The sequence below is a fragment of the Hyperoodon ampullatus genome (assembly GCF_949752795.1).
Source record: "Hyperoodon ampullatus genome assembly, chromosome: 11".
NCBI lineage: Eukaryota > Metazoa > Chordata > Mammalia > Artiodactyla > Ziphiidae > Hyperoodon > Hyperoodon ampullatus.
Genome location: NC_136924.1, coordinates 46,154,544 through 46,280,870, shown reverse-complemented (window position 1 = coordinate 46,280,870; position 126,327 = coordinate 46,154,544). Strand labels below are relative to the sequence as shown.

General features: G+C 35.0%; 1 protein-coding gene and 1 pseudogene across 2 annotated transcripts; one reads left to right on the top strand and one right to left on the bottom strand.

Annotated features, from left to right (window-relative positions):
- Positions 1 to 51,776: 51,776 nt before the first annotated feature.
- REDIC1 (regulator of DNA class I crossover intermediates 1) lies at positions 51,777 to 123,103 on the bottom strand (the record flags this gene model as incomplete). Its single annotated transcript, XM_079714149.1, is given in 12 exon segments — positions 51,777 to 52,180; positions 52,183 to 52,228; positions 54,959 to 55,041; positions 60,960 to 61,023; positions 90,673 to 90,733; positions 92,148 to 92,217; positions 92,492 to 92,997; positions 106,982 to 107,097; positions 113,730 to 113,778; positions 114,187 to 114,319; positions 117,124 to 117,262; positions 123,068 to 123,103. Coding segments are annotated over 11 exon segments (1,638 nt in total). The 5' UTR covers positions 117,230 to 117,262; positions 123,068 to 123,103.
- LOC307059894 (large ribosomal subunit protein eL20-like) lies at positions 83,462 to 84,009 on the top strand (annotated as a pseudogene). The gene has a single exon. The product of its transcript is annotated as a large ribosomal subunit protein eL20-like (transcript).
- Positions 123,104 to 126,327: the final 3,224 nt, after the last annotated feature.

Below are 126,327 nucleotides of genomic sequence, written 5' to 3'. Positions count from 1 at the left end.
TTTTTAATGTATATGTAAAAGATCTAAATTAAAACTAGATTTAAAAGGTAATATTTCCATTTGAAATTTTGTTCCCAGTCATATGCAGTAGTTAGTTCCCAGATGGAAAATGCTATGAGAGTAATGCTATCAAGTGCTTTTCATATTTGTATTTTACCACTGAAGCATTTTAATATAAAAGAGTCTAAATATTATTTCTTAAGTTATTCACTCTAAAATAGGAAATCTGTTAGAGCAAAGAATTTAGAAATTGTTTACTATAATTTCAAAATCAGTTATATAGAGGAAGAATGAATAGGAAAAATATAAGTTGACAACTTATCCTTTTCCTTTTATATCAGAAAGTAAAACTGAAATGTACTATAATAATCCATAGATGTGGGGGGGAGAATATTCTAGAAAATACTCTTCACATGTTATCTAAGAAAGTCTCACTAGTATCATTAGTTTAATGACACTAATATATTTTATAAATACTGTAATACAGTAAGGGGAGTGGGAAATTTGTTTTGACTTTATTTCATCAGCACAGTAATTAAGAACAATAAAATAAGATGTTTTGTTATAATCAGATATTTTTACTATTCTCTTAGTTATAATATCTCAAATTATACTAAGTACCTAACAACTGACATTTATACAGTTGTTGTATCATGTTTTAAGTTGCCAAATTCAGACATTTTCACTAACTACGAATAAAAGAATGACATACCATGCCGGAAGCAGAGAATTCATAATATATGCTTTATACCAAAATGTATTGAATTATGGGTAAAATTTACAGCTCATGTGTAGCTTCTGCCTATTAAGAGACTCAGAACTGTTCTCTGCATTAGTTTTAACATCCTGTTTTCTGTCACTTTCTATCCATTTTCTTAGCCTCATGTACAGTAATGTTAAGCTAATTTGATGAAGTGATTCAGGTTGTAGCAATGTATCAGTTTTCAGTTCTTCTGGGTGAGCAATATTGCTGCTGTTTTCTAGAAATAGCAATCATTTTAAAATGCCAAACAGCTTACTGCTACCAGCTTTCTTAAACATCATCTCTTAGAGAAGGAGATTTTCATGTACCAATAATCATCAGAGAGGTATTTTGTAAGTGTTAATGATGTTCAGAAATACATGAAAGAATTTTATCTCATAATTTGCTTGTGAGTGTAAAACAATATAATTCTTAAAATCTTTACTTTGTATGTATAAAACACAGTCTGTTGCACTTGAGTGATCTGGTCTATGGAATGTTAAATATCTACCTTCATTTAGCAGTAATATTCAGGTTTTGGTTTTAAACAGTTAAGTCCATGCATTTAATTTTATCATATCTATATAAATGGGAAAAAGAAATATAGCTTACAAGTACTAAAAATTAAAAACCACCAATATTTTGTCAAGTTTTAAAATTTTAGAAAATTTAACATTATTCCGTCTCATTTGAAGGTTAAAAAAAAATGATACTTATATCTAGCCAAAGTTGAAATTTATATTCTACATGTCCAAACTTGTTCCTAGCAGCTTTTGGACTATATCTCACTTGATGTTATAGTATCTTCTATTTGTAATAAATGCTTAAATTTCTATTTAAAAGCTCTAATGTACGTCTAGATTAAATGAAAACACAGGTTTATGCTTTTAAAATATGTTTTCAAAAGTATATTTTAATTTCTGAAAGTGCATGTTATATAGTGTTTAATACTCCACATCTTAGCAAATCCAATATAAATATTTATTCCTACATGTGACACATGGGATATCTCTTAAAAATTATGAAGACGTATCATTTCCTTCAAAGTCATTGTAGCCTATAGTTGTATCAAAGTATTGTATATTTTATGGAGATTTAGTGATGTATATGTAAATGTTTTTTAAGTTATTTTATTGAAGTTCAATCTTTGCATAAAATTTAAATCTTTTTTTAAAAAAAGTGTCAGTGCCAGAACTGTAAATGAAAATAGTCAAATAAAAGTTAAGACAATTCACTACTCATTTGTCTCCCTTGCAGTTTTGTATTTTATCCAATTCTTTTCCTTGGATTTTAGGATCTAGGTTACAAAGCAAAAGCATCTACAAAGATTACCTACCTCTATATATTTATGCAATGCTACTCATTTTAATGATATTTTACCTCTTTTTGACCATGGTTAAACTTAACTACCTTTAAAAATATTTTATAATACCTAAAAATTATTGCAAGGAGTTATTCTAAATAGTAAATATAAAACTTTGAAATGAAGTACTCAGAAATCTTTGAAATATTATTTCTTATTGTTGTCAGAACCAGATGTTGACATGAACCATTGTGTCAGATTGACAAAAATTGTTTATGGTTGTTTCTTTGTAAGTGAAAACAAAATACCTGCTGGATGACAAGTTGACAGTTCTTTTGGAATTCTGCTGCTCTCCATAGCCATTCTGCCCCAACTATAGCTTTTATTAGTAAGCATTATATTATTCTTTGATCTGGGCAGCCATCAGACTTATCTCCATAGTTAGGGTGTGCCATCCTGAGCCCAACTATAGAACTTGTCTGAGGAGATCCTCTGAAGACACTAGATCCACTGTCACTCAAAGGCTTACAATGGAGTTGCATCTTAAGCAAGGATTCTGATGTCAGCAGGTAAGACAAAAATCCTACAGTCAAAATGACCCTTGAAAATCCCATAAGTTATGCATAAAGTGTCCACTCCTCTGAATACCTGAATAGTGCAGTTCATATCTGTATCAGTGGTCAAAAAAGTCTTCATTTAATTGTCTAATCTTGTGGGGTAAATGTTGTCATCCTTTTGTGGATACTAAAACTTAAGTTCAGAACATTTTGGTGATTTGCCCAAGATCACACACTAGGAAGTGTTTACAAAATTTTTCTCTGCAGTGACTACGCCACACTCTTTCTCTCTTGGTCCTCATTTGGAATGTTTTCTTGTCAGATCCAGGCAGAAAGATTAAAAAATAGACATCATGTTATTGCTGTATTATAACTTAAAGGGTGTGAAGAAAAAGAATCAGATACCTCATTTTAACCTGGACTATAGACACAAATCTTGAAAACCTTTAATTTGGAGATTCTTTTCCAAATATGAAGCAGTATACAAATGGTTTCCAACTTAAAGTGGTACAACTTAATTTTTCAACTATAAGATAATGTGAAAGTGATTCATATTTAGTAGAAGCTGTACTTTGAATTTTTAATTTTGATCTTTTCCTGGGCTAGCCACATGCGGTATGATAGTCTCTCTTGTGATGCTGGACAGGGCAGAAGCCACAGCTCCCAGTCAGGCGCGCTGTCACCAGGGTAAACAACTGATACGCTTATAACCATCCCATACCGACACAACCATTCTGTTTTCACTTTCAAAACAGTATTCAATAAATTATACGATACTCAACATTTTATTGTAATACAGGCTTTGCGTTAAATGATTTTGCCCAACTGCAGGCTAATGTAAGTATTCTGAGCACATTTGAGGTAGGCTGGGCTAAGCTATGATTTCAGTAGGTTAGTATTAAGTGTATTTTCAATTTAGGATTGGCTTGTCAGGATGTAACCCCGCCAGAATGAGGAAGATCTGTATAGTACATTGTTTTAGAGGTCAGACTGATACAAATTATCTAGGTTTGGATGCCAGTGTTTCCACTTACTGCTTGGTAACCTAAATCACTGAGTTACTCTTTGCCTCACCTTCTTATATATAAAATGGAGATGTTACTATCTACCTCATATAAGTGTTGTGGCAGGGAGGGGTCACATTGGTTAGTCATGTAAAGCACTTAGAGGAATGGCACATAGTAAGTGCTGGATAACTGTTGGCTGTTCTTAGTATCATCGTCCATATGCTATCCCTGATGCTAAGGTCGTGATGTGCATAGGGACAGGAGCACATGGGTTTCTTTGACACGTCATGCAGGCTGTGTGAGTGTAACAGCCAGGCTCTCTGCTGACCAGAATGGTTTGAACTGATCTCACTGACTATCCTGATACCCCTCTTCCTTTCTCCACCTCTTTTCCATTAGCATCCTCCTGAATGGCACAGCTGATAAGAACACAACCTTCTCATTTTCTCCAGATTAACAGCATGTAATATATAATTTCTATTTATGTGATCTCCCAGCCATAAAAAAAATAATTTAAAAAAACCCCTCAGTTAATTATCATTTAAATTCTTTTCAGCATTTAAAAAATAATTTTGAAATCCTCTCTGACAACTGACATTAACACTTTTACCAATAGGCTATATTGAAATTAAGCTCATATTATTATAGATGCTATGAATTCAACATGAAACATTGAAGGTATTTTTTACCTCCAGTATTTCATGCACTTTTCCACTACACTTACAAAACTTAATTTCAGATGATCTCCATGCATGGTAAGTAAATTTTTTACATGAAAGAAAATATTGGCATGCTTTACTTTTATCAAATAGATATTAAACTCACAAGACAGATCTGATAGAACAGTGGTTCTCAAAGTGTTGTCCCCAGACTAGTAGCGCTAACATCACCCATGAGTTTATTACAAATGCAAATCTGTGGACTTTACCCGACCTACTGAATCAGATTCTCTGGAATTGTAGCCCAGGAAATTTTTTTTTAATATAATTGACATATATAACACTGTGTAAGTTTAAGGTATACAAAGTATTGATTTGATACATTTATATATTGCAATAGAAGTACCATCATAGAGTTAGCTAATACTTCTATCATATCACATAACATTTCTTTTTTGTGGTGAGAACAATTAAGATCTAGTCTCTTAGCAGCTTTGAAGTTTATAATACAATATTGTCTATAAAGCTCATCAGGCTTTATTTGTCCACTAATTCCAGGTTTGTACCCTTAATCATCTCCCCAATTCCTCTAACCCCCAGCCTCTGGTAACCACTATTCTACTCTCTGTTTTTACAAGTTCAGCTCTTTTAGATCAGGAAACTGTAATTTAACAAACTCTCCAGGTGATTCTTAAGCACATGATTGTGTGAGAACCATTGCATTAGCATTTTGAAATCATCACTTTCTTTCAAATGGTAATAAGCTCATCTACTGAATATTGAACTAATTGAGCAGATTTATCTTCAAGTTACTTAGGAATTCATAAAGCTAAGTCACTGACACTTCAGGGGTGTTGCACATGGTTTTACCTTTGCCTGGTATGCTCATCACCCTATTTGTGCTTCTAATTCTTTTTTGTTATTCAAATATCAGCTCTAAATCATCTCTGAGGCCTACCTTGATTATACAACTTAATTACTCCCTCTCCATGACATTATCAGGTAACCTTGTTTTATTTTCTTCCGAGTGTTTATCACTATTTGAAAATTATTTTTCTTATTTCTTGTCTGTTTCTCCCACTAGAATATACACTGCATGAGAGCAGGGAACTTGTATTATTTACCACTGACTCTCCAGAACCTCATACAATGTCTAGCATATAATATGTGCTCAATAAATATTTGAAGAATAAATGGATGCATGCATCACAGGTGCTCCTGTGGTCCACAAAGGAACAGTGGAAGTTTTTCTGGGCTAAAAAATGATGAAAATGACACCATGACACCAGGCCAATATCAACAAGCATGGTTTGAAAATGAACCTCTGTATAGGAAAGCTGTTTTAATCAAACAGCAAATTCTGTGTGGTATATGAATGCATGTGTGTTCACATAAACACATTTGGATGATAAATTTTGTTATGATTCCTGTTAAAAGAAGGGGAAATCTATTGATAAGAACAAAATTATTAAGTATTAGGATAGCAAGCTTGGGGTGGAATTTGCATGTTTTATAATAATCTGTTTCTATGTTTTCTTTATAGACAACAACTCATATGACAGATACTTTGTATACATCATTTTATTCTATCCTCACAAAAACCCTATACAAAAAAGACTGTTATTACCACAATTTTATGAATGAGGAAATAATTGAGTCACAGGAAGTAACATAATATATTCAGTAGCATAACTTGTAGAGTCTGAACTTAGACCCAGGTCAGTTTCTGTCACTTTTAACCACTTCCCTTTATTGTTGTTGTTGTTTTTTACAATGAGCTGTATCATGGAAAAATTGATACCTGCCTCTACCTGAAAATTTTTGTACTATTTTCTTCCTGCAGGGTCTCTGGTTATGGATTTAGGAACTAAAACATAACTACTGGATAAAACTGACAGTATAATTTAGAGTCAAATGTGAAAGGATTGGGATTTAGTTAAAGTCAAAAATGATCAGTAGTTTCTGAAAACATGCCCAAATTTACATTTATGAATTGACCCTCAGAATCCTAATGTTTCCTTGCTCTAAACTGTTCTCTGTCTGCAATGAATATAGCTACTCCAGCTTCTTTTAATTAGTGTTAGCTTGATATTTCTTTCTCCATCCCTTTACTTTTAATCTATATGTGTCTTTATATTTAAAGTGGGTTTCTTGAAGGCAACATATTTTTGGGTCTTATTTTTTGATCCACTCTGACAATCCACTTTTTAATTGGTGTATTTAGACCACTGACATTTAAAGTGATGTAATATCTATCATATTTATAAGTCTTTTCTATTTGTTGCCTTTGTTCTGTGTTCCTCTTTTTTCTACTTTTTCTGCCCTTTGTGGTTTTAATTGAACATATTATATGATCCCATTCCTCTTTGTTCTTAGCTTATCAATTATACTTTTTTCCTCGCTTTTTTAAAGTGGTTGCCCTAGAGTTTGCAATATGTGTGTGCAACTAATATAAGTCCATTTCAAATAACACTATACTCCTTCACAGGTAGAATAAGTACCATATAGTAACAAAATATTCCTAATTTCTCATTTCTGTTCCTTTTATTTCTGCCCTCATTCATTTCACTTGTACATAAGTTATACATTGAATGCTGTGTTGTTATTATTTTGAATAAACTATTTGTTCAATCAATTATGAATACGAAAAATAAACGTTTTTAATTTACCTTCACTCATTCTTTTTGTTGTAGCCAGGTTTCTGACCTACATCATTTTCTTTCTCTCTGAAGAACTTCTTTTAACATTTCTTGCAAGTCAGGTCTTATGGCAACAAATTCCCTCAATTTTCATCTGAGAAGATCTATTTCTTCTTCACTTTTGAAGGATAATTTTACAGGATCCAGAATTCAAGGTTGGTGTGTTTTTGTTTTTTTTCTCTCAACACTTTAAATATTTCACACCACTCTCTTCCTACTTACCTGGTTTCTGAGAAATCAGATGTAATTCTAATATTTCTCCTCCATAAGTAAGGTGTTTTTTTCCTCTGGCTTCCTTCAAGATTTTTTTCTTTATTTTTGATTTTCTGCATTTTGAGTATGACATGCCTAAGTGTAGGTTTTTTGGCATTTGTCTGAGCTTCCTAGATCATTGATCTGTTATCCAACATAAATTTGAGGAAATTCTCAGTCATTATTGCTACAAATATTTCTTCTATTTCTTTCTTCTCCTTCTGATATTTCCATTACACGTATGTTACACCTTTTGGAATTGTCCCACAATTCTTGGATATTCTGTTCAATTTTTAAAGTCTTTTTTTCTGTTTGATTTTAGTTTTGAAAGTTTCTGTTGACATATTCTCAAGTTCAGGGATTCTTTTCTGAGCCGTTTCCAGTCTATTAATGAACCCATCAAAGTCAGTCTTCATTTCTGTCAAAATGTTTTTGATCTTTAGTGTTTCTTTTATTGAAAGAATAGATTCTTTCTTAGAACTCTCACCTCTCTGCTTACATTACCCCCTGCTCTTGCATATTGTCTACTTTTTCCATTAGAGTCTTTAGCAAATTAATCATAGTTACAACAAATTCTCAGTTTGATAATTTCAACATCGTTGGCCTATCTGAATCTGATTCTGATGCTGTTCTGTCTCTTTAAACTGTGTTTTTTGCCTTTTAGTATGCCTTGTAATTTTTTGTTGAAAGCTGGACTTGATATACTGGATAAAAGGAACTCCAATAAATAGGCCTTTAGTGATACAGACATAGGGTGTGGATGGAGGAGAAGTGTTCTATAGTCCTGTGATTAGGTCTCAGTATTTTAGTGAGCCTGTGCCCCTGGGCTATGAACTTCACAAATTCTCAGTTGTTGTTTTTTTTCCCTTAGGTGGAACAAGATGACTATAGGGAACTAAAGATGCGTATTTCCCTTCCTCCAGGTAAATTAGATTCTGATATAGCTCCAGCAGGTTAGACTGTAGTAACTAGTTTGTCTTGACCTTGTTAAGAACAGAATGCTCTGGCCTATTTCAAAATGTTTCCTTTTTCTTCCTCCTGCCAGAAGCCTGAGAGATCTTCCCCAATCTCCACTGTCAGAACCTGGTAGAGCTCTTAGAAGTAAAGCTCAGAAAAGTGTATGGAAGCCTCAGTATGACTGTGACATCCTGGAATTTTTAACTCTCACACTTTTCCACACTGAGCTTCCATCAATTACAATTTAGTTTTCTCACCTTAGCACTGCTTCCCATAGAGGTTTCTGCTCTTGACTTTTTGCTTAAGTAAGTTGTGATTCTCTGTGTCCTCCTGTCTCCAGTTTAGGGGGCAGCAATTTGCCCTGTGACCTCACTTCTCATATGGAAGAATTGTTGATTTTCTGTTTGTTCAGCTTTTTACTTGTTATTAGGGTGGTGTATAACTCCCAAGCTCCTTACATGCCAGACCAGAAACTAATAAGCTTCTTTGGCTCTATAATATACAATTAGGATTACTCCAGCTGAGGTAGACACAATACGTTTTTATACACTTTAAGAGACCTTTTTCATACCAGCAGGAACTACTGGGCAAGTGACCAGAAGACACTAAAGCCTTTTCAGAGGTTGTCACAGGCAGGGAAGTCCCTGAGCTCCAAGACAACTGTAATTTCAGAAAACAAAAATAATTTATTACCTTTATTTTTGAGGTTTAATCAGGAATCTCAGGTAACCTGAAGGTGTCAACAGGGAAGTCCTCAAATTGCCAGATGTTGGAGCTCATGTATCAACACACTTAATAAACATAGCGTAGGTATAACTGGCAGCTACATGACCTCTTCCTCTCTCTCTCAAAAAAAAAAGACGTCTAACTGTGGAAAGGAACCTGAGAGAGTGGCCTTTTATAAAAAAGCCTCCAGCTGAGCACAGATCAGAAAACATTGTCACTCTACCATCACTCCATTCCCCAAGCACTATGAAATGAATCATGTGATAAAATTTCTCTGTCCCCAGTAATACTGATTCTCCTCAGCAAAATGGAGATATAACATTCTAATCATATTCCCCAATAAGATGATGATCAGGCCGATTGAATTCTATTGAAATGCTTGTATGTCCCCAGTATTATAGTAGGTCCTATGTAAGGTATTCTTATAAAGGGAAGGATGTGACCCATGAGAAGTTCAAAGTCCAGTTGGAATGACAGAATAAGAGAGATGTAAGTCTAATGAAAATTCTAAATGCATAAGACAAATAACTTTCCAGGGAGAACTATAGAAATGAATTTTGAAAGAACTTGAAATGTTTTCTATAAATTAAACATGTTTAAGAATGTAAAGGAGCACTTTTGTTCATGGAACAACTACTCATGTTACATTAATTTTTTTAGTTCATTCAGACAACACAAATCAGTTTTCCTTTTACATGGCTTTAATTTTATTATAAAAAAATCATTGAATAGCTGGATTTTAAACATTATCCCTTAGTTTGGGGGAAGCAAAAAAACAAAATTCTGAAAAGAGAAAAAATAACCTTCTTAAAATAGCAAGAATAGGGGCTTCCCTGGTGGCGCAGTGGTTAAGAATCTGCCTGCCAATGCAGGGGACACGGGTTCGAGCCCTGGTCTGGGAAGATCCCACATGCCGCGGAGCAACTAAGCCCGTGCGCCACAACTACTGAGCCTGCGCATCTGGAGCCTGTACTCTGCAACAGGAGAGGCCGCGGCAGTGAGAGGCCCGCGCACCGCGATGAAGAGTGGGCCCCGCTCGCCGCAACTGGAGAAAGCCCTCGCACAGAAACGAAGACCCAACACAGCCATAAATAAATAAATAATAAATTTATTTAAAAAAAAATAGCAAGAATATTGTATTTTATTAGCAGATATAGTTGTTTCAACTCCAAATCACACTTTCTTTCTTTTTCACTATATTACTTCTACAGGAAAATAAGGGTCTCACTGATTCCATCTGGCAACTCATATTTCTAACCACAAGTTATCCTTGCAAGTTAACCCAAGATGCAAACTAAATAAAACCTTAATATTTTCACCTTTGCTTGGTGAAGTGCCCCCCCAAATCAAAACAGAACTAACATGCAAACAAAAAAGGACATTAAAAATTACAACAAATTACAACATTGTTTTAGAGAAAACAGATACCTATCTCCTATTAATTTGATACAAACATTTTGGAAAGCAATATAATTCACACATATTCTAATTCCTAATTCCACTTTCACCATAGGAAATCTGCCATAGGAATTCACCATAGGAAATAAAATTGGTAGAAAACTTATTTGAAGAAATTCTGGCTGAAAACTTCCTAAACCTGGGAAAGAAAAAAGAGATCCAGGTCCAGGAAGCAAAGAGAGCTTTAAACAAGATGAACCCAGTGAGATCCACACCAAGAAACATAATTAAAATATTGAAAATTAAAGATAAAGGAAAAATCTAAAAGCAGCATGAGAAAAACAACCAGTTATGTACAAGGGAACCACCATAAGACTATTAGCTGATTTGTCAGCAGAAACTTTGCAGGACAAAAGACAGAAAAGAAAAACAACTCCAATCAAGAATACACAGCTATGTTTTCATACAGAGTTGAAGGAGAGATAAGAGTTTCCCAGACAAGCAAAACCTAAAAGACTTCATGGCCACTAAACCAGCCTTATAAGAAATGTTAAAGGGACTTCTCTAAGCTGAAACAAAAGGCTATAACTAGAAATTTAAAAATATATGCAAGAAAAAATCCTCAATAGTAAAGGCAAACAAACTAAAGGTAGTGGATCAACCAGTTATAAAGCTAGTATGAAGGTCAAAAGACAAAATTAGTTAAATCAACTTTAACTACAATAATTAGTTAAGAAATGCACAAAATTAAAGTTGTAAAATAAGACAACGGAAACAAAATGTGGAGGAGAAGAATAAAAATATATCACTTTTGAAATGTGTTCTAACTTGACTGTTAAAATAGACTGCTCTCTCTCTCTCTCTCTCTCATATATATATACACATCTCATATACACATATATATACACATCTCATGGTAACTACAAACACATATATATACACATCTCATGGTAACTATAAACCAAAAACCTATAACAGATACACACAAAAAAATAATAGGAAAGAAATCTAAACAAAGCACTAAAGCAAGTCATCAAACCACAAGGGAAGAGAACAAGAGAAGAAGAAACAAACAGAGAAGAGCTACAAAAACAATCAGAAAACCAGGAATAAAATGGCAATAAGTACATACATAACAACAATTATTTTCAATATAAATTGACTAAATGCTCCAAACAAAAGACAAAGCATGGCTAAATGGATAAAAAAAACAAGACCCATATATATGCTGCCTATAAGAGACTCACTACAGATAAAGACACACAGAGACTGAAATGGAAAGGATGGAAAAAGATATTCCATGAAAATGGAAACCAAGAAAAAGCTGGGGTAACAGTACTAGGCAAAATACTAGGCCTATTGGGCAAAATAGGCCTTAAAACAAAGACTCTAACAATGACAGAGAACAGCATAACATAATAATAAAGAATCAGTCCAACAAGAAGAAATAACATTTGTACATATTTATGCACCCAACATAGGAGCACCTAAATATATATAAAGCAGATATTAACACACATAAAGGGAGAAATTCACAGCAATAATAGGGGACTTTAATACCCCATTTACATCAATGGATAGGTCTTCCAGACAAAAAATCAATACGAAAACACTAGCCTTAAACAACACATTAAGAGCAGATGAATTTAATAGATATATAGAGAACATTCCATCTGAAAGCCTAAAAATACACATTTTTTTTTCATGTGCACATAGAACATTATCCAGGATAGATCACATGTTAGGTCATAAAACAAGACTCAATAAATTTAAAACATTGAAATCATAGCAAGCATCTTTTCCAACCTCAGTGATATGAAAGCACAAATTAATTACCAGAAGAAAACTTGTAAAACACAAGGAAAAATGCAAACACAAAGAGACTAAACAACATGCTACTGAACAACAAATCGGTAACTGAAGAAATCAAATTGAGAATAAAAAATTACCTGGAGACAAATGAAAGTGGAAACACAACACTCCAAAGTCTATGGAATGCACCAAAATCAGTTCTAAGAAGGGAGATTATAGCATTACAAGCCCACCTCAAAAGACAATAAAAAATTCAAACAATCTAATCTTATACTTAAAGGAACTAGAAAAAGAAGAAACAAAACCCAAAATTAGTAGAAGGAAGGAAATAATAAAGATCGCAGTGGAAATAAATGAAATAGAGGCTAAAAAATTAGAAAATATCAATGAAACTAAGAGCTGTTTTTTAAAACAATAAACAAAACTGACAAACATTTAGCCTGACTCAGCAAGAAAAAAAGGGAGATGGGCCAAATAAATAAAATTGGAAATAAAAGAGGAGACATTATAACTTATACCACAGAAATACAAATGATTATAAGAGACTACTATGAACAATTATACACCAACAAATTGGACAACCAGGAAGAAATGGATAAGTTCCTAGAAATATACAATCTTCCAATTCCATGAATCATGATGAAATAGAAAATCTGAATAGACCAATTCCTAGTAATGAGATTGAATCAGTAATCAAAAAAAATCTCAACAAACAAAGGTCTAGGATTAGACAGCTTCACTGGTGAATTCTACCAAATATTCAAAGGAGATTTAATACCTATCCTTCTCAAACTATTCAAAAAAACTGAGTAAGAGAGAATGCTTTCAAATTCACTTTACAAAGCCAGCATCACCCTGATACCAAAACTGAAGACACCACACACATTAAAAAAAAAATTACAGGCCAATATGCCTGATAAGTACAGACGCAGAAATCCTCAACAAAATATTAGCAAACTGAATTCAACAATCTATTAAAAGGATCATACACCATGAACAAGTAGGATTTATTCCAGGACTGCAAGGATGGTTCAACATTTGCAAATCAACCAATGTGATACACCACATTAACAAAATAAAGGACAAAAATCATATAATCCTTTCAATCGGTGCATTAAAAGCATTTGAAAAAGTTTCATACCCATTTATGATAAAAATTCTCAACATAGTGGTATATGCATCAACATAATAAATGGCATTTATGACAAACACACAGCTATCACACTCAATGGTGAAAAGCTGAAAGTTTTTCCTCTAAGATCAGGAACAAGACAACATGCCCACTCTCACCACTTTCATTCAACACAGTATTGGAAATTCTAACCACATAATCAGAACCGTGGTCTTAAAACAAAGGCCTCCACTCCATCTCCTCCCTCAGTCAGAGGACTGCTCATTTCCCCCTCCTACCCCCAACCCCAACCCTAGGCACCAAGAGGATAAAAAAGGATCAGATCTGCAAGAACAAGAAAACTCCAAACCAAACAGCTATAACAAGCCTGAGTGCTATCTCCCTGTCTGCACACCCTGGGATCAATTATCTCCATGTAACATTGGATTCCCCACACCTCCTATGGAATAATGACAACAGATTTTAAGAAAACATGGATTGTAGTTTTTAAAAATGAACACTTCCATCTTAATCCTATGCAAAGAAACTTGATTAGTGAGTTTGTGCTTTGATGGAGTCCCCAGGACAACACCATGTCATGACGGGTAGAAAGAATATTTTTTACCCTAAAAGAAAAGAGATAGTAAATTTGCTCAAAATGTCACCCAGATTTTTTGAGCCCAGAGAAATTTGCTCTGGTCAGTGACTGTGCCAGACAATTAAAATCTGTATTGCTGGATTCCCTGGGAAGGTTAAAAATAAAGACAAACAGCACCCTCCCCCCCAAAAAAAGAAGAAAGCCACAGCAATTAGGCAAGGAAAAAATAATAAATGGCACCAATTGGAAAGGAAGAAGTAAAATTGTCACTATTTGCAGCTGACATGATACTATACATAAGAAACTCTAAAGACTCCATCAAAAAGTTATTAGAACTAATAAATAAATTCAGTAAAGAAGAAAGACACAAAATTAATGTTATTATTTTTCTATACACTAATAATAAACTTTCAGAAAGAAAACCTAAGAAAACAATTCCATTTACAATCACATCAAAAAGAATAAAATACCTAGGAATAAATTTAACTAAGGAGGTGAAAAATTTGTACTATGAAAACTATAAGACATCGATGAAGAAAATTGAAGAAGTCACAAATAAATAAAAACATAAACCATGTTCTTGGATTGGAAAAATTAATATTTTCAAATGCTTCTACTACCCAAAGAAATCTATGGATTCAATATAACCCCTATCAAAATACGAATGATATTTTTCACAGAACTAAAAACAATCCTAAAATATATATAGAAACACCAAAGACCCCAAGTAGCCAAAGCAAATTGAGAAAGAAGAACAAATCCAGAGGAATAATGCTCCCTGATTTCAAAATATATCACAAAGCTATATAGTGATCAAAACAGTATGGTACTGGCACAAAAATAGAGATCAATAGAGCAGAATAGAGAGCTCAGGAATAAACATATTCTTATATGGTCAACTAATCTATGACAAAAGAAGCAAGAATATACAACAGGGAAAAGAGAATTGTTGTCTCTTCAACAATGATGCTGAGAAAAGTGGACAGCTACATGCAAAAGAATAAAACTGGACCATTATTTTACACCATATAAAAAATTAACTCAAAATGGATTAAAGACTTGAATGTAAGACCTGAGACCATACATTTCTTCAAAGAAAACATAGGCAGTGACCTCCTTGACATTGATTTGAGTGATATTTTTTTGAATCTGATTCCACAGGCAAAGGCAAAAGTGAAAATTAAAAATGGGATTATATCAAACTAACAAGCTTTTACACAGTGAAGAATAAACATCAACAAAATGAATAGACTGCCTACTGAATGGGAGAAGATATTTGAAAATCATACACCTGATAAGGGGTAAACATTCAAAGTATATAAGGAACTTATGCAACTCAACATAAAAAAATATCCAATTAAAAATGGGAAGAGCAACTGAATAGACCTTTTTCAAAAGAAGACATATAATTGGCCAAAAGGCACATGAAAAGATGCTCAGGGCTTCCCTGGTGGCGCAGTGGTTGAGAGTCCACCTGCCGATGCAGGGGACGCGGGTTCGTGCCCCGGTCGGGGAAGATCCCACATGCCGCGGAGCGGCTGGGCCCGTGAGCCATGGCCGCTGAGCCTGCGCGTCCAGAGCCTGTGCCCCACAACGGGAGAGGCCACAACAGTGAGAGGCCCGCATACCGCTAAAAAAAAAAAAAAAAAAAAAAAAAAAAAAAAAAAAAAAAAGATGCTCAGCTTCACTAGTCATCAGGGAAATGAAACCAAAACCATGATGAAATATCTCCTCACACCTGTCAAAATGGCTATTATCAAAAAGACAGTAAGTGTTGGCAAGGATGTGGAGAAAATGAAACACTTGTAAACTGTTGGTGGGAATATAAATTCATGCAGCCACTACAGAAAACAATATAAAGATTCCTCAAAAAATTAAAAATAAAACTACCATAAAATTCAGCAATTCTACTTCTAGGGATTTATCTGAAGAAATAAAAAACACTCATTGCAAAGATATACATTCCCTTATGTTCACTGCAGCATTATTTACAATAGCCAAATATTACAATAGGGATATAAACAGTGTTTGTCAATGAATGAATGGATAAAGAATATGCAAAATATTAGCCATAAAAAAGAATGAAATCTTGCCATCTGCAACAACATAGATGGAACTTGATGGTATTATGCTAAGTTAAATGAGTCAGATAGAGAAAGACAAATACTGTATGATTTCACATATATGTGAAATATAAAAAACAAATGAACAAATAAACCCAGGCTCATAAATACAGAGAACAGACTGGTGGTTGACAGAAGGGAGCAGGGTTTGGGGTTGGGCAAAATGGATGATGGGGATTGGGTGTTACAAATTTCCAGTTATAAAGAGAATGGGCTATGGGAAATCTAATGTAAACCATGGTGAATACAGTCAATAATATTGTATTAACTTTTTTTGGTATTAACTTTTTATAGAGATGGATGGTGACTAAATTTATTGTGATGATCATTTGATAATGTATACAGACATTGAATCTGTAAATGTGTAGACTGGTTATAAACATTGAGTTCACCACATTGCAGAGGAGAAAAAAGATAAATATGACCTTTTAGCTATAAATACAAAAAGTTATACCTATTCTGCAATAACACTCCTACCTCAACATTACTGTTAGTTGTAAAGAGCTTTTTCATCAGCCATTTTACCATGGAAAAGGTTCATAATAACATCACCTTAAAAAATTATTTTTCATTTATTTATTTTTCAGAATTCCTGTGTTTTGCTTTGTTTTTGTTTTTATTCCACACCTCACATCTTAGTTCCCTGACCAGGGATTGAACCAGGGCCCTTGGCAGTGACAGCATGGAGTCCCAACCACTGGACCACCAGGTAATTTCCAACATCTTTTTACTTCATGCTATAAAAATATGAAGGTTAATGTCATTAGAGAGTATTTAATAGTAGATCTAGTAGAGGTCAATAGAATCTCATAGATTTAAATTAAAAGTCTGGTTTCTTCCTACTACATTGTGGATTCTAGCATCACAGGGTTTGGAGAAACTCAAAACTCTCTTGGGCTACAAATGCTCACCCCAGTTCAATAATAATATGGACTGATTAGCCAAAGATGACATATGCTGTGTAGAGCATATATTGATAATGGGCTGTGAAAGGAGTAGGCTTGGTGTGACAGCAAGGAAGGAACTGCTGGTTACATAAGGCCTTGAAAGTTGGATGGCTTGTATATATCTACAAAATGGTAAATAAAAACAAACCTAATCCATCCTAAAAACATGTCCATCTCAATGTAATTTCAGTAATTGCAAGGTGACCAAATCTACTGAAAAATAGAGTCCTAATAATAAGAACTATTACCAAACTTTTTAGTTCTTTGGGTTTGATTGGGAGGATTAGAACATATCAATTAACAAGAAAGATATTCAGTTCTTTGGTTATGGGAAAAAGTAATGGTCCTTGGAGGAAGAAACTCATCTTGCTATTGTTTTTTAAAATTTTATTGTACCATTGATCCCTTGAGTCATTTCTTCAACAAAAATTTAAAAGGCACCTATTGTTAGATACACACTATTCTAAGCATGTATATAATATATCAAAAACTATTCTACATATTGCAGTGAAATTCAATAAAGACTTCTAGATTAAGACATCTACTGGAGATTGGTTCAAGATTGGGAGTAGAAGGACGTGCGCTCACTCCTTCTTGTGAGAGCACCAGAATCACAACTAGCTACTGAACAATCATTGACAGGAAGACACTGGAACTCACCAAAAAAGATATCCCACATTCAAAAACAAAGAAGCCACAATTAGATGGTAGGAGGGGTGCAATCACGATAAAATCAAATCCCATAACCACTGGGTGGGTGACTTACAAACTGGAGAACAATTATACCAGAGAAGTCCACCCACTGGAGTGAAGGTTCTGAGCCCAAACTTGGGCTTTCCAACCTGGGGGTCTAGCAATGGGAAGAGGAATCCCCAGAGAATCAGACTTTGAAGGCCAGCAGGATTTGATTGCAGAACTTTGACAGGATTGGGGGAAACAGAGACTCCACTCTTTGGGGGCACACACAAAGTCCTGTGCACACCAGGACCCAGGGGGAAGGAGTAGTGACCCCATAGAAGACTTAACCAGACCTACCTGTTTGTGTTGGAGGGTCTCCTGCAGAGGCAGGAGGGTGTCTGTGGCTCACCACAGGAACAAGGACAATGGCAGCAAAAGTTCTGGAAAATACTCCATGGTGTAAGCCTTCCTGGAGTCCTCCATTAGCCCCACCAAAAAGCCTGTAGGCTCCAGTGCTGTGTCACTTCAGGCCAAACAACCAACAGGGAGGAAACACAGCCCTACCCATCAGTAAACAAGTGGATTATAGTTTTATTGAATTCTGCCCACCAGAGCAGCACCCAACTCTACTCACCACCAGTGCCTCCCATCAGGAAGCCTGCACAAGACTCTTAGATAGCCTTATCCACCAGAGGGCTGACAGCAGAAGCAAGAAGAACTACAGTCCTGCAGTCTATGTAATGAACACCACAATCACAGAAAGATAGACAAAATGAAAAGGCAGAGGATTATGTCCGAGATGAAGCAACAAGATAAAACCCCAGAAAAAGGACTACATGAAGTGGAGATAGGCAATCTTCCAGAAAAAGAATTCAGAATAATGATAGTGAATATGATCCAGGACCTTGGAAAAAGAATGGAGGCAAGGATCAAGAAGATGCAAGAAATGTTTAACAAAGACCTAGAAGAATTAAAGAACAAACAAACAGAGATGAACAATATAATAACTGAAATGAAAACTACACTAGAAGGAATCAATAGCAGAATAACTGAGGCAGAAGAACGAATAAGTGACTTGGAAGACAGAATGGTGGAAATCACTGCCACAGAACAGAGTAAAGAAAAAAGAATGAAAAGAAATGAAGACAGCCTAAGAGAACACGGGAAAAACAAAAATGCACCAACATTTGCATTATGGGGTCCCAGAAGGAGAAGAGAGAGAAAGGACCCAAGAAATTATTTGAAGAGATTATAGTGGAAAAATTCCCTAACATGGGAAAAGAAATAGCCACCCAAGTCCAGGAAGAGTAGAGAGTCCTGAGCAGGATAAACCCAAGGAGAAAAATGACGAGACATAGTAATCAAATGGACAAAAATTAAAGAAAAATTATTAAAAGCAACAAGGGAAAAATGACAAATAACATATACAGGAATTCCCATCAGCTTAACAGCTGATTTCTCAGCAGAATCTCTGCAAGCCAGAAGGGAATGGCAAGATATATTTAAATAGATGAAAGGGAAGAACCTACAACCAAGAATACTCTACCCAGCAAGGCTCTTATTCAGATTTGATGGAGAAATCAAAAGCTTTACAGACAAGCAAAAACTAAGAGAATTCAGCACCACCAGACCAGCTTTGCAACAAATGCTAAAGGAACTCCTCTAGGTGGGAAAGAGACTAGCAACTTAAACCAACCTTGTTCATATATAGACTGCTATATCAAAACCTCATGGGAACAGCAAACCCAAAAACTACAATAGATACACACACAAAAAAAGAAAAAGCAACCACAAAACAACACTAAAGATAGTCATCAAACCACATGAGAAGAGAACAAAAGAGGAAGGAAAGAAAAAAGACCCACAAAAACAAACCCAAAACAATTAAGAAAATGGCAATAGGAACACACATATCAATAATTACCTTAAATGTATATGGGTTAAATGCTCCAACCAAAAGACACAGACTGGCTGAATGGATATGAAAACAAGACCCGTTTATATGCTGTCTACAAGAGATCCACCTCAGACCTAGGGACACATACAGACTGAAAATGAGGGAATGGAAGAAAGTATTCCATACAAAGGGAAATCGAAAGAAAGCTGGAGTAGCAATACTCATATCAGGCAAAATAGACTTAAAAATAAAGGCTGTTATAATAGACAAAGAAGGACACCACATAGCAATGAAGGGATCAATCCAAGAAGAAGATATAATAATTGTAAACATATATGCACCCAACTTATGAGCACCTAAATACATAAGGGAAATACTAACAGTCATAAAGGAAGAAATTGACACTAACACAATAATAGTGGGGGGCTTTAACATCCCACTTTGGTCAATGGAGAGATCATCCAGACAGAAAAATCAATACAGAAATACAGGCCTTAAATGACACATTAGAAAGATGGACTTAATTGATATTTATAGAGCATTCCATCCAAAAGCAGAAGAATAAACATTATTCTCACGTGCACATGGAACATTCTCCAGGATTGACAGCATCCTAGGCCACAAAGTGAGCCTCAGGAAATTTAAGAAAATTGAAATAGTATCAAGCATCTTTTCCAACCACAATGCTATGAGATTAGAAATAAACTACAAGAAAAAAACTATAAGAAACACAAACACATGGAGGCTAAACAATATTCTACTAAACAACAAATGGATAACTGAAGAAATCAAAGAGGAAATCAAAAAATACCTAGAGACAAATGAAAATGAAAGCACAATGATCCAAAACCTATGGAATGCAGCAAAAGCAGTTCTAAGAGGAAAGTATATAGCAATACAATCTTACCTCAGGAAACAAGAAAAACCTCAAATAAACAACTCAACCTTACACCTAAAGTAACTAGAGAAAGAAGAACAAACAAAACTGAAAGTTAGTAGAAGGAAAGAAATCATAAAGATCAGAGCAGAAATAAATGAAATAGAGACAAAGAAGACAATAGCAAAGATCAATGAAACTAAAAGATGGTTCTCTGAAAAGATAAACAAACTTGATACAACTTTATCCAGACTCATCAAGAAAAAAAGAGAGAGGACTCACATCAATAAAATTAGAAATGAAAAAGAAGTTACAACTGACACCACAGAAATACAAAGGATCATAAGAGACTACTATATGCAAATGTATGCCAATAAAATGGACAACCTGAAAGAAATGGGCAAATTCTTAGAAAGGTGCAGTCTCCCAAGACTGAGCCAGGAAGAATTAGAAAAAATAAACAGACCAATACAAGCACTGAAATTGAAACTGTAATTTTAAAACTCCCAGCAAGGGCTTCCTTGGTGGCACAGTGGTTGAGAGTCTGCCTGCCAATGCAGGGGACACATGTTCGTGCCCCGGTCCAGGAAGATCCCACATGCTGCAGAGTGGCTAGGCCCATGAGCCATGGCCACTGAGCCTGTGCATCTGGAGCCTGTGCTCTGCAACGGGAGAGGCCACAACAATGAGAGGCCCACATACTGCAAAAAAAAAAAAACCTCACACCAAACAAAAGTCAAAGACCTGATGGCTCCACAGGCGAATTCTATCAAACATTTAGAGAAGAGCTAACACTTAACCTGCTGAAAGTGTTCCAAAAAATTTCAGAGGAAGGAAAACTTCCAAACTCATTCTATGGGGCCACTGTCATCCTGATAAAGAAACCAGAAAAAGATACCACTAAAAAAGAAAATTACAGGCCAATATCACTGATGAACATAGATGCAAAAATCCTCAACAAAATACTAGCAATTCGAATCCAACAATACATTAAAAGGATCATAAAACATGATCAAGTGGGATTTATCCCAGGGATGAAAGGATTTTTCAATATCGGTAAATCAATCAGAGTGATACACCACATCAACATATTGAAGAATTAAAAGCATATGAACATCTCAATAGATGCAGAAAAAGACTTTTGACAAATTCAACACCCATTTATGATAAAAACTTTCCAGAAAGTGGGCATAGAGTGAACCTACCCCAACATAATAAAGGTCATATTCTCCAAACCTACAGCTAGCATTATACTCAACAGTGAAAAGATGAAAGCATTTCTTCTAAGATCAGGAATAAGAGAAGGATGCCCATGCTCACCACTTTTATTCAACAAAGTTTTGGAAGCCCTAGCCATGGCAATCAGAGAAGAAAAAGAAATAAAAGGAACCCAAATTGGAAAACAAGAAGTAAAACTGTCACTTTTGCAGATGACATGATACTATACATAGAAGATCCTAAAGATGCTACCAGAAAACTACTAGAGCTCACCAATGAATTTGGTAAAATTGAAGGATACAAAATTAATACACAGAAATCTGTTACATTTCTATACACTGACAATGAAAGACCAGAAAGAGAAGTTCAAGAAACAATCCCATTTACCATGGCATCAAAAAGAATAAAATACCTAGGAATAAACCTGCCTAAGGAGACAAAAGACCTGTACTCCAAAACATACAAGGCACTGATGAAAGAAATCAAAGACACAAAGAGATGGAAATATACACATGTTCTTGGATTGGAAGAATAAATATTGTCAAAATGACTATACTACCCAAGGCAATCTATAGATTCAATCCAATCCATATCAAATTACCAATGGCATTTATCATAGAACTAGAAGAAAAAATCTTAAAATTTCTATGGGAACACCAAAGACCCTGAGTAGGCAAAGCAATCTTGAGAAAGAAAAATGGAGCTGGAGGAATCACGCTCCCTGACTGTAGATTATACTACAAAGCTATATTCATCAAAACAGTATGGTACTGGCACAAAAATAGAACTATAGATCAATGGAACAGGATAGAAAGCCCAGAAATAAACCCACACACCTATGGTCAGTTAATCTATGACAAAGGAGACAAGACTATACAATGGTGGAAACACAGTCTCTTCAACAAATGATGCTGGGGAAACTGGACAGCTACAGTTTGAAATGAAATTAGATCATTAGATCATTCTCTAACACCATACTCAAAAACAAGCTAAAAATGGGTTAAAGACCTAAATGTGAGAACAGACACTATAAAACTCCTAGAGGAAAACATAGGCAGAACACTCTCTGACATAAGTTGCAGCAATATCTTTTCTGATCTGTCTCCCAGAATAATGGAAATAAAAACAAAAATAAACAAATGGAACCGAATTAAACTCAAAAGCTTTCTCATAGCAAAGAAAACCATAAATAGAGTGAAAAGACCACCTACAGACTAGGAGAAAATATCTGCAAATGATGTGACCGACAAGGGATTAGACTCCAAAATTTACAAACAGCTCATGTGGCTTAATATCAGCAAAATAAACAACCCAATAAAAAAATGGGCAGAAGACCTAAACAGACATTTTTCCAAGGAAGACATGGATGGTCAATGAAAAGATGTTCAATATCACTAATGATTAGAGAAATGCAGATCAAAACTGCAATGAGATATCACCTCACACCAGTCAAAACTGCAATCAGGAAACAATCCACAAAGAATAAATGCTGGAGAGGGTGTGGAGAGAAGGGAACCCTCCTACACTGTTGGTGGGAATGGAAATTGGTACAGCCACTATGGAGAACAGTAGAGGTTCCTTAAAAAACTAAAAATAGGGCTTCCCTGGTGGCGCAGTGGTTGAGAGTCCGCCTGCCAATGCAGGGGACATGGGTTCGTGCCCCGGTCTGGGAAGATCCCACATGCCGTGGAGCGGCCGGGCCCATGAGCCATGGCTGCTGAGCCTGTACATCCGGAGCCTGTGCTCTGCAACAGGAGAGGCCACAGCAGTGAGAGGCCTGCGTACTGCAAAAAAAAAAAAAAAAAAAATAGAAGTGACGTTTGAAAAAGCAAAGTACAATGAGTGCAAAAATGTCCTTTTCCTATCATAACGTAATTATACTGAAACTTTATTACATTTCATATTAGTCAGTTCTAATCTATCTTTAATAATTGATAATAGGGAACTAGTTCATTTTACATAAGATCAGATCCAAGTGTTATTATTTTCCTGAGCTGCTTTTACTTGAAAATAAGTTCATCTGACTTTACAGAAAGTGACCCCCACAAAAAAATTAAGTGACATATCCTAAATTATTTCATAAGATCTCTGAGTAATGATTTATTTGTTCAATACCCAAGAAGGTGATATATTTTAATATATGTCTTTTTTTGATGTTTTAATTACTTATTGCCAGTTAGGTCCCATGTTATTTATATTAGTGTTGACCAGATTCCACTGAGCCTTAAAAGTAACTAAATATTAATTATTAATAATGAGTTATGGCAATTATATGGCTTCCACCAGGGAAGCCCGTCACTTCTTTTTTGATCTACCCTTTTAAATACTCTCAAATTTTATACATTTACCTTCTCTCTAACTCATAACTAACATATCAATAAAAGTCCTTAAAACAGCTGATGAGTGGAAAATACTGTTCACATACAACAAGTTCAGTGACACCAGAAGTATTATTGAGAACCAAATAATTTGTCTGAGAACCAAATGGCCAATAGTAGCTCAAAGAATTAACTATTATGGCAACATGCAAGAGAAAAAAATAGAGTTTTAATGTGAACAAATGATTTCACCTTAATAAAAAAAATTTAAAAGAAAAAACATTTATTGGCATATCAACAAGGCTTAAAATGTCTAACTCTAAAACTGTAAAATTTAACATCAGAGAGAATTGCTATAACTCTTCTCTATTCATTCTTTTTAAAAAAATTAATTTTATTGGAGTATAGTTGAGTAAAATGTTGCATTAGTTTCTGCTGTACAGCAAAGTGAATCAGTTATATATATACATGTATCCACTCTTTTTTAGATTCTTTTCCCATATAGGTCATTACAGAGTATTGAGTAGAGTTCCCTGTGCTATACAGTAGGTTCTTATTAGTTATCAATTTTATACATAATAGTGTGTATATGTCAATTCCAATCTCCCAATTTATCCCTCCCCTCTTTCCCCCTTGGTAACCATAAGTTTGTTTTCTACATCTGTGACTGTATTTCTGTTTTGTAAATAAATTCATTTGTACCATTTTTTTTAGATTCCACATTTAAGCAATATCATGTGATATTTGTCTTTCTCTGTCTGACTTACTTCACTCAGTATAACAATCTCTAGATCTATCCATGTCACTGCAAATGGCATTATTTCATTCTTTTTTAATGACTGAGTAATAGTCCATTGAACATGACTGAGTAATAGTCCATTAAATATATGTACCATATCTTCTTTATCTATTCTTCTTTCATTAGACATCAGGTTGCTATTGGCTATTGTAAATAGTGTGGCAATAAATATTGGGGTGCATGTATCTTTTTGAATTATGGTTTTATCCAGAAAGATGCCCAGGAGTGGGATTGCTGGATCATATTGTAGCTTTATTTTTAGTTTTTTTGAGGAACCTCCATACTGTTCTCCATAGTGGCTGTACAAATTTCCATTCCCATCAACAGCATAGGAGGGTTCCCTTTTCTCCACACCCTCTCCTGCATTTCTTTTTTGCAGATTTTTTGATGATGGCCATTCTGACCAGTGTGAGGTGATACCTCATTGGAGTTTTGATTTGCATTTCACTAATAATTAGTGATGTTGAGAATCTTTTCATGTGCCTCTTGCCCATCTGTATGTCTTCTTTGGAGAAATGTCTATTTAGATCTTCTGCCCCCTTTTTGATTGGGTTGTTTGTTTGTTTTTTTTTTTGGTATTGAGCTGCATGGGCTGTTTGTATATTTTGGAGATAAATCCTTTGTCAGCTGCTTCATTTGCAAATAATGTCTCTCATTCTGTGGGTTGTCTTTTCATTTTGTTTATGGTTTCCTTTGCTGTGCAAAAGATTTTAAGTTTAATTAGTTTAATTTAAACTAATTAATTAATTTAATTTAAACTTTAATTAAGTTTAATCCCATTATTTTATTTTTGTTTTTATTTTCATTACTCTCAGAAGTGGATCAAAAAAGTTCTTGCTGCAATTTATGTCAGAGAATGTACTTCTTATGTTTTCCTCTAAGGGTTTTATAGTATCCAGTCTTACAATTAGGTCTTGAAGTCTTTTGCATTCCTATACACTAACAACGAAAGATCAGAAAGAGAAATTAAGGAAACAATCCCATTTACCATCGCATCAGAAAGAATAAAATACCTAGGAATAAACCTACCTAAGGAGGTCAAAGACCTGTACTCAGAAAATTATAAGATACTGATTAAAGAAATCAAAGATGTCACAAACAGATGGAGAGATGTACCATGTGTTTGGATTGGAAGAATAGATATTGTCAAAATGACTATACTACCCAAAGTAATCTACAGATTCAATGCGGTCCTTATCAACTTACCAATGGCATTTTTCACAGAATTAGAGCAAACAGTTTTACAATTTGCATGGAAGCACAAAAGATCCCAAATAGCAAAAGCAATCTTGAGAAAGAAAAAATGGAGTTGGAGGAGTCAGACTCCCTGACTTCAGACTATACTACAAAGCTACAGTCATCAGAACAGTATGGTACTGGCACAAAAACAGAAATATAGATCAATGGAACAGTATAGAATGTCCAGAGATAAACCCACCCACTGATGTTCACCTAATCTATGACAAATGAGGAAAGAATACACAATGGAGAAAAGACAGTCTCTGCAAAAAGTGCTGCTGAGAAAATTGGATAGCTACATGTAAAAGAATCAAATTAGAGGGAGGCCTCTTGCACTGTTGGTGGGAATGTAAGTTGATACAGCCACTATGGAGAACAGTATGGAGGTTCCTTAAAAAACTAAAAATAGAACTTCCATATGACCCAGCAATCCCACTACTGGGCATATACCCTGAGAAAACCATAATTCAAAAAGAGTCATATACCACAATGTTCATTTCAGCACTATTTGCAATAGCCAGGACGTGGAAGCAACCTAAGTGTCCATCGACAGATGAATGGATAAAGCAGATGTGGCAAATATATACAATGGAATATTACTCTGCTATAAAAAGAAATGACATTGAGTTAATTGTAGTGAGGTGGGTGGACCTAGAGTCTGTCATAGAGTGAAGTAATCCAGAAAGAGAAAAACAAATACTGAATGCCAACAAATATATATGGAATCTAAAAAAAATATATAGTTCTGATGAACCTAAGGGCAGGACAGGAATAAAGATGCAGATGTAGAGAATGGACTTGAGGATACAGGGAAGGGGAAGGGTAAGCTGGGGCGAAGTGAGAGAGTAGCATTGACATACATACACTACCAAATGTAAAATAGATAGCTAGTGGGAAGAAGCTGCACAGAACTGGGAGATCAGCTCGGTGCTTTGTGACCACCTAGAGGGTTGGGATAGGGAGGGTGGGAGGGAGATGCAAGAGGGAGGGGATATGGGGATATATGTATACATATAACTGACTCACTTTGTTATACAGGAGAAACTAATACAATATTGTAAATCAACTATACTCAAAGATGTTTTTAAAAAAAGAATAAAATTAGAATATTGTGTAACAGCATACAAAAAAATAATCTCAAAATGGATTAAAGTCCATCCATTCTTGTAGGTCTTAATTTTTTCAAGCATGGAAAATGTTCAATACCTCCAGTGTATGTTAGATACATTTTCCTTGAAGACAACATACCGTTATTCTCTGTATTACTGAAGTAAATCTTTTAAATTCTGAATTGTATGTGTATAGTTACATTTTAACAGTAGAGTCTTTCCATGGACCCCCAAACAAGTCACAGGATATAATGTAGCAACATACAAATCAAGGGCAAATAAGACATCAGTTCTGGAAAGTGGTGGCTAAATAGCAAATCAAACAAATGTCATGGGTGAAGTTAATAAATAATGCCAAGGTCAACTACAAGAAACCTATGTAAACAACAAAACAAGGTAAAGCACAGTCATAAAGAACAAAACCTTTCAAGTCAGATAGATCTTTGATTTGAATTCTGTCTCCACTCTTGACTATAGTACCTTGGAAAAATCACCAATTTTAACTTAAACTTCCTTATTTATAGAATGAAGACAATAATCCTCATAATGCTGTTGCAAGTATTAAAAAAGGTAGTGTATATGTTATTCTTCAGTATCTTTCACACAGTTAAGGTCAATCAACACATGATTACTGCTTGCTACTATGTACTAGGCACTTTTCTAAGGGATAGAGTGGCTTTTCACCTGTAAAACTCACATATAGCTCAATATATTTTAAGAGTTATTGTCAACATCAGGCCATGAGGCAAAAGTTAGGTTAAGGAGTCAAAGTAAGGATGAAGTAAAATAGATATTAGAGTTATGAACTAGAGCCAAAATCAGAAAGTAACTAAGGTAAACAAATAAACAAGAACAAAGACTCAAAAGGGAAACATGAAGTGATACAACTATACTGTTAGAATGAAGCTGCTTTAAAGGAGCCAAGTGCATGATGTCTGGGCTGTGCTCCAATCCATTTAAGAACACCAACTGGGGCTTCCCTGGTGGCTCAGTAGTTGAGAGTCAGCCTGCCGATGCAGGAGACGTGGGTTCGTGCCCCGGTCCAGGAGGATCCCACATGCCGCGGAGCAGCTGGGGCCGTGAGCCATGGCCGCTGAGCCTGCGCGTCCGGAGCCTGTGCTCCACAACGGGAGAGGCCACAGCGGTGAGAGGCCCGTGTAATGCATTAAAAAAAAAAAAAAAATAGTGCAAAACAGTGTTCTACCTCTCAACAGTAAATGTAACGAGTGAGAAGAATATGATGTAAACACGAACTGCTCCAGTAATCTAATGTTGTGTAACAAATCACCTCAAAATTTTTAGTGGCTTAAAACAACATACTTTGATCATAAATATTCAATCTGAGCAGGGCGAGCAAGGACAGCTTATCTCTACACATCTTTGTCTGCGACTTCTTGAAAGCAGGGGTCTAGCTCATTTACTCACACAATCTGGTGCCTGGGCTGAGAAGACTGGAAAGGCTGGGGCTGGGAAAACTGGGCTCCTCGTGCATTTTACTGTATCTCCATACGGTCGTTCCATGTGGTCTCTCCAGCATGGAGGTTTCATGGTAGCCAGCCTTCTTAAATGGCAGCTCAGGGCAACTAAGGCATGTGTCCTGAAAGATGGAAGGAGAGAGCACTAGCTGGAAATATCACTTTTTATAACATAGTCTTGGGAGTCCTGCAACATCACTTACGCCTCATTCTATTTGCTGGATGCAAGTCACTAAGGCTCACACATATCAAGGGAAGGGCAATTAGACTCCATTTTTTGTGGAAGGAGAGTCAAAGAAATTGCAAACATACCTTTGCCTCAAATTATATTCCTTCTGCATGCAGAATACACTCTACTTCCCAAGACAGCACCACCTGTGCAAAAGTCTCATCTATTATGGCATCATGCATAGGTTCAAAGTCCAGAATCTCATCCAAGTGTGTATCAGACTGTTCAGATGTTATTTATCAAGTGCAGCTCCTCAGGTATAGCTATTCTCAATCTGTAGACCTGGTGAACTAAAAGGACAAGTTATAGGTGTTCTGCACACCAACATACCACATTGAAAGAGGCATGAGATAATCATTGTAGACTTTTCCATTGAAAGGGAGGAAAAAACAGCAAGAAGCAGTCACTAGTTCATACACAATTCTGAATACCAACCAGGGACATACTGATTCCATGCAACAGGCCTGGGAATGCAGCATAACATCTCTATATATCTAAGTTCTACTCTCTGAGTTTATGGTTCCACCCTCTTAGTCATCCTTTACCATAAATAAAAAAAAAACTTCTGATGTTTGCAGATTAAGTAGTTTTATCAGCTTGCTTCCTGCCAGTGGAAACTTCAAAAGTCCAAAGGCTTCTTTTCATGTTGTACTACCTCTGTCCCTTTTAGTCAAGACTGGTAGTGTTTCTGCAAGTACACTTCTCTTAAAACTTTGTGGATTTCTTTTGAATAGCAGTGGGGTTCACCCCATCAGACAAGAGCCAAATGCACAAAATTCACCATGATAAGACTTTCTATATCCTTGGCTGCTTTAAGGAAAAGACCTTGGTATTCTTAAAAGCCCTATTGTTGAACAGAAACAATTTGCAATACATGCCTTTTAAACTCCTTAGAGGTATTCATCCGTTTTAGATACCACCTCAAGTTTTTCTGATGTCTTTGCAAAGAGTTGTAGTGTAATAACGCCCTTGATATCATCTTTATTCCCTATTTTCCTGACTGTGTCTTGGAATGATTTTTGTCCAAAAGTCTTTTCATAATTTCAGCATCATTTGGCATCTGAAGAAACTGAAACAAAAAATAGCTTTATTTTTGATTCCAGGAAGTCCTGGATCCATTATATATAAAGATTTTCCTTTCACTTAACACTCTCATCTTGCATTTTACTTATAGGCAGCTAGAAGAAGCTGGGTGGCATCTTCAATACTCTCCTTTGAAATCTCAATTTTTCACTTCTACTTCATTCTATTTCCCACATTACTACAGGTCATAGGGTTGCTTAATTTTCTGCCGCCACATAATGTATCCATTCTTCCAATTTTCAGTAACATTATCCTCAATTTCCTTTCAGCTCTCACTGACAAGCCACCAGAAGTTTCTTCAAGGGCCATTAGACTTTAATAATATTCTCAAGGTCCTTCCATCTTCAGCCTGCCACTCACTACCAAAGCCACATTTTCAGTTTCTATTATGGCAGCACCTCACTTCCAGGTACTAAAATGTGTTTTATTGATCAATTATTCAAAAACAAACCCCCCCAAAATAGTGGCTAAAAACAACATTTATTTTGTTCATGAAGCTGTGGTCTATGCAAAAGCTTGGTATAAGAAATTAAAGAAAACCTAACTAAATGGAGAGCTGTAACATATTCACTGATTGTAAAACTCAATATTATGAAGAAGTCAATTCCCCCAAATTACCATATCGATTCAACACTATCTGTATCAAAATCCGCCTACAATTTTTTTCATGAAAATTGACAAGCTCAGGCCAAAATTTATACAGAAATGAATATAAAGCCAAATTCATTGTTTAAAAAACAGGTAGTAACACTATCTGAATTTTTCAAAACTTGCTAGAACACTACATTAATAAAGACAATGTATTATTTATATAAGAAAAGATATAATGGAATTAAATAGAGTTCAAACCCACACTTCATGGTCAATTTTTTTAAACAACTTTATTGGAGTATAATTGTTTAACAATGGTGTGTTAGCTTCTGCTGTATAACAAAGTGAATCAGCTATACATATATTTACATCCCCGTATCTGCTCCCTCTGGTGTCTCCCTCCAACCCTCCCTATCTCACCCCTCTAAGTGGACACAAAGCACCGAGCTGATCTCTCTGTGCTATGCAGTTGTTTCCCACGAGCTATCTATTTTACACTTGGTAGTGTATATATGTCCATGCCACTCTCTCACTTCGTCCAAGCTGACCCTTCCCCTCCCCGTGTCCTCAAGTCCATTCTCAATGTCTGAGTCTTTATACCTGTCCTGCCCCTAGGTTCTTCAGAACCTTTTTTTTTTTTTGGATTCTATATATATATGTGTTAGCATATGGTATTTGTTTTTCTCTTTCTGACTTACTTCACTCTGTATGACAGTCTCTAGGTTCATCCACCTCACTACAAATAACTCAATTTCATTTCTTTTTATGGCTGAGTAATATTCCATCGTATATATGTGCCACATCTTCTTATCCATTCATCCGTCGATGGACACTTAGGTTGCTTCCATGTCCTGACTATTGTAAATAGAGCTGCAATGAACATTGTGGTACATGGCTCTTTTTGAATGATGGTGTTCTAAGGGTATATGCCCAGTAGTGGGATTGCTGGATCATATGGTAGTTCTAATTTTAGTTTTTTAAGGAAATTCCATACTGTTCTCCATAGTGGCTGTATCAATTTACATTCCCACAAACAGTGCAAGAGGGTTCCCTTTTCTCCACACCCACTCCAGCATTTATTATCTGTAGATTTTTTGATGATGGCCATTCTGACAGGTGTGAGGTGATATCTCATTGTAGTTTTGATTTGCAATTCTCTAATGATTAGTGATGTTGAGCATTCTTTCATCTGTTTGCTGGCAGTCTGTATATCTTCTTTGGAGAAATATCTATTTAGGGCTTCTGCCCATTTTTGGAATGGGTTGTTTGTTTCTTTGATATTGAGCTGCATGAGCTGCTTATAAATTTTGGAGATTAATCCTTTGTCAGTTGCTTCATTTGTAAATATTTTCTCCCATTCTGAGGGTTGTCTTTTCATCTTGTTTATGGTTTCCTTTGTTGTGCAAAAGCTTCTAAGTTTCATTAGCTCCCATTTGTTTATTTTTGTTTTTATTTCCATTACTCTAGGAGGTGGATCAAAAAGGATTTTGCTGTGATTTATGTCATGGAGTGTTCTGCCTATGTTTTCCTCTAAGAGTTTTATAGTGTCTGGTCTTACATTTAGGTCTTTAGTCTATTTTGAGTTTATTTTTGTGTATGGTGTTAGGGAGTGTTCTAATTCCATTCTTTTACATGTAGCTGTCCAGTTTTCCCAGCACCACTTATTGAAGAGGCTGTCTTTTCTCCATTGTATATTCTTGCCTCCTTTATCAAAGATAAGGTGACCATATGTGCGTGGGTTTATCTCTGGGCTTTCTATCCTGTTCCATTGATCTATATTTCTGTTTTTCTGCCAGTAGCATACTGTCTTGATTACTGTAGCTTTATAGTATAATGTGAAGTCAGGGAGCCTGATTCCTCTGGCTCCATTTTTCTTTGTCAAGATTGCTTTGGCTATTCGAGGTTTTTTGGGTTTCCATACAAATTGTGAATTTTTTTGTTCTAGTTCTGTGAAAAATGCCATTAGTAGTTTCATAGGGATTGTATTGAATCTGTAGTTTGTTTTGGGTAGTATAGTCATTTTCACAATGTTGATTATTCCAATCCAAGAACATGATATATCTCTCCATCAGTTTGTATCATCTTTAATTTCTTTCATCAGTGTCTTATAGTTTTCTGCATATAGGTCTTTTGTCTCCTTAGGTAGGTTTATTCCTAGGTATGTTATTGTTTTTGTTGCAATGGTAAACTGGAGTGTTTCATTAATTTCTCTTTCAGATTTTTCATCATTAGTGTATAGGAATGCAAGAGATTTCTGTGCATTAATTTTGTGTCCTGCTATTTTACTAAATTCATTAATTAGCTCTAGTAGTTTTCTGGTGGCATCTTTAGGATTCTCTATGTATAGTATCATGTCATCTGCAAACAGTGACAGCTTTACATTTTCTTTTCTTATTTGGATTCCTTTTTTTTTTTTTTTTTTTTTTTTTTTTGCGGTACACAGGCCTCTCACTGTTATGGCCTTTCCCGTTTTGGAGCACAGGCTCAGGACACGCAGGCTCAGCAGCCATGGCTCACAGGCCCAGCCGCTCTGCGGCATGTGGGATTTTCCCGGACCAGGGCACGAACCCGTGTCCCCTGCATCAGCAGGTGGACTCTGAACAACTGCACCACCAGGGAAGCCCTGGATTACTTTTATTTCTTTTTGTTCTCTGATTGCTGTGGCTAAAACTTCCAAAACAATGTTGAATAATAGTGGTGAGGGTGGGCAAACTTGTCTTTTTCCTGATGTTGGTGGAAATGGTTTCAGTTTTTCACCATTGAGGATGATGTGGGCTGTGGCTTTGTCATATATGTTCTTTATTATGTTGAGGTAAGTTCCCTCTATGCCCTTTCTGGAGGGTTGTTATCATAAATGGGTGATGAATTTTGTCAAAAGCTTTTTCTGCATCTATTGAGATGATCATATGGTTTTTATTCTTCAGTTTGCTAATATGGTGTATCACATTGATTGATTTGCATATACTGAAGAATCCTTGTATTCCTGGGATAAACCCTTTTATGGTTTGATTATGATTATGGTGTACGATCCTTCTAATGTGCTGTTGGATTCTGTTTGCTAGTATTTTGTTGAGGATTTTTGCACCTATGTTCATCAGTGAAATTAGCCTGTAGTTTTCTTTCTTTGTGACATTTTTGCCTGGTTTTGGTATCAGGGTGATGGTGACCTCGTAGAATGAATTTAGGAGTGTTCCTCCCTCTGGTATATTTTGGAAGAGTTTGAGAAGGATAGGTGTTATCTCTTCTCTAAATGTTTGATAGAATTCACCTGTGAAGCCATCTGGTCCTGAGCTTTTGTTTGTTGGAAGATTTTTAATCACAGTTTCAATTTCAGTGCTTGTGGTTGTTCTCTTTATATTTTCTATTTCTTCATGGTTCAGTCTTGGAAGGTTGTGCTTTTCTAAAAATTTGTTCATTTCTTCCAGGTTGTCCATTTTATTGGCATGTAGTTGCTTGCAGTAATCTCTCTTTATCCTTTTTATTTCTGCAGTGTCAGTTGTTACTTCACTGTTTCATTTCCAGTTCTGTTGATTTGAGTCTTATCCCTTATTTTCTTGATAAGTCTGGCTAATGGTTTATCAATTTTGTTTATCTTCTCAAAGAACCAGCTTTTAGTTTTATTGATCCTTGCTATCATTTCCTTCATTTCCTCTTCATTTACTTCTGATTTGATTATTATGATTTCTTTCCTTCTGCTAACTTGGGGTTTTTTTTTGTTCTTTTTCTGTAATTGCTTTAGGTGTAATGTTAGGTTGTTTAGTTGAGATGTTTCTTGTGTCTTGAGGGAGGATTGTATTGCTATAAACTTTTGTCTTAGAACTGCTTTTGTTGCATCCCATAGGTTTTGGGCCATCATGTTTTCATTGTCATTTGTTTCTAGGTATTTTTTAATTTCCTCTTTGATTTCTTCAATGATCTCTTAGTTATTAAGTATTGTACTGTGTAGCCTCCATGTGTTTATATTTTTTACAGATTTTTTCCTGTAATTGATATCTAGCCTCATAGAGTTGTGGTCGGAAAAGATACTTGATATGATTTCAATTTTCTTAAATTTACCAAGGCTTGGTTTTTGACCAAGATATGTTCTATCCTGGATACTGTTCCATGAGCACTTGAGAAGAAAGGGTAATCTGCTGTTTTTGGATGGAATGTCGTATAAATATCAATTAAGTCCATCTTGTTTAATGTATCACATAAAGCTTGTGATACCTTATTTATTTTTATTTTGGATGATCTGTCCACTGGCGAAAGTGGGGTGTTAAAGTCCCCTACTATGATTGTGTTACTGTTGATTTCCCTTTTATGGCTCTTAGCATTTGCCTTATGTATTGAGGTGCTCCTATGTTGGGTGCATAAATACTTACAATTGTTATAACTTCTTCTTGGCTTGATCCCTTGATCATTATGTAATGTCCTTCTTTGTCTCTTGTAATAGTCTTTATTTTAAAGTCTATTTTGTCTGTTATGAGAATTGCTACTCCAGCTTTCTTTTGATTTCCATTTGCATGGAGTATCTTTTTCCATCCCCTCACTTTCAATCTGTATGTGTCCCTAGGTCTGAAGTGGGTCTCTTGTAGACAACATATATACAGGTCTTGTTTTTGTATCCATTCAGGCAGTTTATGTCTTTGCTTGGACCATTTAATCCATTTACATTTAAGGTAGTTACTGAGATGTATGTTCCTATGACCATTTTCTTAATTGTTTTGAGTTTGTTATTTTAAGTCTTTACCTTCTCTTGTGTTTCCTGCCTAGAGAAGTTCCTTTAGGTTTTGTTGTAGAGCTGGTTTTGTGGTGCTGAATTCTCTTAGCTTTTGTTTATCTGTAAATATTTTAATTTCTCCATCGAATCTGAATGAGATCCTTGTTGGTTAGAGTAATCTTGGTTGTAGGTTTTTCCCTTTCATCACTTTAAATATTTCCTGCCATTCTTTTCTTGCTTGCAGAATTTCTGCTGAAAGATCACCTGTTAACCTTATGGGGATTCCCTTGTATGTTATTTGTTGCTTTTCCTTGCTGCTTCTTAATATTTTTTCTTTGTATTTAATTTTTAATAGTTTGATTAATATGTTTCTTGGAGTGTTTCTCCTTGGATTTATCCTGCATGGGACTCGGTGCTTTTTCCTGGACTTGATTATTTCCTTACCCATATTAGGGAAGTTTTCAAGTATAATCTCTTCAAATATTTTCTCAGTTCCGTTTTTTTTTCTCTCCTCCTTCTGGGACCCCTATAATTCGAATGTTGGTGTGTTTAATGTGGTCCCAGAGGTCTCTGAAATTGTCCTCAATTCTTTTCATTCTTTTGTCTTTATTCTGCTCTGCAGTAGTTATTTCCACTATTTTATCTTCCAGGTCACTTATCTTTTCTTCTGACTCAGTTATTCTGCTATTGATTCCTTCTAGAGAATTTTTTATTTCATTTATTGTGTTGTTCATCATTGCTTGCTTGCTCTTTAGTTCTTCTAGGTGATTGTTAAACGTTTCTTGTATTTTCTTCATTGTATTTCCAAAATTTGTAGCATCTTTTCTATCATTACTCTAAATTCTTTTCCAGGTAGACTGCCTATTTCCTCTTCATTTGTTAGGTCTGGTGGGTCTTTACCTTGCTCCTTCATCTGCTGCATATTTCTCTGTCTTCTCATGTTGCTTAACTTACTGTGTTTGGGGTCTCCATTTTGGTGGCTGCAGGTTTGTAATTCCCACTGTTTTTGGAGTCTGCTCCAGTGTGTAAGTTTGGTTCCATGGGTTGTGTAGGCTTCCTGGTAGAAGGGACTAGTGCCTGTGTTCTGGTGGATGAGGCTGGATCTTGTCTTTCTGGTGGGCCAGACCACGTCTGGTGGTGAGTTTTGGGGTGTCTGTGAACTTAGTATGATTTTACGTAGCCTCTCTGCTAATGGGTGGGTTTGTGTTCCTGTCTTGCTAGTTGTTTGCCATAGGGTGTCCAGCACTGTAGCTTGTGGTCATTGAGTGGAGCTGGGTTTTAGTGTTGAGATGGAGATCAGTGGGATAGCTTTTGCTGTTTGATATTACATGGGGCCGGGAAGTCTCCAGTGGACCAATGTGCTGAACTCGGCTCTCCTACCTCAGCAACTCAGGCCTGACACCTGGCCAGAGCACCAAGACCCTGTCAGCCAAACAGCTCAGAAGAAAACGGAGAAAAAGAAAGAAAAAAATAATATAAAATGAAGTTATTAAAATTGAAAAAAATTACTAAAACTAAAAAAGTAATTAAAAAATGAAAGAACGAAAGAAGAGAGCAACCAAACCAAGAAACAAATCCTCCAATGATAGGAAGCACTAAAACCTATACTAAAAAAACAAAAACAAAAAATGGACAGTCAGAACCCTAGGACAAATGGGAAAGGAAAAGCTGTATAGACAAAATCACACAAAGAAGCATACAGATACACCCTCACAAAAAGAGAAAAATGGGAAAATAGAGAAAATATATATATATAAAATTAAAAAAGGAAGAGAGCAACCAGATCAATAAACAAATCTACCAATGATAATAAGCTCTAAATACTAAAGTATGATAAACATAAAACTAGAAACAAATTAGATGCAGAAAGCAAACCCCAAGTCTACACTTGTTCCCAAAGTCCACTGCCTCAATTTTGGGATGATTCGTTGTCTATTCAGGTATTTCAGTGATTCAAGTTGATTGTGGAGATTTAATCCACTGCTCCTGAGGCTGCTGGGAGAAATTTCCCTTTCTTTTCTTTTTTCACACAGCTCCTGGTGTTCAGCTTTGGATTTGGCCCTGCTTCTGCATGTATGTTGCCTGAGGGCATCTGTTCCACCCCAGACAGGATGGGGTTAGTGTAGCAGCTTATTAAGGGTCTCTGGGTCACTCAAGCTGGGGGGAGGGATGGCTATGGAATGCAGGGTGAGGCTACAGGTGGCAGAGGCCGGTGTGATGTTGAAACAACCTGAGGTGCACTGTGTGTTCTCCTGGGGAAGTTATCCCTGGATCACGGGATCCTGGCAGTGGTGGGATACACAGGCTCCTTGGAGGGGAGGTGTGGATAATGACCTGTGCTTGTACACAGGCTTTTTCATGGCTGCAATAGCAGTCTTAGTGTTTCATGCCCGTCTCTGGTGTCCGCGCTGATAGCCACAGCTTGCGCCCGTCTCTGGAGCTCATTTAGGCAGTGCTCTGAATTCCCTCTCCTTGCACACCCCGAATTATGGTCTGTTGTCTCTTAGGCAGGTCCAGACTTTTTCCTGGACTCCCTCCCAGCTAGCGGTGGTGCACTAGCCCCCTTCAGGCTGTGTTCATGCAGCCAACCCCAGTCCTCTCCCTGGGATCTGACCTCTGAAGCCTGAGCCTCAGCTCCCAGCCCCCACCTACTCCAGCAGGTGAGCAGATAAGCCTCTCAGGCTGGTGAGTGCTGGTTAGCACTGGTCCTCTGTGCAGGAATGTCTCCACTTAGCCCTCTGCACCCGTTGCTGTGCTCTCCGACGTGGCTCCAAATCTTTCCCCCGCCCACCTCACATTTCCAGCAGTGAAGGGGCTTCCTAGTGTGTGGAAAGTTTTCCTCCTTCACAGTTCCCTCCCTGAGGTGCAGTCCCATCCCTATTCTTTTGTCCCTGTTTTTCCTTTTTTCTTTTGCCCTACCCAGGTACATGGGGAGTTTCTTGCCTTTTGAGAAGTCTGAGGTCTTCTGCCAGCGTTCAGTAGGTGTTCTGTAGAGTTGTTCCACATGTAGATGTATTTTTGATGTATTTGTTGGGAAGAAGATGATCTCCAAGTCTCACTCCTCCAACATATTGAAGGTGCCCCCTCAAGGTGATGTCAGTCAATTAATTTTTAATTTATTTTTATTTTATTTTTATTTTTGGCTGAGTTGGGTCTTCGTTGCTGTATGCGGGCTTTCTCTGGTTGCAGTGAGCGTTGCAGTGTACGGGCTTCTCATTGCAGTGGCTTCTCTTGTTGTGGAGCATGGGCCCTAGGCACACGGGCTTCACTAGTTGTGGCACACGTGCTCTAGAGTGCAGGCTCAATAGTTGTGGCACATGTGCTTAGTTGCTCCGTGTCATGTGGGATCTTTCCAGGCCAGGGCTCAAACCCATGTCCCCTGCATTTGTAGGCAGATTCTTACACACTGCACCACCAGGGAAGCCTCTTGGTCAGGTAATTTTTGACAAGGTTGTAAAGTCAATTCAACAGGGGAAAATTGTCTTTTGAAAAAAATCTACTGGAGCAATTGAATGTCTATCTATATACAAACAACAACAACAAAACTCTTACAGCATTACCTTATACCAAAAAATTTAGCTGGCAATGAATTATAAATGTAAATGTCAGAACTTAAAATATAAAACTTCTAGAAATAAACACAGAAGAGAATTTTAGTGACAATTTTTCGATTTTTTTAAAAAGATAAATTAGATTTTATTAAAATTTAAAACGTTTGTTCTTCAAAAGACACCATTAAGAAAATATAAAGACCCTTCTGTCTGGGGGAAAATAGAGGCAGTTTTGCTACAACAATTGTTTTGAGAAGGCAAATTTGTTCCCATATGATATATTAGGGGACAATTTGAGAATGACATGAATTTCTTTTTTTTTTTCTTCCAGTTTTATGGAGATATAACTGACATACAGCACTACATAAGTTTAAGGAGTACAGAATATGATAAGACTTACAGGCCTCATGAAATAATTAACACAATAAGTTTAGTGAACATCCATCATCTCATATAGAGACAAAATTAAAGAAATAGAAAAAATTTTCCATGTGATGAAAGCTCTTTGGATTTACTCTCTTAACTTTCATATGTAACATAAAACAGTGTTAATTATATTTATCATGTTGTATGTTATATCCCTGTTACTTTTTTATCTTATAATTGGAGGTTTGTACATTTTAACTGCCTTCATCCAAGTCCCCCTCCCCACAACCCCAGTCTCTGGTAGCCGTAAAGCTGATCTCCTTTCTATGATTTTGTTTGTTTCCTGTTACATAACATGATGATTTAATATTCCTATATATTTCAAGATGATCATCATGATAAGTCAAATTACAGTAGGTCACCATACAAAGATATTACATACTTATTGAATCTTCCCCATCTGTACATTTCATACATATGACTCATATTTTGTACCTGGAATTTTCTACCTGTTAATCTCCATCACTTGTTTCTCTCCTCCCTGCACCCACTTCCCTTCTGGCAATCATGTGTTTCTTCTCTGCTGTTTTGTTACATTTGTTTTTTAGATTCCACATACAAATGAAATCATACATTATTGGTCTTTCTCTATCTGACTTATTTCACTTAGCATAATATGCTCCAGGTCCCTCTATGCTGTCACAAATGGTGAGATTTCATTCTTTTTTATGTCTGGTAATATTCCATTGTATGTATATATCACATCTTCTATATAGATCCATCTATTGATGGGCACTAAGTTTGTTTTCATATCTTGGCTATTGTAAGTAATGCTGCAAAGAACATAGATGTACATACATGTTTTCTAATTAGTGTTCTCATTTTCTTCAGCTAAATACCCAGGAGTGAAATGGCTAGATTGTATGGTAGCTCTATTTTTAGTTTTTTTGAGGAATCTCCATACTATTTTCCAGAGTGGCTGCACAATTTACAGTCCCATTAATAGTGCACAGGTGTTCCCTTTTTTTCCCACATTTTTCCGATGCTTGCTGTTTATTATCTACTTTATAATAGCCATTATGGCATGTTTGAGGAGATAACACGTGGTTTTCATTTGCATTTCCAGGATGATTACTGATGTCAATCATCTTTTTAAAAAATTTATTTTATTGAAGTATAGTTGATTTACGATGTGTTAATTTCTACTGTGCATCAAAGTGATTCAGTTATACATACATATATATGTATATATATGTATATATATATATTCTTTTTCATATTTTTTCCATTATAATTTATCACAGGATACTGAATTCCCTGTGCTATACAGTAGCACCTTGTTGTTCATCCATTCTTTATATAGTAGGTTGCATCTGTTAATCCCAAACTTCCAATCCACCCCTTCTTCACCCCCCCCCACCCCTTTGGCAACAAGAAGTCTGTTCTCTATGTCTGTGAGTCTGTTTCCTTTTCATAGATAAGTTCATTTGTGTCATATTTTAGATGCTACATATAAGTGATATCATATGGCATTTGTCTCTCTCTTTCTGACTTACTTCACTTAATATGATAATCTCTAGGTCCATTTATGTTGCTGCAAATGGCATTATTTCATTCTTTTTTATGGCTGAGTAGTATTCCATTGTATATATGTACCATATCTTCTTTATCCATTCATCTGTGTATGGATATTTAGGTTGTTTCCATGTCTTGGCTATTGTAAATAGTGCTGCAATGAACATTGGGAGGCATGTATATTTTTGAATTATAGTTTTCTTGGGATATATGCTGAGGAGTGGGATTGCTGGATCATATGGCAACTATATTTTTAGTTTTTTGAGGAACATCCATATGTTTTCCATAGTGGCTACACCAATTTACACTCCCAGCAACTGTGTAGGAGGGTTCCCTTTACTCTACACCCTCTCCAGCATTTATTGTTTGCAGATTTTTTGATGACGGCCATTCTGGATGTCAAGGATCTTTTAATGTGTTTGTTGGCCATCTGTATGTTTCCCTTGAAAAAAATGTCTTCAGGTGCTTTGTCCATTTTTAAGTTATTTTTTTCAAATAACTGTTAGGCAAATGACAGTTTAAATTTTATTTTTTTATTGAGGTATAGGTGATTTATAATATTTTGTTAGTTTCAAGAGTATAACATAGTGATTCAAAATGTTTATAGATTACACTCCATTCATAGTTTATATATTATAAAATATTGGCTACATTCCCTGTGCTATACAATGTATCCTTGCAGTTTATTTATTTTATACATGGTAGTTTATACCTCTTAATACCCTGTCCCATCTTGCCCCTCCCTCTTCGCTCTCCCTACTAGCAACCACTAGTTTATTCTCTATATCTGAGAGTCTGTTTCTTTTTTGTTATATTCATTCGTTTTACTTTTTAGATTCCACATCTAAAATATATACAGCATTTGTCTTTATCTGACTTATTTCACTAAGCATAATACCCTCCAGGTCCATCCATGCTGTTGCAAATGGCAAATTTTCATTCTTTCTTATGGCTGAGTAGTAATCCATTGTATTGGGATGTATATCTATGTCTATCTATATATCTATATCTATCTATATATCTATATATTATATCTACCTATTTATCTATCTATCTATCTCACATCTTCTTTACCCATTCATCTGTTGATGGATACTTAGGTTGCATCCATTTCTTGGCTGTTGTAAATAATGCTTCTATGAACATTGGGGTGCATATATTTTTTTCAAATTAATGTTTTCGTTTTCTTCAGATATATACCCAGGAGTGAAATTGCTGGATCATACAGTAGTTCTAAGTTTTTTGAGGAACCCCCCTACTATTTTTCCACAGTGGCTGCACCAAATTTACATTCCCACCAACAGTGTATAAGGGTTCCTTTTTCTCCACATCCTCTCCAACATTTGTTATTTGTAGACTTTCTGATGATCGCCATTCTGACAGATGTGAGGTGATATCTCATTGTGATTTTGATTTGCAATGTTGAGCATCTTTTCACATACCTGTTGGATATCTGTATGTCTTCTTTGCAGAAATGTCTATTCAGGTCTCCTTCCCATTTTTTTGATAGTGTTGTTTGTTTTTTTCAATATTGAGTTGTATAAGTTATTTTTATACTTTGGATATAATGCCTTGTCAGTCACAACATCTGCAAATATTTACTCCCACTCCATAGGTTGTCTTTTTGTTTTGTGGATAGTTTCCTTTGCTGTTCAAAAGCTTTTAAGTTTGATTAGGTCCCATTTGTTTATTTTTTGCTTTTACTTCTTTTCCCGTGGGAGACCAATCTAAGAAAATACTGCTACGATTTATGTCAGAGAATATTTTGCTTATGTTCCCTTCTAGAAATTTTGTGGTGTCATGTCTCATATTTAGGTCTTTAAGCCACATTTAGTTTTTTAATGCATATTGTGTGAAGTTTTCTAATTTCATTGATTGACATGTAGCTTTCCAGCTTTCTGAGAACAACTTGTTAAAGAGACTGTCTTATCCATTGTATATTCTTGCCTACTTTGTTGTAGATTAATTGAGCATAGGTGCATGGATTTATCTCTGGGCTCTGTATTCTACTTCATTGATCCATATGTCTGTCTTTGTGCCAATACCATGCTGCTTTGTTACTGAAGCTTTGTAGTATTGTCTGAAGTCTGGGAGGGTTATGCCTCCAGCTTTGTTCTTTTTCTCAGGATTGCTTTGGCAATTCCGGGTCTTTTGCAGTTCCATATAAATTTTAGGATTATTTGCCCTGGTTCTGTGAAAAATGTCACAGGGATGACATTAAATCTGTAGATTGCTTTGGGTAGTATGGCCATTTTAACAATATTCATTCTTCCAATCCAAGAGAACAGGATAATTTCTTTTAATTATCTTCAGTTTCCTTTATCAATGTTATATAGTGCTTAGTGTATAGGACTTTCACCTCTCTGGTTAAATTACTCCTAGGTATTTTATTTTTATTTTTTTGATGGGATTTTAAATGGAATTATTCTTTACTTTCTCTTTTTGATATTTTATTGTTAGTGAAAATAAATGGAACAGATTTATTTATATTAATCTTGTATCCTGCTACTTTGATGAATTGATTTATTTGTTTTTGTGTCGAGACTTTAGGGTTCTCTATATAGAGTACCATGTCAACTGCAAAGAGTGACAGTTTTACCCCTTCCCTTCCAATTTAGGATACATTTTATTTCTTTTTCTTGTTAGGCTGCTGTGGATAGGACTTCCAATACTATGTTGAATAGAAATGGTGACAGTGGACATCTTAGTCTTGCTACTGAATTTAGTAGGAAGGCTATCAGCTTTTCACCATTATGATGTTTGCTGTGGTTTGCTGTAGATGGCTTTTATTATGTTGAGATATGTCCCCTCTATACCCACTTTGGTGAGAATTTTTATCATAAATGGATGTTGAATTTTATCAAAAAATTTTTTCTGAGTCTATTGAGATGATCATGTTTTTGTTAAGGTGGTGTATCACATTGATTTTTTTTATGTCAAAACATTCTTGTGACCCTGGAATGAATCCAACTTAGCCATGGTGTATGATCTTTTTTTTAAGTATTCTTGGATTTGGTTTGCTAATATTTTGTTAAGAATTTTTCATCTATATTCATCAAAGATGTTGGCCTATAATTTTTTTTTTTGGCAGTGTCTTTTTCTGGTTTTAGTATCAGGGTGATGGTGGCTTCATAAAATGAATTTGGGACTGTTCTCTCCTCTTCGATTTTTTGGAATTGTTTGAGCAAAATAGGCATAAGTTATTTGTATGCTTGGTATTCCCCAGCTCTTAGCTTCATTGATCTTTTCTATTTTTTTAGTCTCTACTTATTTCTGCTCTGATATTTATGATTTCTTTCCTTCTACTAACTTTAGGTTTCACTTGTTCTTGTTTTTCTAGTTCCTTTGGGTATAAAGTTAGGTTTTCTATTTGAGATTTTTTGTTTCTTGAGGTAGGCTTTTATCACTATTTATAAATTTCCCCCTTAGAAACACCTTTGCTGTGTCCCATAGATTTTGGACCATTGTGTTTTCATTTTCATATGTCTCCCATATTTTATTTCTTCTTTCATTCTTCAGTGACCCACTGGTTTAGTAGCTTATTGTTTAGCCTCCACATGTTTGTATTTTTTGCAGTTTTTTTCTTGTAGTTGATTTCTAGTCTCATAGTGTTGTGGTTAGAAAAGTTGCTTGATATTGTCTCAATTTTCTTAAATTTACTGAGACTGATTTTGTGGTCTAGCATGTGATATATCCTGGAGAATTTTCAACGTGGACATGAAAAGAATGTGTAATCTGCTGATTTTGGATGGAATGTTCTATCTATATCTATAATCTACCTATCTATCTATTAAATTCATCTGGTCTTAATGGGTCATTTAAGGCCAGTGCTTCCTTGTTGATTTTCTGTCTAGATGATCTGTCTGTTGACGTAAGTGGGCTGTTAAAGTCCCTTACTATTATTGTGTTACTGTCAATTTCTCTCTTTATGTCTGTTAATATTTGCTTTATGTATTTAGGTGGTCCTGCGTTGGGTGCATATATATTTGCAATTGTCATATCTTCTTCTTGGATCAATCCCTTTATCATTATGCAATGTCCTTCTCTGTCTCTTGTTACAGTCTTTGTTTTAAAGTCTATTTTGTCGATATAAATACTGATGCACCAGCTTTTGATTTCCATTTTCCTGGAATATCTTTTTCCATCCTTTCACTTTCAGTCTGTGTGTAGCTTTAGATCTAAAGTCAGTCTCTTATAAGCAGCATATACATGGGTCTTGTTTTTGTATCCATTTGGCCAGTCTATATCTTGGGATTTGAGCATATTGCTCATGTAAATTTATAGTAATTATTGATATGTATGTACTGATTGCCATTTTGTTAATTGTTTTGGGGTTGTTTTTGTAGCTATTTTTTGTTCTTTTGTTCTTTTGCTCTCTTCTTTTATGATTAGATGGCAATCTTTAGTGTTATGTTTGGATTCCTTTCTATTTTGTGTGTATTTACCATTATAGATTTTTGGTTTGTAATTGTCATGAGGTATACATTATTTTAAGTTGCTGATCTCTCAAGTTCAAATGAATTTTAACAACACTGTATTTTTATCATCCCACATTTATTGTTTTTGACCTCATATTTTACATCTTTTTCTTTTGTGTATACCTTAACTAGTTATTGTGGATATATATTTGATTTGACTACATTTGTCTTTTAACCTTACTAGCTTGTATGTGGTTGATTTACTGCCTTTACTATACATTGCCTTTACCAATGAGATTTTTTCTTTTGTAATTTTCCTGTTTCTAGTTGTGGCCTTTTCTTTTTCACTTAGAGAAGTCCCTTTAACATTTGTTGTAAAACTGGTTTGGTGGTGCCAAACTCTTTTAGCTTTTGCTTGTCCATGAAACTCTTTATCTATCAAATCCGAATGAAAGCCTTGTTGGGTGTGTATTCTTGGTTGTAGCTCTTTGCCTTTCATCTCATTAAATATATTGCACCAGTCCTTTCTCACCTGAAGAATTTCTGCTTAAAAGTCAGCAGATAGATTTATGAGAGTTTCCTTTTCTGTAACTTGTTGCTTTTCCCTTGCTGCTTTTTAATACTCCCTCTTTAATTTCTGACATTTTAACTGCAATGTGTCTTGGTCTGGTACTCTTTGGCATGATCCTGTATGGGACACTCTGTGCTTTCTTAACCTGGATGTTTGTTTTCTCTTCCAGCTTAGGGACATTTTCATCTTTTATGTCTTCAAATATGTCCTCTGCCCCTACTCTCTCTCTTCTCCTTCTGAGACTGCCCTATAATGTGAATGGTAGTAAACTGTCCTCATTTCTTTTTATTCTTTTTTCTGTTCAACTTCAGACATTTCCACTATTCTGTCTTCCAGCTCACTGATCTGTTCCTCTGTATCATCTAATCTACTATTTGTTCCTTCTAGTGTATTTTGACATTTCAGTTATTATTTTCTTCACCTCTGTTTGGTTCTTCTTTGTATTTTCTCTTTGTTGAAGATTTCTAACTTCTTATTCTGTTCATCCAATGTTCTCCTGAGTTTTTGCACATCTTTACAGTCATTCCCTTGAACCCTTTTTTGGGTAGATTGCATATCTCCACTTCATTTAGTTTCCCTTCTGGGTTTTACCTTGTTCCTTTTTTTTTGGAACTTATTTCTCTGTCACCTCATTTTGCCTAATTTGCTGTTTTTATATCAATGTATTTGGTAGGTTGGTTATACTTTCCAATCTTGGAGAAGGGACCTTTTGTAGATGTTCTATTCTTCCCAGCAGTGCACTCCCATCTGGTTACCAGAGCTATATGCTCTGGGGTGCCCCCTATGTAGGCTGCATGTGTCCTTCTGTGGTGCTGGACTGACTACTATGGACTATCTAGCAGTTGTGGTTGGTTCCTGGTCCAGTTGGTGGCGAGAACCTGTCTTGTGCAGAGGCTGCTGGCCACTGGTGAGTGGGGCCAGGTCATGACATGGCTGGCTGTGGAGCCTCAGGGGGCTCCAGGGCTAGTGTTGGCCTATTGGTAGGTGGAGTCAAGTTCTGGGGTGGGTGGTTGTGAAGCTGGGGTTCCTGGATTTAGTATCAAACTGATGGTAGGAGGGACTGGTTCCTGACATGGCTGGCTTCAGGGTCCAGGGTATCCTAAAGCTGGTGTCAGCTCACTTGTGATTGGGGCTGGATCCTGGTGTGGATTGCTGAGGGTTCCAAGGTGTCTTGGAGCTGGTGTCAACCTGCTGGTAGGCAGGCCAGGGCCCAGGATGTCCTGGGAGTAGTGCTGGCCCATGGATGGGTGGACCCAGGACATTAGGTGAATGCACAAAACTGCACTCATTTGAACTGAACCATATAGGTATACACAAAATGAACACACATCCATTAAAAACTTAGCAGTTACCTTAATTCACTGTTATCTTTTAAGTTTTCATATTTGTGGATATCTATATAAACAGACAGATATCAACACTCAAAACAGGTCTAAATATCTTGATTCAAAAAGGCCAAGCAGTGCATGTAAAAGTAAAGCTTTAAGTATTAAAGAGAAGTTTGAAATAATAGTAATTTTAAAGCAATGAGAGAACATGTGGTAGCTCCTCAGCAACAGGCATAAAGGAATATACATTGCAGACCATCAGAGAAAACACTGAAAAGATAAATAAAGTCCACCACTGGAACAACTTCAAGTGTTGCAAAGTCAATAAGAAGAGGGCCTAAAAAAATAGAAGCAGTGGAAAAATTGTGCATATGGCTTAAAAACCAAACAGTGAAAAAATTAGAAACTTTTTCCACAAAGAGAAATCACTACCTGTATTCAAAGATCTTAAATATAAACTGCTGTAGCCTACAAAATTGGGTCCTTCGTGCTAGTGTTGGCTAGTATGGTGGTGTCAAATAGTGCTAGATCTGTAGGGCTGGAAACACAATTCTAGAGTGACTTGTTATTTTTCTATCAGGATTTGGATGGTATTTTTACAGTCTTTTGGCATTTATTATTGCTTTTAAAAATAACCTAACAGTGCTGTCGTCCTTCTAGGAAGGTCATTTTCTCTCCAGTTGCTTTCAACATCTTCTTTGTCTTTGAGGTTTGCCATTTCACTATGCTGGGTCTAGACATGGATGTCACATTAGTTATACTACTTGGAATCTGTTGGCCTCCTTGAATTGTGGATTAATGTGACTGATGAATTCTGGAAAATTCTTAGCCATTATCTCTTCAAAATCCTATTTCTCTCCTCTGCTATTGATACTTCAATTAAACATATGTTGGAGTTTCTCATTATATCTTTGTTACTGTTTAACTCTCTTTCATATTTTCTATTTCTTTTTCTCTCCTGCATCTGGATAATTATGATGAATATTTCATTTCACTAATTCTCTCTTCACTTGTGTCTATAGGCTTCTAGTCCCATTTACTGAGTTTTCAGCAGGTGGCAGAAATAGAAAACTGGTACAAGAGAATTGTAAAACCAGAAAATTATTGTTAACATTTGAGTGACACCAATAAAGACGATTCATTCAGCTATTTGTCATGGTCCCTAACTTGTCAGTATGGATTACCTCAGAAGCAAATCATAAGCCAAAAATTTAAGTGCATGTAGTATGTTTGGGGTGTGATCTCAAGAAACACTGGTATGGAATTGAAGAAGCGAGACAGGAAAAGAAGGAACAAAGGTCTTACTATCAAGCAAGTTACCATTGAAAGCAACTGAAGCATAATACTTCTGAGGAACTCTGGAAGAATAGTGTTTCTCCAACTTTAGAATGTATAAACATCACCTATTTAAGCACAGATTCTTTGGCCCCACTCCAAGAGATTTTGATACAGTAATTTTGGAGTGGATTCTAAGAATTTGCATTTCTAACCAACTCTCAAGCAATGGTGATGTTATTGTTACAAGTCAGTGGATCACACTTTAAGCAGTGGTGTAGAACACACTTCTGAGGACATTATCCTCCTCAAGAGGCAAGAGAACTGGGGTGTTTATTCACCATCTACCATCAGTCATTGCTCTAAAAAGACTGCTTTCAGACAGTATTAATACCCTGGTACTTCCTGCCTGCCTGCACATAGGCCATACAGGTATCTGCTGCCAGGGGAACCCCCTCAGGGAATGAGTCAAATGTGCTGGCAATTGGAAATCAGGTTGGCATGTACTGAAATGGAAAGTGCCAAGGTAATGTGAACAGAGTACTGACATTTGCCATACTGCCATATATGGTGTCATGGGGAAAATAAACATTAAACAAGAAATTACACAAATAACTTACAATTATGATGTGCTGTAAATTACATGAGACTACCCCTAAATATAGGTTCATATTATTTCAGGTGGCAACTTTTCACAAACTGTTAAACACAAACTCCAGATTGATATTATATACAATAGCCATTACTGGATGTACAGTATTTTATTTGAAGTCACTGTGATTGACAGTTTATACTGCAAATGTGTGCAGAATCATTAAGTTTTCCATTTTGTTTCATTTGGATAAAACTTAGCTAGGATTACTTTGTTCTATAAACCTTAAATTGCAAATATGGAAGAAGGCTATGTTTACCTCAGTTATTTTATTTTATTTTTTTTTGCGGTACGCGGGCCTCTCACTGTTGTGGCCTCTCCCACTGTGCAGCACAGGCTCCGGATGCGCAGGCTCAGCGGCCATGGCTCACGGGCCCAGCCGCTCCATGGCATGTGGGATCCTCCTGGACCGAGGCACAAACCCGTGTCCCCCTCATCGGCAGGTGGACTCCCAACCACTGCAACACCAGGGAAGGCCCTCAGTTAATTTTTTTCATTAAATTGTTTCACCAAGAGAAACTCTAAACTAGTATTTTGAGAAGTATGTTATAATCTATTCTGTTATATAAGATATGTCCTCTTTATTTTGTAAATCTTACTCACTTTCCTATCCAAATATATTTATTTCCCTAAAGAGTTAGCAACTACAATGTTAGGGAACAGTCCATAAAAATTCAGGGGTTCCAAGAGCACCTTCAGATTTGATAATTTGTTGGAAGGACTCAGAACTCACTGAAAGCTGTTATATTCACAGTTAATAGTTTATTACAAGGAAAGGAGACATTAAAATCAGCCCAGGTAAGAGGCACTTAGTACAGAGTCTAAGAAAGTAATACAGAGCTTCCAGTCTTCTACAAGTCATGGACAGTGTTATTTTCCTGGTATCAATGTGTGACAACACACAGTACTGCCAACCAGGGAAGCTCACCTGAGCCTTGGTGTCCAGAGCCTTTACTCTGGCTCTATCACATTGGCATGACTGACAGCCCATATGGCTGATTTCAGTTTCTAGCCCCTTAGGAAGTTGAGCTGATATTGCTTGGCCCAAAGTCCCATCCTAAATCACACTGTTAACTATCTGGCTTGGCCCAAGGTCCCAAGGCAAACAAAGACACTTCTATCAGCCATGACACTCCAAGAGCTTAGAGATTACCTCACAAAAGCCAAGGGTAAAAAACCAGATCTCTTTTGGGGCAAGTTTAAATTCTTTACTACACTGAACCTTACCCTGCTATCATTGTGTGCAGTCATTACACTAAATAGCCCCTATATTTTTCTTTACCTTACTAATCTTAACTGCCACATTATGATATGATAAAAATGTAACTAGGTGTGAACTTCTGTAATGAATGTGCTTTTAATAACTGCTAGACTTTGATTTGTATTTGGGGAAAAAAATCAGTTTACATGATATTTGAAACAACCCAAGATTCAAAGCTCAATCATATTCTAGTATCACCAGTATCATCTTCTTTTCCATATATAGGTCTTCATTACTACAATATGTCATATTTTACAAAACAATGCTCAGGATAATCAATCCACTATGGAATACTTTTTTTTTTTTTTGCGGTATGCGGGCCTCTCTCTGTTGTGGCCTCTCCCGTTGTGGAGCACAGGCTCCGGACGCGCAGGCTCAGTGGCCATGGCTCACGGGCCCAGCTGCTCCGCGGCACGTGGGATCTTCCCGGACCGGGGCACGAACCCATGTCCCTTGCATTGGCAGGCGGACTCTCAACAACTGTGCCACCAGGGAAGCCCTGGAATACTTTTTATTGAATATCAGGATGAAAATTTGGCCTTTTGAAAAACTATCAGTGTACATCAGATAATTATATTACCCTTTCATGAGATGATTACCCTACTTTAAGAAAATTATTTTAGAGTTCATTGTGCTCTCTCTGAGGCAGCAAAGAGAGCTTCCTGAAACTAGCTAAAAACCTAAAGATTGCTACTGTTTAAATATTAGCTATTGGTATTTCTAAATTGTTATGTTTCAGATCACCTCTGTAAAACAAACTATTGAGTGATATGTGTACATGTAAAAATGCAGCATCTAATCATCCTTTAACAGAAAGTCCTAACAATTTTATTTTTGTTACAGTTAGATATCAGAATGCCCCCTGCTGGTCACTTTGTAATATACCCATACAAATGTCCATTTTCTAAAATGACTAGTGTGAACATTTAAAATCTTGACAGAAAAAAATAAGTGTTATGTTGGAAACAAAGACTATATTTTACAAATGAGAAATTCTGATGCATTATTTATGAAAATATTATGTAATATTAAAATTAGTAAACAAATTATTTTCCAATGTTGATCAATTCTTTTACAAAAGCATTAAAACATTTTTTTAATCTTGAAGAGAAAAAACATTCCTCTGAATTAATATAATAAGCACCAACAAAAAGTGTTCTCCAAATTAGAAAAAAATACTTTATCTAAAAATTAATGCCAGAATTTTTAATGATGGTATAATAGTTAAGTAGCTAAGAAAATTCTTATAATTAAGTTATAAAACATATTTAGTATTATTTGGTATTATTTTCTGTCTTAAGCTCTTGGGCGAGAACATTTTTGCCAAAAGATGAAATAGCACTAAATTTTAACATAAATGCAACAAAGAAGTAATTAAACATATTTTTAATCCATAAACAGCAGCATATCATAATGTAATGAATAATCACCATAAGAATGATAGACAGTAAATTTACATATATATTATTTTCTAAAAAACTTTGACATACTAAAGCTATTAAAAATACCTATGGGAAATTAAAGCATAAATTAATATTATTAAATTTAAAAATATATCTTCTGAATACTTCCACTTAGTTGCTTAGCTACAAAAATATTTTCATTCTTTATTATGTTTATAAAATTCTAAACATTAAACCAAATGCAAAATCTCAGGCTGAGGCTTTAGAATATTAGTTGTTTTTAAGGATTTCCTGCCCTCCAGTGGTATCTGCCTTAATATTTTCATTGCCTCTTTCAACATTACAAGAAGCCACATCTTTTCTACATTTACATTTTGAAATTATATCACATTGTATGGCAGCATCTAATTTTTCTTCCATTACAGGTTCACTCTCCGTTTGTATCCATGCATCACACCTTGCAACCTGTAGAATGCAGTTATTATTGGTTATGTTTTGCAATATATGTGCTGAATTACACTGAGACTGTGGAAACTGATCTATATTACTATTCATTGAGAACTGGTTAAAATCCTCATTTTGTTTATGAAATTTGGCATTGTTTTTAATAATCCTATCACATGGAAGTTTCTCCATGCTTTCTAAACAAAAATTATTAGTTGTTTCTTTGGTTTGATGGATCTCCTATTTGAACCTTCAATTTGATCTTCATCTTCAGATGGCTAAAACAAATTTAGTAATTTTGCTGTTAATGATGCTTAAATTTAAAAAAAATCATTTAATCACTTCAAAGCAGACATTCTTAAAAGTCACATTATAGAAAATTTCAAAAAAAGAAGAGACTTTGGCAGGTGGCAAATCAACCTAGATTTTTAATTTTTTTTAATCAAGGTTATGGATTTTAAAATAGCATGAAACAATAATAATAATCCTTATATTAAAGATGCAAAAGCACAAAAAAGAGAAGATTTTTGTCAATTATTAGTCTTCATACTCATAGGTGACATCACCCTACTACCTTTTCACAGAAAGGAAATGAAATACAACATATACTCTTCAACTACTTAAAAAGAGTGAAGTAGAAGTATAACTTTGAAAGAAAAAGCTAACACATACAGTTTGTTTTAATATTCACTCATTGAGTCATTAAGTCAAAAATATCTATATTGTATCTTTCACGGGCTCAGTCTCAAAAAAGACTCATTAAGAATGGTATCAGCTAACAGGAAATCAAATAGACAAAAGAAAGGTTAAACAGCAATAAATATCAAAACTGTTATATAAAAAATCAAATTTTAAGAACTTTTAATAGGTCTAGATTTCAATTTAGTAGTTTGAATTTTTCAACTTCAAGAAAAATTTATCTTTTAATTACTGAACTAACCAAAATACTGTTTTAATAAAAATCTTATATGAAAGTATTGATGAATAGCTAAAAATAAAAAGCAAAGTTAACATTAAAAAAACCTAAAATGAGATATAGGCCTCAGCTGACTGGCATTAAAATAGGAAAAGTAAGCCCAAGAAACAGCATTAAAACTGGCAGGGCATAAATTAGAGAAAATAGGATCAGTACATTTATTTATTCAAGAAATAAATACTCAGCACCTGCAATGTGAGTGAAGCAGACATATTTGCTGCTCTCTACAGCACACACTCTTATGGGTGGAAATGACGTTAATCAAATAATTACACACAAGCATATGTAATTACAAGTTGAAAAAAGCATTATGAAGAGCAAGCATGAAGCACTTCAAGAGCATAACTAAGGGGCCTAATTTAGATTGAAAAGCCAAGGAGGGGCTTTCAAAAGAAGTGACATATTTAAGCTGTGACCTAAAGGATGAATAACAGTAAGGTAAGAAACAGAATATATAAATGTGCTGAAGCAGAAAAGAGACTTAATAAGCTAAGGAAGTGGAATGTCAGTATGTGTGAAGTGTGGTGAGAGAGGAATACTAGAAGTTGGAGATGTAGCCAGGGGCTAGATCACACATGGCCTGTCACTACTGAAAGCAGTTTAGATTCTAAAGTAAAACAGGAATCCATTGAATAAACATAGAAGTAACATCATTCAGTTTAAGTCTTCAAAAGCCCATGATGACTGTTAACTAGAGAAAAAGTGGGGCAAGAGTGGAAGTAGAGAGATCTCTTGGGCAACAACCATAATAGTTCAAGAACAAGATGATGGTACCTTAGATTAGGGTACTGACACCTAGTACCCTAGGTGAGAAGTAGATAAATATGCAATTTATTTTGGAGGTAAGAATGGATTGGATCAAGTGATGAAATGAATATGGTTAAGGAAGGCAGATGAGACAGAAAGAAATGCCAAACTAAAGTTTCTGGTATGAACAACCAAGTGGATAGAAAAGGTATCTACTAATATGGGAACTATCAGAAAAACTGATATGGGGAGATCAGAAGTGTTCAGTTTTTTTGTGAAATATCCAAGAAGATATCCAATAAGAAATTGGACACCTAATTAAGGATCTAAGCTAAAGTCATAAAGTTGAGAATTGTCATCAACCAGGTAATAGTATAAAAAAATCAATGGAGTATGTAACATCATCTAGAGTTTGGAGTGTAGGTTAAGAGAAGAATAGGCTCCTGAAGCAAACCCTAAACATTACAACATTTATATACAGGGAAAGGTGGAAGAGAAGTGGGTAAAGGCATAAAGTAGCATTCAGAGAGGTATGCAGGAAACTAAGATAGTGTGTATCACAAAAGCAAAGAGAAGAAAATATTTCAAGAAAAGAAAATAATAATTTCTACTAATATTTTTAGAAATTCTTGTACAATAAAAACTGAAAATTGTCCAATGAATTTGGCATCGTTAGAGGTCACTGGTGTCCTTCCTCAGCAAGAGCAGTTTGGACAGCAAGCTAGAGACAAAAGGTAGATGAAACGAAGATGGAAGAATTAGTGGAGAATTCCATTTAAACGTGATTTGTGAGAAACTCACTCAGAATATAATGCCATTCCAATTATTCAGATTACAGTTCCCACTCAGCATTAAACATGTCACTCCAATTATTCAGATTATAGTATTTTATAGTTTTCTTCACATAAGTCTTGAGACTTTCTTTTTGTGTGTATTATTGGTTGTTTTAGGTTTTCAATTATTGTGAATGGGTTCTTTTAAAAACTCTTTTAAAAGAAGAATGCATTTATCATATACACACACATACATCTCAGTAAGAGTGGGTTTTGTAAATAACAATGAACACATTCATCATCTCATAAGCATGAATGAATGATGCTCACTTACATTTTAATTTACATTCTTCTTACATTTTTAATATTTTCACATTTTTGTTTACATTTATTTTCACTATTATCTCAACTATTTTTTTTCAGAATGAGAAAGTAAACTATGAGAAATACAAATCATTCTAAATTAGTATAGCATATATTAACAAGCAAAAAAAAAAAAGAGTATAACTTACCATCTCTGAACTAGAACTGAAACAACTATCTGCTGGCCTTGGGGAGCAACTGGTAGACTGACTACTCTGTGAAGAATCAAGATCTGAAAATAAAAATTTAATTTGTGAAGAATGGTACCTATTAATATGTACATAGGCAGAAGATAGCTGCTGGTAAATAAGTTTAGCTAACATACTATAGAGCATTTTAAAAGTTAAAATTTTGGATATGTGGCAGCTTGCATTTTTGACAGGGTATTATGGATTTATTCTACATGTAAAAGATGTGTATCTACAAGTAAAATGAGGGTACCTAACGTAAGGGAAGAAAGGAGAACAGAGGAAATTGAATTGATTTTTTCCAATACAATGAACCATTTTTTATGAGCAAATAATTTAAAGTGTCAATCTGTAGGAAGGAGAAATAAGCCAAGTTAAGGTACCAGATATTTGCTAATTGAGTAAATGAAGTTCTATCACACAATCAAAACTATATTTAACCTTTAATATGATTTCATAACTATAGAATTTTAAAGCCAGTTATGAATTCAAAATAATATAAAAAGATATATAATCTATTGAAATTTGATGGTGACTGTGACACTGTTAAATTTATTTTTTAAAAAGCTGTATGTAAAAAAACTCAACTCAAAGCAACCAGTATGTTATTCTTTCATTATCTGCCTAATGTGTTCTCTTATGATTACAAGTAAAGTTTAAAAATGGGCCTGAAAAGTAGGTCATGACTCCCTAGAATGCATAAATACTATAGATCAACAGTAGCTTCAACCATTCCTCTTCTTGTTTGTGAAAATGAATTTGCTATCCAAAAAAAAAAAAAAGAAAAAGAAAAAGGTAATGGAATGTGGTGCAACAACACATATTAAATCACATGTCCTCCCATACACAACAGACCATGACTACTATTCATACCTCAGATCAGATCTGATGCCTTCTGTAACAGAATCTAACCGTCAGTCAGCTGAGAGGTAGAGAGAACTTAGGTAAATTCAGTTACCCTTAGTTAATCATTCTAGAAGGAATTTATACCCTACCAAAGCAGGTTCTCCTCAACAGTGGAAAGCAGAGAAAAGAAAAGTGAACAGTAAGATTTTACTAACAACATGATCTAAGGGCATTCCCCCACAACAAGGTTCATTCAGTTCATAAGTATAGTAAACCCATAGCTATTAGTAGAGAAGACAAATGTCTGTTAAATGAATGTCTTACCTCTAACAGTGTAAGAAAGGATATGTAGATTAAAATGTAAATTAAACAATTATTGAGTAATTACCTTATATAAGTCACTTAGTAGTTTTTAGGAATATGTGGCCATAATGCTCAAAGTATTCAGACTCTTGAGATGGAGAAAAAGACATTTATTTTTTAAAAATAGTCACAAAATTAAGCCCAACAATAGAAGTCATAGAAGGTACAAAAGTGGTAGAGACCTAAGTGTGATGAGCTCTAGGGAAAAAAGGTTTAGTGAAGAGTAATAGAGAAAGCACAAGATAAAGAATGGGTTTTGGAAGATGAATAAACAATATCCCAAAAGACAAGATGAAAAATAGCATATGGGATGGGGGAAAAGAAAGTGTAGAGGTGCACTTTAATACAAAATTAATTTTAGACTGTCTACCAAGGCAGCTAATTGGGGATTAATTAAAGAAGGGTGAAACTATATGAAAGCAGATTGCTAGGAGATTAACTCAATAATCAAGTTATGAAGTGATGAGGATCTGCAATAAAACAGTGGGACTGCGTTGAAGAGGCAAGTGATTCAAATTTCAAGAAAGCTTTCAAATAGCCTCAATTTTTATGTGTATGAACTTAGAAAATTTTTGTGAATCTGACATAACACTAATTACACTAATTACAAAATCTGAGAAAGATTAAACATGCACATACACACACACACATACATATTATAGGCCAATCTCACTTATAGGATCAATGCAAAAATTGTATATAAATATTAAAACATTTAAATTTAAAATTAAAGAACAAAAAAATTTAAAAATTAAATAGAATAGCAAACTTAATCATAATTCATCATGACTTGGTGGGATTTATTTTAGGAATGCTAGAATGGTCCATATCACAAAATCCATTAGCAAAATTCACCATTTTAAAAGATCTACACCACAATGAGATATCACCTCACACCCATTAAGATGGCTACTTATTGAAAAAAAAAACAGAAAATAATGTGTTGGCACTGATTTGGAGGAGTTGGAACCCTGGTGCACTATTTGTGGGAATGTAGAATGTTGTAGCTGATATGAAAAACAGTATGAATTGTTCTTCAAAAATTTAAAAACAGAACTTCCATATGATCCAGCAATCCCATTTCTAGGGATACATCCAAAAGAATTGAAAACAGAATCTTGAAGAGATATTTGCACACCCATGTTCACTGCAGAATTATAATAGCCAAGAGGTGGAAGCAACTTAAATGTCTATCGACAAAAGAATGGATACAGAAAATGTGGTTTACACATACTATGGAATATTATTCAGCATTATAAAAGAAGGAAATCCTGTTGTATGCTACAACATGGATGAACCTTGAAGACATTATGCTAAGTGAAATGTCACAAAAAGATAAATATTGTATGATTACATACAATATTTGTATATTGTATGATTACACTTATATTCAAACTCATAGAAACAGAATAGTGGTTGTCAGAGGCTGGGGGGAAGGAGAGGTATACTGTACCCTTTGAAATTGTTGGAGGGGTGAATTTTATGTTATGTGTTTTGGGGTACAAAAAAAGATATATGAGGGAAAGATAATAATCATTTCTACAGATGCCAATAATCACTCTTCCCCAAATTACTAATTGCCTCAAAATCACCTCTAAAAAAACTCTCAATAAAACAATCAACACACACGTGCCTAAGTCCAAAATCCAGACTCTTACTTAATGTAGAAACATGTGGTGTACATTCACGCTAAAGTAGCAACAAAAACAACGAAAAGTACCTACAGCTAAATCTAATAAAGAACATGCAGAATCTGCTTGAGGAAAACGTTAAAGTTCATAAAGGCATTTTAAACAACTATTAAAGATATAAAATTAGACTGAATTAATAAAAAGGCATCCTTATTCTTATATAGGGCTACTCAACATCATTAGGGTGACAATTCACACTTAATTAATGTATACATTTAGTACTTTCCCAATAAAAATTGAAACATTTCCTTGGCGGGACTTCCCCAGTGGTCCAGTGGTTAAGACTCCGCACTTCCACTGTAGGGGGCACAGGTTTGATCCCTGGTCGGGGAACTAAGATCCCACATGCCAAGCACTGCACTACCCCCACCAAAAAAAAAAACATTTCCTTGAAGTTACACAAGTTGACTTTAAAGTTTACATGTAAAATTAATCAAAAATAGCCAGAAAAATTCTTTAAAAAGTGCAAAGGGAGGTGTAACTCTTAGAAATTAAACATAGTATAAAGTAATCATAATAAAAATAATGTGCTATTAGCACATGAAGATTAGGAAAGATCAATGGAATGATAAAGAAAGCCCCAGAACAGACAGAAGTATATATGGGAAGTTGATACATAAAAAGGTAGTATTACAAATACCTAGGGAAAAGATGCATTTTTAAAAACTCGAATCAGGATAAACTCCTAAAACAGGATAAACTCTAAGCACAAAAATATAAAATCATACTAATACTAGAAGAAAATATAAGTGAATTCATTTGCAACCAGGGAGTGTAAACAGTCTTCCTAATTAAATCCAAAGGTATAAAAGATTGATAATATTAGCTACATAAAAAATGTTAAGCCTTTTGCAAAGCAGGAGACACCATAAGCAAAGTAAAAACAGACAAAATAAATCAAAAATTAATAATAAACTAGCAGAAAGTATTTGTGACATGTTACAAAGACCTAAATCTCTTTAATATTAATATATAAAGAGCTCTTAAATATCAAGAAAAAGATGTAAAAACTCAATGGGCCTAAGAACATGGAGAGTTCACAGGAAAAAAATCACAAATAGCCATTACACATTTTTAAAAGATGCTCAACTGCACTCATAGAAAAAGAAGTGCAAACTGAAACTTCTATCTATATATCTTTATAAGATTCACAAAAATTCCTAAGTTTGACCACAATCCCTGTTTGTGAGGCTGTGGAATAAAAAGCACATTTCTGGTAGGATTACAAAATGATGCAATGGGGAATTTGGAAATTTCTATCAAAATCAAATTTTGGCAACAACTATCAAAAAAACACCCCACAATATATCTCTTTGATTAAGCAATCCCACTTCTAGAAATTACCCTGAAAATGTACCTCCACAATTAAGAAATATGTGCTCAAAGTTGTTCACTGCACATTGTTTGTAAGAAAGATACTTGAAACAACCTAAATGTCCACCAACAGGGCACTGACTGAGTAAACTATAGATCATCCACAATGGGCATAAATAAAGGATGAATAAATGTCCAGTACTAATATGAGGAAATCTACAGAAAATTTATTAAATAAATCCATTTAATTCATCTATAAAATATACTGTATTAAATAAAATATCCTACATTACATTTAGAGTGCAAAGAGCAGGGAACTAAGACACAAATATATGTGCATTTATACACATCAGGCTTTATTTAGAAAAAAAGTCCACTGGAATGATAAACAGTAAACCAACAAAAAATAGCTACTCACATGAGGCAGAAGGAAATAGGGCAGACAGGAGAGGGATAGAAACCAAATTAATGCTTTACATATTAAAAAAATTAAATTAAGTAAAAAAGGAAAAAATCCATACAGATTTCTAGGTATCCCAATAGACTAGATATGCTGAAGAATCATTCCACTGCAAAATATTTAAAAAGTGCCAGAAAGTGCTGTCAATAAAAAGACAATATAGAATAAAAAGACCACTCAAATATGAAATATCTGCTACTCAAATATGAAATATCTGCTACACAGGAGTCTACAAGCAATCTGAATCTAGGATATATAAAAGTTATAAAGGACTAAGATATACAAAAGACACATCCCATAAAGAAAGCCAAACTTCCTAAAAGAAACACGGACAATAGACATGAAAGACATTTCACAGACGAAATATGGGCGGCCAATGAGCCTAATCAATAATGGGAAATATAAATTGAAATTGCAATGAGATATCACATTGCCAACAATGATAAAAAGCTGACCCAGTGTTAGTAAGAATATGTAACAGCTAAGATTCTTTACCTATTGCTAGTGGGAGTTTAAACTGGCACATCTACTTTGGAAAACAATTTTGCATTACCTAGAAGAGTGCATATCATATGAACTAGCCAATTCTACTTCTAGAATTATATCCTAGAAGAAATTTTTATACATGTGTGCCATGAGAAATGTCAAAAATTGTCAAAGTAGCATTGTTTATCATAGCAAAATATTAAAAACAACTCAAATAATCTTTGTCAGAAGATGCATACATAGATCGTGCTACATTCACACAATAGAAGGCTATATAGGTGAAAACAAATGATGAACTGTATTAGGGTCACAAGTGTCAGGGTGATTGAACCTCAAAACATATTACTGGGTGAACAAAAAGTAAGTTGCAGAAAAATGTATAGAGTTTGCCTCAATTTGTTGCAGAAAGCTCAAAAGCAAGCAATTGGAAAAGTCTATATGTGCTATCACAAAAAACAAATTCGGGAAAAGAGTTACCACTAGGGGGCAGGATAGGAAATGCAATTGAGAAGATATTCAAAAGTACTGATTATGTATTATTTCTTAAACTACTATACAAACTAAGTACAAAGGTATCTGTTTATTATTCAGTACGTTGTACATATATATAATATATCCTCATCATGTATAATTTTATAGAAGATAACATTAATTTTAAAGAGCCAATTGCATTATTAATATATTCTAAGATACTTATAAAATATATTTGCTGGCAAAACTCTAAAAAAACCTTAAAATTTAACTAATTTCTGTTAAAATGTTGTTTTTTAAAAGAATAAAATTCATTTATAGTTATACTGACAGGTTTTCTTAGTAGATGTTATCCCGCCTTTTAAAGAACACATTCCTCCTTCTTCCATCAGAATCTAGAAGAAAAACAAAATTTTAACAACTCCAAATAATATAAAATAATACCTAGTTATAGTTTCTTTTTAACCACACCAATTCATCTTATAGCATTCTTCTTTCATATTACTTTAATTCAACTAAGATGATTTTAAAATCGCAAAGAAAAATTTGCCTGTGATGAACAATAAAATGAAATAAAATATAATTGGTTTAGAAGCAGCAAGCAACAGAATAGACATTTACTAAGAAATAAATTATTGACAAAAAGGAAAGGCTTCAGGTAACCTTAGCAAATGTAGTTGAAAAAAGACAAAGATATTAAAGCAATTTGAAGATCTATTCTGTTATTCTCTTTCTAATTTCTTAAGTTGGATATCAGTTCATTTACTTTCAGGTTTTCTAAATAATAAAAGCTCTTAGAGGTAAAATTTTTCTTTATAACACACCACTGGCTTTGATTTTCATCAATTTCTATGTAATTTGCATTTTATTTTGATTTTTTCTTTTTTTTCTTTTTCATTGTTAAACCCATAGTGTTTCTTAATTTCCAAGAAGGTAAGGGAGGTTAAACACCTTCTGCTGTTGCTGTTGATTACTACTTTAATGATTTTTTACTAGAGAATGTGGCTATAAATCTCTCCATAGATAAATATCTTAGAGTTTCTTTATGGCTTATTATTATATATGAATTATGTTTATAAATGTACCATGGAGTCATAGAAAATAAATATTCTCTGTTGGTGGGATACAGTTTTTTAGATAGATAGGTAGTATAAAAGAGAAACTGTCTGGCTGCTCAATCAAACATGTTTCCCTTTCCTCTTAGTCATACAGCTAAACTACATTTCCTAGCCTCCCTTGCAGTTGGTTTGAACAAATGATTTAAGTTGTGGTCATTGGCAAATATGGTGCAGAACACTATCAGTCTTGGTCTATAAAAATTTTCTCCATAATCTCCCACTTCCTTTTCCCTCTGATATCAACATACAGTGCAAACATGGAAAGCTACCACTTAAAAGACAGCAGAGTCCATAGCAGCTAGAGGTCCTGAATAACTTTATAGAGCAGAACCTCTTCTCTAACCCCATTATTCAACCATTTAAAAAGTATTATATGTTCAGAGGACAGACAGCAGAAGCAAGAAGAACTACAATCCTGCAGCCTGTGGAAAAAAACCCACATTCATGGAAAGACAGAAAAGATGAAAAGGCAGAGGGCTATGTACCAGATGAAGGAACAAGATAAAACCCCAGAAAAACAACTAAATGAAGGGGAGATAGGCAACCTTACAGAAAAAGAATTCAGAATAATGATAGTGAAGATGATCCACAAGCTCGGAAAAAGAATGGAGGCAAAGATCAAGAAGATGCAAGAAATGTTTAACAAAGATCTAGAAGAATTAAAGAACAAACAAACAGAGATGAACAATACAATAACTGAAAAGAAAAATACACTAGAAGGAATCAAAAGCAGAATAACTGAGGCAGAAGAAGGGATAAGTGACCTGGAAGACAGAATGGTGGAATTCACTGCTGCAGAACAGAATAAAGAAAAAAGAATGAAAAGAAATGAGGACAGTCTAAGAGAACTCTGGGACAACATTAAACTCAACAACATCCACATTATAGGGGTCCCAGAAGGAGAAGAGGGAAAGGACCCGAGAAAATATTTGAAGAGATTATAGTTGAAAACTTCCCTAACATGGGAAAGGAAATAGCCAGCCAAGTCCAGGAAGTGCAGAGAGTCCCATACAGGAAAAACCCAAGGAGAAACACACCGAGACACATAGTAATCAAATTGGCAAAAATTAAAGACAAAGTACTGAAAGCAGTAAGGGAAAATGGACAGATAACATACAAGGGAGCTCCCATAAGGTTAACAGCTGATTTCTCTGCAGAAACTCTACAAGCCAGAGGGAGAGGCATCATATACTTAAAGTGAGGAAAGGGAAGAACCTACAACCAAGACTACTCTACCCAGCAAGTACCTCATTCAGATTCGATGGAGAAATCAAAAGCTTTATAGACAAGCAAAAGCTAAGAGAACTCAGCAACACCAAACCAGCTCTACAACAAATGCTAAAGGAACTTTTCTAGGTGGAAAATACAAGAGAAGAAAAGGACCTACAAAAACAAACCCAAAACAATTAAGAAAATGGTAATAGGAACATACATATTGATAATTACCTTAAACGTGAATGGATTAAATGCTCCAACCAAAAGACACAGCCTTGCTGAATGGATACAAATACAAGAACCATATATAAGCTGTCTAAAAGAGACCCACTTCAGACCTAGGGACACATTCAGACTGAAAGTGAGAGGATGGAAAAAGATATTCCCTGCAAATGGAAATCAAAAGAAAGCGGGAGTAGCAATACTCATATCAGACAAAATAGACTTTAAAATAAAGAATGTTACAAGAGAAAAGGAAGTCACTACATAAGGATCAAGGGATCCATCCAAGAAGAACATATAACAATTATAAATATATAGGCACCCAACATGGGAGCACCTCAATACATAAGGCAACTGCTAACAGCTATGAAAGATGAAATCGACAGTAACACAATAACAGTGGGGGACTTTAACGCTGCACTTACACCAATGGACAGATCATCCAAAGAGAAAATTAAAAAGGAAACACAAGCTTTACATGACACAATAGACCAGATGGATTTAATTGATATTTCTAGGACATTCCATCCCAAAACAGCAGATTACAATTTCTTCTCAAGTGCGCACAGAATATTCTCCAGGATAGATCACAACTTGGGTCACAAATCAAGGCTCAGTAAATTTAAGAAAATTGAAATCATATCAGGTATCTTTTCTGACCACAGTGCTATGAGATTAGAAATCAGTTACAGGGAAAAAAACCATAAAAACCACAAACACATGGAGGCTAAACAATACGTTACTAAATAACCAAGAGATCACTGAAGAAGTCAAAGAGGAAATCAAAAAATACCTAGAGACAAATGACAATGGAAACACGATGACCCAAAACCCATGGGATGCAGCAAAAGCAGTTCTAAGGGGGAAGTTTATAGCTATACAAGCTTACCTCAAGAAACAAGAAAGATCTCAAATAAACAATCTAACCTTACACCTAAAGGAACTAGAGAAAGAAGAACAATCAAAACCCAAAGTTAGCAGAAGGAAAGAAATCATAAAGATCAGAGCAGAAATAAATGAAATAGAAACAAAGAAAATAATAGCAAAGATCAATAAAATTAAAAAGTGGTTCTTTGAGAAGATAAATTTGATAAACCATTAGCCAGACTCATCAAGAAAAAGAGGGAGAGGACTCAAATCAATAAAATTAGAAATGAAAAAGGAGAAGTTAGAACAGACACCACAGAAATACAAAGCATCCTGAGAGACTACTACAAGCAACCCTATGCCAATAAAATGGACAACCTGGAAGAAATGGACAAATTCTTAGAAAGGTATAACCTTCCAAGACTGAAACAAGAAATAGAAAATATGAACAGACCAACTACAAATAATGAAATTGAAATGGTGATTAAAAATCTTCCAACAAACAAAAGCCCAGGACTAGATGGCTTCACAGGTGAATTCTATCAAACATTTAGAGATGAGCTAACACACATCCGTCTCAAACAATTCCAAAAATTTGCAGAGGAAGGAACAGTCCCAAACTCATTCTATGAGGCCACCATCACCCTGATAACAAAAGCAGACAAAGACACTACAAAAAAAAGAAAATTACAGACCAATATCACTGATGAATACAGACACAAAAATCTTCAGAAAATACTAGCAAACAGAATCCAACAACATATTAAAAGGATCATGCACCATGATCAAGTGAGATTTATCCCAGGGATTCAATAATTCTTCAATATATGCAAATCAATCAATGTGATATACCTTATTAACAAATTGAAGAATAAAAACCATATGATCATCTCAGTAGATGCAGAAAAAGCTTTTGACAAAATTCAATACCCATTTATGATAAAAACTCTCCAGAAAGTGGGCCTAGAGGTAACCTACCTCAATATAATAAAGGCCATATATGACAAACTCACAGCCAACATTGTTCTCAATGGTGAAAACCTGAAACCATTTCTTCTAAGATCAGGAACAAGACAAGGTTGCCCACTCTCACCGCTATTATTCAACATAGTTTTGGAAGTTTTAGCCACAGCAATCAGAGAAGAAAAAGAAAGAAAAGGAATCCAAATCAGAAAACAAACCCACAGCAAACATCATTCTCAACTGTGAAAAACTGAAAGCATTTCCTCTAAGATCAGGAACAAGACAAGGATGTCCACTCTCACCACTATTCAATATAGTTTTGTAAGTCCTAGCCACGGCAATCAGAGAAGAAAAAGAAATAAAAAGGAATACAAATTGGAAAAGAAGAAGTAAAGCTGTCACTGTTTGCAGATGACATGATACTATACATAGAGAATCCTAAAGATGCCACCAGAAAACTACTAGAGCTAATCAATGAATTTGGTAAAGTTGCAGGATACAAAATTAATGCACATAAATCTCTTGCATTCCTACACACTAATGATGAAATATCTCAAAGAGAAATTAAGGAAACAATCCCATTTACCATTGCAACAAAAAGAATAAAATACCTAGGAATAAACCTACCTAGGGAGACAAAAGACCTGTATGCAGAATACTATATGACACTGTTGAAAGAAATTAAAGATGATACCAACAGATGGAGAGATATACCATGTTCTTGGATTGGAAGAATCAATATTGTGAAAATGACTATACTACCCAAAACAATCTAGATTCAATGCAATCCTTATCAAATTACCAATGGCATTTTTCACAGAAGTAGAACCAAATATCTTAACATTTGTATGGAGACACAAAAGACGCCGAATAGCCAAAGAGGTCTTGAGGGAAAAAAACGGAGCTGGAGGAATCAGACTGCCTGACTTCAGACTATACTACAAAGCTACAGTAATCAAGAGAGTATGGTACCGGCACAAAAACAGAAATATAGATCAATGGAACAGGATAGAAAACCCAGAGATAAACCCACCCACCTATGATCAATTAATCTATGACAAAGGAGGCAAGGATATACAATGAAGAAAAGACAGTATCTTCAATAAGTGGTGCTGGGAAAACTGGACAGCTACATGTAAATGAATGAAATTAGAACACTCCCTAACACCATACACAAAAATAAACTCAAAATGGATTTGAGACCTAAATGTAAGACCCGACAGTATAAAACTCTTAGAGGAAAACATAGGAAGAACACTCTGACATAAATCACAGCAAGATCTTGATCCACCTCCTAGAGTAATGGAAATAAAAATAAAAATAAACAAATGGGACCTAATTAAACTTAAAAGCTTTTGCAAAGCAAAGGAAACTACAAACAAGACGAAAAGACAACCATCAGAATGGGAGAAAATATTTGCAAACAAATCAACAGACAAAGGATTAATCTCCAAAATATACAAACAGCTCATGCAGCTCAATATTAAAAAAAACAAACAACCCAATCCAAAAATGGGCAGAAGACCTAAATAGACATTTCTCCAAAGAAGACATACAGATGGCCAAGAAGCACATGAAAAGCTGCTCAACATCACTAATTATTAGAGAAATGCAAATCAAAGCTACAGTGAGGTATCACCTGACACCAGTTAGAATGGGCATCATCAGAAAATCCACAAACAACAAATGCTGGAGAGGGTGTGGAGAAAAGGGAACCCTCTTGCACTGTTGTTGGGAATGTAAATTGATATAGCCACTATGGAGAACAGTATGGAGGTTACTTATGAAACTAAAAAGAGAACTACCATATGACCCAGCAATCTTACTACTGGGCATATACCCTGACAAAACCATCACTCAAAAAGACACGTGCACCCCAGTGTTTACTGCAGCACTATTTACAATAGCCAGGTCATGGAAGCAGCCTAAATGCCCATCGACAGACGAATGGATAAAGAAGATGTGGTACATATATACAATGGAATATTAGCCATAAAAGGTAACGAAATTGGGTCATTTGTAAAGATGTGGATGAATCCAGAGACTGTCATACAGAGTGAAGTAAGTCAGAAAGAGAAAAACAAATATTGTATATTAACGCATATATGTGCAACCTAGAAAAATGGTACAGATGAACCAGTTTGCAGGGCAGAAATTTAGACACAAATGTAGAGAACAAATGTATGGACACCAAGAGGGAAAAGCGGCAGGGGGTGGTGGTGGTGGCGTGATGATTTGGGAGAATGGGATTGACATGTATACACTGATGTGTATAAAATAGATGAATAATAAGAATCCGCTGTATAAAAAAAAAGTATTGTAGGCTCAATCCTTAAAACATTCAAGTCTCAAACTTGTACCAGGAACCCACAAGCTGAGAAAGCTACACAGACCCCAAGATAGACATATACTCCAATGCCAACTTCAGATCTTTTGATAGAGAAAAACAGAAAAAGAGCAGCCCAAATAGAAAAAAAAAAAAAAAAAAAACTGAATTATTCAAGGAATTTCCCCCATTCTCTAGGTTCAGCAAGTCTTCACGATGCCTGCTCAGCAGGATTTCATAATTGGTATGGATCAGTAACTTTCTATATCCTCTTCTTCTCTTCTCTAAATGGGCATTTATTGCATTTATACTGCCCTTAATACTATATATTTTCTTTATATACATATCTTTTGCTATCTTTTTATTTTCAACCTTTATTATTATGTTCTACATGTTTCTTGAAAATTATGCAGAGATATTCGTCTCCTCAATTTGATATTCCTCTAATCTTGGTAAGAAACACCAGCCCTCTAATAAAATTTAATATATTGTTAAGCGGGATTCATTCCTTACATTCTACATTTATTGTTTATGTAGAAGTGTTCTCATTTTTTCCCACCTTGATCAGGTTTCCTACTGTGACATCCCCACTGTTTTGCATTCTGAAGTTCTTCCATGTGTCTCCATTTCTCTAGTGATTATCCTCCCATTTTAAACAATCATATTTAAACTGTATTCCTCTACTATTTTAAAATTAAATAAGTTGCAGTTAAAGATGGCAATGTAGAGGTATCCTGAACTCACCTTCTCCCATGGACACACTGAATCTACAGCTACACACAGAACAATTTCTTCCAAAAGAACCTCCCCTCCCCCAGAAAAACCCCAACTAGCCAAGAGCCTCCCACACATTGGCCAAATTAGAAAAAAACCTACATTGAAGCAGGTAGGACAGGCTGAGACTCAATCTCAGATTATGCTGAGACACCATAAACCCCACTCCAGGTGCAGCAATCCACAATCAGGAAGGAACTTACTACAAGTTTCTCCATGAAGAACTAATGGTTCGAACCTCATATTTGGTTCCTGAACTTCTAAGACCTGCAACGGAGAGATGAGCCTCCCAAACATCAAGATTTGAAAGCCAGTGAAGATCCACAAGACTATAGCAAACTGACAAACAGTTCTCAAAGTGTTTGCACAAGCTCCACAAGACTACTACCCAGGGCCTAGAGCAGAGGTAGCCCACTGACATACCCAATCTTTCTGTGAAAGAAGCCTATTAGTTTATCTTCATAGATGTGACCTGAACAGAAGGCTTCTAATTAAACTCATATCTAAGAGCAGACTGTAATCCTCTCCAGAGACCTCAGAGTCTAGGCACTATCTTCATGCTCTCCCTCTGCCTTGCTCCCAGAGATGAGCCTGTACACACATCTGTGCCCCAGTTTTTGTAGTTTCCACCCCTTGTCTGCCTTGCTCTGGTAGCCAATGGGTCTTACATTTGTAAGTCCTATAGCACTGTAACAAATGGAGAAAGAATTCTTAACCAGTTATTCCCCCAGAGCACAGCACAGAGGTAGCAGACTGAAACATACACTGAATGTTTCCATGAGAGAGGCTTATTTGCTTATCTTAAATCTTCAGCCTCAGGAACAGGCTTCTTATTTGACACACATTTAGAGACAGAATGAAATACTTTTCAAAGACCACAGAGATGAGCAGGTGCCATCTTTACGCTTTCCCTCTGCCTTATTCTAGGTTGTCACAAAGAATATCACTTGTTAAATCAGTAAACAAAGGATGCTGCAGCCATCAAGCCGTCAGCTACTGCAGCCTCCCCAACCCCCTGCACCCACAGGTGCACCCTGAGGGATTCAGGATAGAGAAAACAGGATACTGGACCTAGACAGTTAAGGTGCATATCAAAGGAATTATTTCAATGAGCCCAGACACTTGCATCTTCCCACATATAGAAAAGTGCTATATTATTAACTTGAGATGTCTGTTTTTTCTTTAATTAACAGTAATCCTTTGATGTTCTGACTATCTGTTTGTTTGTTCTTTGTTTTTCCAAAAACTCCTATGTATCCTGGCTCTTCCCTTACCTCTAAAGAACAGTTCCTCAGAGCTATCTGAGAGGCTGTCCCCTGGGCTTAAGTCCTCAGTATGCCTGCTGAATAAAACATAATTCTCAGTTTTTAGGTTGTGCATTTTTTTCAGTTGACATTGGTATCTCCCAGAAAAGAGTTTGTGAACACATCTGAGATCCTGACTTTTGAGGCTGCTGCCCAAAGGACACATCCCTTGATAGCCTGGCTCTGGTGGTCAGCAGCGCTTGTTTTCACAGGTTCAATGGGATGGTAGCAAACAAAGAAACAGTTCTCAACTGGCTATCACAACAGGTCTCAGAGCAGAGGGAGCAGAAAGAAATTCCCATCTTAAAGTTTTCTCATGGAAGAGGCATATTTGTGTACTTTAAAAGCTGTTGGCAGAGGGTCTGGCTTCCAATCAGACTAAATCTATGTTTTGACTGAGATCTTCCCCTTTAGGAACCTGGTGGTTTTGGCACACCCTCAACTGGGAGCCACTAAAAATGAACTAGGTTGCTTGGACAATCACAAAGGTTTGAGAGACAACAAAGACCTAGGGTGAGGTCGAAACATAGTGATCATCCCCTGCATGTGGCCACTCTTTCAAGACTAGAAGAGGTAGCTGTTTTCTCTAATGCATAAAAACCAACAAAGAGTGTCAGGGAAAATGAAGAAATAGAAGAATATTTTCCAGATGAAAGAAAAAGATAAAGCCTCAGAAGAAGACCTTAATGAAATGGAGATAAGCAATTTAGCTTATACCTTACAAAATAACAGCCATAAAACTGCTCGCTGAGGTCAGGAGATCAGCACATGAGCTAAGTGAGAATTTCAACAAAGAAACAGAAAATACCAAACAGAAATCAGAGCTGAAGAATACAATAACTGAACCAAAAAATACAACAGAAAGGTTCAACAGAAGACCAGATTAAGCTGAAGAAGTGATCAGAAGATTCAAAATAAGGCAAAGGAATTCATCAAATCAGAGTAGCAAAAAAGATAAAGGAATGGAAAAAAAGTGAAAATAGCGTAAGGGACTTATGGGACAATATCAAGTGGACCAATCTTCATATTATAGGGGTCCAAAAATGAAAAGAAGAAGAAAAAAGGGCAGAAAACTGGTTTGAAAAAATTATGGCCAATAAATTCCCTAACGTGGGGAAGGAAACATACCTCTAGATCCAAGAAGACAATAAAGTTCCAAATAAGAAGAATCCAAAGAGACTCTCACCAGGACACATTATAATTAACTTATCAAAAGTTAAAAACAAGGAGACAGTCTTAAAAGCAAGAGAAAAACAACTTGTTAAGTATAAGGGAAACCTCATAAGACTATCAGCAGGTTTTTCAGCATAAACTTTGCAGTCCAGAAAGGAGTGGCACAATATATTCAAATTGCAGGAAGGAAAAAAAAAAATTACCAACCAACAATACTCTACCTGGAAAATTTGTTCTTCAGATTAGAAGAGATAAAGAGTTTTCCAGAAAGGCAAAAACTAAAGGAGTTTTTCACCACTAGACTGGCCTTAAAAGAAATGTTAAAAGAACTTCTTTAAGACAAAATAACAGTAATTAGTAACAGGAAAATATGTGAAAGTATAAATCTCACTGGTAAAGGTAAATATGTAAAATTTAGAATAATCTAATGTTGTAAGGATGGTTAATCACTTATAAAACTAGTATGAAAGTTAAAAGACAAAAGTAGTAAAAATAACAACTACAGTAATTTGTTAATAGATACACAAGATAAGAAGAAGTAAGATGTGACATCGAAAACAAAATGGGGGAGGGAAATAAAAATGTAGAGCTTTTATCTTGAGCTCAAGATGGTGAAGTAGAAGAATGTGGACTCATCCCTTCTTACAGAAACACCAAAATCATAACTAATTGCTGAACAACCATGGACTGAAAAATGCTAGAACCTTCCAAAAAAGATACCCTACAGCCTAAGACAAAGAAGAAGCCACAATGAGACATTAGGAGGGGCACAATCACGATAAGATCAAACACCATACCAGCCAGGTGGGTGACCCATGGACTGGAGAGCAATTGTGCCACAGAGGCCCTCTTGCAGGAGTGAAAGTCTTGAGCCCCATGTCAGTCTTCCCAGCCTGGGGGTCCAGCAATGGAGGAGGAGCCCCCAGGGAATCTGGCTTTGAAAGCCTGTGGGGTTTGATCACAGAAAATCCATGGAACTGGAGGAAACAGAGACTCCACTCTTGAAGGGGGTACAGAAGGTTCTGTGTGGAACAGAACCCAGGGGAAAAAAGCTGTGACCTCATAAAAGACAGGGCCAGACCTACCTGCTAATATTGGAGGGTATCCTGCAGAGGCAGGGAGTGGTTATGGCTCACTGTGGGGACAAAGACACTGGCAGTGGCAGTTCTGGGGAGTATTCTTTTAGTGAATACTCCCAGAGGCTGCCATTAGCCCCACTCAAAAGTGTTGGGTGCCCCAGGCCAAACAACAAACGGCAGGAACACAGCCCCACCCATCAGCAGACAGGCTGCTTAAAGGTTTCTTGAGCATGGCCCTGCCCACCGGAGGGACAAGACCAAGCTCCACTCACCAGTGGAGTCCCTTTATCAGGAAATCTGCAAAACCTCTTACACACCCTCAACCACCAGAGGACAGACAGAAGCAAGAACTACAATCCTGCAGCCTGTGGAACAGAAACCACAATCACAGAAAGTTAGACAAAATGAGAAGGCAGAGGAATACCTCCCAGATGAAGCAACAAGATAAAACCCCAGAAGAACAACTAAGAGAAGTGGAGATAGGCAATCTGCTAGAAAAAGAATTCAGAATACTGATAGTGAAGATGATCCAAGATGCTGGAAAAAGAATGGAGGCAAGGATTGAGAAGGTTCAAGAAATGTTTAACAAAGACTTAGAAGAATTAAGAACAAACAGAGATGAACAATACAATAACTGAAGTGAAAAACAGACTAGAAGGAATCAATAGCAGAATAACTGAGGCAGAAGAATGAATAAGTGACGTGGAAGACAGAATGGTGGAAATCACTGCTGCAGTGCAGAACAGAATAAAGAAAAAAGAATGAAAAGAAATGAAGACTGCCAAAGAGATCTCTGGGACAACGTTAAATGCACCAACATTTTCATTACAGGGGTTCCAGAAAGAGAAGAGAGAGAGAAAGGACCCGAGAAAATATTTGAAGAGATTATAGTCGAAAACTTCCTTAACATGGGAAAGGAAATAGCCACCCAAGTCCAGGAAGCACAGAGAGTCCTGGGCAGGATAAACCCAAGGAGAAACATGCCGAGACACACAGTAATCAAACTGACAAAAATTAAAGATAAAGAAAAAATACTAAAAGCAACAAGGGAAAAGCAACAAATAACATAGAAGGGAACTCCCATAAGGTTAACAGCTGATATCTCAGCAGAAACTCTGCAGGCGAGAAGGAGTGGCACAATATATTAAAATGATGAAAGGGAAAAACCTACAACCAAGAATACTCTACTGAGCAAGGCTTTAATCGAGGTTCAATGGAGAAATCAAAAGCTTTACAGAGGGGCTTCCCTGGTGGCGCAGTGGTTGGGGGTCCGCCTGCCGATGCAGGGGACACGGGTTCGTGCCCCGGTCTGGGAGGATCCCACATGCCGCGGAGCGGTTGGGCCTGTGAGCCATGGCCGTTGGGCCTGCGCGTCCGGAGCCTGTGCTCCACAACGGGAGAGGCCACAGCAGTGAGAGGCCCGCATACAGCAAAAAAAAAAAAAAAAGCTTTACAGAGAAGCAAAAGCTAAGAGAATTCAGCACCACCAGACGAGCTTTGCAACAAATGCTAAAGGAACTTCTCTAAGCAGAAAAGAATAAGCCACAACTAAAAATGGGAAAATCACTAATGGAAAAGCTCACTGGTAAAGGCAAACAAACAGTAAATGTAGGAAATCATCTGTACAAAATATGGTATCAAAACCAGAAATTGTGAGAAGAGGAGAGCACAAATGCAGGATATTGGAAAGGCATTTGAAATGAAAAGACAAGCAACTTAAAACAATCTTGCTTATATATAGACTGCTATATCAAAGCCTCATGGTAACTGCAAACTGAAAATCTACAATACATACACACATAAAGCAGAATAAGCAATGCAAACACAACACTAAAGTTAGCCATCAAATCACAAGAAAAAAGAACAAAAGAGGAAGGGAAGAAAAAAGACCAATAAAAACAAACACAAAACAATTAACAAAATGGCAATAAATACATATATATCAATAATTACTTAAATGTAAACAGATTAATTGCTCCATCCAAAAGACAGAGACTGGCTGAACGGATACAAAAACAAGACCCATATATCTTCTGTCTACAAGAGACCCACTTCAGATCTAGGGACACATACAGACTGAAAATTAGGGGATGGAAAAAGTGTTCCATGCAAATGAAAATCAAAAGAAAGATGGAGTCACAATACTCATATTGGACAAAATACACTTTAAAATAAAGACTTTACAAGAGACCAAGAAAGACATTACATAATGATCAAGGGAACAATCCAAGAAGAAGATATAACAATTGTAAGTATATATGCACCCAAATAAGAGTACCTCAATATATAAGACAAATATTAACAGCCATAAAGGGAGAAATCGACAGGAACACAATATTAGTGGGGGACTTTAACACCCCAATTTCATCAGTGGACAGATCATTCAGACAGAAAATCAATAAGGAAACACAGGCCTTAAATGACACATTAGACCAGGTGGACTTAACTGATATTTACAGAGCATCCCATCCAAAAGCAGAAGAATACACATTCCTCTCAAGTGCACATGAAACATTCTCCAGGATTGATCACTGGGCCACAAAGTGAGCCTCAGGAAATTTAAGAAAACTGAAATCGTATCAAGCATCTTTTCTGACCACAGCACTATGAGATTAGAAATCAACAAACAGAAAAAAAACTGTAAAAAAACACAAACACATAGAAGTTAAACAATATCCTACTAAACAACCAATGGAAAGAGGAAATCAGAAAAATACGTACAGGCAGTTTAAAGGGTCTGGAGGAAAAAGAAGTTTGGCAGTCACAGAGAGGGGGTCTGGGAAGCACCTGGCAAGCAGCTCTCCAGATTACAGAACTTGACTGAAGTTAAGGAACTTCTGGACAGAGAGGCTTAAAATTTGGATGCATATCATTTCTCTAAAAGGATCTTGGTTCATGAGCCAGGGGTTGGGCTGAAGCTCCTGTGATGGGAGCTCTGAGTCCAAACCATGGGACTAACAGAGAACCTCAGACCCCAGGGAATATTCATTGGAGTGAAGTCTCCCAGAGTTCCTCATCTCTGAACCAAGACTTAGCTCTACTCAACAGCTTACAAACTCCACTGTTGGAAGCCTCAGGCCAAGCAACCACTAAGATAGGAACACAATCCCACCCATAAAGAAAAAAAAAAAATGAGACGGCAAAAAAAATATGTCACAGATGAAGGAGCAAGGTAAAAACTTACAGGACCAATAAATGAAGAGAAAATAGGGAATCTACCTGAAAAAGAATTCAAAGTAATGATAGTAAAGATGATCCAGAATCTCAGAAATAGAATGGAGGCATGGATTGAGAAAACACAAGAAATGTTTAACAAAGATCTAGAAGAACTAAAGAACAAACAAACAGAGATGAGCAACACAATAACTGAAATGAAAAATACACTGGAAGGAATGAATAACCAAGGCAGAAGAACAAATAAGTGAGCTGGAAGACAAAATGGTGGAAATAACTGCCAAGAGCAGAAAAACGAAAAAAGAATGAAAAGAATTGAAGACAATCTCAGAGACCGCTGGGGCAACACTGAATGCACCAACATTTGAATTATAGGGGTCCCAGAAGAAGAAGAGAAAAACAAAGGGTCTGAGAAAATATTGGAAGAGATTATGGTGGAAAACTTCCCTAATATGGGAAAGGAAATAGTCACCCAAGTCCAGGAAGCACAGAGAGTCCCATAAAGGATACACCCTAGGGCAAACACACCAAGACACATATTAATCAATCTAACAAAAATTAAATTCAAAGAAAAAAATATTAAAAGCAGCAAGGGAAAAACAAAAAAATACATACAAAGGAGTCCCCATAAGGTTATCAGCTGATTTTTCAGCAGAAACTCTGCAGGCTAGAGGGAGTGGCAGGATATACTTAAAGTGATGAAAAAGAAAAACCTACAACCAAGATTAATCTACCCAGCAAGGATCTCATTCAGATTCAATGGAGAAGTCAAAAGCTTTTCAGACAAGAAAAAGCTAATAGAATTCAGCACCACCAAACCAGCTTTACAACAAATGTTAAAGAAACTTCTCTAGGTGGGAAACACAAGAAAAGAAAAAGACCCACAAAAACAAATCCAAAATAATTAAGAAAATGGTAATAGGAACATATATATCAATAATAACCTTGAATGTAAATGGATTAAATGTCCCAACCAAAATATACAGACTGGCTGAATGGATACAAAAACAAGACCCATATATATACTGTCTTCACTTCAGAACAAGGGACACATACTGACTGAAAATGAAGGGATGGAAATAGATATTCCACGCAAATGGAAATCAAAAGAAAGCTGGAGTATCAATACTCATATCAGATAACATAGCCTTTAAAATAAAGACTGTTACAAGAGATAAGGAAGAACATTACCTAATGATCAAGAGATCAATCCAAGAAAAAGATATAACAATTATAAATGTTTATGTACCCAACAAAGGAGCACCACAATACATAAGGCAAATGCTAACAACCATGAAAGGGGAAATTGACAGTAATACAATAATAGTAGGGGACTTTAACACCCCACTTACACCAATGGACAGATCATCCAAAGAGAAAATAAATACGGAAACACAAGGTTTAAATGCCACAATAAACCAGATAGGTTTAATTACTATTTATAGAACATTCCACCCAAAAGTGGTAGAATACACTTTCTTCTCAAGTGCAAACAGAACATTCTCAGAATAGATCATATCTTGGATCACAAATCAAGCCTCAGAAAATTTAAGAAAATTGAAATTGTATCAAGCATCTTTTCTGACCACAATGCTATGAGACTGGAAATCAATTACAGGAAAAAGACTATAAAAAACACAAATACATGGAGGCTAAACAGTGCAGTATGAAATAACCAAGATATCACTGAAAAATCAAAGAAGAAATTAAAAAATACACAGAAACAAATGAAAATGAAAACATGCCCCCTAAAACCTCTGAAATGCAGCAAAAGCAGTTCTGAGAGGGAAGTTTATAGCAATTCAATTTCACCTCAAGAAACAATAAAAATCTCAAATAAACAATCTACCTTACACCTAAAGCAACTAGAGAAAGAAGAACAAAGAAAACCCAAGACAGTAGAAGGAAAGAAATCATAAAGATCAGAGCAGAAATAAATGAAATAGAAACGAAGAAAACATCAGCAAAGATCAATAAAACTAAAGCTGGTTCTTTGATAAGATAAACAAAATTGAACCCTTGGCCAGACTCATCAAGAGAAAAAGGGAGAGGTCGCAAATCAATAAAATTAGAAATGAAAAAGGAGAAATCACAACCAACACCACAAAACTACAAAGGATTATAAGAGACTACTACAAACAACTATATGACAATAAAATGGACAGTCACAAAGAAATGGACAAATTCTTGGAAAACTACAAGTTTCCAAGACTGAACATGGAAGAATTAAAAAGTATAAACAGACCTATCACAAGTAATGAAACTGAAACTAATTAAAAATCTTCCAACAAACGGAAGTCCAGGACCAGATGGCTTCACAGGCAAATTCCATCAAACATTTAGAGAAAACGTAACACCTATCCTTCTCAAACTCTTCCAAAATACTGCAGAGGGAGGAACACCCCCAAATTCATTCTATGAAGCCACCATCACTCTGATACCAAAATCAGAAAATGATATCACAGGGATTCCCTGGTGGCGCAGTGGTTGAGAGTCCGCCTGCCGATGCAGGGGACACGGGTGCGTGCTCCAGTCCAGGAAGACCCCACATGCTGCAGAGAGGCTAGGCCCGTGAGCCATGGCTGCTGAGCCTGCGCATCCGGAGCCTGTGCTCTGTAATGGGAGAGGCCACAACAGTGAGAGGCCCATGTACCACAAGAAAAAAAAAAAAAAAAAAGAAAAAGAAAAAGATATCACACACAAAAAATTATAGACCAATATCACTGATGAACATAGATGCAAAAATCCTGAGTGAAATACTAGCAAACAGAATCCAACAACATATTAAAAGGATCATACACCATGATCAAGTGGGATTTATCCCAGGGATGCAAGGATTCTTCAATATATGCAAATCAACAAGTGTGATACACCATATTAACAAATTAAAAAAAAAACCATATGATCATCTCAATAGATGCAGAAAAATCTTTTGACAAAATTCAACACCAAGTTATGATAAAAACTCTCCAGAAAGTGGGCATAGACAGAACCTACCTCAACATAATACAGGCCATACATGACAAACACACAGCAAACATCATACTCAATGGTAAACAACTGAAAGTGTTTCCACTAAGATCAGGAACAAGACAAGGATGTCCAATCTCACCATTCTTATTCAACATAGTTTTGGAAGACCTAGGCACGGCAATCAGAGAAGAAAAAGAAATTAAAGGAATACAAATTGGAAAAGAAGAAGTAAAACTTTCACTGTTTGCAGATGATAAGATACTATACATAGAAAATCCTAAAGATGCCATCAGAAAACTACTAGAACTAATCAATGAATTTGGTAAGGTTGCAGGATACAAAATAAATAAATAGAAATCTCTTGCTTTCCTATACACTAACAATGAAAAATCAGAAAGAGAAATTAAGGAAACAATCCCACTTAACATTGCACCAAAAAGAATCAAATACCTAGGAATAAACCTACCTAAGGGAGACTTCCCTGGTGGTACAGTGGTTAATAATCCACCTGCCAATGCAGGGACATAGGTTTGAGCCCTGCTCTGGGAAGATCCTACATGCTGCAGAGCAACAAAGCCTGTGAGACACAACTACTGAAGCCTGTGCACCTACAGCCCATGCTCCACAACAAGAGAAGCCACCATAATGAGAAGCCCGTGCACCTCAATGAAGAGTAGCCCTTGCTCTCCGCAACTAGAGAAAGCCCACACACAGCAACGAAGACCCAATGCATCCCAAAATCAATCAATCAATAAATAAATTTATTAAATAAGAAAAACATAAAACCCTACATAAGGAGGTGAAAGACTTAGAAAACTATAAAAAACTATACTCAGAAAACTATAAAACACTGATGAAAGAAAGCAAAGATGACATAAACAGATGGAGAAATATACCATGTTCTTGGATTGGAAGACTCAATATTGTGAAAATGACTATACTACCCAAAGCAACCTACAGATTCAATGCAATCCCTATCAAATTATCAATGGCATTCTTCACAGAATTAGAACAAAAAATTTTACAACTCATGTGGAAACACAAAAGACCCTGAATATCCAAAGCAATCTTGAGAAAGAAAAACAAAGCTGGAGGAATTTGGCTCCCTGACTTCAAACTATACTACAAAGCTTCAGTAATCAAGACAATATGGTACTGGCACAAAAACAAAAATATAGATCAATGGCAAAGGAAAGACCAGAGATAAACCCATGCACATATAGTCATCTAATTTATGACAAAGGAGGCAAGAACATACAATGGAGAAAAGACAGCCTCTTCAGTTAGTTGCTGGGAAAACTGGACAGCTACATGTAAAAGAATGAAATTAGAACACTCCCTAACACCATACACAAAAATAAACTCAAAACAGATTAAAGACCTAAATGTAAGACCGGACACTATAAAATTCTTAGAGGAAAACATAGGAAAAACGATCTTTGACATAAATCACAGCAAGATCTTTTATGACCCACCTCCTAGGGCAATGAAAATAAAAATAAAAATAAACAAATGGGACCTAATTAAACTTAAAAGCTTTTGCACAGCAAAGGAAACCATAAACAAGACAAATTGACAACCCTCAGAATGGGAGTAAATATTTGCAAATGAAACAACAGACAAATGATTAATCTCCAAAATATACAAACAGCTCATGGAGCTCAATATCAAAAAACAAACAAGTCTCAAGTTCTTTTTAAAGACTGAAATAATATCAAGCATGTTTTCCAACTACAATGGTATTAAACTAGAAATCAATTACAAGAGGAAAACTGGAAAATTCAAATATTTGGAGATTAAACAAAATGTTCCTGAACAACCACGGGTTAAAGAAGAAATCAAAAGAGAAAAAAATATCTTGAGACAAATGAAACTGGAAATAACAATATAACAAGACTTAAGGGATGTAGCAAAAACAGTTCTAAAAGGGAAATTCATGGTGATAAATGCCTACATCAATAAACAAAAGATCTCAAATAAAGTAACTTTACACTTCAAGGAACTAGAATGAGAACGAACTGAGCTTACAGATAGTAGATGAAGTAAAAAAACAAATTTTAGAGCAGAAATAAAATAGAAAATAAAAAGATAACAGAAAAGATTAATAAAACTAAGAACTGCTTTCTTGAAAAGATAAAACAAAATTAACAAACTTATTTAGACCCAACAACAAAAACAAAAGAGAGGACTCAAATAATAAAATCATAAATGAAAGAGGAGACACTACAACTGATATCACAGAAATACGAGTGATCATAAGACAGTACTCTGAAAACCAACAAAGTGGACAACCTAGAATTTATGGAAAATTCCTAGAAACTACAACCTACAAGACTAATCCATGAAGAAATAGAAAATGTGAACAGACTGATAATTGGTAAGAAGATCAAATCAGTAATCAAATACTTCCTAACAAAGAAGTCTAGGACCAATGACTTCACTGATAAATTCTACCAAATATTTAAAGAAAGTTAATATAAATCCTTCTCAAACTCTTCCAAAAAACAGAAGATGAGGAAACACTTCAAAACTCCTTTTATATAACCAGCATTACCTTGATACAAAAACCAGACAAGAACACAACAAGAAAAGAAAATTACAGGCCAATAACCCTGATGAACATAGATTCAAAAATCCTCAAGAAAATATTAACAAACTGAATTCAACAATACATTAAAAGAATCATACAGCATGATCAAGTAGGATTTATTCCAAGGATAAGGATGGTTCAACATAACACAAATCAGTCAATGAGATATACCATATTAACAAAATGAAGGGTAAAAATCATATAATCATTTATATGAATGCAGAAAAAGCATTTGCAAAAATTCACATCCATCTATGTCTAAAATTTTTTAACAAAAGGGTATAAAGAGAATGCACCTCAACATAATAAAGGCCATGTATGACAAGCTTACAGCTAATATCACATTCAATGATGAAAAGCTGAAAGCTTTTTCTCCAAGATCAGGAACAAGGGAAAGATACCCACTCTCACCACTTTTATTCAACATAATATTGGTAATATTTGCTAGAGTCAATGGACAAAAAAAGAAAAGCAAAAGAAATAAAAAGCATTCAAAACTGAAAGGAACTATTAAAATTGTCTTTATCTGCTTATAACACAATATTTTATATAGAAAACACTAAAGATTCCACTGTTGCCAAAAAAAAACTGTACAATAAATAAATTCGGGTAAAGGATACATAACCATACACAAAAGTAAGTTGCATTTCTATACACTAATAATGAACTATCAGAATAAGAAATTAAGGAGACAACCTTGGGCTTCCCTGGTGGCGCAGTGGTTGAGAGTCCGCCCGCCGATGCAGGGGATGCGGGTTCGTGCCCCGGTCCGGGAAGATCCCACAAGCGGCTGGGCCCGTGAGCCATGGCCGCTGAGCCTGTGTGTCCGGAGCCTGTGCTCCGCAACGGGAGAGGACACAGTGGTAAGAGGCCCGCGTACCGCAAAAAAAAAAAAAAAAAAAAAAAGGAGACAACCTTATTTACAATTGTATCAAAAAGAATAAAATACCTAGAAATAAGTTTAACCAAAGAGGTGAAATACCTGTACACTAAAAACTATAGAACATTAATAAAAGAAATTGAAGACACAAATAAATGGGAAGATAGTCCATGATAATGGAATGGAATAATTAATATTGTTAAAATGCCCATTCTAGTCAGAGTCATCACATATTCAATGCAATCCCTGTGAAAATTCCAATGATATTTTTCACAGAAATAGAAAAAAAAATCATAAAATTGGTATGGAACCACAACAAAACCCGAATGGCGAAGACAATATTGAGAAAAAAGAACAGAGCTGGAGGCATCATATTTCATAATCTCAAACAATATTAAAGATATAGTAATCAAAACAGTATGATATTGAAACAGACACACAGGCCAATGGAACAGAAAAGAAAGCCCAGAAATAAACCCATACATATTTGGTCAATTAATTTATAACAAAGGAGCCAGGAATATACAATGGAGAAAGGACAGTCCTTTCAATAAATGGTGCTGGGAAAACTGAACAGCCACACACAAAAGAATGAAAAATGGACCCCTATCTTATATCATACATAAAAATTAACTCAAAATGGATGAAAGACTTGAATATAAGACCTGAAACCAAAAAAACACTAGAAAAATACACAAGTGGCAAAATCTTTGACATACATCTTGGCAATGATTTTTTGAATTTGATACCAAAAGCAAAGGCAACTAAAGCAAATATAAACAAGTGGGACTACATTGAACCGAAAAGCTTTTCACAGAAGAGGAAGCCATCAAAAAATTGAAAAACTAACCTATTGAATGGAAGAAAATATTTGTAAATCATATATCTGATAAGGGGTTAATAGCCAAAATATATAAACAACTCATATAACTCAAAGTGAAAAAACAACAATCCCACTAAAAAATGGGCAGACAACCTGAACAGACATTTTTCCAAAGAAGATCTACAGGCAGCCAACAGGTACAGAAAAAGATGCTTAACAAAATGAATCATCAAGGAAATTCAAATCAAAACCACATCTGTGAGAATAGCTAGCATCAAAAACATAAGCAAAAACAAGCCTTGGCAAGGATGTGGAGAAAAGGAAACCCGGGTGCACTATTGGTGGGAATGTAAATTGTTCAGCTGCTACCGAAAAATAGAATGGGGTTTCCTCAAAAAAATTAAAAATAGGGTAAATCCTGAGTTCTCATCACAAGGAATTTTTTTCTATTTCTTTAATTTTGTATCTATATGAGATGATGGATGTTCACTGTACTTACTATGCTAATCATTTCATGATGTATGTAAGTCAAATCATTATGATGTATACCTTAAACTCATACATGCTGTATGTCAATTATATCTTAATAAAACTGGAAGAAAAAATTAAAAATAGAACTACCATATGATCCAGCAATTCCACTTCTGGTATTTTTCCAAGGGAAAGAAGACACTAACTCAAAAAGATTATCCTCACCACCATGTTCACTGAAGCATTATTTACAATAGCCAAGACATGGAAACAACCTACGTGTCCATCAATGGATGAATAAAGAAGATGTAGTATATATATCTATATATACACACACAATGGAATACTATTCAGCCATAAAAAGTAAGGAAATCCTGCCAACTGCAACAACATGGATGGACCTTGAGGGCATCATGTTAAGTGAAATAAGTCAGGCAGAGAAAGAAAAATACCATATGATCTCACTTATACATGTAATCTGAAAAAAAATCATAGAATAGATTAGTGGTTGCTAGAGTTCGGGGGTGGGGTATGGGCAAAATTAGGGAAGGTGGTAAAAATGTAGAAACTTCCAATTATAAAATAAATAAGTCCTGGGGATGTAATGTACAGGATGGTGACTATAGTTAATAATACTGTATTTTATATTTGAAAGTTCCTAGAGAGTATATTTTAAAATTTCTCATCCAAAGAAAAAGAATTGGTAACTGTGTAGTGATCCATGTTAACTAGACTTATTGTGGCGATCTTTTCACAGTGGGTACACATATCAAATCACTATGTTGTACACTTTAAATAACTGTTATATGTCAATTATACCTCCATAAAAATAATAAAGTAGTTTCCTTTTCGAGGGTGGCAGCGAGCATGGATAGAGCACCATGAAGGCCTCGGGCACACTTCCAGAGTACAAGGTAGTGGGGCGCTGCCTGCTGACTTCCAAATGCGGCATGTCTCCCCTCTACTGCATGCGCATCTTTGCGCTTAATCACGTTGCCAAGTCCTGTTTCTGGTACTTTGTGTCTCAGCTGAAGAAGATGAGAGAGTATTCAGGGGAAATTGTCTACTGTGTTGGAGAAATCTCCCCTGCGGGTGAAGAACTTTGGCTTCTCGCTGCACTATGACTTCCGCAGCACTGAGAGTACCGGGACCTGACCACAGCCAGTGCAGTCACCCAGTGCTACCGAGACATGGGCGCCTGGCACCGCGCCTGGGCCCACTCGATCCAGATCACAAAAGCAGAAGAGATTGCAGCCAGCAAGTGCTGTCGACCAGCAGTCAAGCAGTTCCACGACTCCAAGATCAAGTTCCCACTGCCCTACTGGGTTCTCTGTTGCCAGCACAAGCCACAGCTCACCACTAAGAGGCCCAACACCTTCTTTTAGATGCAGGCCCTCCCTGTCCCCAGGTCTGCCCAAATAAAACTCATTGGGAAAACTGGAAAAAAAATTATTATATCCTCCAATATGTTCTGCTTTCCTATTCCATTCCACATAAAACAAAAGGATCTTGGAACACCCCTAATTACCCGTACCCTACTATCTGCCATCCAAGAGGAGTCTGTTTGGTTTGATTTTTGGTTTTGGTTTGCTCGTTTGCTATCTCTTCATTAATTCTGCCTCAGTAGGAATTACCTGTCCCGAAGTTTCCCAACTAGTAGGCAGGTATAGCTCAGCTCCTCTACTGCTCCAATCCCTTTCTTCCTCTCTTATTATGACTCCTGCCTTGGTCTCTCTTGTAAAATTTAAGACTTTAGCCAGGGTTCCACTATGCCTTTAGCCCTGTCTAGGCATCAAAAATTAAAAGCTGATACCTGGCTCTACCTAAAGAACTCATAGCACCTGATACCCTTCAGGTTCTACCAGTGAGCTTATTTTCTTTTCTGACTTGCTCTAGACACATTCAAGCTGCCATAGATGTAGAGATAGTTTTTTAAGGATTCTGACCTGCTCATGATTCGTTCTTTAAGAGGATATATCTATATTATTCTTATTTAGGAAATATGAGTTATTTAAAGGAGTAACAGGATAGCATCTAATATTACTGACCACATTCCCTTCCTTGAAAATCTCTCCCACTTTTCTTTCCTATGACACTATTCTTTGAGTACTCCCAAATCTCTCTAGCAACTCATTCTCTCTCTCTTTTTTGATGGTAAACAATATTTATTTTCACTGACTAGCAAACAAAAGGAAAATTAATACATAATTCAGTTTTGTTTATTCCGATTTTATTTACTGTATTAATTACTGAAATCTAACAGAATCTTGGAAAGCAACTTTTAATGGAAATATAGTTGATTTACAATATTATTTAGTTTAGGTGTACAGCATAGTAATTCAGTATTTTTGCAGATTATACTCCGTTATAAGTTATTACAAGATAATGGTGCTAATTACCTGTGCTATACAATACATCCTTGTTGCTTATCTATTTTATACTTAGTCGTTTGTATCTCTTAACCCCACACCCCTAATTGGTTCCTCCCTGCTTTCCTATCCCCACTGGTAACCACAAGTTTGTTTGCTATATCTGTGAGTCTATTTCTGTTTTGCATATGTGTTCATATGTATTATGTTTTAGATTCTACATATAAATGATATCATACACTATTTTTCTTTCTCTGCCTGACTTATTTCAGTAAGCATAATATCCTCTAGGGCCATAGGGTCATCAACATTGCTGCAAATGGCTAATATTCCAGTGTGTGTGTGTGTGTGTGTGCGCGTGTATCTCCCACATCTTCTTTATTCATTACTTTGTTGATGGGCACTAGGGTTGCTTCCATGTCTTGGCTAGTATAAATAGTGCTGCTATAAATTTTGGGGCACATGTAACTTTGCAAATTAGTGTCTCCTTTTTCTCCTGATATATATACTAAAGTGGGATTGCTGGATCATATGTTAACTCTATTTTTAGTTTTTTAAGGAACTTCCATAGAGTTTTCCATAGTGGCTGCACCAATTTACATTCTCACCAACAGTGTACAAGTGTCCCCTTTTCTCCACATCCTCTCCAACATTTGTTATTTGTAGAATTTTTGATGATAGCCATTCTGACAGTTGTGAGGTGATATCTCATTGCTGTTTTGATTTGCATTTCTCTAATAATTAGTGATGTTGAACATCTTTTCATGGGCCTGTTGGCCATCTGTATGTCTTCTTTGAAAAAAAAAAGTCTGTTCAGGTCTTTGATCTTTTTTGATTGGTTATTTGGTTTTTTTGATATTGAGTTGTATGAGCTGTTTACGTATTTTTGATATTAATCCCTTGTTGATTGCATCATTTCTAAATATTTTCTCCCATTCTACTGGTTGGCTTTTCATTTTGCCAATGGTTTTATTTGCTGTGGAAAAGCTTTTAAATTTAATTAGGTCCCATTTATTTATTGTTGATTTTATTTTTTTTGCCTTAGGAGACAAACCCCCCAAAATACTGTTACAATTTATGTCAAAGGGTATTCTGCCTATGTTCTCTTCTAGTTTTTTTGTTTCATGTCTTATATTTAGGTCTTAAACCATTTTGAGTTTATTTTTGAATATGGTGTGAGGAAATGTTCTAATCTCATTATTTTATGTCTAGTTTGGCCAGCACCACTTGTTGAAGAGACTCTGTTTTCTCCATTGTATATTCTTGCCTCTTCTGTCATAGATTAATTTACCATAGTTCTGTGGGTTTCTTTTTGGGCTCTCTATTCTGTTCCATTTATCTATGTGTTTGTTTTTGTGCCAGTACCATGCTGTTTTGAATACTTCAGTTTTGTTGTATTCTCTGAAGTCTGAGAGGGTAATTCCTCTGGCTTTGTTCTTTTTCTCAAGATTGCTTTGGCAACTCAGGCTCTTCTGTGGTTCCATATAAATTTTAGGATTATTTGGTCTAGTCCTGTGAAAAATGTCATGAGTGTTTGATAGGGATTATATGAAATCTGTAGATTGCTTTGGGTGGTATGGCCATTTTAACAATACTAATTCTTCAAAGCCACAAATGTGATATCTTTCCATTTCTTTGTATCATGTTCAATTTCCTTCATCAATGTTTTATAGCTTTCAGAGTATAGGTCTCTCATCTTCTTAAGTTTATTCCTAGGTATTTTATTTTTTTGGTGTGATTTTTAAATGGGATTTTTAAAAACTTTCTCTTGTATCCCGCCACCTTGCTGCATTCATTTATTAGTTCTAGTAGTTTTTGTGTGAGACTTTAGGGTTCTCTATATAAAGTATTGTGTCATCTGCAACTAATGACCATTTTACCTCTTTCCTTCCAATTTGGATAACTTTCATTTCTTTTTCTTGCCTGATTTCTGTGGCTAGGGCTTCCAGTACTATGGTAAATCAAAGCAGCAAGAGTGAACAGTACTATGGTAAATCAAAGCAGCAAGAGTGAACACCCCTATCTTGTTCCTGAATTTAGTGAGATGGCTTTCAGTTTTTCACCACTGAGTATGACATTGGCCATAGGTCTGTCACAAATAGGCTTTATTATGTTGAAATATTTTCCCTCTATACCCACTTTGATGAGCGATTTTACCATGAATTGATGTTGAATTTTATCAAATGCTTTTTCTGCATATATTGAGAAGATCATGTGATTTTTATCTTTCCTTTTACTAATGTGATATACCACATTGGTTGATTTGCAAATGTTGAACCATCCTTTTGACCCTGGAATGAATCCAATTTGATTATGGTGTATGATCCTGTTTATGTATTGTTGGATTTGGCTTGCTAATATTGTGTTGAGGATTCTACCATCTATATTCATCAAAAATATTTGGCCTGTAATTTTCTTTTTTGTACTGTCTTTGTCTGGTTTTGGCATCAGTGTAATGGTGGCCTTGTAGAATGAATTTGGGAGTGTTACCTACTCTTCCATTTTTTGGAGTAGTTTGAGAAGGATAGGTATTAGTTCTTCTTTATATGTTTGGTAAAATTCCCCTGTGAAGCCATCTTGCCCTGGACTTTTATTTGTAGGGAGTTTTTCAAGTTACAGATTTTATTTCACTCCTAGTGATTGGTCTGTTAAAGTTGTTTCTTCTGGACTCAGTCTTGGCAGGCTGTATGTTTCTAGAAATTTGTCCTTTGAGGTTGTCCAATTTGTTGGCATATAACTGTTCAGAGAATTCTAATTTCTTTGTATCTCTGTGGTATCAGTTTTTATTTCTCCTGTTTCATTTCTTATTTTGTTTATTTCAGTCTTCTCTCTTTTCTTGGTGAACCCAGCTAAATGTTTATCAATTTTGTTTATCTTTTCAGAAAACAGCTCTTAGTTTAATTGATATTTTCCATTGCTTTTTTATCTCTATTTTCTCTCTGATCTTTATTATTTCCTTCCTTCTGCTTTGATCTGTTTTTCTTTTTCTAATTCTTTTAGGTGATAGGTTGAGATTTTTCTTGTTTCCTGAGGAAGCCCTATATCGCTATAAACTTCCTTCTTAGAACTGACTTTGCAATATCCCATGTATTTTGAAGTTTTGTTTCCATTCTTATTTGTTTCAAGGTATTCTGATTTCCTCTTTGATTTCATTGTTGATCCATTTGCTTTTCAGTAGCATGTCATTTAGTCTTCACATGTTTGTTCTTTTCACATTTTTCTTTCTGTAGTTGATTTCTAGTTTCATACAGTTGTGTTCTGAAAAAAATGCTTGATGCAATTTCTGTCCTCTTAAATTTGTTGAGGTTTGTTTTGTGGTCTAGTATGTGATCTATCCTGGAGAATGTTCTGTGTTCAATTGAAAGGAATGTGTATTCTGTTGTTTTTGAATGTATTGTCCCATAGATATCTACTAAGTTTAACTGGTCTAGTGTGTCCTTAAGACCACTCTTCCTTTATTGATTTTCTGTATGGATAATCTGTCCATTGATGTCAGTTAGGTGTTAAAGTCCCCTACTATTATTATTTTATTGTCCCTTTCTTAAGTGTTAGTATTTGATTTATATATTTAGGTGCTCCTGTTTTGGGTACAAATATGTTAACAAGTATAATATCCGCTTCTTGCTTGATTCCTTTATCATTATATAATATCTTTCTTTGTCTTTTGCTATATCTTTTGTTGTGAAGTCTCTTTTGTCTGATATGAGTATTGCTACTCCCACTTTCTTGTTGTTTTCATTTGCATGCAATATCATTTTCCATCCCACTTTTATTCTGTACATGTCTTTTGCCCTAAAGTGAGTCTCCTGTAAGCAGCTGTAAGCAGCATATTGAGGGTCTTGGTTTTTACCCAATCAGCCACCCTATGTCTTTTGATCAAACTCTGACATTTAAAGTAATTATTGATAGGTATGTACTTATTGCCACTTTATCACTTGTTTTCCAGTTGTTTCTGTAGTTCTTCTCTGTTCATTTTTTCTTTTTGTTTCTACCATTGTGGTTTCATGAGTTTCTTTAGTAATTCCTTGGTTTCCTTGCTATTTGCTTTTTGTGTAACTATTATAGGCTTTTGACTTGTGGTTTCCATGAGGATCATATATGTTGACCCATAATTATATCTACAGTAAGTCCCCTACAGACGAATGAGTTCTGTTCTGAGAGTGCATTCGTAAGTCCAATTTGTTTGTAAGTCCAACAAAGTTAGCCTGGGTACCCAACTAACACAGTCAGCTATATAGTGCTGTACTGTAATAGGTTTATAATAGTTTTCACACAAATAATACATAAAAAGCAAGCAAACACAAAAGTAAAGAAAATATTTTTAATCTTACAGTACAGTACCTTGAAAAGTACAGTAGTACAGTACAACAGCTGGCATACAGGGGCTGTCATCGAGTGAACAGGCAAGAAGAATTATTGACTGGAGGAGGGAGAGGAGGTGGGAGATGGTAGAGCTGAAGGATCATCAGCAATGAGAGATGGAGGGCAAGCTGCAATTTTACACACGCCTGACGTTGATGACAAAAGTTCTGGTTCCTTGCTGGATTCAATTCTATCTACCCTCTTGAACAAAAGATCCACTGATGTCTGGGGGGTAGTAGCTATTTTTTTCTCATCATAGATGACACAGTAGCACTGGATTGCATTCTGAACGGCTGCTGCAACTTTCATGTACTAAGTTCGAGTCTTATGCCTCAAAAACTAACAGTGCCTCCTCAAATAAAGAAAATCCCCTTACCAAATTTCCTGCATTGTGAATCTCTTTGGTTCTTTAGTTACTTCTTCTTCCTCTTTTCTCTCTTCATCCTTTCTCTGGGCTTTCAATTCTATTGTTATCAATTGGTGCTTCTTAGCAGTACCAGCTACATCACCACTGCTTTTACACTTGCTTCCAGCCATCCTGGGCTTGAAATAAAGACACTGTACTACTATACTCTATACCGTACACACGTAAAGTACACAAAAGCACAACCACTTTTAGAAGACGCATGCATGTGACAATGTATGCCAGACACATGAATTAATTTATGTGATTGGACATGTGAATGCATATTTGCATCTTCAAAAGTTCTCAACTTGAAGGTTTGTATGTAGGGGACTTACTGTACTTGTTTTAAACTGATAGTCATTTAATTTTAAACACATTTTAAAATATCTACATTTTTTACTCCCTTCTCTTAGATTTTGTGGGGGTTTTATATTTTACATCTTTGTGCTTATTCCTTAACTGTTTATTGTTTTGTGTCCTAGTATGTGGCCTACCCTAGAGAATGTCCCATGTGCTCTTGAAAAGAATGTATATTGTTTTTTGAATGACTGAATCATACACCCTTATTATGAGCAGGGATTACAAATTAGGTAACCAATGTTTATATATGTTTTAGTATTCTTAAATATATAACTATTTTCACCCGTAACACAATTAAACCAAAAGAAATTTCATCTTGGAATAAATTTTATAGGACTTATAGAAAGAACTTTAAATGCATCTATATTGGTTTGAATAAAATAAGGCACATTACAGTTTCTGAAATGTTGTTAATTTTATTTCTCAATCTAAGCTATAATTTCCCCAGAGTAAAAAAGTATATTTAAAAAAAGTTACCCTAAAAAGAAAATCTTCAGAAAGAGCTAACCTTAAATCAAAGTAAATTTCAAATACTAAAATAAGACATGATAATACAACTTACTTAATTGGAAAGATAATGTAAGATGTACTTTACCTCACCAATTCCAAAGTCCCATGATTGCTTAGAACACAATTCTTCCAAAGGGATATTACCCCTAAGGGTTTTAAATAAGAAAGTATTAGAGTGTGTTTATTCCCTCTGAAAATTATTGTTCTAAATTATGATTCCCAAAGTTGGTTAAAGATCAGAATTATAAGAGAAGTTTTTTAAAAGATAAGGATTCATAAGCTCTATCTTAAGGAGCCTATTTATTTTGTGTAGGTCAAACTTGACATTTTGTATTTTAAAATCACCTCTTGGGCTTCTCTGGTGGTGCAGTGGTTAAGAATCCACCTGCCAATGCAGGGGACATGGGTTCGATCCCTGGTCCAGGAAGATCCCACATGCCACAGAGCAACTAAGCCCATGTGCCACAACTACTAAGCTTGCGCTTTAGAGCCCACAAGCCACAACTACTGAAGCCCTCATGCCTAGAGCCCAGGCTCTGCAACAAGAGAAGCCACCACAATGAGAAGCCTGCGCACTGCAATGAAGAGAAGCCCCTGCTCACCACAACTAGAGAAAGCCCACGTGCAGCAATGAAGACCCAATGCAGCCATAAATAAATAAATTTATTAGGAAAAAATAAAACCCTCAAGTGATGAGGATCTTCACACAGGTTTGGAAGCCATGTTCTAAATCACTTTCATAAAATATGTTTTAAAATTCAAGTTTTAACATCCTGTTTTTCATTCATAAGTTTCTGAATATTTGGAGGTTTGACAAGAAAGAACCTAAGTTGTTGATTTTATTAAATAAGTGGTGAATCTATTTTTTAATTAATTTGTTGTTCCAATGCCATAAAAATGGCATTGAATAATTCTTTGTATTAATAGATATTTTACATATTTCCATAAGAAAGTACTTCCAAAATAAAAATCTGTTCTAATTCATGATTTTCAATTACGAAGATTTGATTAAATCATAATTATTACTGAGAAAGTTAGGCATATTCTGAAACTACAAGTTTTCTTTAATTTCCTATAATGTCAGTGCCATAAATTGTTGATATGCTTGTTTACGCCATTAACATTTGAATTCTATTACTCCCTTGTTCTGATTCTATATTAACCAAGCAACCTTCCCATGGCAAGCTGCCAAAAGGTAGAAAATATTCAGTAAGAAAATTATGCCAGTAAGCATTCCTATATATGTCACCTTTCTATTTCTTATTGTAAATTAATAAATTGACATTCTGGTGGGTAAATAAATTTCCTGAACACATAAGTCAGTTTTCTCAAATCTAATTAACACTATGATTCAGATAAGAAGATATTTTTGCACTGGTGAATATGAGGACCAAACTCTCAACTAGGGTGATATTACCAAGGTCTGACAATTGATTTTTGAGGCCAGTCTGTCCACGCTCAGACAGCATTATGCCTGCCTCACTTTGCATCAGTTTAACCCCTAAACATGCATTACATTAGATCCCAATTTGCATTCCCCAAATTTACCTAAAAACTTACATATGGTTCACTGAATATTTCTGTTTTTTTTTCTGGGATGTCTTCTCTTGGTAATCACTTTCAAATTTTCCTTTAAAAATAAAAGTATGCATTGAAATAAAACTTTAGCATAGACGATTTCTATTTTTTAATTTGAAGCTTATTATCATGACCCATATAGAGGGATGCCACTGGTTCACACTGTCATATAATAGAACGTCATTCTATTTTTAATTTCATATTCCTCCAAACACACACACACACATACACACACACACACAAACACACACACACGGATATTCATTAAAACTGAAAAAAACAAAAAGCCCCAATAGATTATTACACTTTCCATCTATAACACCAACCTTTTTTATCAGAGCTGGCTGGGTAACAATCCTTCTCAAAAGGTGTACTAAAATTCTTTCTTTCATTATTGTTGCACTCTTTCTGACAATTCTTGTTTGGTCGACACTTTTCTGGAAAACTTGATTTATTAAAAGTAGAATTACTAAAAGTCAACTCTGGATCTGTAAAAATACTTCTAATGCATCTATCAGTGAAATGGTTTTTAACAGAACTAATGACTGCACTGTCACCACACTTGTCAAAGGTTTTCTTTATCTTCTGTTGATTTATGTTTAATAAGTTGATCATATTTTCACTAATAAAAGGGTCACAATTATCTGATAGAAGGTTTGGGGTTTGCTGGTTCATATCTTCATTAGAAAACTTTTTTCTATTTTCTCCCCAAATATTTTGTAATGAATTTTTTTCAGTAATGAAGTCTGACTGTCTTCTTTCATCCATGCTTCCACAATATTCACCTACAACTATAGCAGGTCTCCTAGTAAGGAAATTTCTATTTTCTGGACTTTAGGATAGATAAAAACATATTTAGCAAGAAAAGCATAGAGCATTCTTATTTAGAAACAGGTGAAGTTAAATTCTTACAGAACATATTGAGTAGCTGCTAACATTTCAGTAGACCATGTTTATTTTTAAAATTTAAATAAATAATACTGCTTTGGGTGGAAATTTGTCTAATATCCTCTTCTAATAACTTAGTGAGTATAAATATAATCTATGCTTAGTTTAGTACTGCAACATGAAAAACTAGTATGTGGTTCAATTTACTGTTTAATTAACAAAACAAAATATGACCAATCTATAGTGTCTTCTGTAATAATGTCTAGAGAATTACCTAGGCAAACACTGTACATAAATGCCACTCCATTTAACCAGAGAAAGACACTTTGAAGACTGTTCAGAGAAAATAATTACCCTTAGTGTTAAAATGTCAAATAAAATTGTTATGAGAACATTAAATCAGATATTTCTCAACCTAACAAGGAACTCAACCTAACAGTCTCTGAAGTTCCCAAGGAATAGCAATATAACTACAAATGCATACGTAAGTAATAAAGCCAAGAGATAAGATGTATTAGATGAAAATGTTAGACAAGATAGCTTGCAAATTCCCTTCTAATGCATAATTATTATAAATTATTATAAATCATAATTCTAAGTTATGTCCAACTTGTATTAAAGAATCAAAGTTATCATGGAAAGTAATTAGAAATCAAGGTATTATGAATTTTGTTGCCTTTGACTATCTACAAATTTACTTGGGGTTGGTTTTGTTCCAGAGATGGGAGGTACCAAATAAATTTAGAAAAAACATAGACTGCTGAAACTCTGATTGAGTTCCAATTTTATTTATAATTAATTTATTAAATATTTAATAAGTGAGTACACCTACTCTGTTCTAGGCAGTGCACCATGTGTTGCGGACAGAGAGATAAAATATTTCAGTTTGGTATTAAGGAGAGAGAGATGTTTTATCCATGAATGCACACAGATCATGATCCTACATTATTTCTCAATATGGGTTTTATTGGTATTTTGGGCAGAAAAATGCTACTCTGTTATTACCAAAAGGCATAACCTATAGTATGCAATAATATACACCATTAACACCAGAGAAATTTCTATTACTCTAAATGAGAAAATAAATTTAAAAGCACTTAGTAAGTTAGAAAACATACTACAAAATGTAAATCATCATTTTAAAAGGGTATCTTAAGCATTCAGACTCAGGATAATCACTAACTCAAAAGATGTGGGCAATACAGAAGTGTATAGTGCACAGTCATTGCTCACAAGAAATAGTCTAGAAGAGGCAAGAAAAAATTAGAAAGTGAAAAGTGCTATCCTACAGTAAATTGTTACTATAGTACATAGAAAGAAGAAATTCTTTTGATTGAGAAAAATCAGGCAGGTAGCATTTGAGTTGGGGACCAAATGTTGGGAAGAATTGTTACTTGTACAAATGACAGAGGGAAATGATGCTAAAAATTTTAAAGTCTTATTAAGATAAATCCATCCAGTTTCTTTAACAATTTAATTTTTCCTATAGATAAATATAAAATTCATGAAAATTATGTACCAAAATAGGGATAAATTTATTATCTAAATAAAGAGTATTCAATAGATATTTAATGTATGCCTACTATGTGATAAGGAGACAATACAGCTTATATTCTAGAGAACAAATATATTAAACAAATAAGATAATTAACCATGAATAAGTACAATGAATAAAAGAAATAAAGACTTAAACAAATAAAGATAATTATAGTGCCTTTACAACTGCTACAAAATCATGTGATGGAATAACATGTTGGAGGTCCTGTTTTAGATAGTTTGGTCAGGAAAGTCCCTAATAAGGAAGTGATAAATAAGCTAAAAGTACAGAATGGTTAGACATGTGAAGAAAGGAGTAAGCACACCCTGGGGAATGGAATAATAACAAATGCAAGGTCTGCAGCATGTTTGGGAAATGAAAAGAAGAGGAATAAAAGCTAGATTAGAATCAGTAAAAGAAAACTTATGACTTAAGGCTTAAAAGGTACAAAAGGGCCAAAAAATCATGCAAAGCTTTATTTCTGAAAAGAGCAATAAGAAACATTCAAAGGTTCCAAATACAAAAGTAAAATCAACTGCTTTCTGCCTTGGAAAATATCCGTCTGGTTGCTGGGTGCATATGAATTTCAGGTCTTCTGACTACCCAAATGAAGTAAAAAGGATCAGATTTATCCTCCCAACTGACCAAATTAAAAAACTAGACAAAAATACATGAGACAATGATTTTCAAACATGGGCCATCAGGTAGCACAGGATAATGATCCCTGAGAGAGAGAAAACAAATCAAATGAACCCTATAACTGCTCCTAGCTTAATACCTTGAGAGTGTATCTAAGCCACAGAATACTTGAATACTTGTAGGGGAAACCTAGTCAGAGCCCACAGATTACCCTTCTTGAGGAAATAGGGCTGGGGGTTCAGGGAGACTACAGAAAATAGAGTTCACAGGGCAGAGTACCATGAAGGAGGGTGTTTCAAAAAGAGGAAGCTCCAGGGGCTTCCCTGGTGGCACAGTGGTTGGGAGTCCACCTGCCGATGCAGGGGACGTGGGTTCGTGCCCCGGTCCGGGATGATCGAACATGTCGCGGAGCGGCTGGGCCCGTGAGCCATGGCTGCTGAGCCTGAGCGTCCAGAGCCTGTGCTCCACAGCGGGAGAGGCCACAGCAGTCAGAGGCCCACGTACCACAAAAAAAAAAAAAAAAAAAAAAAAAGAGGAAGCCCCGGAGATCTACAGAGAGTTCTCAAATCTTTAACCAAGTACTGACCAGCACATACATATGAAGCAATTAGTCAAGGCTGGGAAAAGAACCACCCAACATGAGAACATGGAACAATTCCAGGAACTCACACAAGGATGGGAAAATTTTGTGTTCTCATCAACCAGAGTGGAAAACCTTGTAATTCAAAGGAAATTGGAGAGGACTCAGAGGAGTATAGCCTCAGCAGAGGGCAAATTAACCATGGACTGAAGGTGTATCTGGTCCTGCTTAACAAAGTCTAAAGCAACCCTCAATAAAATCATACTACTTCCAAGTAACTAAACTGTATCCCAGAACAAAGCTTAAGATGATCTATAGGATTACAAGATTTCCAGAAACCAAAAAGATAATTCACAATGTATAGAATCTAAACAAAATTCTCAAGAATGCAAAGAAGCAGAAAGTTACAATCTGTAATGAGGAGGAAAATCAGTTATTAGAAATAGACTAAGAAATGACACAAAATGATATAATTTACAGACAAAGACATTAAAAGAGTTATCCTAACTATATTCCCTATATCAAGAAGCTAAAGGAAAGATTGAACATATTGAATAGATACAAGGAAAATAAAGAGTTAAATCAAACTTCTAGAGATGAAAAATACACTGAATAAATTTACAAGTATTAGATACCAAAGAAGATACAATTAGTGAATTTGAAGATCTAACAATATATATAAAATGAAAGGAGAGGAAAAAAATGGAAAATTAACAGAGCATCAGCAAACTGTTACAAAACTTCAGTTGGACTACTTTACATATTATTTGGGATCCCAAAGAAGAGAGGAGAGGCATCAGAAAAAATATTTGAAAAATTAATGACTGAATTTTTTCCAAATTTTGTAAAAACAATAAGTCCACAGATCCAAGAAGCTCAACACAGCCCAAAAACAACAAATAGGAAACAAACATCCTAATCCTAATGGAGAGAAATCCACAGTAGAAAATCTGTAGTAGAGAATCCATGATGAAAAATCTTAAAAACAGAGAAAATTGTATATTATATATACACAGATATTAAGATAAGAATGAGAGCAAACTTCTAGTTGGAAACAATGGTACTCAAAGACATTTTTCAAAAAGAAGAGAACAATAAAGACTTAAAAATATACAAGAGATGAATTAATCACCAGCAGACCCACACTATAAAAAATGTTGGGCTTCCCTGGTGGCGCAGTGGTTGAGAGTCTGCCTGCCGATGCAGGGGATGCGGGTTCGTGCCCCGGTCCGGGAGGATCCCACATGCCGCACAGCAGCTAGACCCGTGAGCCATGGCCACTGGGCCTGCGCGTCCAGAGCCTGTGCTCCGCAGCGGGAGAGGCCACGACAGTGGGAGGCCCGTATACCACAAAAAAAAAAAAAAAATGTTAAAGGAAAGTCTTTTAAACAGAAGGAAAATGTCACCAGATGCAAATCTAGATCTGCACAAAATAATGAAGACCACAGAAATGATAAATTTGAACTAAATATAAAAAATTGTTTTCTTATTTTTTAACTCTCTCTAAAACAAAAAGAACAATAATGGATTTATAACATATATATATAAGTAAAATGTATGAATACAACAACACAAAGGCTAAAGGAAAGAAATAGAAGCATACCATTATAAGTCTCATATTATATTTGAATTGGCATAATATAACCTGAAGACAGTCCATGATAAATTAAATATATACTATAAAATCTAAAGCAATCACTGAAAAACAAAAAGCAGAGTTATATGTAATAAGCCAACAAAAGGGATAAATTAAGTCATAGAAAATACTCAAAAGGCAGAAAAAGAAGAAAGGGGAACAAAATTATATGGGACAAATAAAAAACAAATAGCAAGATAACAGACTTAAACCCAACCATATCAATTGTCACATTAAATGTAAACGATATTCTTAACAGTAATACATCTCAATAAATTTGAAAGGATTCAAATCACATAAAGCATCTTCCTTGTCCACAATATAATTAATTTAGAAAGATAACAGAAAAGCCTTGAGGTTTCTAGGAACCAAACAACAAACTTCTAAATAATTCATGGATTGTAAATGAAATCAAAAGGAAAATTAGAATTTTTTTTAACTGAATGAAAATTAAAACAAAACATATCAAACTTGTAGGATATAGCAAAAGCAGTGGTTAATGGGAAATTGATATCACTAAACACACACACACACACACACAGAAAAGAAAAAATGGTCTCAAATCAATGACCTCAGCTTTCACCTTAAGAAACCAGAAAAAAGAGTAAATTAAATCCAAATTAAATAGACAAATGGAAATAAAAGCCGAATTCAATGAAATGAATACTAGAAAAATAAGAAATATGTGAAATTGAAAGTTAATTTGTTTAGAAGATAAGTAAAATTGGTAAGTCCCTAATCAGAATCATCAGGAGAAAAAAGGGAGAAGATGTTATCAATAAGAGAAAAGACATCACTACAGATGTTAAAGATGTTAAATGCATTATAAGGGGATATTATGAATAACTTGAAGTCAATAAATTCTACAACAGATTAAATGAATACTTTTTTTATTCAATACAAATTATCAAATCTCACTAAAAATAATCTGACTAGCCTGTATCTAGTAAGAAATGAAATTTATAGTAAAAAATAAACATTCCCACAAAAAGAACTCCTCAGTAATGAACATAAGATGTAAGGTCTTATGCCCAGGAGGAAGTCTTATTAGCTCAAGGTGTTTAAACACAACCTCCAACTAATCATTGGTTGACCTCTAAGCACTGCTTTGCAGCTTTAAATGTCTATATTAGAAGAGAAGAAAAATATCAAATCAGTAAGTTAAGCTTACACCTTAAGAAACTAGAAAAAAAAGGAGGCCAAACTAAATCCAAAGTAAGTAGAAAAAGAAAATCATAAACATTAGGGCAGAAATCAATGGAATAGAGAAAATTGATAAAACTCAGCAAATAAAATTAGCAAATATTTAGTTATACTGACCAAGAAAAAAAGTAGAAAAGACACAGGTCTGGAATTAAACAGGTTAAACAAGGATAACAACACTTACCTTACAGAAATTAAAAGGACTTCAAGGGAATACTATGAACAACTTTATGCAAACAAATTATATGCAAACAAATTATACAACACACATTAACACAAAGTACTCAAGAAGAAATTTTAAAGTACTCAAGAAGAAATTTTAAAATCTGATTAGACCTATAACAACTAAAAATAAAAAGAATTATTAGTTAAAAGTCTTCCCACTAAGAAAAGCCCAGGTGCAAAAATACTTAAAGAAGAAATAACCAATCCTCCACAAATTCTTCCATTAAATAGAGGAGGAAATGCTTTCCAACTTGTTCTATGAACTCAGGAGTATTACTCTGTTACCAAAGCCAGACAAAGATATCACAAGAAAAGAAAAATTCAGACCAATATTTTTCATGAATATAGATGTAAAAACCATAAAAAAAATTAGCAAAATAAATCCAGCATTTTATGAAATGGGTTATGTAACATAATTAAGTAGCCTTTATCAAAGGAAGGCAAGGTGGTTTAACATTTGAAAATAAGGTAATATATCATATATATTAATAGAATAAAGAAAAAACTACATGATAATCTCAAGGGACACAGAATGAGCATTTGGCAAAAATCCATGATAAAAACTTTCAATAAACTAGGAATAGAGGGCAACCTGACAAAGGGCACCTACGAAAAACCTAAAGCTAATATCATTTTTTTTTTTTTTCGGTACGTGGGCCTCTCACTGTTGTGGCCTCCCCCATTGCGGAGTACAGGCTCCGGATGTGCAGGCTCAGCAGCCATGGCCCACGGGCCCAGCCGCTCCGTGGCATGTGGGATCCTCCTGGACCAGGGCACGAACCCGTGTCCCCTGCATCGGCAGGCAGACTCTCAACCACTGCGCCACCAGGGAAGCCCTAATATCATTCTTAATAGTGAAAGGCTAAATGTTTTTTCCCTAAGACTTGGAACAATGTAAACATGCTCACTCTTGCCACTGCTATTCAGCACTGTATTAGAGGTTCAAGTCACTGCAGTCAGGCAACAAAAAGAAGCAAAAGGCATTCAGATTGAAAGGGGAAAGGCAAAAATATCTATATTTATAGACAGCATAATCCAATATGGTGAAAATCCTAAAGAACTCATAAAACTACTAGTAGAACTAATAATACAGCAAGGTCAAAGGATACAATTTCAATATACAAAATTGTATAACTATATACTAGCAATAAATAATCCAAAAATAATATTAACAAAATAATTGCAAAGATATTGGCCTGTAATTTTCTTTTTTGGTAGTGTCTTTGTCTGGTTTTGGTATCATAGTGATGGTGATGGCTTCATAGAATGTCTTTGGGAATGTTCCTTCCTCTTCAATCCTTTGGAAGATTTTGAGAAGGATCAGTATAAGTTTTTCTTTGTATGTTTGGTAGAATTCACCTGTGAAGCCAACAGGTCCTGGATTTATGTTTGTAGGGAGTTGTTTCTTGTTTTTGTTTTTTTAATTACAGATTCTATTTCATTTCTAGTGATTGGTGTGTTATCTTTTTCTTCTTGACTCAGTCTTGGCAAGCTGTATGTTTCTAGAAAGTTGTCCATTTCTTCTAGGTTGTCAAATTTGTTGGCATATAATTGTTCATAGTAATCTCTTATGGATTTTTGTATTTCTGTGGTATCAGTTATGATTTCTCCTTTCATTTCTTATTTTCATTATTTGGGTCTTCTCTCTTAGAGGTTTGTCAATTTTGTTTACCCTTTCAAAGAAGCAACTCTTGATTATACTGATTTTTTTCTATTGTTTTTAATCTCTATTTTATTTATCTCCTCTCTGATTTTTATTATCTGCTTCCTTCTGCTAACTTTAGGTTTTGTTTGTTCTTCTTTTTCTAACTCTTTTAGGTGGTGGGTTAGGTTGTTTATTTGACATTTGTCTTGTTTCTTAAAGAATACCTGTACTGCTATGAGCTTCCCTTTAAGAACTGCTTTTACTGCATCCCATAGATTTTGTTTGGTTGTGTTTTCATTGTCATTTGCCTCAAGGCATTTTAAAATTTCTTCCTTGATTTCATCTTTGACCCACTGGTATTTTAGTAAAAAGAAAATTACAGGCCAATATCTTTGATGACTATAGATGCAAAAAGTTTCAACAAAATATTAGCAAACCAAATCCAACAACACATAAAAAGATCATACACCATGACCTAGTTGGATTCATCCCACGGTCACAAGGATGGTTAAACATATGCAAATTAATCAATGTGATACACCACATCAACCAAAGAAAAGATAAAAACCACATGATCATCTCAATAGATTCAGAAGAAGAATCTGATAAAATTCAACACCCATTAATGATAAAAACCCTTATGAAAGTGGGTATAGAGGGAACATATCTCAACATAATAAAAGCTTTTTATGACAAACCCACAGCCAATATAATACTCAATGGTGAAAAGCTGAAAGCCTTCCTGCTAAAATGTGGAACAAGACAAGGATGCTCACACTCATCACTTCTCTTCAACATAGTATTGGAAGACCTAGCCACAGCAATCAGAAAAGAAAAAGAAATAAAAGGTATTCAAATTGGTAGGGAAGAGGTAAAATTGTCATTATATGCAGGTGACATGATATTATATATAGAAAACCCTAAAGACTCATACAAAAACCACCAGAATTGATAAATAAATTCAGCAAAGTAGCAGGATACAAGATTAACATACAGAAATCAGTTGTACTTCTTTATACTAACAAAGAAATATCAGAAAGGGAATGTAAAAAAATCAATACCTTTTAAAATCACATAAAAAACCCCCAAAACTTAGGAATCAACCTCACCAAGGAGGTGAAAGACATATGTTGAGAACTACAAAACATTAATAAAGGAAATCTTGAAAATAATGCAAAGAAATGGAAAGATATCCCATGTTCTTGGAATGGAAGAACACTGTTAAAATGGCCACACTACCCAAAGCAATCTATAGATTTAATGTGATACCTATCAAATTACCCATGACATTTTTCACAGAACTAGAACAAATAATCCTAAAATTTATATGGAACCATGGGAGACCCAGAATTGCCAAAACAATCCTGAGAAAAAAGAACAGAGCAGGAGGCATGACCCTCCCAGACTTCAGACAATATTACAAAGCTACAGTAATCAAAACAGTGTGGTATTGGCACAAAAACAGACATACGGATCAATGGAACATAATAGAGAGCCCAGAAATAAACTCACAGACTTACAGACAATTAGTCTTTGACAAAGGAGGCAAGAATACACAATAAAAGACAGTCTCTTCAGCAAGTGGTTTTGGGGAATTTGGACAGCCACATGTAAATAAATGAAGTTAGAACACACCCTCACACCATACACACAAATAAACTCAAAATGGTTTAAAGAGTTAAATATAAGACAAGACGCCATAAAACTCCGAGTAGAGAACATAGTTAAAACATTCTCTGACATAAATTGTACCAGTGTTTTCTTAGGTCAGTCTCCCAAGGCAATAGAAATAAAAGCAAAAATAAACAAATGGGACCTAATCAAACTTGTAAGCTATTGCACAGCAAAGGAAACCATAAGCAAAACAAAAAGACAACCTATGGATTAGGAGAAAATATTTGCAAATGATACAACTGACAAGGGCTTAATTTCCAAAATATACAAACAGCTCCTACAATTCAGTAACAACAACAAAAAAATAACCCAATCAAGAAATGGGCAGAAGACCTAAATAGACAATTCTCCAAAGAAGACATACATATGGCTGATAGGCACACGAAAATATGCTCAACATTGCTAATTCTTAGTGAAATGCAAATCAAAACTAAAATGAAGTATAACCTCACACCATTCAGAATGCCCATCATTAAAAAGGCTACAAATAAATGCTGGAGAGGTTGTGGAGAAAAGGAAACCCTCCTACACTATTGGTAGGAATGTAATTTGGTACAGCCACTCTGGAAAACAGTATGGAGGTTCCTCAAAAAACCTAAAAATATAGTTGCCATATGATCTAGCAATCCCACTCCCGGGCATATACCCAGAAAAAAATATACTTCAGAAAGATACATGCACCCCTATATTCAGAGCAGCACTATTTACAATAGCCAAGACATGGAAATAACCTAAATGTCCACTGATGGATGAATGGATTAAGATATATATATATATATATATATATATATATATATATATATATATATATATATATATATATAATGGAATATCAGTCAGCCATAAAAAAGAATAAAATAATGCCACTTGGAACAACAAGGATGGACCTAGAGATTATCACACTAAGCAAAGTAAGTCAGAAAGAGACATACCATATGATATCACTTATATGTGGAATCTAAAATATGACACAAATGAACATATCTATGAAACAGAAACAGATTCACAGACATAGAGAACAGACTTGTGGTTGCCAAGGGGGTGCTGGGGGGGAGGAAAGGATTGGGAGTTTGGGATTAGTAGATGCAAACTATTATATATAGGATGGAAAACAACAAGGTCCTACTGTACAGAACAGGGAACTATATTCAATATCCTGTGATAAACCATAATGGAAAAGAATATGAAAAAGAATATATATGTGTGTGTGTGTGTGTGTATATATATATATATATATATATATATGTGTATGTATGTATATACACATATATATGTGTGTGTGTATAACTGAGTCACTTTGCTGTACAGCAGAAAGTAACACAGTATAAATCAACTATACTTCGATAAAACTTAAAAAAAAGAAAATAATTCCAATCACAACAGCATAAAAAGAATTAAATATGTAGGAATAAATTTAACAATGTAACCATGAGGCTTATACATTGAAAACTACGGTAAATTACTGAGAAAAATTAAAGAAGATTAAATAAAATGGAATATTATTCAGCCATAAAAAGAAAATCCTGGGCTTCCCTGGTGGCACAGTGGTTGAGAGTCCTCCTGCCGATGCAGGGGACACGGGTTCGTGCCCTGGTCCAGGAAGATCCCACATGCCACGGAGCAGCTGGGCCCATGAGCCATGGCCGCTGAGCCTGCGCATCCGGAGCCTGTGCTCCACAACAGGAGAGGCCACAACAGTGAGAGGCCTGTATACTGCAAAAAAAAAAAAAAAAAAAAAAAAAAAAAAATCCTTCTATTTGTGACAACATGAAAGAACATGGAGGATATTTTGCTAAGTGAAAAGTCAGACACAGAAAGACAAATACTGTATGATCTTACTTATATGTAGACTCTAAAAAGCCAAACTCAAAAATGCAGAGAGTAGAATGGTGGTTGCCAGGGGCTGGGAAGTGGGAGAAATGGGAAATATTGGTCAAAGGGTACAAATTTCTAGTTATAAGATGAATAAATTCTGGGGATCTAGTGTACAGCATGGTGACTATAGTTCTTAATACTATATTTACACTGGAAATTTGTTAACAGAGTAGATCTTAAGTGGTCTTACCACACATACAATAATGGTAACTATGTGAGGTGATGGATGTGTTAATTAGCTTGATTGTGGTAATCATTTCAAAATGTGTATGTATATTAAATCATCACAGTGAATACTTTAAATATATATAATTTTTAATTGTCAGTTATGTCATTAAAGCTGGAGAGAAAGAAAAACACGCTTCAAACACACTGGAAGGCTCTCTCATGTCCCTCCAAGTCCATACCTCTGAAAAGTAACCACCATTCTGATTACTGTTGCTATACATTATTTTAGCCTATCTTTGAGCTTCATTTAAATTGAATTATACAATGGTTCTCTTTTTGTGTTGAGACTTATTCATGTTCTTGCTTGCTATTACATATATTAGCAGTCCATTCTTTTTCTTTTCCGTGTAGTATTCCATTATATGAATATTATATAATATTCTATTCTTAATGGACTTCTGGGTTAGTTGAAATTTGGGGCTATTAAGAATAAAGCTCCTATGACATACAAAAAATCGATTAGGAGAAACATTTCATGCTCATGGATTGGAACTCACTTTGTTAAAATTGTTAAATTTTATTGTTAAAATGTTAAAATTTCTCCCAAATTGATCTACAGATTCAACACAATCCCTATAAAAATCCAATTAAACTTTTTTTTTCCCCAGAAACTGACCGGCTGATCCTAAAACTTATATGAAAATGCAAAGGGACATTTTTGAAAAAGAAGAACAAATTGGAGGACTAATACAAGTCCCAATTTCAAAACTTATACTAAAGCTTTAGTATACAGTGTGACAAACAAAGATAGACATGATTGATAAATAAAACAGAATTGAGATTACAGGGGAAAAAAACATATTTTTGGTCAATTAATTTTCAACAAAAGTCTCAAAGCACTCAGTGGGGAAAGTTATTCTTCTCTTCCCACAAATGCAAATGATGAAATTATATCCTTACCTCACACCATACATAAAAATTAACTAAAAAGTATTAGATTGAAAACTACAAGACAGAAGAAAACATAAGAGACAATCTTCCTGGCCTTGTCTTAGGCAAAGATTTGTTAACTTTGACACCATATGCATGATTCATAAATAAAAAAATGAATAAATTTGATTTCATCAAAATTAAAACCTTTATAAAAAAGTTTGGTGTCAAAAAGACACCATTAAGAAAATGAAAAGGGTAAGCATTTCACCAAAGATACATAAATGGCTAGTAAGCACATGAAAAGATGCCAACATCATTAGTCATTAGGGAAATGCAAAATTAAAACCCCAATGAGACACCATTACATGTTGACTAGAATGGTGTAAATTAAAAAAAACTGATTGTACCAAGTGTTGTCAAGTATGTGTTGCAAATGGAACTCTCACTCACTGCTCATGGGAATGTAAAAATGACACAAATCACTTGGGAAAACAGTCTGTCAGTTTCTTGAAAAGTTAAACATACACCTACCATATGACCCAGCTATTCCACTTGTAGATATTTACCCAAAATAAATGAAAGCGTATGTCCAAATGAAGATTTCAGCATCAATGTTCATAGTAGCTTTATTTGGAATAGCCAAAACTGGGAGAAAAACACCCAAATGTCCATCAACAGATGAATAAATTATGCTATGTCCATACAATGGAATACTACTCAGCAATAAAAAGAAACAGACTTATTGATACGTACAATAAACAATATAGATGAATCTCAAAATAATTATGCTGAGTGAAAAAAGCTAAATGAAAAAAAGGGAGAACATATTGTGTGATGCCACTTAAAGACTAATCAGTAGTGACAGAAAGCAGATCAGTAGTTGTCTTGGGACGAGAGTAAGGGATGTGAAGTGACCAGAAGAAGCGATTACAAAGGTGCCCAATAAACTACTGGAGATGATAAATAAGTTCATTATTTTTAACACAGGTCAAAACTTATTGAAGTGCACATTTCAGATAAGTTCACTTTGTTGTGCATTGATTATACGTTAATAAAGTTGTAAAAAAAATTAATCTCAGGACAAAGAGAAAACAAAAAGAACTGTTTTGTAGCTATTACAATTCTCCAGGCAAGAAGCAGTGGTTGCTTAGACTGGGATGGAACCCTTTGAGATGAAAATGTTAGTAAATAATTTTAAAGTTTATTAGAATACAGAAATGACAATACTTTGTTGGTGAAGTGTATATTGGAAGACGAAGAAAAGGAAGGAATCAAGGACAACTTTTATTTTGGCTTAAGCAGCTGAGTGAATAGTGTTGCCTTTTACTAACATGAAGAAGACGGGTAGGATTACAGAGTCAAGGTTTCTCACCACAATTACCAAGAGTAATTCAAACTGGTTTAACAAGTTCAATGGATTTAAAACAAATAACTAGGGTTTATATACAGACATCTAGAAAATAAAAATAAGACACTGATCAACTATCATAAATATGAAAAAGAAATTAATATGATTACGGCACAGCAAAAGAAACAAGTAATTCATGGAGATTATAAAACAGGTACAAAACACCTTGGCCCCAAATATGTTTTAAAATAAATAAATGAAAGGTAAATGTGCACATTAGAAAATAATTACTTATAAGTGTTTTAGTGAAATGGTACATTTTACTGATAGTGTTTTTTTTCTAGAAGTAATATTTAGGTCTGCTTACATTTCTAACAAAAAATATTTGTATCTATTAAAAGTCAAATTAATAATTCAAGGAAAGAATGCTACAGATTCTTTATTACATTCAACATCTTTGCTTACCTGTTGAATCTTTCAAGTAATGGTCCAAATTGTGCTGTTTCATATGATGGACTGAAAGTATCTTGACTTTCATTTAATTTAGAAACCAAGGAATTAGAATAATTAACATTACTGAGCTGCAAAAAGAAAGGAAGAGCCTGTCAAAGTGGTAAATGTACATATATACAAGTTAAATTATTTATCACAAATGCCATTTAAGTGAACATATATATACGAAAATGTATTATTTTAGTCTAAAAGAAAGTAATTGTGTCCTAATTGAAAAGAAAATAAATACTGTTATAACAATGAAAGCAATATCAGTATTTGAGTAATTATTGAAATAACAGGGTTGATACTATGGTGAGCTAAACATTTTCTCAGAGATTAAAAAAAAAGATTTAAAAAATACCCAGTACACCAGGATCTTGAGTAAATAAAAGTTAAATTTCTCTGACAAAAAATACATTATCTCTCCCAAGAAAACAGCTGTACTTATCTGTTTTTCCATTTACTGAGTAATTTTATACTGCTACTTTAATATTTCCAAATATCAATATCATTGAATACAAAATGGGGAAAGTGTTGGAAGACTATTGTGAAAAGCAGTTGAGATAATCCATTTATTAATGTGGAAAGTACCATATAAATATATTATATTGGCTCAGCACTAATCTATCCAGCAATAATAGTTTATATCTGTGGTATATATTTATCTACAAGTCATCAAACATAGAAATGACGAGTCCAAAGACAATCAGTGACAGAAATAGGAAAAAAAGAGGGGGAGACAAAAAGAGATACTGAAAGTCTTAAAAAAAAAAAAAAGGACTGAAGTGAGGGAGAGCTGAAAATAAAGTCTGATAATACTTCTCACATCTCAGCCTCAGAGAGACAGTGACAGAGATGCAGAGACAAAGGTGCATCCCTTGAACTTAAAAACAAACAAACAAATCAAGAGAAGGGAATATTATATATGGGCTCAAATACTACTTCTCTAGGGAAGTGAGAAGTGAGCCCCAGACCACTTTTTTTTCTAACATGTTTTTTCAACTCATTTTCTTTTGTATCATATAATTTCATTTTAATTCTTCTCACTTTTCTTGAAATCCCTCCAAATAAACTATTAAATACTTCATTAAAAGGTCACAATGTGACAATATGCCTTGGACAGGACATTAAACTCTCTTTTTCTCTTCTGTCATATTAAGAATAACATTATTTATCCCTCTGGAGATAATCACTAACCTGCAGTCTATAAGTAGGAGATTACAGAGCATTTCATTCTCTAGCCTATAAACTATTTTACAGAATAACGATGAGTTATAAGCTGATCTAGGATGCAAGTTTTAGTCTTATAAAATACAAAATGAATGGGTACTTGGATGTTTTTCACTGCATCTTTCAAAAATTATTGGGTGCTCAAATTAAAAAGGCTAACACATATCACTGAAACATAATACTTCATTTTCTCTCTTCTGAAAAACAGAAAACATACTTTAATAAAATTGAATCATGTTATATATTATATATAACTATAATATAGCATGATATATAACTATAATTTATAAATTTATAATTATAAATTAATTTAAAAATAACTACATAAATATGGCATAAAACTACTGCATGCTAAAAATGGGAGAAATTCAAAACTAAATATTCCTGTTAATAAGACAGTGTTTATATAACCATTTTCCTATCATTATACATTAGTAATCTTTAATAATTTTATTTTTAAACTCTATATAAATTTAATAAAAAATCATTTCTTGGTATGTTCTATGGCAGATATATTTCAGAATTTTAAATTTTGGACATTTCCGTATTTTTACTTTAGAGCACACAATGATTGAACAATATTTTAGCACTATACATCTCTATATAAATATATTTGTATAATTATAATTGAAGTGCATATAACCAGTTGTCATCTGACAAATCATAAAAAGAATCAAGCCATCACAACTCATACTTTAACAGGCTACTATGATATCACTGAGATTATGTACTGTTATTCACAAGAGCCTTTCCATAACATGTCTACCGGGCCACCATGACATCACCAACTAGCTGTTTACTGTGATTACAATCATACTACTATATAACACACTGAACGATTTTCAATTTCACTATAATTTTATAAAAAATGACGTTTTTCAAAGATTTTTAAAGAACACTCCAGTTTTTCATAATCTTCTACAGTGCAGAGAATTAAGATTTTGACATTTGAGGAACTATTACACTTAATTTATATGTTATTTTAGCTATATCTATAGCAATTCACAACTAATGTTTTTAAATCTATAAAAAGAGAAAGGAATATATCATAAAAATATAATAATATCAAAATGCTAAGAACTCGTGATCCAAAGATACCTGCTTCTCTTCATATGCAACTTTCTGAAGACTAGCTGCTATTCTGGGAATGAAATTTAGTTTTGTAATATTTCTATTGGAAGATAATTCAGCTGAAAAAGATGGTGGAATGAAACTGCAGTTTTCTGTTCTGTTGAATTGAGGTTCAAACATTCTATATGAGCCCATGACTTGTGATGACTATTTGAAAGAAGATACAATCACTTGATTTGCCAAAATGTAAAAACCAGAGAAGATGAAAGTGAAAATAGAAGTGCAAAAAGATCATGGGTTGCAGAAAAAGTCCCAAGGAAAGGCAAGCCCATCAGTAATGGACAAGACTTATCAAGACAAGAGAGATTATCAATTAAGATTATACTTAAGAGCTCCTTTTCATTTGCCTTTATCACACTTGGTCCCCTCCATCCTCAAGCCCCATTCTCCTACATGCCATCTCCTAAAGACGGGAAACCTGAGTTTCATTAACCCACATTACAGGTGAAAAGATTTTCAAGAGATTTTAGTATCACTGTTGTTACCTTTCTCTAGCATAATTTTAGCAATTCAAAGGAAAGAAAGGGTAATTAATAATATAGCCTTAGACCTTAATATTTCAAGCTTTAATCACAATCTGTGCATTTTCTAATTCATTTAAAATTTTATTTGCTAAAAGTAGTTCTAAGAGGGAAGTTTATAGTGATACAAGCTTACCTCAGGAAACAAGAAAAACCTCGAACAACCTAACCTTACACCTGAAGCAACTACAGAGAGAAGAACAAACAAAACCCAAAGTTAGTAGAAGGAAAAAAAATCATAAAGATCAGAGCAGAAATAAATGGGATAGAGACTAAGAAAACAATAGAAAAGATCAATGAAATTAAAAGCTGGTCCTTTGAAAAGATAAACAAAATTGATAAACCTTTAGCCAGACTCATAAAGAAAAAGGGGAGAGCACCCAAAGCAATAAAATTAGCAATGAAAAAGAAGTTACAACCAACACCACAGAAATACAGAGGACCATAAGAGACTGCTACAAACAACTATATGCCAAGAAAATGGACAACCTAGAAGGAATGTACAAATTCTTAGACAGGTACAATCTTCCAAGACTGAGCCAAGAAGAAACAGAAAATATGACAGACCAATCATAAGTACTGAAATTGAATCTGTGATTTAAAAACTCCCAACAAACAAAAGTCCAGGACCAGATGACTTAACAGGAGAATCCTGCCAAATATTTAAAGACGGGTTAACATCTACCCTTCCACAACTATTCCAAAAAATTGCAGAGAAAGGAACACTTCGAACTCATTCTATGAGGCCACCATCACCCTGATACAGAAACCAAACAAAGATACCTCCAAAAAAGAAAATTACAGGCCAATATCACTGATGAACTTAGATACAAAAATCCTCAACAAAATATTGGCAAATCGAATCCAACAATACATTAAAAGGATCATACACCATGATCAAGCAGGATTTATACCAGGGATGCAAGGATTTTTCAATATCCACAAATTAATCAGCGTGATACACCACATTAACAAACTGAAGAATAAAAACCATATGATCATCTCAATAAATACAGAAAAAGGTTTTGATAAAATTCAACATCCCTTTATGAAAAAAACTCTCCAGAAAGTGGTCATAGAGGGAACATACTTCAACATAATAATGGCCATATATGACAAACCCACAGATAACATCATACTCAAGAGTGAAAAGCTGAAAGCATTTCCTCTAAGATCAGGAACAAGACAAGAATGTCCACTCTTGTGGACACAGTTTCTGTCTTTTTTTTAAAAGTTCCAAACATAAGCTATATCATATGATATTTATTCAACACAGTTTTAGAAGTCCTAGCCATGGCAATCAGAGAAGAAAAAGAAATAAAAAGGAATCCAAACTGGAAAACAGGAAATAAAACTGTCACTGCACATGACATGACACTATACATAGAAAATCCTAAAGATGCTACCAGAAAACTACTAGAGCTCATCAGTGAATTTGGTAAAGTTGCAGGATACAAAATTAATACATAGAAATCTGTTCCATTTCTATAGGCTAACAATGAAAGATCAGAAAGAGAAATTAAGGAAATAATCCCATTTACCATCACATCACAAAGATTAAAATATCTAGGAATAAACCTACCTAAGGAGACCTGTACTCTGAAAACTGTAAGACACTGATGAAAGAAACTCAAGGTGACACAAACAGTTGGGAAGAAACACCGTGTTCCTGGATTGGAAAAATTAATGTTGTTAAAATGACTGCACTGTCCAAGGCAATCTACAGATTCAATGCTATCCTTACCAAATTACCAATGGAATTTTTCACAGAATTAGAACAAAATTTTTTTAAATTTGTATGGAAACACAAAAGACCCCAAACAGCCAAAGCAATCTTGAGAAAGAAAAAGAGAGCTGGAGTAATCGGGCTCCCTGACTGTAATCAAAACATTACAGTAATCAAAACATATGGTACTGGCACAAAAACAGACATATAGATCAATGGAACAGGATAGAAAGCCCAGGCACCTATGGCTAATTAATCTATGACAAAGGAGGCAAGAATATACAATGGAGAAAAGGCAGTCTCTTCAATAAGTGGTGCTGGGGAACCTGGACAGCTACATGTAAAAGAATGAAATTACAACATTCTCTAATACAATTTAAAAAATAAACTCAAAATGGATTAAAGACCTAAATGTAAGATTGGATACTGTAAAACTCCTAGAGGAAAACATAGGCAGAACACTCTTTGACATAAATCACACCAATATCTTTTTGGAGCCATCTCTTGGAATAATGGAAATAAAACCAAAAATAAACAAATTGGATCTAATTAAACTTAAATGCTTTTGCAGCAAAGGAAACCATAAAAAAAATCAAAGACAACCTACAGAATGGGAGAAAATATTTGCAAGTGATGCAACTGATGAGTGATTACTTTCCAAAATATACAAACAGCTCATACAACTCAACAGCAAAAAAAACCAAATAACCTATCAAAAACTGGGTAGTAGATCTAAATAGACATTTCTCCAAAGACATACAGGTAGACAAAAGACACATGAAAAGATGCTCAACATTGCTAATTATTTGAGAAATGAAAATCAAAACTACAATGAGGCATCACCCCATCACCGGTCAGAATGGCCATTAAAAAGTCTACAAACAATAAATGCTGGAGAGGGTGTGGAGAAAAGGGAACCCTCCTACACACTGTTGGTGGGAATGTAAATTGATACAGCCACTTTGGAGAACAGTATGAAGGTTGCTTAAAAACTAAAAATAGAGCTACCATATGATCCTGCAATCCTACTCCTGGGCATATATCTGCGGAGAACCATAATTCGAAAAGATACATGCACCCAAATGTTCTTTGCAGCACTATTACAATAGCTGAGATGTGGAAGCAACCTAAACGTCTACCGATAGATGAATGGATAAAGAAGATGTGGTTTATAGTTACAATGGAATATTACTCAGCCATAAAAAAGAATGAAATAATGTCTTTTGCAGCCACATGGATAGACCTAGAGATTACCAGACTAAGTGAAGTCAGACAGAGAGACAAATATCATATGATATAGCTTATATGTGGAATTAAAAAAAAAAGATACAAATGAACTTATCTACAAAACAGAAATAGACCCACAGACATAGAAAACAAACTTACAGTTACCAAAGTGGAAAGGGAGGGGGGGATAAATTAAGAAGTTGGAATTAATGTATACACACTAGTATATACAGATAATCAATGGATAATCAACAAGTCCTACTGTATAGCACAGAAAAATACACTCAATATTTTGTAATAACCTATAAGGGAAAAGAATCTGAAAGAGAATATATATATATACACATACATACATATATATATATAACTGAATCACTGTGTTGTACACCTGAAACTAACATGACATGCAAATCAACTATACTTCAATTTAAAAAAATAAAAATGTTTAAATTAAAAATTATTTGCTAAAAAATAATCATTTGCAATATTTTAAAAAATAATCTTAGGAACAATGTGAATATTGAAAATCACAATTTGATGTAAAATAAAATAATCTGATCACTATGTTTGAAGAGATGAATTGCTCGATGATCACATGAACCCAAAGTAGGAATCTCCAAATGAATTATCCTTTGCAGTCTGTCAGTAACAAGCAGAATCAAATGTTATGCACACGTAGGCCTAGTCTACCTTACCAGAACTCCAAGTTGTTTCTCATAAGCAATCATTTAAAATATTCTTAATGTATAGGTTCCTTACATTAAAAACTTTTAAAAGAATAATTTTAAGGACTATAATTTTCTCCAGTATTTGAAAAATTTGTATCATTTGGTGGCATGTCACAATTGTCAAAATAATTAATAAAATTAAAAAAAAAACTCACCTGAACTGGATCAAATTCTTCCTTGCTGCTTAGTCTTTGATAGCATATAGTAACGAAAATAAAATTTTAAGGTTAAAAATATAGCTGGCAATAAAATTGACCATCTTTTTATATCTACTTAAAATTCATACTGTTCTACACAAATACTTGAAAACATATGGAACTCTAAGTAACTCTCTTCATTCCAGGGTTATGATATTACTGAGTTTTCTAAAAATTATATTATTACAAGAGAGACATTTTTATGATAAAGAAAGTGAAACTGTGTACAAAAAACTCAGCGTGGACATTTGGTCATCTGATAAAGGTCTTAATAGTTTAATAATATTATAACAGCCAAACAAATAAAAACTGAAGCTTAGAAGGATAAATTCTTTGTACATTTTCCAATGAATAAAAGAGTGTAAATAATGACCCAGTTAAATACCTAATAATATACAACTTAGCTAAAACCTACTTGTTTTCTACATCATCAATGCAGAGGTTAGATGGTACAGAGGGAGGCGACATTGGAAGTTCTATATCATGCTTTCTTAGGGGCATTTTTATGTCTCTATTCATATTCACATGGATTGGTTTTCTCACAGTTTCTATAATGAAAATAATTACAATTACAATTTATAAAAATTTATAAGAATAATAAAATCTTTTAAAAGCATTGTTTGATATACTATGTTCATTAAATAAATGTACATTTTAGAAATTTACTGAAACCACCTATATTCTATTGATATATATGCTAGAAGTCATTACAATACTATCACAGTAAGTCAAATCATCTCTTTTTCTTCATCATCTTATATATTCCTCCTGAAAGAGGCTCTACTCACTTCTACTTTTTTCTTCCTCCAAGACTTCCCTGACCCCCAGACTATATCAGATGTTGTCTGATACATTCCCATAGCGCTATATAAGTTCTCTATTATAGCACTTACCATAGTTTGTAGTACTTGATTAACTTTATTTTCCCTCACTAGATTTTTAAACTTTATAGAGCAGAATCCTTGTCTCTCTTTATAGAAGAAGTCTCTATTTTGTCTGTTCAGTACTTTTGACAACTCTTCTTTTCTGTGAAATGCTTTTACACATGCACCAACTATGTAGTTCTAGTGGAGACTTTCTATGTTATAAAACCCTGCCTTTCTGGAAAAAATAATGGGTACTCATCTGACCCAAGAAGAATTAATAATTGTTCCCTCTGGTTATAAGTAATTGCTCCATGGCAGCATGGATGGGACGGGAGCCTGGGGGAGAATGGATACATGTATATGTAGGTTTAAGTCGCTTTGCTGTTCACCTGAAACTGTCACAACATTGTTAACTGGCTATACTCCAGTATAAGATAAAAAGTTAAAAAAATAAGTAATTGTTCCAGTGCTGGGCCCTGGCACCAGTAGGGCAAGGCAACATCCCTCCAGTGGAATTTTTTAAAGTTCAGAACCAGAGAAACAAATCTCAGTATTTCCCTGGTAGCAAAACTACGAGAGATGAGCAATATTAGTTTTTTAAGGTAATGGGTTTTTTTGTTTGTTTGTTTGTTTTGTTTTTTTTGTGGTACACGGGCCTCTCACTGTTGTGGCCTCTCCCGTTGCGGAGCACAGGCTCCGGACGCACAGGCTCAGCGGCCATGGCTCACGGGCCCAGCCGCTCCGCGGCATGTGGGATCCTCCCAGACCGGGGCACAAACCCATTTCACCTGCATCGGCAGGCAGACTCTCAACCACTGCACCACCGGGGAAGCCCCTAGGGTAATGTTTTAAGCCTCAATGATGAAGACAGTCTGAGAGAATGAAGCTAATATCTGAAGTGAGAAAGAATCTTGGCTGTATTCAAGTCCCTGATTCAAGCAGTCTCTGAGGCCCGGCTGCACCACAGCCCTTCCTTTTAGTTAAGTGCCTTGGCAATGATTTTTTGGATTTGACAGCAAAACAAAGGCAACTAAAGCAAATATAAACAAGTGAGACTACATTAAACTAAAAAGCTACTGCACAGCAAAAGAAACCATCAACAAAATGAAAAGGCAACCTATGGAATGGGAGAAAATATTTGCAAATCATGTATCTAATAAGGGGTTAATATCCACCATATATAAAGAACTCACATAACTCATTAGCAAAAAAATAGACAATCTAATTCAAAAATGGGCAGAGGACCTGAATAGACATTTTTCCAAAGACATATAAATGGCCAACAGATGCTCAACATCACTAATCATCAGCAAAATGCAAATCAAAACCACAATAAGATATCTTCTCATACCTGTCAGAAGGACTATTATCAAAAAGAGAAGAGATAACAAGTGTTGACAAGAATGTGGAGAAAAGGGAACCCTTGTGCACTGTAGAATCTTAAAAAAAAAAAATGTAGAATCACTTACATGTAGAATCTTAAAAAAAAAAATGTCGAACTCATAGAAACACAGAGTAGAAAAGTGGTTTCCAGGGGCTGGGGACTGGAGAGTAGGGGAAATAGGGAGAGGCTGGTAAAAGGGCACAAACTTTGAGCTGTATGATGATTAAGGTCTGAAGATCTAGTGTAAAATGTGGTGACTATAGTTGATAACACTGTATTATATAAGTGAAGAAAATAAAAGGTAAATTCAACAAACAGATTTACAACAAAAGCTTTTATTCCCAAAGTCCATGAATAATGTATTTACTTTTACTACAGTAAAAGTTTTTTACTTGTGTAAACTGCCATCTGTGGAGGGGGAAACAAAAATGGCAGAGAAAGGAAAAGAGGGGATACTAAGAACAGTATGATCAATTTCTATCCATCATTTATGAACTCTCTTACTTCTTTAAGCTCTCATTTTAGCATTTATTTTAAAAATTAAATATCAGACACAAGTTCCCTTCAGAGAGAAAAAACGTAATCTGATTAAACTTTTTATTTACTTAAAGAATCATAGTGCATGCCAAAAGGAATTTTATTTTGAAATATTAGACTACCATAGTTAATACCCCAGGAATGCCTACGAAATTATTCAGATTGCGAGATAGGAAACTGATCATTGAGACAAAAATCCTTTCAAACAAATTCTCTAAATAGTATAAGATAGTAAATACATTTATTTCCTTCTCTTTAGCTAAACTTTGATAACTATCTGCTTAGACAGAATAATGTAATAACTGAAACAGCTGCACTGTAATAAGTCTAGCCATACCTTAAAAAATTAATTTTATATAACACTTAACCTAAAAATAAAAGTAAATGGGTTAAACAACAACAGATTTTAAGCAAAAGTTAACAAATCTTGTTTAACCAGGCAACCAAGTTTTAAAATTAGTTTACTTTCCACATCCTTTGAGTTCTAAAATTACACTTATTAGAGAACTAAATCTTATAATCACATCAGAATCAAAACAAAATGGTATTAGAAAAACTTACTTACCAGGTGTTTTCTTCTGGCAAGATATCTGATTTACCATATACAGGTTAAGGAGGTCTAAACTGACAGTAGAATTTTTGACAGGGGATGAAACTCCCAGTAATTCCATTTTTGATTTTAACCTTTTCTTTTCAAAATATTCCTAAAGTAATTATAAAAAGTTATTGCAGCAACTATATGGTTTCAGGCAGAATCATAAATAATAAAAAGCAATAATACAATCAAGTAATTGACTTGATTTTTTTTTTTTTTTTTTTTTTTTTTTTGCGGTACGCGGGCCTTTCACTGTTGTGGCCTCTCCCGTTGTGGAGCACAGGCTCTGGACGCGCAGGCTCAGCGGCCATGGCCCACGGGCCCAGCCACTCTGCGGCATGTGGGATCTTCCCAGACCGGGGCACGAACCTGTGTCCCCCGCATCGGCAGGCGGACTCTCAACCACTGCGCCACCAGTGAAGCCCTTGACTTGATATTTTTATATTCTTGTGACACACACTTTATATGTTTACAAATTAAAATCAATCATGATAACTTGCAGTTTGCCTAAAGAGTCTAAATTTCACAGCCTCTTATAATCTTTCTTTTGTTAAATGTAATACTTTTAAAACAGAACTTTATAAAGCCATTCACAGGTATCAAAAATTATCTGAATGTAGAAAGCTTTTAAGAATCTGATAAAACAAATCTGACAGGCTACAAATTTGTTTTTCTACAAAGTGTGCTATTCTATAGATATAAAAATCTTTAAAGATATTCTCAGCTGGGTGCCATTAAAAGTCAGCTGAGATGAGAAGGGGGGGAAAGCAGCTATGTGAGAAATAATCTGCAACCAAAGCCAATTTAATTCCCTTTGTTATACCTCCATGACTACAATTTTTTTTAAACCAGACTTGTACATAATTATCTTTTATCATCCAGCATTTATTCTCTTCTTGGTTGTCTGAACTTAATTATTCTTCCTTATCTTCATTCCTTTCTTTCAGATTATATCCTTGATTTACCAAGTTCAAAGGGATTTATTTGTTTAAAACTTATTTATTGAGCAACTACTATGTATTAACACTATAACAAATTGTGAAAACATCTTCTCTTCCATTAATAATTCATAATACACTGCATAAACATGATTATAAATGTGAGATATCAAAAATGAGGAAGGTCCAAGATGGCAAAAAAACTAAAGAGGAAGTATCGCTTTTCCAAGAAATTAAAGCTCTTTCACATTAACCTTTCAGAATATCATTAATTATAATAGACTTTCATACTGTAAACTTAGACTTAAGATTGTAAAAAACTTGTAAGAATTGTAAGAAACTTACCAGTTCTCAAGCAACAAAGTAAATGTCATGTTTTTATGCAAAATTAACTGTAGATAAACATATCTGTTTATAATTTGTATCAGTGATTTGCAATCCCAAATTGGACTTAAATGTCTTAGAAAAGATCACACTATGGTTCAGCAATGAAATGACAGTACCTTTAGGATGTAAATATTTTTTCCCTTGAAAAAACTGACTATGGATCTTACAATTAATGATATCTTAGAATTAAGATGTTATTTCTTAAGGCAGTATACTTTGTGATGAATAAGACTATGGTGAGAGAGACAGTGACACAAATAATTACAACACAATGTGATAGGAGATGTTATAGGATCTACCCCAAAAGGGTAGTCAACCTGTGGGTAGGTGGTGGGACGTCAGGCAGAGGAGGAGAGGGAAGGTTTCTTATGAAATTATTTCTAAGGTAGATGGATGAGTCAAGAGTAAGCCAGAGGATAGAAATATAAGGTTCTAGGAATAAGGAAGAACAGTACAACGACTATCTACAAAGCAAGTAAGTCTTTATTTCAGGGGACACGGTGCTGAAGAGAATGGATCCTCATACTCTAGATATCATGATAGCCTCTAATCTTTGTGTTCCCAGAAAGAACAAAGGTATGTGACTAACTGATTTACCTGACAAGGTTAGGCTCAATTTTTCTATCAAGTTTCATTCAGTAGAGCCAAATAGAAAATAATTAGAAGATAATTAGAAAACCTCAGGAAATAATCAATTTTTAACTTGATAATAGCCATTTAAAAGAAGCAGCTAGATTTTGCACAGCAAAGGAAACCATAAACAAGACCAAGACAACCCTCAGAATGGGAGAAAATATTTGCAAATGAAGCAACTGACAAAGGATTAATCTCCAAAATTTATAAACAGCTCATGCAGCTCAATAGCAAAAAAACAAACAACCCAATACAAAAATGGGCAGAAGACTTAAATAGGCATTTCTCCAAAGAAGATATACAGACTGCCAACAAACACATGAAAGAATGCTCAACATCATTAATCATTAGAGAAATGCAAATCAAAACTACAATGAGATATCATCTCACACCAGTCAGAATGGCCATCATCAAGAAATCTAGAAACAATAAATGCTGGAGAGCGTGTGGAGAAAAGGGAACACTCTTGCACTGCTGGTGGGAATGTGAATTGGTACAGCCACTATGGAGAACGGTATGGAGGTTCCTTAAAAAACTAAAAATAGAACTACCATATGACCCAGCAATACCACTACTAGGCATATACCCTGAGAAAACCATAATTCAAAAAGAGACATGTACCAAAATGTTCATTGCAGCTCTATTCACAATAGCCCGGAGCTGGAAACAACCTAAGTGTCCATCATCGGGTGAATGGATAAAGAAGATGTGGCACATATATACAATGGAATATTACTCAGCCATAAAAAGGAACGAAACTGAGCTATTTGTAATGAGGTGGATAGACCTAGAGTCTGTCATACAGAGTGAAGTAACTCAGAAAGAGAAAGACAAATACCGTATGCTAACACATATATATGGAATTTAAAAAAAAAAAAATGTCATGAAGAACCTAGGGGTAAAACAGGAATAAAGACACAGACCTACTTGAGAACGGACTTGAGGATATGGGGAGGGTGAAGGGTAAGCTGTGACAAAGCGAAAGAGAGGCATGGACATATATACACTACCAAACGTAAGGTAGATAGATAGTGGGAAGCAGCCGCAGAGCACGGGGAGATCAGCTCGGTGCTTTGTGACCGCCTGGAGGGGTGGGATAGGGAGGGTGGGAGGGAGGGAGACGCAATAGGGAAGGGATGTGGGAACAGATGTGTATGTATGACTGATTCACTTTGTTATAAAGCAGAAACTAATAAAAAAAAATGTTTGGAAAAAAAAATAAAAGAAGCAGCTAGAGAGACAGGAATAGAATCTGGAGAATGTGTTAAAGAAAGCAAGGTAAGAGCTTGTTTCAAGATAAAGGGAGTGTGCAGTTCTCCAAATGGAGACTGTCCACTTTATGAAGTGTTGAATGGTTTGTTTATATTTCACATACCTACAAAAAGAAAAGATGGAGGTAATGGTAAACTGCAGGAGATAATGACATATTAAAGTAAGTTGGACTGAAAAATATCCTTGGAATTGAACAACATGAAGTTCAATTTCAGCATTAGCAAGAGCTGTATAGTGGAGTGTTCTGAGAAGCGAATGGGAGGTAAGTGGGAAGGGGCATAGCAGAAAAGGGAAAGGATCCAGAGAGAGCTTTTACTTGTTTCAACAGGAGAGAACTGAGTATGTATGATATTGATGCAAAACCTCCAGTTGACCCAGAATGGTTGAAGATACAAGAAAGGGGTGAAGTAACTGATGCAGTGAGGTCCCTGAGAAAGCAGAAGTAAATGGAATCCAGATCACAGATAGAGAGACCTTGACAAAAGGAAACTACTTCCTTAGTTACAGAAGGAAAGAGAAGATGGGTGAAGATATAAGATGATTTATAGAACTGGTGATAGAAATTTCAGATAATTCTCATCTGATAGCTTCTATCTCCTTTGAAATATGAGACATGGTCATATAATGAGTATGAAGTGATAAAGAACAGGGTTGGGGAAGAGAAGCTTGAGGAGACAAAGGAAGGTATGACATTTTCAAAGAACAAGAAAGTGACATGACTAGAGATCAATACTTTGGGAAAGGGCCATGAGTCTTTTTCTTTCTTATAAATATTCAAAAGAATGATCCAAATAGAGTTAGATTATTTTTTGAAAAATAGTCTGGGGACAGATTACATTCATAGATTATTTAGTTATTGAGTGCCTATGTTACACACAATTCTAGGCACAGGAGATACAGAATGAATAAAAGTGATAAGATCCTTTTTTTATGAATATATGTTAACAGGGGGTGGGGGAAGAGAACAGAATCAACAAATTTATAAGAAAATACCAGACTTTGAAAAGAGTGATGAATAAGAGAGAGTACTGAAGAGAGAGTAACTGGAGGGTGGGGAGCTATTTAGATATAGTGATCAGAGAAAGCCAGTCTAAGAGATACTTCAGCTGAGACCCAAGATTGATAAGCCAGACATAAAACTATCTCAAGGGAGAATATTCCAGAGAAAGGGAAGAAGAGTGGCAGAAGGAGGCTCAGTGTGGTTGAAATACAATGAACAATAGGGCGAGTAGTAAAAAATAAGGTCAGAGAAGCAGGCAGCATGCAGAACCTTCAGGTCCTCTTAGATATGTTTAAATCAGATTTATTCTAAAAGCAATGAAAAGTAATTGAGGCTTTTAAGCAGGGAAATGATCAATTCTGGCTTGTGTTTAAAAAACATACTAACTGCTGTGTGAAGAATAGAATACAAAAGAGTAAAAGAAAAAGCAAAAAAAAATTTTGATAAATTCAATGACATTAAAAGTAAGAACTTTCCTTCAAAGATATCATTAAGAAAGTAAAAATAAAAGCTATGGAGTACACATATAACTGACAAAGAATTCCTAAATGTATAAAGACACAGTAAGAAAAAGACAAAGAACCCAAGGAAAAAAAATTTTAAATACTTGGAAAAGCACCTCATTAAACAGAAAACCTGGAGACACAAGAGGGAAGAGACATGGGGATATATGTATATGTATAGCTGATTCACTTTGTTATAAAACAGAAACTAATACACCATTGTAAAGCAATTATACTCCAATAAAGATGTTAAAAAAAAAACCCAAAACAGAAAACCTGAATGAAAAGATAGTCAGCTTCATTAGTAATCAAGAAGATACAAGTTAAACTTACAATAAGGTATCATTTCACTGAGTTAACAAATATCCTGCTTACATCATAATCACTCCCTTGCTTTTCTTTAAATTTTACTACCTTTGAACATATTTTTACTGTTTTGGAACTTTTTGTAAATGGAATCTCACTGCTTGTATTCTTCTGTGAGTTGCTTCCCTTGCTCAACGTTCTGTTTCTGAGATTCATCTACATTAATTACATTCAGGTGATACATTTCATGGCTATACCATTACTTGGGTAGGCCACAATTTGCTTAACCATTCTACTGATCCTGAATGTTTGGGCGCTCCCTTTTCTCTCCCCTGTACCCTGTCCTTCTTCTTCCTCTCTTTCTCCTTCTCTCTTTCTTTTTTTTTTTTTTTTGTTTGCTACTTAACAACAACAATTCAAACAAGCATGTACATAAAGTGCACTTGTGGAAGTTTCTCTGGGATATATACTGCTCGGTTGCAAGGCATATACATGCTCAACTTTACTATGTAATACAATCAGTGTAATAATTTTAAAAAAACACTAAAAAATGTAGGAAATAGGTTATAAGGTCATTATAGTACTCTGGGCAATAAATGATAATGATGTGGATCAAGGGGCTAACAGTACAGTTAGTGAGAAGTGATCAGACTTGGGATATATTGGAACTAGATGACAACAAGAATCAACATGATCCTTAACTCTCTGCCTGAGCAAAATGGGTAGCTAATTAAGCTATCTACAAGAAGGAAGAAGACTAAAGAAAGATGGTCTTCCAGTTTCACTCAGGTGAATTTATCAACCTTGGAAAACTGTTCCAAAAGATCACTGTTCTCATAAGGCTATGAGACACAATAAAAATATTTTTTCTTTACCTTTTGCTTTCTCCTTTCCTGCTTGATCAGAACTCTGGTCCTGAAAAGGGAAGCATGATAAAACATATAATGATTAAAGAAATAGTCTCTAAAACAATTGCCATTTTAGCTGAATTGAAGACTTGGAATTAAAATCTAAAAGTGTAGTGACAACTGTGAAAATGTTCTTAAATTATTTGTAAAGTATATATACTGCTTCACAAAATTTTCCCAGATAGAAAATCCAAGAACTAATAAAAAAGGCTCTAGACCTACGATGAATAATTAAGCATAAAATAAACCTGTTATAAAAAACAAGATAAGTAGAGAAATAAATGCACTGGAAAGAATGTATCATTGAAACATTCTCATCTCATAGCAATATTCTTGGTCAACACTGCTATTTTCTTCACCTTGTATTTCAATATTCTACTGAAATCAACATGGAATAGAGAGAAGATCAAAATCTATATAGGATCTAAGGAAATGTTAAGTTTATTATTAGAGCAACTTCAGTTACATTAATATATCAGCTATGTGTACCTGAAACCTCACAACTTCTTTATTTTACTTATTTATTTATTTATTTATTTATTTTTTGGTGGTACGTGGGCCTCTCACTGCTGTGGCCTCTCCCGTTGTGGAACACAGGCTCCGGAGGTGCAGGCTCAGTGGCCATGGCTCACGGGCCCAGCTGCTCCGCGGCATGTGGGATCTTCCCAGACCAGGGCACGAACCCGTGTCCCCTGCATCGGCAGGCGGACTCTCAACCACTGTGCCACCAGGGAAGCCCACAACTTCTTTAAAAAACAGCTATTCATTATGGATGTGCTTCAAACCACATAATCTTTGTGCCAAAACTGCACTGAATCCCAATGGTAATGCAGTATTTAACAGTTATAAAATATTTGCTCTATTAATAATAGCAGAACACTATAAAACATTGATAATATAGTCAGATCTACACAATATATCTTTTGGATATACATGAAAGTATGCTCTCAAATTCAAGATTTGTGCAAGAATTATAAGTAAAATAACAAAATGTATTTTAGCTATATGAGATTATGTAATAATAACATGAAAATAAAATTGCTAATAATGAGTACCATAAATCTTGTACCATTCTAGATACTCCAGAATCTTTACATGTATAAACTCACTTAATCTTCATAGCAACTCTGTAAGGTAAGTTCTATTTTTATCCCCATTTTACTGATGAAGAAATAAGACACAGAGAAGTTAAGTAATTTGCCCAAGGTCATACTGCTAATAAGTGGTAGAACCAGGATTCAAAGCCAAGAAATCTAGCTTTAAAATTTTTAACCAGTGCCTTTTACTGCCTGCCAAGTATGCCAACTGTGAATATACAAAGCTGTTCATTTTTCCAAATGATTTTCATAAACTACATGAATGACAGTTACTGAATAGCCCCAGACTCTGCCACTTTATTTTTTTTTAATAAATTTATTTATTTTTGGCTGTGTTGGGTCTTCGTTGCTGTGCACAGGCTTTTCTCTATTTGCAGGGAGCGGGGGCTACTCTGCGTTGTGGTGTGCAGGCTTCTCATTGCGGTGGCTTTCCTTGCTGCAGAGCATGGGCTCTAGGGTGGGTGGGCTTCAGTAGTTGTGGCACATGGGCTCAGTAGTTGTTGCTCACGGCTCTAGAGTGCAAGCTCAGTAGTTGTGGTGTATGGGCTTAGTTGCTCTGTTGCATGTGGGATCTTCCTGCACCAGGATCATACCTGTGTCCCCTGCATTGGCAGGTGGATTCTTAACCACTGCACCACCAGGGAAGTCCTCTAACACTTACTGAACTTGTTCTTTAATAGATTTCCCAATAGTGTGTCTTAAATTGACCATTTTGAGGTCACTGAACAATAAATCCAATCTATTCTGCTCCATGCAGCATAAGTGTACTGTTGGCATTCAAACTTTAGAAAAGGAAAAGGAAACAAATTACACTTCATTAACTCATTAAATGCTAAGGCTAGAGAGGACTTTTGGGATTAGTTTATTCTCCATCATTTCAAAACTTAAAAAACTTTGGCACAGAGAGAAAAGTGACTTTTCAAAGTCAGAAATGTAAGAAGTATGATAGAGTCTGCAATAACACTAAACAATCTAGATTATAAAGAGAAAAAAGAAATATCAATTGTATAAGCAGTTCCCACATTATAAAGATCAATAGAATTAGGGATAAGTCAAAGTCTAAATACAGTCTTAATATATGCATAAACCAACTGAATTTATTCCAGGCTGATTTTGCATTATCCAGGACATTATCTTATGACTTTCACCAAATTCTATGTACTACATGAACCCTGTTCCTATTTGCCTAAGAAAAAATTAATTAGGAATTCAAGACCAATTGCTAGATCAGCTTACTAATCACTAAACGACAGTGAAAGTAAAAAAGGATCCTTATGTATAAGTCAAAGGTAATTTCTTAAACAGAACTTTTTAGACTATTATTAAGGTACCCAATGCTAGTAAACAGTAAGTACTCTATGTCTAAATGTTTTACTGGATATAGTCACTTTCAATTACCTATATTAAAGAAGAATATTGCATCAGTTAGGATTCTTAGTTAAAAGAAATGAAAGCATCTTTGGTTAATTTAAACAGAAAATAAATTAAAAGGAAATTGGATAAAACTACAATGAGATATTATCTCACACCGGTCAGAATGGCCATCATCAAAAAATCTACAAACAATAAATGCTGGAGAGGGTGTGGAGAAAAGGGAACCCTGTTGCACTCTTGGTGGGAATGTAAATTGATACAGCCACTATGGAGTACAGTATGAAGGTTCCTTAAAAAACTAAAAATAGAACTACCATACAACCCAGCAATCCTGCTACTGGGCATATACCCTGAGAAAACAATTATTCAAAAAGAGTCATATACCACAATATTCACTGCAGCACTATTTACAATAACTAGGACAGGGAAGCAACCTAAGTGTCCATTAACAGATGAATGGAAAAAGAAGATGTGGCACATATATACAATGGAATGTTACTCAGCCATAAAAAGAAACGAAATTGAGTTATTTGTAGTGAGGTGGATAGACCTAGAAACTGTCATACATAGTGAAGTAAGTCAGAAAGGGAAAAACAAATACCTTATGCTAACACTATATATGGAATCTAAAAAAAAAAGGTCATGAAGAACCTAGGGGTAAGATGGGAATAAAGATGCAGACCTACTAGAGAATGGACTTGAGGATACGGGGAGGGGGAAGGGTAAGCTGGGACAAAGTGAGAGAGTGGCATGGAC